At 47.2% G+C, this 137,439-nt stretch overlaps 2 protein-coding genes across 9 annotated transcripts; one reads left to right on the top strand and one right to left on the bottom strand.

Annotated features, from left to right (window-relative positions):
- The first annotated feature begins 75,470 nt into the window (after positions 1 to 75,470).
- BLCAP (BLCAP apoptosis inducing factor) lies at positions 75,471 to 111,081 on the top strand. 7 transcript variants are annotated; one of them, XR_009596111.1, is made up of 6 exons: positions 75,471 to 75,598; positions 77,892 to 78,194; positions 79,050 to 80,408; positions 88,956 to 103,750; positions 108,783 to 108,859; positions 110,922 to 111,081. XR_009596111.1 is itself a non-coding variant. In XM_027977185.2 (2 exons), the coding sequence occupies exon 2, from the start codon at positions 89,132 to 89,134 to the stop codon at positions 89,393 to 89,395; it is 264 nt and encodes an 87-aa protein (XP_027832986.1). In that variant the 5' UTR covers positions 80,315 to 80,408; positions 88,956 to 89,131; the 3' UTR covers positions 89,396 to 90,881. The 7 variants fall into 7 exon arrangements, 1 of the variants encoding a protein (XP_027832986.1); XR_009596110.1 differs by having other exon boundaries at positions 75,471 to 75,705; XR_006055780.2 differs by adding an exon at positions 87,920 to 88,240 and having other exon boundaries at positions 75,471 to 75,705; positions 77,892 to 80,408.
- On the bottom strand, positions 84,727 to 87,113 carry NNAT (neuronatin). 2 transcript variants are annotated; one of them, XM_027977182.2, is made up of 3 exons: positions 86,953 to 87,113; positions 85,963 to 86,043; positions 84,727 to 85,737 (listed from the first exon to the last, which is right to left on the bottom strand). In XM_027977182.2, the coding sequence occupies exons 1-3, from the start codon at positions 87,022 to 87,024 to the stop codon at positions 85,645 to 85,647; spliced, it is 246 nt and encodes an 81-aa protein (XP_027832983.2). In that variant the 5' UTR covers positions 87,025 to 87,113; the 3' UTR covers positions 84,727 to 85,644. The 2 variants fall into 2 exon arrangements, with proteins under 2 accessions (XP_027832983.2, XP_027832984.2); XM_027977183.2 differs by lacking the exon at positions 85,963 to 86,043.
- Positions 111,082 to 137,439: the final 26,358 nt, after the last annotated feature.

The raw sequence follows: 137,439 nt of genomic DNA, 5'->3' as shown, positions 1-137,439 counted from the left end.
GTTTTGTCAGCACGTATGTCTCCTTGGACAATTCATTTCCGAGTATTAGACAAGAGCCCACTTTTGGGCCTTGGAAGGGGTCTCCCCTTCCTGCAAGAAATAAGCACCCTGCATCTTGAGCTCCATCCATCTCTGAGTCTGCCTTCCAGTAAACCCAGCCTATGATATAGGACTAGATCAGATCCTGCTGGTTAGAAGGTTCTGGGGTGTTTTCCTGATGTTCTTGTTGTGATTTGAGTTTGGAAGCCAGAGCTCCTGACTCCCAGTGAAGTGCTTTACTTTACCGAGCCAAAAAGCTATCAGTTCCAGTATTTCTACTGTCCCATTGTGCTTCTCTGCATGGGCTTGGTGCCCCTTGGAGGGAAAGGATACATGGGCTGCTGTCATCCTTTCAATCCAACCCTCTGCCTCCTGTTATCAAAATGCCTCAAATGAAAGGCAGAGATGCCTGGGCTGCTTGACAAAGCGATACTCAGGTGCCCTCACTTCTTGAGTTGGAAGGGACAGAGTGAAAGTCATTTGGCTTCGTGTTTGTTTGGATTCAGAACCCGACGCCCAAGGGGTAGGGATGAGGTGGGGTGGGGGCTGGGGGCCTGCACATCAGGCTGGAAACTAGAGGAGGGGGTGCCTGACTGTGTTACCAGGCTCCCCGACTTCTGTTCAAACCATACTGTACCCTGCACTGTCAGCTGTGAAGTCCTGGGTAAGGGGGCTGATGGACAGGCTAGAGTCATGAATCCCCTGGAATTCCACTATTCAACATCCTGAAGATGGTGTCTGAACTGGATCTTGAAGCTTATGGCAAACTGAGGGTCAGAGTGACCACGTCTGCTGATGCCCCCCTTCCCCTCTCATATCCACTTAAAGAGATATCTGAGCAGAACAGCAAATCTGCAACCAGAAAACCCACATATTCGACACTCAGGGATGAGTACATGCTGTGTGTGAGCCTCTGTGCTCTGGGGAGAATGGTGTCTAGTCGCACCTTAGGGGGCTCCAAGAATAGATACACTCACTCATTAAGTAGGTTGTTCAGCAAATATTTACAAACCCAAGTCCTCTGCTGTGCCCTGGGGAGATATGGTGAACAAGAATGATGTGCTCCTGCCCTAAAAAGACCACAGCCTAGGGCCTCCCATTCCGACAGGGTCTTTGTGGGGCCTTGTTTCCCTTCAGTTGTTGCGGACACTTCCTTCTACTAATCACGATGCTTCTGACTTTCATTTAAACTTGTTGGGGGCTTCGTCCTGTGGTTATGGTCCCATTCGCTGTGGCTCTTATCTCACCTTTGAAGAGCCTCCTTCTCACTAGGCCTTAACTTTTGCTCACCCTCTCCTTTGTTTAAAACCAGAATCATCTTCTTAGGATAGCTCTAGACTGAATCAGACTGGCAGGAAAGAGGCCAAGGTCAAAAGACCATTCACCACAGTGATTCCCTGGCATCACTTGGTGACCAGATGGTGCTTGTTCCTAATCTTTGCCCACCCTCCAGGCCCCAAACCCAGAGAGTGGGTGAGATTGCCCATCACTTGTCTTGCTATGCTTAGAGTCCCTCTGCAAGGAGTAATTATACTTCCTATCATGAAGACTGGAAAACTGAAGCACAAACCTGAAAAATGACTTTACCAAGGTCATACTACTCTCCCGAGGTTGAAATTCTGCACTGAATTTAAAGTGAGAAATTGACACACGCAAACACACAGTCAAGAAGAGCAAGCGAAGGTAAGAGGAGGGGCAAAGACAGGGGCTAAAAAGAAACGTAGACAAAGGACAGAACGAAGGAGAGGCAGAGGAAATAAGAGTGAGAGTTCAGCCCAAATGATGACTTCTTTGCTTTCCAGAGGCATTTATCTTTCATTTGACCTTATAAGAGTCTATTTGTGTTGAGATTTTAAATTGAGGATTTTTTCCTTTTAAAAAACATCCCTGCGCAGTTAGCACAGTTCTGTATTAATTTTTATTCATGCCAGTGGCTTTGGTATTTATTCTCCTCCAAAATCACTGAGATGGAAGGGACAGAGTGAAAGTCATTTGGCTCGTGTTTGTTTGGATTCAGAACCTGAGGCCCAGGGGGTAGGGATGAGGTGGGGTGGGGGCTAGGGTCTGTACATCAGGCTGGAAACTAGGGGGGGTGGCGCCTGATGGTGCTATCAGGCTCCCGACTTCTGTCCAAACCATATTGTACACTGCACTGTCAGCTGTGGAGCCCCTGGGTGAGGGAGCTGATGGACAGGCTAGAGTCATGAATCCCCTGGAATTCCACTATTCAGCATCCTGAAGATGGTGTCTGAACTGGGTCTTGAATCTTATGACAAAGTGAGGGTCAGAGTGACCAAGAGGTCAAGTCTGGGCCTGGGCATCTGACTTCCTGGGTATGCATTCCAGCTTCACCACTTACTGGCTGCAAGACCTTCACTTCACCTGGACCTCAGCTCTTCTCATCTGCAAAATGGGATCAGTAAAAATGATGACTGCCTAGGGCAAATGTGAGGATGAAGGAAATGACTACCCTTAAAGAATTTGACTTTAGTGTTTGGCACCAGTAGGTGCTCAAAAAGTGTTTGTGAGTTGAATGAATATAGTTCATGCACTTGCATAGGAATTCTGCAGGCAAAGGAGGCATGAAAAAGCGACTAAACACATAGGCCCTGGAAACTGTGTGTGCTGTGCTAAGTCACTTCAGTCATGTCCGTCTCTGAGACCCTATGGACTGTAGCCCACAGGGCTCCTGTGTCCTTGGGATTCTCCAGGCAAGAATACTGGACTGGGCTGCCATGCTCTTTTCCAGGGGATCTTCCAGACCCAGGGATTGAACTTACGTCTCTGATGTCTCCTGCATCGGCTGCCAGGCTCTTTACCACTAGCGCCACCTTGGAAGCCTGGAAACAGACCTGGGTTCAAATCTGTTGTCTATTTTCCTGTTACTTAGGGGTCAGATTGCCTGGATTTGTGCCCTGGATTTGTGCCCTGGCCCTCAGCCCTTAATAGCTTTATAACTCTGAACCAGTCAATTTACTGCTCTGAGCTTCTGTTTATTCATAACTAAAATGGAGTTGATAATAATACCTACTTCATTGTGTTGCTTGAAGACTAAATTGGAACACACATATAAAGGGCTTAGCATGGTACCTGCTAAGATAATGGTACCTGCTTATATAATGAGAACTAACTAATGAATATTAGTTACAAACAAAACACGCCCCAAAGATGGGAATTCACAAAGCAGAGAAAGGCAGTGGCAGACTTTGAAAATAAATGGAACTGCAGGTGCAAAGGCCCAGAGGCATAGACAAGCACAGTGTGATAAGCAGGCTGACTGGGACCCATAAGGCATGCCTGGAGCAAAGAGTGAGGGGTTGGGGGAGGCAAGCTGTGTTTGTGGCAGGAAGTAATCATGCAGGGCCTTGAATACCAGTCTAGGGAGATTTTTCTTTTCCTTCTTTTTATTCTTGGCTGTGCTAAGTCTTCATTGTTGTACATGGGCTTTTTCTAGTTGCAGCGAGAAGGGGCTACTCTCTAGCTGGGGTGCATGGGCTCTCATTGCCATGGCTTCTCTTGTTGCAGAGCACAGGCTTAGTTGCCCCGTGGCATGTGGGATCTTTCTGGACCAGGGATCAAATCCCTGTCTCCCACACTGGCAGGTGGATTCTTAACCACTGGGAGCTCCATCTAGGGAGCTTTGACTTCTCTCTTCTGAAGGCCCCAGCGAGCCACTGAGGGTTTTAATCAGGGAAGGGACATGGTTATACTTGGACATGAAGGCCTTTGCAATCAGGGTGAGATGTCTCATCCCATGGATGGGAAAACCAAGGCCCCATACGGGGAAGGGTTTGCCCAGTGCCTAGAGTGAGGCTTTGGCAGATTCAAGGCCAGAATTCTGAGTTTCAGCCCACTGATTTCTTCCCACCCTCCCGGGCTTGGGTACAGACAGGAAAGGCCTGGCATCCAGGGACACCACTGGAGCAAGGAACTGGATGTTGCATAAGAAACAGTGGGGACAATTTTCAGGGGTAAACAGCAAGAAACATTCAATTAGCTTGCAAACCTCTGGGTCAGCAGGGGTGGCTCTGCTTGGCCCCCATCTCCTCCCAGGACCAGCAGGCCAGGCTGGGCACGCTACCGTGGCGATGGCAGAAGCACCACCACGCACGTGCTGTTCAAGCCTCTGCTCGCTGCACCTCTGCTGACATCTCCCTGGCCCAAGCAAGTCCCACGGCTGAGCAGTGTTAAGTCAGAATCCCAGTGGGAAGTCATGGCAAAGTAACATGGCAGAGAGCACAGACCTATAACTGGGGGAGCAGTGAGGGATGGAAAGACTTGGGGCCACAGTCCAGGCTACGGCAGGTGTTTCTGGGGGCTGTCCAGGGTTCCAGGCTCCCCTCCTATCCTCAGATGTCCACTTGTCACCCCAGCTACTCCCCCAAAATGAGGTGGAGCCACTTCCCTGGTGGCTCAGTGGTTAAGAATCCTCCTCCCAATACAGGGGCCCTGGGTTCCATCCCTGGTCCAGGAAAACCCCACACGCTGCAGAGCCACTAAGCCCATGTGCCGCAACTAGTGAGCCCACTCTCTAGAACCCGAGTCACAACTACTGAAGCCTGCTCTCCTTAAAGCCCGGGCTCCGCATCGAGAGAAGCCACTGCGGTGGAAAGCCGAGGCACTGCAACCAGAGAGCAGCCCCCAGTGGCCCCTAGAGAAGGCCCTCGTGCAGCAACGAAGACGCGGAGCAGCCATAAACAAATAAATAATTAATTTTTTAAATAAAAAAGAAGAGATGGGGGGAAGGCCAACGCCTTTCCTGAGCACGCATACCGAGAGTCGTGCCGCGCACTCTGCAAGCCCGTGCTTCATCGCGCGCCTCACCCTCCCAGCCTGTCACATCACGCCGCTCTCCCCCACGGCCCCTCGTTCTCCAGCTTACTCAGCTTCACTCTAACTCCAGTACCCCAGCTCTCCAGGTGCTCCCCAACCCGAGGACCTTTGTCCATGCTGTTCCCTCAGCCACCTTCCCCGCTCTTCCCACCCCCACACCTTCAGGTCTCTAAGAAACCCCCTCTGATCCCTCCGTCTGAGTCTCCCATGAGTCTCTATGACCGAAGCCTGTTTTTTTTTTCCTCCGAGCACTTATCATTGTTTAAAATTGTGTCAATGTATTGGTCTGATACATGTCTGTCTCTTTTAAGACTGTAAGCACCTTGAGGGACTTTACCACCTGTACCTTGTACAGGAAGGACCTTCTTCACAGTAAACAATTCAATAAATATCCATTGAAAGCAAGGAAGGAAGGAGGGAGGGAGTGGGGAGGAAAGACAGACCATGAGGTAAGAATTCTTGATGCCCATTTTACAGATCTAAAAAGACTCAAATAAGTGAAGCTCCTTGCCCATAGGCTCACAGCCACACCTCTAGGAAACTGTGATATAAACCCAGCCCCAAGAGGTTCGCTAAGTCTGCTCTTCCCACCAGACCACTGATGACCAAAGATGATCTTAACCTACAAAACACAGAGTCAATTATGGAGCAAATGCCCCTGTGCCCAGTATGTAGCTTAAACAATGGAACATTATGGAGACCGTTGAGGTCCCTTAAGTTTTTCTTCTGAACTCCATCCCTCTCTTCCTGCCTCCCCAGAGGTGACCATCATGTGAAACTGATTTTTTAGCATTTTTAGGCATGTTTTTAAAAATATGTTTACTCTGGTGTGTATGCTTAAACAGTATTGTTTTATATCCGTTTAGAGTTCCATATACATAGCGTCATCCTCTGTGATCTTTCTGCAAGCTATTTTTTTCACTTGATATTATGTTGTGAGCTTCATCCCTGCAGTTCTAGTTCATTCATTTTCACTGCTGCCTATTGGTCCCCGTATGAATAATCCATGGTTTATTTATCTATTCCCCATACTGACAGACATTCAAGTTGTTCCCAGCTTTATGCAATGGGTAAACCTTCCTTCAAAAGAAATATTTTGCAGAACTTCAACATAAAAAGCAGATAAAAGCAGAACTGCTTCATTTGAGTTGAGGAAGGGGCTGTCCCGGGGGCCTCGGATGGGGTTCTACTGCCAGGAAGGCAGCGAATATTCCTGGGGCTTCCTCCAGGCAGTAGGTAGGCAGAAGGCAAGAGGAGACAAGACAGGGAGAAAGGATGGTATTTAAAAAACAAAATGAGTGAGAGTCATTGCTCACAAGGCCTCTCAGCAGAGCTAGGAAATATTATGCCACATACGTACAGACATTTAAACACACACTTTTGCATGTATACCTACAGTTACACCTATATCTATCTGTAACCATCAGTTCAAGTCAATACCTCCAATTCCAACGTAATATGTCAGGTTTCTTTCTAGCCTGGGACCCCTGGTTCCCATCATCCTCAGTATATTTATGGGTTTGCTCAGCCCCTGGATGTAAACAAGACTCCAACCACGCCAACCCTGCCCTTGGCCCTGAGGCCTCCTTGATCCTGCTGTCTTCTTAGCCCCTGGTCAAGCTGTCACTTCCAAGAGCAGGGAAGGAAAGACAGTGGGGGGAAGGAGAAGGAGGGAGAAAAGAGATGAAGGAGAATCTCCAATTCTCTCTTAAGCTGCTCCAGTCAAGCTAAATCTCCCATCGTTCCTCCAAACCTGCTTTGATCAAAGCCACCCATGGCCCCCAGGCTGCTAAACCTAATGCTCAATTCTTAGTTCTCCTTTTATTTGCTCTAAAAGTCACGATAGATGCAATCGATTATGGTCTCTTCTGGAAACACTTTCTTCACTTGGCTTTGCCTGGGCCCCCTCCCACCTCACTGGCTGCTGCTTTTCTGCATCCTTGCTGGCCCCTCCTCAAACCCCCATCTATTCAGTCTGGGGACCCCAGGCCTCGGTCCTTGGTCCTCTTCATCTGCCTTCACTTGGAAATCTCATCCAGTCTCAAGACTTTAAATATCTGGGATTTCCTTGGTGGTCCAGTGGTTAAGAATGCCTTCTAATGCAGGGAATGCCGGTTCGATTCCTGGACAGAGTACTAGGATCCAACATGCTGCAAAGCAACTAAGCCCGTGCTCCACAACTAGTGAGCTCACACGCTCTGGAGCCCATGTGCCCCAACTGGAGTGTCTGTGTGCTGCAATGAAAGATCCTGCATGATATGGTGAAGATCTCTCAACCCAGTGCAGCTAAATACATAACAACAGTAATAAGTAAATATCATCTATGTCCTGATGTCTACCAAGTCCTATCTCTACCCAGGACCTCTCCTCCCAACCTCTAGGTGTGTATTAATTTCTTGCAGCTGTCATAACAAATTACCACCAACTGGTTATTCTTACAGCTCTGGAGGCTAGAAGTTCAAGATCAAAGTGTTAGCAGGGCTGTTTCCTTCCAGGGCACCTGATGGAGAACATGCTTCCTGCCTCCCTCCTAGTTTCCGGTGGTTGCCAGCACCCTGGCATTCCTTGGCTTGCCAATGTGTCAATCTGATCCCAGCGTCCATCTTCCTCTGTGTCCTCACATCACCTTCACTCTCTGTGTCTCTCTGCATCCAAATTTCCGTCTTCTTACAGCACATCAGTCATTGGATTAAAGGCTCCATCCACATTGTGATTCAGCAAGATCTTATCTGAACTCAATTACATCTGCCAAGGCCCTGTTTCCAAGTAAGGTCACATTCACAGGTCCCAGGTAAACATGAACTTGGGGAAGGGAAACACTATTCAACAAGATACCACTTAAAATCTCACTATGAAAGTGAAAGTAAAAGTGAAGTCACTCAGTCGTGTCCGACTCTTTGTGACCCCATGGACTGTAGCCCACCAGGCTCCTCCCTCCATGGGATTCTCCAGGCAAGAGGACTGGAGTGGGTTGCCATTTCCTTTTCCAGGGAAAATCTCACTATGGGATGCCTCAATTTTGAACTTAAGATGTCCAACCTGAACCCCAATCTCCCCTTTCTGCCCCCCAAACTGCTGCTTCTTCCGCTTTCTCCATCTTAGTGATGACTTCATCCTTTCAGTCATACTGGCTAAACCCCTCTGAGTCACCTTTGATTCCTCTTTATTTCACACCCCACATTTAATCCAATAGGAAACCCCACTTACTCTACTTCTAACATATGTCTAGAATCTGACCCTTTCTCACCACCTCCCCCACCATCACCCTGGTCCAAGCCTCCATCATCTCTCACCTGGATCACCTATAATGACCTTTTCATGAGGCTCCCAGCTTTCACCATTACTCCCTTTGGTCCATGCTCCCCACACTAGCCAGAGAGATCCACTTGAAACAGAAGTCAGGCCATGTCACTCCTCTGTGACACTCTCCAGTGTTAGGATGCCAGATAAAATATGGGATGCCCAGTGAAATCTGAACTCCAGGTAAACAGAAAGTAACTTTTATTAGAAGTATGTTCCATGCACTATGTGGAACATACTTACACTGGAAAAAGAAAGAAAGAAAGAAAAGCTGTTTATTATCTGAATTCACATTTTAAATTTTTACTATTTTTTACTTTGTTTGGCTGCCCCAGGTCTTGGTTGCAGCACCTGATATCTTCACTGTAGCATGTGGGCTCTTAGTTGCAACATGCAGGGTCTGGTTCCCTGCCCAGGGATCAAACCCAGTCCCCTCGTATTGGGAGCAAGGAGTCTTAACCACTGAACCATCAAGGAAGTCCCCTGAAATTCACATTTAACCAGACATCCTGCATTGTTATTTGGTAACATAACATTACATAACATAACATAACATTGCTCCCATCTCATTCAGAGAAATACCCATAGTCCCTGTACTGGCCTACAAGAGCCCTACATAACCTGGCCCCACCATCTCACTTCCCATCTTCCTACTTTCCTCCTTTCTCACCCACTGAGGCCACACTGGACTCCTCACCAAATCTGATAAACCCCAATCTTACCCCCACCTCGGGATCTTTGCCTGGTACATACTTCCTCTGAATATTCACATGGCTTGCCCCTCACTTTCCTGAAATCTTTGTTCAATGGCCTCTCAGTACAGCCTTTTCTGACCACTCAAATTATTCACTTCCCCCAGATCGCCTATGCCCATCCCTGCTTTACTTTCCCCCAGAGCCCTTACCATCAGCTGATATATTTTACTTATTTATTATCTATCCCCTAGATTAGAATGGCAGCTCCAAGAGGGCAGAGATGTTTTTCTTCCTCACTGTTCTATACCTAGAGCCTGGAACAGGGCCTGGCCCACAGGAGGTGCCCAGTTAATCAGTTTCTTCATCTGTAAAATGAAAATACTTCCCTAAGGTATGGAGATATTATGACAGGCAGATGAGTTTTTAAAAAGTAAAGTGGTGCTGAATCAATGTCCCCTGCACCCCCTACTCTCATCTAGGTTCTTTGCCAGTTTAGGAATTCTATAAAACAGGGGTCCTCAGGACTTCCCTGGTGGTCCAGTGGCTAAAATTCCACGTTCCCATTGCAGGGGCCCCAAATTCATTCCCTGGTCAGGGAACTGGATCCCACATGCTGCAACTAAGGGTTTGCATGCTGCCTGCAATGCAGAGTTCATTGCCTCAACTAAGACCTAGAAGCACTCCCCAGTGGCTCAAACGGTAAAGCGTCTGTCTACATACAATGCGGGAGACCTGGGTTCCATCCCTGGGTCGGGATGATGCCCTGGAGAAGGAAATGGCAATCCACTCCTGTACTATTGCCTGGAAAATCCCATGGACAGAAGAGCTTGGTAGGCTACAGTCCATGGGGTCGCAAAGAGTCGGACACGACTGAGCAACTTCACTTTCAAGACCTAGCGCAGTCAAATTACAACAAACCAGCAAACAGGGGTCATCGCCAAACTCCAAGATCTAATGCCTGACGATCTGAGGTGGAGCTGATGTAATAACAGAAATAAAGTGCACAATAAATGTACTTCGCTTGAATCATCCTGAAACCATCCCCCTCCTGATGTGTAGAAAACCTGTCTTCCATAAAACCAGTCCCTGGTTCCAAAAAGGTTGGGGACCACTGCATAAAAGATCTAAGTTCTGACCACTGCGCTGGGTCGCTGCTGTCCTCCTAGTGGCCACCGCTGGAATTACAGGCACCATGCCCTGGAAGGCCTAACCTGTCATTCCGGACCAAGCTCTGTAAATCCCCTTTATAGGTTAGCAAACATGCCCAGAACTCCTAATCAAGGCTCCTAGGAACAGGGCAGCCAGCAAGTGTCTCAGAGATCCCTCCCACATCCCCAGGCCCACATATACCTGCTGCAGGCTCCCACTTTCCCCAGCACCTGCCTCTGCTCTTTCCTGGGTCAGGTTTTTAATTCTGTCTCGCCGTCTGCCTTTGCCTTCATTATCCTCTGCCTGCCGTGGAGGGGTTAGTTAAAGTGTCAGAGTGATGTCATTTACAGCCTCCTGTTGCTAAGCAACGGACCCAGGTGAGCCCTTGAACTTGTTTCTCAGCTGCTGAAATGTATCTGGTGCAGTGATGGGGGCCTGAGTAGAAGTATTTCATCACTGGGGTGAGTTGCTGGCCTGGTGGCCCTGTCCCTCTTGAGCCTGGACAGGACTGACCCAGGCCTCAGGGCCCTACTGTCCTCAGTTCAGTTCAGTTCAGTTCAGTTGCTCAGTCATGTCCTACTCTTTGCAACCCCATGGACTGCAGCACGCCAGGCTTCCCGGTCCATCACCAACTCCCAGAGCTTGCTCAAACTCACATGCATTGAGTCAGTGATGCCATCCAACCATCTCATCCTCTGTTGTCCCCTTCTCTCCCCACCTTCAATCTTTCCCAGCATCAGGGTCTTTTCCAATGAGTCAGTTCTTCACATCAGATAGCCAAAGTATTGAAGCTTCAGCTTCAGTGTCAGTCCTTTCAATGAATATTTAGGACTGATTTTTTTAGGATTGCATGGTTTGATCTCCTTGAAGTCCGAGGGATTCACAAGAGTCTTCTCCAACACCACAGCTCAAAAGCAGCAGTTCTACAGCACTCAGCTTCCTACTGCCCTCAGCCTCTCCTAATTAACCAGCGCTGCTCAGAGACTCCTGGGTGTCCAGCCCCAAGGTACCCATTCCCAGTAGCAATAAACACATGGGCCCTACCTTGGAGGACACCCCTGGCTCAGTGGAAAGAGAGTTCCTCCCAAGGAGGCGACTGCAATCGGGGCTTACAAGTGAGTCAGATTCACTCTGCCTGCCAAGGATGCTCCAGAGAAAGTGACTGAGTCTGAAAGGATGACAGGAGTTGGCTTAGGACAGCTGAGGGAAGAAGACTTTCCAGGACAGGGCATAGGCTGTGCAAATGCCTAGAAGCAGGAAAAGCCCTGGCTCCTTTGGACAGAGGCTTCTGCCCCAGAATGGTGGCAACACTGGCAGAGTCTGCACTCAGCCTTAGCACTCGCTCTGTATGACTTCAGCTGCATCCTTGCTTCTTTTTGGACCTTGCTTTACATCCCTCAGGATGCAGGGGGTGTGGATTAGATGAACTCAGTGTTTTGCAAAGTAGTATGGACTGCAGGGAGATCCAACCAGTCTATTCTGAAGGAGATCAGCCCTGGGATTTCTTTGGAGGGAATGATGCTAAAGCTGAAACTCCAGTACTTTGGCCACCTCATGGGAAGAGTTGACTCATTGGAAAAGACTCTGCTGCTGGGACGGATTAGGGGCAGGAGGAGAAGGGGACGACAGAGGATGAGATGGCTGGATGGCATCACGGACTCGATGGATGTGAGTCTGAGTGAACTCCGGGAGTTGGTGATGGACAGGGAGGCCTGGCGTGCTGCGATTCATGGGGTCGCAAAGAGTTGAACACAGCTGAACGACTGAACTGAACTGAACTGATGTGCGTGCTGCTGGGGGTATACCCTAGGTTTTGGCAGGGGGCTGTTTCAGGACTAAACCTTTATTTGAATAGTTTTGAACTTACTTTAAAAAATAATAATGTGTCTCTCTCCTTTAAAAAATATTATTTATTTTTTCTGTTTTTGGCTGTGCTGCTTCTTCGCTGCTGCGTGGGTTTTCTCTAGTTGCAGTGAGCAGGGGGGCTACTCTTCCTTGCGGTGAGCGGGCTTCTCAGTGCAGCGGCTTCTCTTACTGCGGAGCACGGGCTCTAGGTAGTTACAGCACACGGGCTCGGTTGTTGTGGCGTGCAGGCTCTAGGGCAGGCGAGCTTAGCTGCTCTGCGGCATGTGGAATCTCCCCAGACCACGGATTGAACCTGTGGCCCCTGTACTAGCTGGTGGATTCTTATCCACTGTACCATCAGGGAAGTCATGAACTTAAATAGGATGAGAAAGGGACGCAACTGGTATATCAAATAAGTGATGAGACATAGTCCCTTAAAATACTTTAAGTTTTTGACAAGCCAATTATTTTAAAGAACAATATTAACTAATAATACAGGTGTGATCTGGGGACATCCAAGATTTCAGAAACACTAAAGCAATCTCCCAATCTGATATACACAAGGACTAACAGTGCCCAGAGCTCTCAGTCACTCCCAAACCACAGTGCCTGGGGCACTCCAGGTGAGATTATCACCTTTTCTTTTCACAGATGGGTCACTCAGGCCCAGGGAGGTTACTAATCAAGTCTGTGGCCTTGAGAACTGGGCTCTGAAGCTGTGCCCATCCCCCACCACGCTGACATCACTCATCCGTATCTTCCAGCTCTCACCCCAGCGTAGGTATAAACTGAGTTTTAACCAAAAGCATCCAGGAACCCACTTGCAAAGTCAGAGAAACTGGAGACAGCCCACCACGAGACACTGGGCCAGTTGTTTCCCCATCTCTGGACCCAGTGAGATAGGGTAAGGGTTGGGGTCTTTTCCAGCTACATGTTCTTGAAGTCAGAGTTTCCGAGAGCCCCTGAATGTTCTAGAAACTAGGAGAGGGTGTCGGTGAGAAAAGCGGAGAGCTGCAGCATCTCAGGCCTCCTTACTGTGCTAGTGGCTCTGAAATGCAAAGGCCGGGATGCTTCCCAGCATCACCTTGGGCAAAACTCCTCCATTGTTCTGGGCTTGATTGAGCCTAATCTCTGGGGTCTTCTGAGGATATCTTTTACTCCCTGCTGCCAGATATGGGTACCTGCCTGATAGGGTGACCAACCATCCACTTTTCCTAGGATGGAGGGGTTCCTGAATCGTGAGACTTTAAGTTTTAACAGCAGGATGATCCCAAAGATGGATGAGTTTTCTCCCTGTGTCCTTGTGCTGTGAGCTTTACTTTCATCTCCTCCTGGAATTCTTGACACAACCCAGAAGGGTAGGGCTCATTGTTACTATTATTTTCTCATTTTCCAGATGAAAAGAATAGAGGCTCAGAGAGGAAATGACTTGCCAGGGTCAGCAGTGCCAGCGGTAGAGCTGATTTTCGAATCCAGGTCTGGGGTATCTGAGGTACAGATACTTGACGTAAATCTTTTCAGTGGCGCAAGAGTCTCAGCATTGGATGAGCCAGGGTGAAGTCAGAGAGGAGGTGGATGACTCGGAGTCAATATTGAGGCCCTGCTCTCTGCTGTTCTCTGTGTCCAAAATGACACTGTCCTCTTTTCCATGAAGGTGAGAGACTTGGACTCTGGTGCCTAACCATAGGACTCCATACCTAACTTGAACAAATCACTTGCTTCTCTGGGCCTCAGTTTTCCTAACTAGAAACTGGAAACATTATCTGGGATCCCCTTGAAGACTATATGAAAGAGGCTTAAAAGTCATCAGATTAAATCACCTCTTCATTTTACAGATTACGGAAATTGAGGTCCAAGGAGAGAAAAAACTAAGTTCTTCTAATTGCAGTTGTCGCAAAGAGCTGGACACGACTGAGTGACTGAACTGAACTGAACTGATGATAGTAGAGAATGTCAATACTCAAAGAGAAGCAGAGTCAACAGGAAGAGAAATACACAGAGAGGAAAGGAAGAAGAGACGGAGAAGATAAGGGGAGGAGAGGGAGAAGGGGGAGAAGAGAGAAAGAGACAGAGAGAAACTCAGAGAAGAAAGGAATGAGAATTTGCAGCTGGCCTTATTCGGCTTCTGGATCTAGCCATGCCTGAAGTCCACTTGGGCATCCCAGTGATTGAGCCAATAAAGTCCCTCTTTTACTTAAACCAGCTTGAGATGTGCTTCTCTCACTTACAACCCAGAGAGTTCTAAGTCATTTACACCAGTTCCTTTATCCTTCCTTTCAGGGATCTGGGGATACGTGTATTAAGTAATTAATTCATTCATCCATTCAACAAACATTTATTAGCACCCACTATGTAATAGGTACCATGCAAGGGGCACAGTGTGGATACAGCGATAAACAAGATACACAGGAGGCCTCAAAGGACTCACAATCCAGTTGGGAAGGCAGATAGGAAAATAAATTAGTGCAGTGAAGTGTGATGGAAGTCGCAGAGAAAGACTGCATGCCCGAGAGAGGTGAGGCACTGCGGGGGACGTGGGGGTGCCCAAGCAGGCAGACTAAGAGATAGAAACGATGGCCTGCCCCTGGGAAAGGGCGTTAAATGGTTGGGGGTGGGCTGGAAAGGAGTAGAGGGGCGGAGGGTAGAGGAGGAATCTGATCTGCGGAGCTGCAGTTGATATGAACGTGGACCAGGGCCTCCTCTGCTACTGAAGTCCAGCGTGGACCTGGGGTTTTCCAAGATGAGTAAGACAGCATCCTTCCCAGGGTGACAGGGGAGCCAGAGACACACAGACAAGAGCACAAGGATTGTACAGAGTCTGGGAGCGAGGCCTGTCCACTGAGACACTGAGGGCGTGGACAATTCTAGCTGCAGGAGGGGATGGCAGACAAATTTTCTTATAGAAACCTATCTATGTTGGGTCTTTTAGATGAAGGTGAGGTGATCAGGGATGGAGAGTATATACTCCAGGTAGGGTTTTATTATTATTTTAGTGTTTATTTATTTGGCTGTACCAGGTCTGAGTTGTAGCACGTGGGATCTAGTTCCCTGACCAGGGCCCTTGCATTGGGAGCACTGAGTCTTAACCACTGGACCACCAGGGAAGTCCCCAGGGAGGGTTTTTGGTGGGCTAGGACTTGAAGCTGTGGAGCAGGGTAGCCCCAAGGCAGACAGATTGAGGGCAAATCCCAGTCTGAGGCTGCTTGCTTCATCGGGGTTTTCCTCAAAGCTGATCCTAAGGTGAGAATTTACGTGTAAGCAGTATATCTGGGGGGTGATCTCAGCACAGTGAGGGAAGTGAGACCAGAAACGGAAGGGAAGGTAACTAGTGCAGGGTATATTCACAAGCGGGCAGCTGCTGTGGGCAACTGGAGCCCAGTCCTGCTGGGGATGCTCGAGAGCGTGTGCCTAACAGGCTGCAGAACTGTCCTGAGGCGATGGAAAGGGGTTCGTGGAGTGAGGAGGCTGGAATCCTGCCCTCATTTTTTTTGACCTGTCTGCCCCTGTGGGCTCAACATGCCCCCACAGGCCAGAGATACACTTGACCTGTTCAGTGTCTGGCTACAGTTGCCCCCTGGAGCAGGTTGATGGTGGCGCAGGGAACCAAAAGCAGCTGCCTCCATCATTCACCAACTGTGTGACCTTGGCCCTTCTGTGCCTTGGTTTTCTGATCTGTAAAATGGGGCTCATAATGGTACCTGCTGCACAGAAATCGTGAGGCTGTAAAATGCTTAGCACAGGGCCTCGGAAGTGGCCCTGACAATAGTTATCATCTTTAGGGAACTGAGAATAGCTCAAAAGGATGGAGAAGGAGGTGGGGGCCAGCAAGAAATGAAAGGGGAGGACAAAACAGGGATGGAACAGGAAGAGCCTTGACCATCAGCACAGGTGAAGCCTGAACCAGAGCTCAGGAGGGGAAGGAGCAGGATGTGGAGACAGACAGGGCAGAAGGAGGTTGGGACGGTTCCCTGAGCATAACCTATGTCGTGCGTTCATTCACATTCATCCATGAACAGCTTCTCTGTACCAAGAACTCTCCTGGAAGGTGAGTCCCATTCTGCAAAGATCTCTTAGTGCGGGAAGGGAGGTAGTATTTGAGCAGAAATAATAAGCTGGGTAAAAGCCATAAGAACAGCCATCAGAATGGGACACACGGAGCTGAGGGAGCTTGGGGGAAGGAAGTTAAGAGGTCAGAAGATGCTTCCTGTAGGGAGGGGGGGTGGTGGTAAATAGGACCTTATGGGAAGGACAGAGATTTGGACAAATGAAGTAAGCAAAGGCCCAGCCTATGTAAGGGCAGAGAGGTGGGAATTTACAAGGAGTGCTGAAGAAGGGCCACATGGGTCACATGTCTATAGCTCTGACACACAGACCTCATTGTGTAATCCTCTTTGGAATCAAGAGTCCTCTTGTCATGTCCAATTCATGACAACATTTGAGTTTAAAAGTTTGATAGCAAATGATATTGTGAGGCTGTGGGGGAATAGCTCCTCTCCCCTCCAAACGTAGGCAGTGAACACTGCATAAATCCTATAAGGGTGAGTGGGTTGGTTTGCTGGAAGGAGATGAGGATTCCTGTGCACATAACTTATTACAGGAGTACTCCCTGGGAAGACTGGGAAGGGTATGGGGGAAGCAAGATAGGGAAGGGAGGAAGCCAAGCAAGATATATGTATCAGTTAGCTGTTGCTGCATAACAAATTTCCCTAAATTAGAATCTAAAACCATCAACATTTATTATCTCATGGTTTCTGTGAGTCAGGAATCCAGGAATGCCTTAGCTAGATGGGGTCTCTTAAGGTCTCTCAGGGTCTCTTAAGAGGATACAGTCAAGGTCTTGACCAGAGCTGCAGGCTTCTCAAGGCTGGACTGAGAGAAGATCCACTTCTAAACTCATTCCTGTAAGTGCTGACAGGCCCCAGGTTCTCCCTGGATGCTCCCTGGCACATGGACCACTCTGTAATGTTGCTTAGAACAGGACAGAATAAGAAATCTGAAAGAGAGAGGGGACAAGAGAGAGTTCCCAAAACAGAAGCTTCAGTCTTCTTATAGCCTACTCTTGGAAGTGATGTCACGTCACAGTCCAGATTCAAAAGGTGGGGATGACTACCAGGGGCATGAGCATCCTGGGGCCATCTTGGAGGCTGCCTGCCACAGTGAGATTTTAGGCAAAGTTCCAGCCTCAACCTGGTCCCACTGGGAGCTCTGGAGTATAAATCACACATCAGAGTTTGTCCAGCCTCGAGACATGAGAACTGGGCTTTCATTCTCCTGGGCCAGTCATTGAAAGTCCCCCGAGGTAGGACTTACATTCAGGCATTTCTGTTGTTTTATGGGCAAAGCAGCTCCAATAGCCTATGGACAGGCTGCTGAAGAAGGTCACGAGTATGAACTATCAGGAGCAAAGCCCAGAACGTCGGCACATTCACAGCAAACCCAAGGAGATCACAGTGGAGCATCAACCATGTTCCCTACAAGGGGATCATTTGTAAACATTTATCAACATAAAGAAGGTCTTTCCATGGGACTTCCTTGGCGGTCCAGGGGCTAAGGCTCTGTCCTCGCAATGCAGGGGGTCCGGGTTCAATCCCTAGGCAGGAAACTAGATCCCACAGCCCGCAACTAAAGATTCCACATGTCGAAATGAAGATCAAAGATCCTGCATGGTGCAACTAAGACCTGCTGCTGCTGCTGCTGCTGCTGCTGCTGCTGCTGCTAAGTCACTTCAGTCGTGTCCGACTCTTCGAGACCCCATGGACTGCAGCCTACCAGGCTCCTCCGTCCAAGGGATTTTCCAGGCAAGAGTACTAGAGTGGGGTGCCATTGCCTTCTCTAAGACCTGGTGCAGTAAAATAAATAAATATTTTAAAAAGAAAAAAGAATATGTTTCCCCTTTAACTATCCATCTCATTTCTCCTACACACACACTGAAGAAACAGCCAAAATATATTCTAGCAGGATCTGGTTAAATAATGGTCTACTTACACACTGGATTACTATATAGCTGTTATAAGAATTAATATGGAATGATCTCCCAGACACATCATCAACTGAAAAAAGCAAAGTAAAAGTAAAATATTGACTGCATTGGAGAGAAAGGAATTGTATATATCCATACTTGCGGGGCTTCCCAGGTGGCGCTAGTGGTAAAGAACCCGCCTACTAATGCAGGAGATGGAAGACATGGATTAGATCCCTGGGTCAGGAAGATCCTCTGGAGGAGGAAATGGTAACCCACTCCAGTATTCTTGCCTGGAGAATCCCATGGACAGAGGAGACTGGCGGGCTACAGTCCATAGGGTCCATTTCTTCATCAAATGGTTTAAGATGATCCCTGCCTCGCTGGGTCTTCATGACAACTCAAAGAGACAGTCCATGTAAAGCCGGCCTTGGGCCACGGTCAGTGCTCTGTCCGTGGATGCCCGTGCTGTTATCAGTTATGCTGAGGGCAGCAGGGAGTCCTGGGGAGATTTCAGCAGCCATGGGAATCATGGGATTGGATTTGCTCCTTAGAGCTCTGGGGTGGCTAGGGGGAGGATGACCTGGATGGAGCCAGACAGGAACAGACTGGTGTGGGCCGGCAATTTACAAAGCTGTCAAGTTCAGATCTTTCAAACTTTTGGCCGATGACTATTATAAAATTTTTAGAGTGAAATATAAAATGCAATCTAATCTTCAGAGTAAATTAAAAAAGACAAAGCAGAAAGAAATTAGATAGATGATACAATCTCATTGAACCAAAGCAGACATGTCCCAGTGATGACGCTGGGTTGGGTGAAAACCACTTATGACGGGTCTTCAGAGCATCAGGGTCAAGTGACTGGAAGACATACACATATATGTGGCTTCCAGGGACTTGGGTTTCCAGGTTCACTTGCTTTTGTTTGGAGACTAATTTAAAAATTATTATAGAAGTATTATAGGCACATATTTAAATATTCAGTTATTACCAGTGATACAGTGATACAGATTGTCTCTCCTACCCCAGGCTCCCAGTATTTCCTCTCACTTGATAATAATTTATTGTTTATTTTACCTAAAAATTTCCATTGCTTTGCAAGTATGGATATGTGTGCTAAGTCACTTAGTTGTGTCCAACTCTCTGTGACCCCATGGACTGTAGCCCACCAGGCTCCTCTGTCCTCAGGATTCTCCAAGCAAGAATACTGGAGTGGATTGCCATGCCCTCCTCCAACCACCTGACATGTGAGATCATAATCCCTCAACCAGGGATGGGACCAGCGTCCCCTGCATTGGAAGCTCCGAGCCTGAACCCCCAGGGAAGTCCTACCTGGTACATTTGCTACCCCTTCCTCCCCATGCCAGCTCTCTGCACTGAGCCTCCAGCCCTGTCAGCTTCCTTGTCCCTCTCCAAACAAGAGTCCTGCTGGGCAGCAGATGAGAAATCACCTCCACAGGAATGGCTTCTGTATCAACATGCCTCTATCTCAGGAGGATGTGAGCCCAAACAAGCAAGTTGCAGTGACCTGCACAATATGGGACTCCAGTTCATCAGGCCTTTTCTGCCCACCTCACCTGGAGAGGTGGTCTTCTTTTGCCCCTTCACACACACACACACACACACACACACACACACACACACACACACACACACACACACCACTCCCACTGTGTTCTCACAGAGAGGCCCCCTTACCCTCTTTGATCACCATATATGAATAATCTCTGCAGATAAGGCCTCTCCGAGTACCTGTTTGTAATAATAAATATTGGTTGGTAGGTTTGTCCCCCCACTGGTATTTAGCGTCCAGAGGATGGGACCATGTCGTCTGATTTCAACTTCATCTTCAGTGCGCGAAATAGGTAAGCACTCAATAAAGGTGTTGAGTGAATGAAGGCATGAGTGAGTGAGTGAGTGTATGAGATAGAGGCTGGAAGAGGGGAAATTACTGGACATGAGCCCCCAGCTGCTAGATGAGGCAAATATAGATTCTGGGCCTGTTTCCCCTGCCCCTCTCTCCCCAGGAGCACAGGGGATTCAACCCGGGATGGGGGGCTCCCTGGCCCCACTGCTCCCCTGCCTGGAATCTCCCATCCCGTTGAAATCAGAGAGCCCGGGAGTCCTCAGGATACCGCCGGCCATGGTTCAGCATCTCCCCTCCACCGGGAACGGAGGAGCGGGGCCCCGCGCGCCACCCCCTCACCCCTACCCCGTCCCCACACCCAGCCCGGCAAGGGGAGGGAGAGCGCGCAGTCCCCGCGCCCACCGCTGCAGCAATTTGCAGCCCGACCTCAATTAGCCCGGTGCCTACGCGCGCCAATTACCGCGTCAATCACTGTGCCAGAAGCAGCGGAGGGGGGAAGAGGGAGGGGAGAGGGCCGGGCTGGAGCAGCCCGGGTGCCCTGGACCGGCTGAAACCGGTCCAGACACCCGGGGGAGCAGTTGCTGAGTCCCCCATCCCCTCCCAGCCCAGCTCAGAGCTCGGGTGACCTCTCTCATCCCTGTTTTGGACCCCTCCCAGATGGAGATGGGAAGAGCCTCTCCTCCTCCCAGCCCGCACCCACCTCCCCAGGCCCCACTCCGCGCGCACTCTCTGCCAGCTTCAGTTTCCCCATCCTCTAGACTGTAAGCTTCGTGAAAGAGAGCCAGTATGTTGCCTGTCTTGCACCCCCTAGACACTCGATAGCAAATATATAGTGACATAAATAAAAGAGCAAATCTGTTATATGGAAATCAAAACACTACCACGGAAGACAGTTGTGAGGGTAAAGCAAGATGTCTAGGAAATCATGGCGAACTGGCACACCGCGAATGCTCGAGGAGTGCTGTCACCATCTCCATTCATTTAGTCAAACAACATCTGAAGGCACCGCCTTGGTGCCAGGCTCTGGGCTGGATGCCGGGCGAGGACCCAGCCAGGAGGCTGGCCGGGTGTACGCAGGAGCTCATCAGGGTCGGCTAGTTTTGACTCGAAGGTCAAGGTTTGTCTTCTCCGCAGGATGGCTCATTTTTTTTAAGCCCCAATGCTTTTTTTGGCTTTGGGGAAAAAAAAAAAAATGAGGTGGAGGCACAGAAGGCGAAAAGAAGGCTAAAATAGCTGAGTAAGAGAGCACAAAGATGGGAAGCCACCTCAGCCCCCTCCTTGAAGGATTTCCTGCCCCACAGAGCAGACAGACGTGGGGTCCCCTAGTTTAGTGACCCCAGGGCTCTTTTTCAGCCTACCTTCTTCAGGTGCTCTTGGGGGAACCCTTTCCCTCTTCACCCCTCTGCTCTTGGAGGGGTTGAAGTAGTCACCAGTCGCTCTAGCTATGACTCATGCTGGCCAATCCAAAAGTCCTTCATTAGCATAGCCAGAGTGATTGGTCCAAGGATGATCATGTGACTCCAGCAAAGCCAATCAGAGTTTGCCCTGGGATTGCTCATAAAAACCGTGGGTTGTGCCTTCGCAGCTAGGGTTGCTGAAATGGGGACTTGAATCTGGGTTTGCTGGTAGCCATTTCACCGGCCACAAAAGAATCTTTTTGATTCACTGAACCCACGCCAGGGAAGAATGGGGAGAAAAAGAGACACACTGTTCCAATTCCCGGTTCCACTGTTAGGGGAACATGGGTCTATTATTAAGTTATATGAGGCAACAAATTGAATCTTGCTCAAGCTAGTTGAAGTTGAGTTTCTGTCCATTGCAACCAGAGGTCTTTCATTTTCCAAAATCTCAACCATGGACATGCCTAATTAGTCTAATTTCTTAAATATAGGGAGATTCTCTTAGAAGTACTCAAGTACAAGGGTGATGTCCGTTGGTTTCCTTTCTATTCATTTGCGCTTTATGTCATTTATACAAGGACAAGTGTTACTTTTGTGATAAGGCAAAAAGCAGAAACAATTATTTAAGAACAAATAATTCACTTCTGATATAGAAACATAATAATGAGTCAAAGAAGCCAGACACAGAAGTTCGTGTTGTATGATTCCATTTGTATGAAGTTCAAGAACAAGGAGACTGTCTATGGTAGTAGAAATCGAAAAGGTGGTTACCTGGTTAGTCTAGCACAAGGGAGGCCTCTGCAGTCATGGAAACATTACCTCAATCTAGGTACTGGTGGTGGTTATTCTTGTTCAATCACTAAGTTGTCTCTGAATCTTTGCAACCCCGTGGACTCTGGCACACTAGACTCCTCTGTCCTCCTCTATCTCCTGGAGTTTGCTCACATTCATGTAGTGATAAACATGTCAAAGTCACTGAGCTTTATACTTCCAGATTTGTGTGTTTTCTTGGGTGTATGTTAGACCTCAATAAAAATTTTCAAATAGAAAAGTAATATATTGGATTTCCCAGAAGTCTAATGGTTAAGAATCTGCACTTTCACTTCAAGGGGCAAAGGTTCCATTCCTGGTTGAGGAACTGCGACCCCACATGCCCAATGGCATGGGCAAAAAAAAAAAAAAAAAAAAAAAAGGAAAGTAACACATTCAAATTCCTGGGTACAGCTCTACAAGCTTCCTTAATTTAGTTCATGATCCCACATGGATTTTATATGAAAAATAAGAAGTCTTTTCTTATTGGGATTCTGAAACACAGTAACTTAAAATTACAAGTTAAACATTAAACTAATTAAAGACAAGATCATGGGGACCCCAACCTTCTTTCACTGCCTCTGTTCCTGACTGAGCCCTCTGGGTATTCTCACCACCCCCAGTCACTATCTCAGAATAAGATGTGAATCAAGAGGCTGGTAGATTCAACAGAACTGCATCTTCTTAGAACAAAGAACAGTCTGGCATTTGGAACAGAAAAGCCTTGCTTTCCCAGCAACTTTGCAAAAGTGATTTCTCGTATTAATGGGCAAACTCTTCTCCTGGATTGATCCCCCTTTTCACAGGACTAATTATAGATTTATTAATATTTATGGACCTCTCGTCACAGCCAATAGCTCTTGTTTGAGAACATTAAGCCTTATCTCACTGCCTCCAGGAAGGGGCACTTGATGCCAGCCCTAATTGGGTGACCCGCAATCAAGATAGAAGGGAAAAAATGACAATAGCTTGCCTGTTGCCATATATTAAAATACCATCCGCCCAGCTTAATGATTATCTTTAGAATTAATAATCTTGCTAACCCAGGTTTGGGTCCTAATAGTGGGAAATTGTATTAAATACTTTGCTAAGAGCAATCAGCTTTTTGATAAGGCTAATGGCCCTGCCCCTGGCTGTTTCTCATCACTGAGCTCTCTGTTTTCCTTCCCCAGCAGAAGGCCATTTTATCCATATCACTTGTCATCTAACGTCAGCATCACCTGGTAGGGTTCCTGCTCCATCTCTCGCCCCCGTCCAATCCATCTTAGGTGCTGCAGTGAGATTTATCTGTGGAAGATGTGGCTCTGGCCCCACCATGCCCTTACTCTATAATCTTTCATGTCTCCCCGTTGCCTGACATATGAACTGCATGAACAGGCATCTAACTTTCTGCAATCCAGCCCCAATTGCTCCATCCTCTATTCCCTTTAAGGACTCTTAAATATTTAGAGTTGGACAATTACTTCTCTATTCCCAGGGCATATGCCTGATGTCAGAGACATAACACCTGGGACAGAGATTTGAGACAAAACATGGATTGGGGATTTGGATAACCTATAGTCAGATCCCAATGCTACCACTTTCTAGTTTGATCTTGTGTAAAACGCTCAACCACTTCAAGCCTCAGTTGCCACATCTGTAGAATGGGAATAAATTGTGTCTCCCTCATATGGCTTGTTATAAGGATTGCATGTGATCAAGTAGGCCAAGGGCCTAGCCCAGGGTCTGGCATACTTCCAGAACAGGTGTGCAGTTAATGCTTGTACCCACCTTTTTTCTAATTCTGCACCTTTTCATCCCTCTACCTGATGAATGGAAGAGTGTGGGGCTTCAGAGTTCAAATAACTGGGAATTTAAATTCAGGCTGAGTGATCTTGGCAAATGTCTTAGTCTCTCTAAGCCTCAATTTCTTCATCCATGAAATGGGTATGATAGTCCTAACTAATTATCACTATTATGAGCCTTAAGGAATATAATACAGGCAGAACAAAATATTACTGGCACAGAGCAAGTGTTTGATAAATATTAATTACATTGTCATTACACTCCTAGACATCAAAACACCAAAGGCCTTCTCCTCCAGGAAGCCCTCCCACATCTCACCTTTTTATGACTCTGTTTTGTATTGTTTTGTACTTTCCATACATTTGGATGTCTCTATATTTCCCCTCTGCCACCTCTTAACTGGACTGAGTGTTCAGGGACCAAACCAAGCCCAACTCTGCCCTCTCTCCCAAGACCCTTGAGGCCTTGCATGAAGTTTGGCACAGAGTGGGTGCTCAAATGTTGATGCAAGAATGACAGTAATTATAGCTAATTAATGCTGAGTCTCACTGTGTGTCAGGCACTGTGATGGGTACTTTAAAGCAACGAATTCTTGCAGCAGTTAATTTTTAACATTCATAGTAATTAACAAGCAGTTCACTCCTAGAGCAACTAATAGGAATTTATTCTTACAAGCAAACTCTGTTTGTATTCTATTAATATCTCCAGTTTATAGGCCAGGAAACTGAGGTGTGAGGAGGTCATACAGTTAGCAAGTGAAGGACTGAGGGGTCAAGTGCACCCTGAGGGCTGCTGTGAGTCCTTCACCAACAATAGGGAGCTAGAGTTGGCAGTATTTCCTAAGCTTTTCTCAGATAAGCCCAGTAGGCAGAGCTGTGGTTTTCTTTCCCCAAGGTGGATAGCAATGCTTGCTCTATGCCCATCTCTAAGTGAGACCCTCCCCAAAATTATCTCCTTACATTGAGCCCTGTTATCTTCATGTTATAATAGTAGCAACCAAGGCTCAGAGAGGTGAAGCTATTTACCTAAGGTCACACAGCGGATAACTGGAGGAGCTAGGATTTGAACTGGCGTCCAGGGGGTGCCAGTCTCCTTCACAGTTGGTAGGCTCAATTAGAGCATGAGGTTTTTCCCTCCAATTTTTGCTGGACCTCAGCCCTGTCTTGACCTCTATGCCTCTGTCCTGGGATCCTGGCACTCTGCTCTGTGGTCTGCAGCCCCTATTCTTGAGAGTTAGGAGGGCTCTGGGGCCCTTCTCTACACCTTCTCCTCCCCACTAGTTAGTGGTCTCATTTTAACACCAAAAGAGTTGCCTTCCTGGGGTCCCTATGCTGCCTGGCCTCTGGTCCTTGTCCTTTTTGGCTCTGGGCAGCTGAGCCCACCTGGTCTCCCTCCTCAAGCCTCAAACACTGGGGTTGGGGCATCAGAGGCAAGAGTCCACCTTGTCCTTCCTGGGAACTTCTTTCAGGCAGAAGAGGGAAGTCAAAGCCTTGGAGGCAGAGGGAGTGGGAGTGGGAAACACAGGGAGACCTGACATTCACTCTTCCCCCAAAAAGAGATGAGTAGGGGCTGTCAGTGGCAGAGGCCAGAGTCAAAGCCAGTGAGGTCAATCCTTTGGGGGTAGAGGTGAGCTCTGTGATTCCAGATGAGGTACAGGAACTGGGGCTCACCCTCCCATGTAGAGGGGACAAGGAGCAGTGAAGTGAAGAGTACCCAGACTCCAAGAATAGCTGCTCTGTGTCACCTTTTCCCTGCCTCCCAGGAGCCATCACCAGGACAGTGATTAGGTGCTGCCGACAGGTGCTGGGCAGACTGCTTGCTATCACTGGCGAGGTTCCTGACAGCCGCTCCAGCTGCCTCCCGTCAGAGAGAACACACATCTAGGACCAGCCTGATGAGGCTGTCTCCAAACAGGTGGCTGCAGAGAGAGAGAAGCTGAGACAGGTGGCTATTACAGGGCACACCCTGGCCACCTCCCCAATGCCACCCAACCAGAGGCTCCTAATCACCAGAGGGCCTTGCGGGGAGCAGGGGGGGCCTTTCTTGGGCTCCTTTGACCTCACCAGCACATGCACGTGTACAAGCATACCCTTAAACAGGAGTGAGAGCCCATTCACGCACCACATGACAGATACCTACCTTTGCCCAGACATAGGTGTGCAGAGCCAGCATGGAAGCATCTGCACTGGAGTGTAAGCGTGTAAAAACATGAATATGTGCACACACACACAGCACACCTGTTCTCAGAAAAGCTGCCATAGGTGCACACATGTCCTCATTCATGCCTTGATTCCTGTGCACTCATGAACACAAACATGTGTGCGCCGTATTCACACATGCACACTCAGAGCCTAATCTGGCTTCTCTAAAAAAAAGGTGTTAAGATAGAGATTTGAATACAAGTAGTGGACTTGGGGTGGCAGGAAGCACAGGGCGGAAGACAAGAGACAAGGAGGGTGTGTTAATGAATGATTTGCCCGTGGAGGTCCCTGGGGCTTGGTCCTGATGAGTTACACACATTCTCAAGAATTGTGGACACACTCTGGAGTGCACTTTGGAACTGTGCAAGAAAGTTGGAGTGTTTGTCTGAAACTCCTGTCCCTCGATGGCTGAGGGTTGCTCCTGGGCATTAATTCTCCTGAATTTCTAAGCTGAGTGCACCCAGGAAACCCCCTTAGAAGGAGACACAGAAAGCCATTAGCATAAGCAAGAGCTGTCCACAGGGGCCCACAAAGTAGACCAGGAATATGAGTGGGACACTGAGATGTCCACTGCACACAGGGGACACCCCGACACAGGCACTCTCAAAAACATGTAAACAGGGAGTAAAGATATATATGCTAAAGACACAGATGGTGACTGCAGCCATGAAATTAAAAGATGCTTGCTCCTTGGAAGATAAGTTATGACCAACCTAGACAGTGTATCATGTCAATGTATGGCAAAACCAATACAGTATTGTAAACCAAAATAAAGTAAAAAAAAAAAAAAAAAGCAGAGACATTACTTTGCCAACAAAGGTCCATCTAGTCAAAGCTATGCTTTTTCCAGTGGTCGCATATGGATGTGAGAGTTGGACTATAAAGAAAGCTGAGCACAGAAGAATTGATGCTTTTGAACTGTGGTGTTGGAGAAGACTCTTGAGAGTCCCTTGGACTGCAAGGAGATCTAACCAGTCCATTCTGAAGGAGATCAGCCCTGGGATTTCTTTGGAAGGACTGATGCTAAAGCTGAAACTCCAGTACTTTGGCCACCTGATGCAAAGAACTGACCCATTTGAAAAGCCCCTGATGCTGGGAAAGATTGAAGGTGGGAGGAGAAAGGGACGAGAGAGGATGAGATGGTTGGATGGCATCACCGACTCAGTGGACATGAGTTTGAGTAAACTCCAGGAACTGGTGATGGACAGGGAGGCCTGGCATGCTGCAGTCCATGGGGTCGCAAAGACTGAGCAACTGAACTGACTGAACTGAAAGATATATTATTTGCTCTGATGCCAAGAGCTACATTTTAATCACACTAACTAGCCTGAAATTGGCATGCTGGTGCTGCTGTTGCTAAGTCTCTTCAGTCGTGTCCGACCCTGTGCGACCCCATAGATGGCAACCCAGCAGGCTCCTCTGTCCCTGGGATTCTCCAGGCAAGATTACTGGAGTGGGTTGCCATTTCCTTCTCCAGAAATTGGCATATGCCTTACAATTAAAACAAGCAGTGATTTTTTTTTTCATTCCTTTTCTTTTTAGTTTTTAAAATGATGGTACATATTATCACTGGTAGAGTCTCTTTTTTTGGCCACACCCTCAGCAGGTGGGATCTTACTTCCCCTACCAGGGATCTAACACCAGCCCCCTGCATTGGAAGCATGGACTCTTAGCTGCCAAAACTCTTTTTGAAGGATAGTGTTACTGGATAGAGAACTCTGAACATCAGTTCCCCATCTCCAGGGTTTGTTTTGTTGCTGTTTTCTGTAGTTGCTGCTGCTGTTTGTTTGCTTAGTGACTTTCCGGAACTAATTCTGTACATCCTGTATTCTTCGTCAAGTGTGGCCATTGAAGTCTCTGTTCAGTTAACTTAGTGGTCAGCTAAACACCCTCTTCCAACAACACAAGAGAAGACTCTACACATGGACATCTCCAGATGGTCGACACCAAAATCAGATTGATTATATTCTTTGCAGCCAAAGATGGAGAAGCTCTATACAGTCAGCAAAAACAAGACTGGCAGCTGACTGTGGCTTGAATCATGAACTCCTTATTGCCAAATTCAGACTGAAGTTGAAGAAAATGAAGAAAACCACTAGACCATTCAGGTATGACCTAAATCAAATCCCTTATGACTATACAGTGGAAGTGAGAAATAGATTTAAGGGACTAGATCTGATAGACAGAGTGCCTGATGAACTATGGATGGAGGTTCGTGACATTGTACAGGAGACAGGAATCAAGACCATCCTCAAGAAAAAGAAATGCAAAAAAGCAAACTGGCTGTCTGAGGAGGCCTTACAAATAGCTCTGAAAAGAAGGGAAGTGAAAAGCAAAGGAAAAAAGGAAAGATACACCCATTTGAATGCAGAGTTCCAAGGAATAGCAAGGAGAGATAAGAAAGCCTTCCTCAATGATCAATGCAAAGAAACAGAGGAAAACAATAGAATGGGAAAGACTAGAGATCTCTTTAAGAAAATTAGAGATACCAAGGGAACGTTCCATGCAAAGATGGCCTCAATAAAGGACAGAAATGGTAGGGACCTAACAGAAGCAGAAGATATTAAGAACAGGTGGCAAGAATACACAAAAGAACTGTACAAAAAAGATCTTCACAAAAAAAATAATCACAATGGTGTGATCACTCACCTAGAGCCAGACATCCTGGAATGTGAAGTCAAGTGGGCCTTAGGAAGCATCACTATGAACAAAGCTAGTGGAGGAGATGGAATTCCAGTTGAGCTATTTTGAATCTTGAAAGATGCTGCTGTGAAAGTGCTGCACTCAATATGCCAGCAAATTTGGAAAACTCAGCAGTGGCCACAGGACTGGAAAAGGTCAGTTTTCATTCCAGTCCCAAAGAAAGGCAATGCCAAAGAATGCTCAAACTACCACACAATTGCACTCGCATGTTAGTAAAGTAATGCTTAAAATTCTCCAAGCCAGGCTTCAGCAATACATGAACCATGAACTTCCAGATGTTCAAGCTGGTTTTAGAAAAGGCAGAGGAACCAGAGATCAAATTGCCAACATCCGCTGGATCATGGAAAAAGAATGAGAGTTCCAGAAAAACATCTATTTCTGCTTTTTTGACTATGCCAAAGCATTTGACTGTGTGGATCACAATAAACTCTGGAAAATTCTGAAAGAGATGGGAATACCAAACCACCCAACCTGCCTCTTGAGAAACTTGTATACAGGACAGGAAGCAACATTTAGAACTGGACATGGAACAACAGACTGGTTCCAAATAGGAAAAGGAGTACATCAAGGCTGTATATTGTCACCCTGCTTATTTGACTTATATGCAGAGTACATCATGAGAAACACTGGGCTGGAGGAAGCACAAGCTGGAATCAAGATTGCTGGGAGAAATATCAATAACCTCAGATATGCAGATGACACCACCCTTAAGAGTCTCTTGATGAAAGTGAAAGAGGAGAGTGAAAAAGTTGGCTTAAAGCTCAACATTCAGAAAACGAAGATCATGGCATCCAGCCCCATCACTTCATGGGAAATAGATGGGGAAACAGTGGAAATAGTGGCTGACTTTATTTTTGGGGGCTCCAAAATCCCTGCAGATGGTGATTGCAGCCATGAAATTAAAAGACGCTTACTCCTTGGAAGGAAAGTTATGACCAACCTAGATAACATATTCAAAAGCAGAAACATTACTTTGCCAACAAAGGTCCATCTAGTCAAGGCTATGGTTTTTCCAGCGGTCATGTATGGATGTGAGAGTTGGACTGTGAAGAAGGCTGAGCGCTGAAGAATTTATGCTTTTGAACTGTGGTGTTGGAGAAGACTCTTGAGAGTCCCTTGGACTGCAAGGAGATCCAACCAGTCCATCCTAAAGGAGTTCAGTCCTGTGTGTTCATTGGAAGGACTGATGTTGAAGCTGAAACTCCAATACTTTGGCCACCTGATGTGAAGAGCTGACTCATTTGAAAAGACCCTGATGCTGGGAAAGATTGAAGGCAGGAAGAGAAGGGGACGACAGAGGATAAGATGGTTGGATGGCATCACTGACTCAATGGACATGGGTTTGGGTGGACTCCGGGAGTTGGTGATGGACAGGGAGGCCTGGTGTACTGTGCTTAATGGGGTTGCAAAGAGTCAGACACAACTGAGTGACTGAACTGAACTGAACTGAATGATTAGACTATTTAAGGTTTTCTTAAATGCTGTGAACCCATAAGTCTCACAGTCTTTGCCATAGGACTGAGTGTATGTATTGGGGGAATTTAAAACTCTGTCTTCACTTTCTGCTTACATAGAGCCTCAGATCAGCCACAGGTGAAAGATTATGGCCTTCTGACATCTTTCCTAGGCATGCACATAGCCTTCTAGAATCCCCAGATATGTTAGGGATTTTCAAAGTCCCTCATTTATTCCCTTAATTTTCTTTTAAGATTTTTGGTTATTCTCTTACCTCTAACCAAGATATTGCTGCCTCAGGGAGCTGCGATGTTAAACAATTGCCTCTGATTGTTGTCACAAAAGCCTTGGGACATAGAACTTTTGCACAGAGAGAGCCCTAATTCAGGACAAATAAAGACCAGTTCTAAAAATGAGAATTTTGAGCAATTTGCCAAACAGGTCAAGAAATGACAGTTCTATGGGAGTGAAATTTTGGGGATTTCCAAGCCTGCTCTGCCTGCTCTAGTGGCTGCTAGGCTGATGGTTGCACAGTTACTGTGGTTGCAAAGCTGTCGGTTTTACCATGGAGCTGGGGAGATGAGATAAGATTAAATTGAAGCATCACAAAACTCACTGTTCTTACCAAGGTTTGGCCATTTTTCTTGAATTAACACCCCTCACGTTGTTGTATGCCTTTAGTTAATTTCCAATGTTCAAAGCAAATATATTCAAGAGTTTTTCCAGTGTTCTCGTTGCTTTTATGGAGGATTAGATTTTTGGAAGTCCTTCCTCCATCATTCCAGAAGTCAGCCACTAAGATGCTGACCTTTCCTCTGTATCTTTTTCATTGTATCAAGTTTTTAGCATGTCTAATTATTACCCAACCCAAAAGAAAATATATATGAAAGCAAAATATGGTGTTTACACACATGTTCACACATTGATGCAGGAGCCTACATTAATTTGTCTGTGACACGTATTTGTTCATCCACATGGGGGCGTGACAGGGTCAGCTTTGTGCTTCAGAAAGATCTGCCCTCCAGGACCTCCCTGGTGGTCCAATGACTAAAACTCTACACTCCCAGTGCAGGGGGCCCAGGTTCTAGCTCTGGCCAGGGAACTAAATCCCACATGCCCCAACAAAGATCAAAGATCCCACACGCTACACCTAAGACCTGGTGCAGCCAAATAAATAAATGTTAAAAGAAAAAAAAAGAGTCAAGCTGGATTCTAAAAGAAAGATCTCCCCCACTCTTGGCTCAATGTGGAGCACAGAGAGGATGCAGTGGGAGGCAGAGAAGCAAAGAAGAGGCTGGAGCCATCTGGCAATAGTGACGATATGTCAGGGACTTGGTCCAGGGGCAGCTAAAATTACCCTGGGCACCCCATGAGCACACAAGCCCAGGCACACACATAGGCAGGGACATGATCCACGTGTTCAGGCATGCATGCATCCTGAAACATGCTGTTGAAGTTAAAGAGGGGCTGGAGGACTGGATTGTAAGCCATAAGGGAACCTGGTGAAGGACCAGGTTCGACAGTACAGGGAGGAGGGAGGTGTGGTTTGTCCAGGCCTGAGTCCCTGGGCCCACCAGCCTCCCCTCTATCAGACTGAACCCATACACTGCCTTCTGCTCTGGAATATCCCTTTCCAGCTATGCAGACCCCATCCTCATTTTCTCAGCAACCCATCTCTAGGGCACAGCTTGGCCCCCTGATGTGTTATCAACTCCTCTTATATCACCCTAGGTCACTTCTCTTCCCTGTGAGCAGTTTCTACAGATGAGGGTTATGTTTGTTTCCTGACCTCATCCACCCCCAGAGTTCATCTCATCTTTAGCTCTGAGCCATTCCACAGTAGGGAGCATACACACAGAGGATGGAAGCTAGCTGAGTAAGACCCTGGATGTTTCAGACACACGATGTGCGTGTGCTCAGTTATGTCCGACTTTCTGTGACCCTATGAGCTGTAGCCCACCAAGTTTCTCTGCCTACGGAATTTCCCGGGCAAGAATATTGGAGTGGGTTGCCATTTCCTTCTCCAGGGGATCTTCTCGACCCAAGGATCAAACCCACGTTTTCTGCATTGGCAGGCAGTTTCTTTACCACTGAGCCACCTGGGAAGCCCTCATCCCGACTGCCCAGCAACACCAAAGATTACAGGTCTCCTACATCCAAGATTCGGGATTTTTAAGCATACTATTTATTTTTATTATGACTTATTTCGAATATCAGTGTTAAGAACAATGTCATGAAGACCAATGTACTCACTACCCAGTTTTAACTTAGAATGATGCCTGACGTGCTCCTGTTCTTGGTGGTTTAGTTGCTAAGTCATGTTCAACTCTTGTGACTCCATGGACTGCAGGCTGCCGGGCTCCTCTGTCCATGGAATTCTCCAGGCAAGAATACTGGACTTGGTTGCCATTTCCTTCTCCAGGGGATCTTCCTGACCCAGGAATCGAACCCAGGTCTCTAGCATTGCCGGCAGATTGCCAACTGACCTACAAGGGAAGCCCCAAAAACCTGGCAGTGGTTTAGTCACTAAAATTTGTATATTTATACCATATATTTGCATATTTACCCTACAAATTTGTATATTTATAAATATATATTTTATTAGTTATGACCTTTTAAAGAAATAAAATGTTACAGCTACACTTGAAGACCCCTGTATACACCCCTCCTCAATTCAATCCCCTTCTCTTTCTCCCTAGCCCGAGGAAACACTCTCTAGGAATCCTTCTATGTTGTATTTTAACTGTTTATGAATGTATCCATACTGCTGGTGAGATTTTGATCTTTACTACATACTAAATAATACTTAGCCTTCTGCGACTTGCTTTTTATTTTTTTCCACTCACCATTATAGTTTTGAGATTTAGTCATGTCGATACATGTGGCTGAAGTTCATTACCTATAACTGGTATGCTCCGTTTACTAATTTGTCACATTTTGTTTATCTATCTCCCAAATGGAAGATTGTAATGGGAATTGAGTAATCCTGGTTTTTGTGATTTTGAGATTCCAAGATCCCCAAATTATATCACTCTAATATCTCAGTGTTGAGAACAGAAGGAGAAGGGGATGACAGAGGATGAAATGGTTGGATGGCATCATCGACTCAATGGACATGAGTCTGAGTAAACTCTGGGTGGTAGTGAAGGACAGGGAAGACTGGCATCCTGTAGTCCGTGGGGTCGCAGAGTTGGACACGACTGAGCAACTGAACAACAAATGTTTCAGTGTAGTCAAATGATCCTTTTGAAGTATGTATCCAGTTTCTTATTTCCAATTGGTGTCCTCCTGGTCTTAAGTTTGCAAAGCCACAGGCAAATCCCATGGACAGAGGAGCCTGGTAGGCTGCAGTCCATGGGGTCGCTGAGGGTTGGACATGACTGAGTGACTTCACTTTCATGCATTGGAGAAGGAAATGGTGACCCACTCCAGTGTTCTTGCCTGGAGAATCCCAGGGACGGAGGAGCCTGGTACGCTGCCGTCTATGGGGTCGCACAGAATCGGACACGACTGAAGCGACTTAGCAGTAGCAGTAGCAGGCCTGAAAGGAAGAGGAGGGCTTAGGGGCACAAACAGCAGAGGTGGGAGGCAGGCTGATGGTCTGCAGAGTGCCCAGGCTCTCAGACACCCCTGAGACCCCAAGACAGCTCCCTCAGCTGGGCTTGGGATGAGGAATCAGAAGGAGCCTTGAAAGCTGAGGCCTCTCAGAAAGGAGTCCTACCCAAATTCCAGGCCTGAGGATGGTAACAGAACTGACAGTCATGTCTGGAGGACTTGAGAGCAGGGGTGTTGCTGTTATTGTTTAGTCTCTAAGTTGTGTCCGATGCTTTGTGACCCCAAGGACTGTAGCCCATCAGGCTCCTCTGTCCACGGGATTCTCCAGGGAAGAATACTGGAGTGGGTTGCCATTTCCTCCTCCAAGGGATCTTCCTGACCCAGGGATTGAAACTGCCCTCTTGTACTAGCAGGTGGAGTCTTTACCACTGAGCCACCAGGGAAGCCTGAGGGCAGGGTGACCTGTGCCCTACTCCAGACTTACTCCCAGGGAAGAAAAGTCTGGGTACACAGACCCGAGATGACCTCTCGGAGGCCCCCATGCCTGGCATGGTGCATCAGGGAGACTCCCCAGCCCCAGAGGGGCCTCCAGACAGCAGGACCCCAGGATGGCCGGCAACCGAGAGAGGGGCAGCATGTCTTGATGGTGGACAGCAACTGAGGGTCAACTGTCCTTCATCAAGACCCACGTCAGTCCCCAAAATGTCCTCCAGCCACATGAAAGAGAAGACCTCCACCTCCCTGGGTTTCTCCCACCATGGCAGCCCCAGGCCCCTACCCGGAAATGACATGCCCCATAGGAAAGCCAAGGAAGTGACATTTCTTGTACACCTGGGGTGAGTGGAGAATTACACCCACCGTACGTGGCACTGAGGGATCTGGGTCTCCAGGGAGATAACTGTCCCAGGTTCTAATATTCCAAGCTTCCCAAACCCCATAGGTCAAGGTCAATGTGGAAGTAGGGAAAGTCTAGTACTGGGGCTCCAGAGGCCTCTGCTGAGATCGTGTCCATTTTTCTGAACCTCCAGGCCACCTCAGAGAGCAGGTAAGGAATAAGGAGGTTTAGGGGGAAGCTGGTTATCTTCTCTGCCCAGATCCTGTCAGGCCTGGATGAGGCAGGGCTCAGAGACCCCTGTGAGTCAAAGCTGTAGCGCCTTCCTTTGCGGAGTTGCCAGTCCAGTCCCGGGGCCAGGCGGGGAAGCTGAGACCCAGAGAAGACCTGATTTTCTCTGGTCACACAGCCAGCTGCACAAACCCTGGCCCCCGGACACACAGCCTACCACCCCTCTCATGTCCTGACACTTCCCAGTCTGGGCTGCCTCTGACCCTGTGCAGAGGTGAGCAGCCTGGGTTGGGAGTCAGAGGTCACCTGGAAACGTGTTTCCCACCATTTGAGCAGTCATGGCCGGGCTCCCCACCCGGCCCCAGGCCTCTCACAGCCTGCAGGTTGCCATCCATTTTCTGTCCACCTCATTTGTCTGCAGACCATGAAGAAAAATCGCCCCCGTCTCTCTGTGTCAGCTACTGCTATGATAGATAGCCTCCATCAGACCCCGTACCCCAAAGGCACTCTCCTTCTCCCCCAAATTCCCCAAGGCCGGCGTTCGAGGGTTAGAATGCTACTGAATCAACTACTGGGGAGCATTTTCAGAGATCATTCAGCACCCACTCTCCCTGCCTTATCTTTATGGAGGGAAGACATTACTGATCATTGCTGTCCAGGTTCAGGCAATGCGTGTGACCTCTCTGCATAATAACTCCCTCCCACTTCTCCCCCCAGAAGCCACACAAGCTCTGTTTGCAACTTTTACTTCACTTGTTCTTTCCATCATCGCTGCAGAGTACCTGACGAGAATAATCCTAATTTCTGTTTACCTTTTGTGCCAAGGCCTACGCAGAGCACAGGAACACACAGCCACTGCCCTTGATAAGCCTTGGCATCTTGGGAGAGAGCCTGACATGCTAAAAAATAAGAGCACCACCCCAGTGTAGAAGTGCAATCATCAAAAACTTCCTAGATACATAGGTGTCAAAGAAGGGGGTCCCTCTGCTGGGATGGAGGTGGGTGTGCGTAGCTGAGGGGATGCTCTCAGGAGGTGGTCTCTGAACTGGGTTCTGAGCTTCTGAGGTTGGGAGCATGGGCTCTGAGGCTGGACTGTCTGCACTGGTATCCTGCTGTGTGACCTTGGGCAGCTTGCTTGGCTTCTCTGAGTCTTTCCACTGAATTCCAAAGAGCTGGTAATAGGAATCCTTCTTAGGGGGCTGTGAGTGCCAAGCGAGGAAGGCATACAAAGTGCTAAGTGTAGCGCTTGTTACAGACGGTTAGTTGATGCTCTCAATTCGTGGAGCACTAAGAGTGCCTAAAGGCTCCCCAAGTGATAAAGAACCCGCCTGTCAATGCAGGTAGATATGGGTTCAATCCCTGGGTTGAGAAGATCCCCTGGAGGAGGACACAGCAACCTATTCCAGTATTCTTGCCTGGAGACTCCCATGGACAGAGGAGCCTGGTGAACTACAGTTCATAGGGTCCCAAAGAGTTGGACATGACTGAAGCGACTTAGCACACACGTGCCAGAGTGCTTAGAGGACACGATGGAGGCAAATGGTCCAGAGAGAGGAAACAATCTATGCGCAGGTGTGGACACAGGGGACTATGAGCTGCTGGGAGATGCTGGAGCTTATGGTGTGTGGCAGGAAGTGCTGAGAGAAGAGGCTGATGCCGACAGGGCTTGGAAAGCCAGGGACTTGTACCCAAGCCTGAGGGCAATGGAGAACCATGGGAAGGTCTTGGGTGGAAGAGTGGCAAAGTCAGACTGAATGTTAGAAAGTCACACTGATGGTAACTGGGGAAGAGAGGCTGGAGGGATCAAGGGGGGTTCAGATCTGGTCTCCCTTCTCAAATGCCCCTGAACATTTCCAGCAGGATTTCAGATTCTTTGTGAAAAACCAGAGCCTGGTTTTCCTAAAGGCCTCAGGTATCAGTGAGCTTCTCATCTCGGGTATATGCAGACCGGGATGGGGGGAATGGAGGAGTCCAGCTCCCAAGCAGGAGGCCCCTTAGCTAGATTCTGGCTGGGGTGAGGGGGTGGGTATGTGGGGAGCAGGGCAGCCTCAGCTCACGGGCCCTTCCACTGTGGAGTCGGTCCAGTGATTCCCCCTCCGAGGAGCAGTAGCTGTCAGGCGTGTCCAAGCTGCACTCCCGGCTGCCTCAATTTCACATCCCCCAGGCATCGCAGACACCGTGAATGGCCCAGAAATTGAATGCAAAATCAAAATGCAGCAAATACATGGATGCAAAAGTCATTTGGAGCCAAAATAGGAACCACGTCCAGACTCTGCAGCCGGGAGAGTCCCGTGGAGGCTGAGCTGGTGGGGCACCCGCCTTCCCCAACCTCCACTGACCCCCTAGCTCTCCTTCCACTGACCCACATTACTGGATGAGCTTCAAGGTCACCCCGTTCACCACTTTGGCATACAGACAGTGAAACTAAGGCTTGGAAAGAAAGGCCGAGTGGAACCCAAGGGCCCCAGAGAATTAGGGCCTTGGCATCAGCCAGTTCTGAGTTTTGATCCGGGTCCTCCACTTTCTAACACACACAACTTTGGGTGGGTGGCCCAGTCTCAGCTTCTTCATCAAACAAATGGGGAGGAGAAGTCCCTCCTCACAGTTTGAATGGGCAGAAGAAAGGCAATTCTGAGCGTGCAAGGACCCCCAGCCCTGAGCAGAGGCAGAGGAGTGGGAGAGGAACGCAGTCGGGCCAGGCTTTTGCACGGCTTCTCTCTGAGCCTGCACAGTGCCCAGCATACAGTAGGTGCTCAATGCACATCTGCCAAATGCACGGATGGTGGAATGACTGCATGGGAAACCAAAAGCAGGATTCAGCTTTGTTTGCTCACAGAGCCCAAGTCTTGACTGGTGATAGGCACACAGTAGGCGCTCAGTAATTCACACAGGAAAGAACTATTTTACACTTCAACTTCCTTCTCCCTCTAATCCCCTCACCAAAGAGCTCCAGCACCCCAAATTCCTCCCACTGTGGGTTCCCTGAATGTTGTTGTTCAGCCGCTCAGTCATGTCCAAATCTTTTCGACCCCATGGACTGCAGCTTGCCGGGTTTCCCTGTCCTTTACTATCTCCCGGAGTTTGCTCAAACTCATGTTCATTGAATCAGTGATGCCATCCAACCATCTCATCCTCTTTTGGCCCCTTCTCCTCCTGCTCTCAACCTTTCCCAGCATCAGGGTCTTTTTCAATGAGTCAGCTCTTTGCATCAGGTGGCCAAAGTACTGGAGCTTCAGCATCAGTCCTTCCAATGAGTATTCAAGGTTGATTTCCTTTAGGATTGACTGGCTTGGTCTTCTTGCTGTCCAAGAGACTCTCAAGCATCTTTGGCAACACCACAGTTCAAAAGCAGCAGTTCTTCAGTGCTCAGCCTTCTTTATGATTCAACTCTCACATCTGCACAAAACTACTGGAAAAAACAGAGCTTTGACTACACGAACCTTTGTTGGCAAAGTGATACCTCTGCTTTTCAACCGGAGGTGGGGGAACAAATCGGCTTTTCATCTCCTCATTGCTCAGATATCGGAAGAAAATGTGCCAACATCTGCTGGTCACAGCACCAACCAGGCACTTTATGGCTTATAGTGCAGGTACCCATCAAATGTCTTTGCTGTCCACCCCTCACCCCAGCCTCGTCAACTTCACAGATGGAGAAAGAAACTCAGATTATTGTCACGACTTGCCCAAGGTCAAGCGGCGCCAAGCAGGGATGGCAGGAATATGATCTCCTTCTCTTTGTATCACTTTGTACAGTAAGCACCCGCTGGCTGGATCAGGCTTAGGACTTTGGGGTCTCCACTCAGGGCTTTGAGGGTCCCGGATAAGAAGGCTGAGAACCAAGGCCCACCCTGGGCCCCTGGGAGCTGCGGGGACCAGGGGGCCTGAGGTTAAATGAAAGACAAGAGGGGCCTCAGGCTGGGGCAGGTAGACAGCCAGTAGAGGAGAGAGGAGGAAGGGCAGAAAGAAAGGCAATACCCCGAAAACATCCACTAAGCACCTCCTGAGCCTCTGGGATGGGCTTCCCAGGTGGCGCTAGTGGTAAAGAACCCCGCCTGCCGATGCAAGAGACACAGACTCAGTCCCTCGGTTGGGAAGATCCCCTGGAGGAAGGCATGACAACCCACTCCAGTATTCTTGCTTGGAGAATTTCATGGACAGAGGAGCCTGATGGGCTATAGTCCCTAGGGTCGCAAAGAGTCGGACACAACTGAGGCGACTTAGCGCACACACACACACACACACACACACACACACACACACACCCCTCCTGTATACCAGGCATTGAGGATACAATGCTGATTAAGGCAAAAGCAGGCATGAAACTTACACTCCGGTGGAAGATTGAGACAGACATTGAACCAACACCCTGATCTGTAATCATTCACTAGGAATAGAGGTAAGGGACTTCCCTGGTGGTCCAGTGGTTGGGAGTCCGTCTGCTAATGCAGGGGATATAGGTTTGATCCCTGGTACAGGAAGATTCCACATGCCAAGGGGCAACAAAGCCCACGCACCAAAACTACTGAAGCCCGTGTGCCCTCGAGCCTGAGAAGCTACTCCACTGAGAAGCCTGAGTACCTCAACTAGAGTAGCCCTGCTCCCTCTCCCCACCCCCACCACTAAAGAAAGCCTGAAAGCAGCAACAAAGACCCAGCACTGCTGCTTCTGCTAAGTCATTTCAGTCGTGTCCGACTCTGTGCGACCCCATAGATGGCAGCCCACTAGGCTCCTCTGTCCATGGGATTTTCCAGGCAAGAGTACTAGAGTGGGGTGCATTGCCTTCTCCGAAGACCCAGCACGGACAAAAATAAAAATAAATTAATAATTTTTTTTATAAAAGAAATAGCGGTAAGGACTCTGAAGGGAAGGAACACAGTTCTAGGAGCCTGTGACATAGGGACATAAGCTGGGTCTGGAAGAGGGGTCAGGGAGGGCTTCCTGGAGGAGATGGTGCTGGAGCTGAGATCTGGAGGATGAAGAGGGAGGGAGGAAGGGAGAGAGAGAAGCAGAGACAAAAGAAGTGAGAGAGGAGTAGAGACAGAGAAACAGGGAGGGAGAAAGACAGAGTCAGAGTTTAAGAGAAGATGCTGGATAAAGAGAAGGAGCCAAAAATGAGAGACAATTGGAGGGCGAGGTAGACAGAAGTGATCCAGACTCAGCAAGCTGGACACACTGACACAGAGAGAGAGAGGGCTGGGGAGAGAGGGGGTGAAAAGAGAGACATTGAGCCAGGGAGGGAGGGAGGGTGAGAGAAAAAGAAAGACTGCAAATGACTCCCAGCTCCCACCCTCTGTGCCTGGACTTTCATCTCTGACACGGGTAGAACCTGAATTCCCCTCGAGGATGCGAGGGGCGTTTAGGCTGGAGCTGAATAATGCATTTCACGTTCCAGGGCTGTTTTATCTTTTCCTTTGTAAACCTGGGTTCTGGAGTGGAGGCTGGAGGCAACCCGTGGAGATATAGAGGCAGAGAGAGGAGGTGGGCGCTGCTGCAGGGAGGCAGGGCCAGGCCAGGCCCCTCATCTTCCCACATCCCCCACCCCCATCCCGCTACACTCCCACACCCCGAAATCCCCACCCTCACCGCACCCCAGTGTCTCATCCTGGTTTTCAGCTAGAATTTAGTTCCTGCTAAGGAATCAGCTGTCAGTGAAGGTGCTTGTTTTTGAGTGTTAACTGTTAATGAAGGTGTTAATAGGATGCTTTCCTAGGATGCTTTCACTGTGGACTAGTGTTCATTGTCAACCAAGGTTTTTGTTAAATAGCATGTTTGCAGTTTACTAGGGCGTTAACTGTTAATCAGGATGTTTACTGTTCACTAGGGTGCTAACTAGGATGTTCAACCACAAGAAAGGTTTCTGTTAAGTAGAGTGTTTGTAGTTAATTAGGGTGTTAATAATTGAAGGTACTGCCTATTAAGTAGGGTGTTAAATAGGAGGCCTCGGGTCTGATCTCTGGACAGTCACTGATTTGCTGGGTAACACTTACCAAGCATTGCCCTCTCTGGGCCTCGGATATAAAGTAGGGTTTGGACCAGCATGTGTGTGAAGGTCCAGTTACCTTCATCATTTGAGGCTGTGCTCATCAGGTCTATTTCCCAGTTAGAGGCCCAAGGGGGTGGCTCTGTCCTAGGTGTGCCACAGCCTCCTCCAGACCCATCCATCTCCACTCACTCCCATCCTTGTCTCTTCCAGCCAGACCCCTCCCTGGATCCTGAGAGTCTCCTCCAGCCCCATGTCATGGACTCTGCAGTCACCGGCCCTTCTCCTCTCAGGAAACTAAGTACCAGGAGGGGGTGTTGGAGAGGATGCCAAGACTGTCCTGTCAGGCCTCTGCTCAGGGCCTCCAGCCCCTTTGCCACCCCAGCAGGCTGGTTTGGGGCCAGACATACACACACACACAAATCTGCAAACACACACTTGCTCTTGGGGCAAAGGCTACACCCAGACAGGCCCACTGCCCCCTCAGCTCACCACACCCAGCCCCCTGCAGCCGCACCAGCCCCACACTGAGCCTCCTGAGGCTCACACTTCTCCAGGCCCAGGCCTTGGCACAGGCTGCTCGTGTGCTTGGGTACGTGCCCCTCACCCGCTCCTTCTTGCCAGCTGACCGACTCGTGCTCAGCTCAAACACCATGTCTCTGGGAAGCCCTCCCTGAGCCCTGGGCCACCTCGGAGCTGCCTGGTTTATGCACTCCTTAGACGCATCAGGCACAAAAAATTTAAAGAAAGGAAAGAAGCACCAGGCAGAGTTGCAATGACCAGGTTTGTGAGGATGCGATGCTCTTCTCTCCTGTCTCCGTTGGGTGCTGGGTGCTCCCTGAGACCATGTCTGTTTTGGCCTCCTTCACACACATCCCCAGTGCCCGTCATACAGCATAATACCCAGAACATTTCATGTGCATTTATACAATGAAGGAATGAGTAAGTAGATAAAGAAATGAATGAGTAATGGTCAACTCTTCACACATACACAGCCAGAGAGAGAGAGAGAAATATGAAAACACACACACAGGATTTAGAATTAGGAGACCCAATCCCACTTGCTCCTTTCTGGCTAGGTGATCCAGAGAAGTGTCTGGACCACCGAGCTTTAGTTTCCCCATTTGTAAAGATCAGGATAAATAAATAACCCCTGGCATGACGTGGGGAATGAAACACACTAGTAAGTGGCAAGTACCCCAAATTGGTCCCTTTTGGAGGGATGCTGCCCAGTCCACACACACATACACTAAGCCTGGCCAGAGGCAGAGCTCCCATCTGGGGCCCTGGCTGGTGCCTCTTGGCCAAGCCGAGAGCACAGCAGTGGGTGTTGGTCCACACAGTGGGCCACCCTGACCAAATGCTTGACAGGCATTTTCTTATTTAATTCTCTCCACAGGTACCTCTACTAACCCCCATTTTATAGAAAAAAAGACTGAGGCTCTGAGAACATGTTTAGGATGATTGTGGGAAAGAAAACAGGACCCTATACAAGCAACCCCACCTCTGTACTTCCTTTGCAGGTGCCTCTCTCTCTCCCACCCCTGATGCTGGCGTCTTCCTCCATCTCTTGCAATCCTTCTGGTCCCCCACCAGCTGCCACCTTCCCCTCCTCTCAGAAGAGGACAAAGAGAGCAGGGGATAGGTCTGATCTTGGCCTGGGTTCTGCCTGCCTCTGCCACTCACTAGCTGTGTGATCTTGATTGAGTTGTGCCTCATTTTCTCCATCTGCAAAGTGGGGGAATAATAATACCACCTAGAGCTGTTGCAAGGAAATAAATAAGCTAATAGAAGTGGACGCCCCAAGCCACTTTCCCTGTTCTGTGTGTCACCGGCTCACCTCCTACAGGTCTGCAAACCATATGCAGAGACCTGACCTTGGGCGGAAGTGCCTGGGTCTAGGCATCCCTCGAGGGGCCCACAATCAATGACTGACAGGTCCAGGAATGTGAAAGCCCAGTTCATTTGCTTTCAGGTAGGACAAACTCTGAGGTACCCCTCCCACTCCAGAGCTCCCCATGGGATTAGGCCGCTCCCTTACCTGAACCCTCACCTAGACACACTCGTGTCTTAATACATCTCTTGCACAGAAGTCTTGATCTCTAGGTCTAGATCTCTTGACCTAGAGATCAAGACTTCTGGTGACCCTGGCCTAAGAAACAAGTCAAGTTGTTCAACATGGGCCTGGCTCAGAGGAAAGGCTCAATCCATTTAGGCTACTATCATTATATATTTTTTTAGGCCATGCCCTACGGCATGTGAATTTCAGCTCCCCAACTAGGGATCGAACCCAGGACCCCCTGCATTGAGAGCATGGAGTCTTAACCACTGGACCACCAGGGAAGTCCCTAGCTACTATCATTTTAATTTTTGGCAACCCCAAAATAAATACCTTTGTCTCTTGAAGCCTTAATTTCCTCATCTGTAAAATGGGCACATTGACACCTGCTCTGCATAAATCTACAATAAATAATTGAGTGAGAAATAAACACATGTCCCACCTTCACCGAGGAGTGGCCCTGGGTGAAAGTTCCTGCCCTTCTTTGTCACTCCACCTCCCAGCTCTCCCCCTAGTCCCAGCAGTTAGGAATCCCCACCGCTGCTTGACCCAGAGGAAGAAGCCCCTACTTCCCTCCCCTAGAAGCAGGAAGACTTCCCATCAGACTGCAGATACCCTGAAATCAGCACAGCCCTCCTCCCATCTGAACAACTGCCCTCATAGCTATAATCTACCCTCCCAACCCTTCTGGATGCAACTACGGCGGCCTGGGCAGTCACCCCATCCCACGATGTACTACAGCCATCTTTTGCTAGTTTCATCAGAAGCAACTGGTACATTTTTAAAAATTTTGAGAACTGGCTGTTAAACTGTTGGCAACTTGAATAAGTCACAGTGGGAATGTTTACACCATGGAAATTGGCAAATGGTACCAAAACAAAACACAGACTTTTTTTTTGGAGAATGAGTTTACCAGCATACAATTAATTATATCCCTTTAGCAGACCCCCACCTGAGCCCCTCTCCTGCCCAAACATATAAAATACTTTGTATTTTTCTAAGTTTAAAAAGCTAAATTACTTTGATTTCTGCATGGTTTCTTTCTTTTCTGTGGGTACATGGTTCACCTTAGGAAACAAACAAACAAAAAAAACAGATTTCATATTCCCCTCTTAGCACCTCCACCTTTCAATATACATCCCTCATAGGAAGGCCCATTGTGACCTCTTTTCAAAGATTTCTTAACTCAGAGGGTCTTAGAAATGTTGACTCCCCGAAACCCCAAGTTATAGAAACTTTAGATTCTGAAATCCTGAAATCTTTGACTCCTGATCTTAGACTTGGAACATCCCAATTTGGGGATTTGTTTCAGAGTTAACAGGTGAGAAAATATTCCACCCCAGGGTAGTCAAACTAACCGTGTCCCCCTGGGAATTCTTCAGGAAACCCCATGCTGGAGCCATCCACTGCTCAGTGGGTCCAGGGATGGAATGAAGCCTTGCCTTCTCAGTTGAGCCAAGAGAAAGTCACTCAGTTGTATCCGACTCTTTGTGGACTATACAGTCCATGGAATTCTCCAGGCCAGAATACTGGAGTTGGCAGCCGTTCCTTTCTCCAAGGGATCTTCCTAACCCAGGGATCAAACCCTGGTCTCCCACATTGCAAGTGGATTCTTTACCAGCTGAGGCACCAGGGAAGCCCAAGAATACTGGAGTGGGTAGCCTATCCCTTCTCCAGCAGATCTTTCCAACCCAGGAATCAAACCAGGGTCTCCTGCATTGCAAGCAGATTCTTTACCAGCTGAGCTACCAGTTGAGCCAAAGATCAAGTATTTGGTGTGAGTTTATGGTCGTGTGTGTGTGTGTGTGTGTGTGAGCACTCAGGCACCCAGTCATGTCTCTTTGTGATCCCATGGATGATAGCCCACCAGGCTCCTCTATCTGTGGGATTTCCCAGGCAAGAATACTGGAGGAGGTTGCCATTTCCTCCTCCAGGGGATCTTCCCAGCCCAGGGATCAAACCCGAGTCTTTGGCATCTCCTGCATTGGCAGGCAGATTCTTTACACTATGCCACCTGGGAAGCCATGGTGTCATAAAATACATATATTTAAACGCTGGAATTTCACTCAAGGTGGCAAGATGCCCACAACCATTGTGAGAGGTGTCTAGGAGGCAAAGCTACCCTCCTGCCACTTCACATGCTTATGATGTTTACAGAAACCCCAAATGGCTCTCTCCCTCCTCAGTCATAGTTGAAGCTCTATGTAGTCCTTAATCAGAGAAAATTAAAATCACAGACATTTGGGGGTTGAAGGGACCTCACAGTCAGGCCCTGTCAAACGCTGAAATCTCTCGTACAGCATCGACCCCTCCCCCACTGAAGAGTTCATTCAGCATCTGTTTGAATTCCTTCAGTGGCAGGGAGCTCACCACCTTGCAAGACAGCTCTTGTCACTGTGGCTCACCTTTAATTATGCTGTTGGAACAAGATGTCCCTTCCCATAGTGCCAATCCTTAATGAACATCTCCAAGCTCCTCCCCTACAGCAGCTGGGACATGGAACAAATCAGGGCCCGCCTGACTAGGGAGCCCTAAAGCACCAGTTTTGGGATAGAAATGACGCTCTGGGCGCTCAGAGAAGGACCAGTCACTCTAATGAGCCTGACGACTCCCTTGAAACCAACCGCCCCCCACCGCCACCAATTTGGCATGTAATTTCTGAATATTCATGGACCCCTAAAGTCCCATGATCCAGTCCAAATCTCTTATCACATAGATGAGAAAATTGCAGCCCAGAGACCAAAGAGACTTTCCCAAGGTCAAGGTCACTCAGTACTTAAGAGGCAAAATCAGGATCCAAACCTACATCTTCTGCCTCAAATCCTGCCAAGTTCCCCTCAGCCCACCCCACCTCCATCAGGCCATTTTCCAGCCCAGCCTAGACAAGCCCAGAATCTGAGATCTGAAGCAGAGCCTCCCCCCTGCTTTCCTAGCCTCCCCTCTCCCCATCCCTGGAGTTGGGGAGCGGTTAGATCTGCCTGGCAACCCTCAACCACAGTCGCCACAGGAGACCTTGGTGTGTACACAGGCCACTGAAGGGGGCGGACAGCTGGGCCCGGTGATGGGTGGTTTTAATATTTAAACACAGTTTGCTGCTGCACAGCCAAAGGCAAAAGCCAGCTGCCTCCTTTTTCTTCTCCTTCCTCTCCTTCCTTCTTCCCTTTTTTTTTTTTTTTAAATCTTTAATGTCTCCCGCCAGCCCGCCAGTGGGGGAGGTGTTGCTGGAGTGTCATATTTCAAAGGGTTGCCACAGCTGGAGGGATATTCAGAGCATTTCCAGCCAATCCATTGTGTATAAATACACAGATATATATATATAGGTTTCATTATCCCCTTCAGGGCTGCCAGAGAATATATTCTTTTAATATGTATAATATATTTGAGCTGCTACATGACTCGCCGAGGCAGGAGGGAGGGTGGGTGGCCCACAATTGACATTTCAGAGGCATTTCCAGGGAAGAGAAACAGCTGACTTTGGGAAAGGGGAGGACTGCGTTCAGTTGAGATTGGCTTCTGGGGTCCTGTCGCTAGGATGGAATGGAGTCCCCATCTTCTGCCTGAGCCCAGTGTGGAGATTTATCTGGTCCCTTGAGATGCTTCATCTGATCCTTTTGGGTATCTGTAGCTTTCCACTGATCGGTGGTGTTCAGCTATAACAAAAGATTTGAGGGCCACATTACCCTGACCTGCCACAGTCACAGAAGTTCAAGGCTGTATGCCTGCTGTGTGACCTTAGGCAAGTAGTTAAACTCTCTGAACCTTAGTGCCTTTGTCTGTAAAAGGAGATGTCAGGCCTGCCTTGCAGGGTGAAATCAGATCGTGTCGGTGAACATGGAAACAGATTGCCAAGTGGGTGCTCACAGTGGGGGACATGACCTACTTATGGGAATGAGGTTGGGGTGAGGGAGGGCTTCCCTGGAGAAGTGCCAGAGACCCCAGAGATGACTCCAGAAGAAGAGGGTCAGGGCAAGGGAATATTCCCTTCTCTCCCAAGCCAATATTCCCTACCTCCCAGGCCTGCAAGGCTAACGGACCTTTAGGCCATTTAAGACCCACTAATGGGATGAGTCCAGAATGAACTGGGCTGCCCTCAGTGGGCAAGCTTAGTTTGGAGTGAGCCCAGGGCCCAAGTGCCCCTGACTTCCGCCTCTGCAAGTGCATGGTGCAAGGCTTGAACCTCTGTGTTTTGTGTCGCTTGCCAATTCCTCTGGGTGATTCCCCCAGCTACTTCCCAGGAAGCAAAGTAATATCTTTCTTAGTAGCTGGGATTATTTAGAAATGAGGTCAAAATTAAAAGGAGGCTTGTTTTCCCCTGGCATTTCTCAGCATCTCAAAAACTAGCAGCCTCTGCTCTTTTGTCTCTCTCGGGGTTCCCTCCTCATTCTCTTGCCACTGCCTCTTCCCTCACTTGGGTAGAGCCACCCGGGAGAGGAGGACAGAGGTCACCAGGGTCCCAGTGGAAACAGACACCCTGAGCTCTGAGGTAGGGGTTCCCCCAGATCGGTTGAATCAGCAACCCCGGGAAGCTTTCGAGTGGGTAGACTGGGGGCCCAGGGATCATATTTCCCAACACTCCAGGGTGATGCTGAGGCCACGTTTAGGTGCCACAAAGCTGAGCTCAGAACCACAATCCACCCCAAAGGCAGGGGAATAGAGGCAAGCTGGAGTCCGTCTTGGCATCCCTAAGAGTCTGCCAGCGGTCGTCAGTTCTGTGACCCTCCCTCTCCACTTGCTTTCCTCATACGCTTCCCCATCTCAGCACAGAGCACTCCCAACCACCTAACTCTTTAAGGCATCATCTTGGATCCTCCCCTGTCCCTTATCTCTCATCTAGCAGAATCCACCACCCGCCTGGCCACCCTGATCTGAGGCACCAGCATTTCTCCCCTGAATTATTACTACCGCTTCCTCTCCGGCTGTCCAGCTTTCACGCCCTGCCCCAGCCCGTCCTCCTCCCAGCAGCCAGAAGGATCTTTTAAAAATATGAATCTGATCACTTTCCTTGCCCTGTTTCCCCCCTTTCCACATGCCTCGCCTGTGCATGACTGGCTCCATCTCATCTTTCAGCTCCTAGTTTAAATGTTGCCTCATTAGAGTCCCTCCCCTGACAGTTCTGGCCAAGAGCAGCCTCCCCCTCCTTGGTTACTCTTTATCTCTGCCCTTTCCTGGTTCCCTTCACAGCACTGATCCCAATTTGTAATTATTTGGTTGTTGTGTACTTGTTTGACAATCTGTCTCCCCACTCAGGAGGGGTAAGGTCCTAGGGGAAGGACCTCATTTTCCTGTTTATTGTTCCCTCCCCAGGGCCCAGCACAAAGACTACTGCCCTGCGCTGGCTTCCATATCAAATTCTGGAAGAGCAGGTATTTGATTGGCCCAATTCATCATTTTGAGACAGGCTGCTTAGGTAATAAAAATACACACCCTCAGGTCAGATGACAATCCCATTTTCCAACTGAGCAGGGTCCAGGAATGAGCAGGGTGGTCTTATCTAGAAGCAGTTGTCTGGCCAGGGCAAGGATGGAGTCCCCAGGACACTGGTCCAGCCACCTCTTAAGCCATAGATGAAGCAGAAAGGACAGGAGAGAACTGGAGGAAATGGTTCCCTACACATCTGTTTTATAGATGAGTAAATAGGTCTTTGGGCTTTTCTCTGTGACTCAGTAGTAAAGAATCCACCAGCCAATGCAGGAGATGCAAGTACCACCCCTAGGTGGGGAAGATCCCCTGGAGGAGGATGTGGCAACCCACTCCAGTATTCTTGCCTGCAAAATCCCATGGCCAGAGGAGCCTGGGGGGCTACAGCCAGACCAGACTTAGTGACTAAACAACATCAGAAGGGGCCTTCAGCCCCTCCCTTATCCTGGGTAACTTCCAGAGGGGCAAGTCTCCCCAGCCTTGACCACCAGACCTCACCCCCAGGCTCACAGACCTCGCGGCAGCTAACGAAGTTCTCTGAGGGGATTGAGAGGTCGAGTCTATAGCCCTGCCTCCGAGCAAGTCTGAGTGGCCCAGTGAGAAGACAGTCAGTCCCTCCGCTCTACCTCCCAGAGACGCCCTCCCTTCCCACGCCAAGTCTAGAGAAGGGTGTGGTGCGGTGGGAAATTGGGCCTGGGATTTGGGAGATCTCAGTTAGCCTGCCACCCGCTTTCTGAGCCTCAGTTTCCCTTTCTGGACGAGATGAAGTATTTTGAGGCTGCGGAAGGCTCGCACCCAGTCCAGCGCCGTCTCTCGCAGTCCCCAGTCCGCCCTCCGCCCGCAGCAAGGCTGCAGCGCAGCTTCTCCGCGGAGCGCCGGCGCCCCCTGCTGGACCGAGATGGGAGGACAGCCCTGGCCAGGCCGCCTCCGGTGTCTCGAGGTGGCTTCCCGGAGGGTGGGCAGTACCACCGAGCCTGGAACCACGGGCTGGCACAGAGACATCGGGCTGGCAAGAGATTCAGATACACAAGGACACAGATACATTCCAGGGCCACCCTAAAACATGGGCCCAATACCACCCGCGCCCTTCCCATGGTTCTAGGAGCACAGAAAAGCAAGGGGCAGAGGATGGCAGAAGGTGTGCAGAGTTTGCACACATGGACCACAGTAGGGACTCGTATGTGTGTCTCGGAGGCCCTTCATGGTGTGTGAGGACGCGGAAGAGGGTGGGCTGCATAAACACCTGGTGAGGGAAAGGCCCCCAGGGCCCCAGCGCTGGGAGAAATGCCACACGCAGGGGCGGCAGGCTGAGTCCTAAGGGACACGAGAGGAGGCAAGAGCCTCTGCCACATCTCAGGGTTACAGGAGACCCTCAGGAATTCCAGCTGTGAGAATCAAGACCCCTGAAGCCACCATGTAACGATTTCGCCTCTCCTGTGTACATTGTTCCCCTGCGGGGCTCAGAAACTGTCAGCCTTCCCCAGCAACCACAGCAGGAACCGGCCACGGGGGAGGAGGTGCCCCCAAACCCAGCAGACCCCTGGCTCAGAGCCCTGACATTTGTAAATCAGCCCTCCTGACTTTTTATTCATTCATTGTGGACATGCCACATGCTTGCTTGTCTGCATCCAGTGGTGAGCCAAGTCCAGCTCCGAAGATGCAGAGTAGGGAAAAGGGACTGTATACAAAAACCAAACAAATAGGTAATGTAATCCTGTTGATTATCCAGCAGGTTAATGGTTCAGTATACCCAAGAGAATTGAAAACATACCACCATATGTCCACGCGTAGATGTACATGTGACTATTCATAGCAGCTTTAGTTCTGATACTTGAGAACTGGACACAGCGCAGGTGTCCATCAACAGGAAAGTGAACAAATCACCTGAGATCCATCCATATGGTGGAATACAGCTCAGCCACAGGACTGCATGAACCCCCTCATGACAAGCGTGTGCATGCATGCTTAGTTGCTCAGTTGTGTTATAACCTGTAACCCTCCAGGCTCCTCTCTGTCCATGGATTTCCCAAGCAAAAATACTAGAATGGGTTGCCATTTCCTTCTCCAGGGGATCTTCCTGGACCTAGAGATCGAACCCGGGTCTCCTGCATTGCAGACGGACTCTTTCACCGTCTGAGCCACCATCAGTTCAGTTCGGTCGCTCAGTCGTGTCCGACTCTTTGCGACCCCATGAATCGCAACAAGCCAGGCCTCCCTGTCCATCACCATCTCCTGGACTTCACTCAGACTCACGTCCATCGAGTCCGTGATGCCATCCAGCCATCTCATCCTCGGTCGTCCCCTTCTCCTCCTGCCCCCAATCCCTCCCAGCATCAGAGTCTTTTCCAATGAGTCAACTCTTCGCATGAGGTGGCCAAAGTACTGGAGTTTCAGCTTTAGCATCATTCCCTCCAAAGAAATCCCAGGGTTGATCTCCTTCAGAATGGACTGGTTGGATCTCCTTGCAGTCCAAGGAACTCTCAAGAGTCTTCTCCAACACCACAGTTCAAAAGCATCAATTCTTCGGTGCTCAGCCTTCTTCACAGTCCAACTCTCACATCCATACATGACCACAGGAAAAACCATAGCCTTGACTAGACGGACAGTCGGCAAAGTAATGTCTCTGCTATTGAATACGCTATCTAGGTTGGTCATAACTTTTCTTCCAAGGAGTAAGTGTCTTTTAATTTCATGGCTGCAGTCACCATCTGCAGTGATTTTGGAGCCCCCCAAAATAAATTCTGACACTGTTTCCACTGTTTCCCCATCTATTTCCCATGAAGCAATGGGACCGGATGCCATGATCTTCGTTTTCTGAATGTTGAGCTTTAGGCTCTTTTTCGCTCTCCTCTTTCACTTTTATCAAGAGGCTTTTTAGCTCCTCTTCACTTTCTGCCATAAGGGTGGTGTCATCTGCATATCTGAGGTTATTGATATTTCTCCCGGCAATCTTGATTCTTGTGTTTCTTCCAGTCCAGCGTTTCTCATGAGCCACCATGGAAGCCCCATAATGATGAGAGAGAATCTCAGAAACAATATGGTGAGCAAAGGAAATCAAACACAAAAGAACACGTGCAAAATTATTCCATGTATGTGGAATTCTAGAAAAGAAATAGCTGAGCTATGGTGACAAAAAGTGGACGGGTGAGTGCGTTGGGCAGGGAGAAAGCCATCTGACTGAACTTTGGAGAGTGATGGAAGTGTTGATTCCAGTGCATACATATTTGTTAAAACTTGGCAGACTGCACACGCTAAATGAACGTCTTGTAAGTTATACCACAATAAAGCGGTTTTTTAAAAGATGCAATGCCAAGAGCTATAAAAACAATAGAATGAAGGGAAAAGGAGTGTGTTTAGGATTATGTGGTCAGAGATGCCTCTCTGAGGAGTCAATATTTAAACTAAGAATGGAAATAGATGAGCTGGACTTGGGTGTGTCTTAGGGGCAGGACCTGCAAGTGCAAAGGCCCTGAGGCAGGAAGGCCCCTCCCTCCATGTGCCAATCACCTGAAACAAAGCTTATGCCAGCAGATACCCAAGGGCTGCCAATCGCTGGCCTAAATGAAACAATAAAAAGGAGGCTTTCTACCCCTTCCACAGTCTTGGTTTTCTGGTTGTGCCTACAGACTGCTGTAACTGGTGGGCTATTAGGGTACACACTAGCTCTGGGTTTCATTTGGGTGGATGAAACCTACATCTCCAGGGCAGGAGGGAGACATAGGGGTATCCCTGGCATTTCTTGCTTCTCTGTCTCCCCTGGGGTCCCCTGAAGGCAGACCCTGAGCAAAGGATGCAGGTGCTTTTGCAGGGCAGTGGTCCCAGGAGGCACAATCTAAGAGCAAGAAGTGAAAGAAGGGAAGAAAACTTAATACAGGGTTGTTAATGTGGGGCTCCTGCTGTGTGTAATGGGGGCTGCATCTGGCTGGGGGCCTCTGGGACACTGCATGAAGCACATGAATGAGGGCCAGTCCTGGGACATGAATTCAGCTAGTCCAGCTGCCGGGTGTGTAGGCTGACCCGGTTCTGGCTAGAGAATGCTCACTGGCAGAGAGACACTCAGAAAGATGTCAGCGAGGATGGTACTGTCTGAGAGCCACCTGCAGCATGGGCTGAGGGAGGGGGATGAGCAGGGCACCAACCGCATCTGCTGCAGCATCTGACTGGGAACACGGGGCAGGAACTATAGCGTTCTGCAAATTATATTTCATTGCAGGATATAAGAATCCGAGTCTTATAAGGTGAAGCCACTCTAACATGACTGACTCTGGCATCACCTTAGAAGTAGCCTGGTCCCTTCAAGCCAAAAACCAGGGCTTCCCCCAACTCCTCATCTTTTTTACTCCCATATCCAATCAAACCCCAAGACCCATGGATTCTTGCCTCCTTCCTGCCCTCTAGGCTCTGGACTCATGTCTTCCTATCACTCCCCAGTCAAGCCAGGTGGCCAATGAGCAGGCAGAGTGAGCCTCAACGTTCCAGCCTTGCCTTGCTCCTCCCTCGCTTCATCCTTGCTATGGCGCCCACCAGCCTCAGCAGTATTCATCAGTCATCTATCCCTGATCTACTTGCTTTTGTTATTTACTTAATATTTTCCTTCAAGTTGACTCGCCTGTTTGATTTATGTACATTTATCTTCAAAACAAAACTATTAAAAATCCCATCCTATTTTAAAATCCTTGTGAAATTATGAATTTGACATCCTATCTAAAACCATCCAGCCTCTTTCCTCTTTCCCTCCTTGGTGCCCTCTTGGGGATCAGGAGTGGGTGTTTGGGTGGGCATCCTAGGGGGGCTATGCCCATCAGCAGGGAGCCTGAGTCTGGGTACCACTGCCAGCCCCCAGCTACTCCCTCGACATTCTATCTAAGCTTTAGCATCTCCCTCCTGGAATACCAGCTCTCTTCTGGCAGCCCTCTCTGCCTCTTATCCTCCTTACCCCATCCAGACCACCTCACACTGATGCTTTATAACCCAGGGTTGGCCACACTACACCCCTGCTCAACCCCCTTCAGTGGCTCCCAGACCCCTGAGACAGGGTCCGAACTCCTTTCAGCATTGGAGGATTTCTTGACCTCACTCCCTCTACCTCCTCTGCCTCCTCAACTCCCACCCTACACACACACACACACACACAATTAGAGTAGCACTCACCTGCTCCCAGGCTTTTAGCTACACTGTTCCCTCTGCCTAACATCTTCTTCCCACATCTTTATGTGCCTGATGCTCTTCTCTTCATCCTGCAAAACCCATTTCAAATAGCAATTGCTTTCTATATTGTATTCACTCTCTGAGCTCCCAGAAGAATTAATTTCTCTCTCATCTGGCTTCCCACACTCCTCTGCCCCTCGTCTGTTACAGCACAAATCATCTGGTGTCATAGAAGCTTGTCTAGATGCTTCTCTTCCTATGCGGCTGGGGGTGTTTCTTTTAAGGAAAAGGGTCTGAGGTGTGTCTTATTCATAAAGCATTCACAAACACTTATTTAGTACCTTCTGTATACTAGGCACAGTGAAGGACATGGCAGATACAGTCATGAGCAAGACAGACCCAGTATTTCTCTTCGGAATCTCACAGCCTCAAGGGACTAAATACACAGACAAACAAATGAGTATATAACTTCCAGATTGTGGTAAATGCTATTAAGAAAGCACCCTCGGTGTTTGGAGACAGAATGATGAGGAATCCATTTGGACAGAGCGGAATAGAAGGCCTTTTGTTGGGTGGCATTTGAGCTGCATCCTGAGGAAGACAGCAGGAAGAAAGGCTGAGGGCAGTGTTCCAGGCAAAGAAAACAGGCCTTGAGTTGGGAAAGTGATATATTTCCTGATGAGCATGGAGGTCAAGGTGTCTGGAGTAAGAAAGAGAGCAAGATGAGGTTACGAGGATGATGGTGTCTAGGTACTTTCCCTGGTGGTCCAGTGGTTAAGGATCCACCTTCCAAGGCAGGGTATGTGGGTTTGATCCCTGGTAGGGGAACTAAGATCCCACATGCCGCAGGGCAACTACTGAGCCCACACACTCCAGAGCCTATGTGCACCAACGAAGATCCAACACAGTCAAAATTTAAAAAAAAAAAAAGGGATGGTGGTAGGCAGATGTCACAGAATGGAGGAGACATAGCTGATGGTGCTTCAGTCATCAGCGCGCACACCCCCTGCTGGCTTCCTGTGTCTTGCTGCCTGAGAGTCACTTACCCACAGCCTTGAGCCTGGCTGAATTTCGAGAACAAGTGAGGAAAGTTAAAGCCCAGGGTGACCCTGGATCAATGAGGATCAGAATTTAGGGGATAAACTCCCCCATCTTCCCTTGGGGCCAAGATGAGTCCAGGATGTGCCCTGGGAAGGGAGACACGTGGGGCACGAAATTTGAGACTTTCACAGTTGTGCAAGCCTCAAGTCAGCATCTGAGAGCAAGCACCTCCTTAACTGTTTTTATAATCACTTTATCGAGATGTAATTCGAATACTATAGAGTTCACCCTCTTAAAGTGCACCATTCAGCAGGTTTTAGTATATTCACAAAATTGGACAACCGTCACCACTCTCTAATTTCAGAACATCTTCATCACCCTGAAAGGAACTCTGAACCCGTTAGTCACTTCCTGTCTCACTCCCGTCTCACCCCAGCCACAGGCAGCCTCCTTTCTGTCTCCATGGATATGCCTACTGTGGACATTTCACAGAAATGGAATCATCAGTACGTGACCTTTTGCGACTGGCTTCTCTCACTTGCTGTTGTTCGGTCCCTAAGTCGTGTCTGATTCTGCAACCCCAGGGACTGTAGCCTACCAGGTTCCTCCGTTCTCCACTATCTCCCAGGGTTTGCTCAAATTCATGTCCACTAAGTCAGTGATGCTATCAAACTATCTATCCTCTTTCACTTATCATCCAGCATACCATGGTGTGTCAATACTTCATTCCTTTTTTATGGCTGAATAACATTTCATTGTCTGGATAAACCACGTTTCGTTTATGCATTCCTCAGTTCATGGACATTTGAGTCGTTTTTGCTTTGGGGCTATTATGACAAACGCTGCTATGAACATTCATATATGGTTTTTCATTTCTCTTGGGTGAATTACTGGGTCATATGTTAACTCTGTTTAACTGTTTAAGGAGTTGTTTTCTACACTAGCTGTACCATTTTATAAGCCCAGCAACAGCAAGTGAGGGCCCCAGTTCCTCCACACCCTCGCCAGCTCTTGTTCTTGTTTGTCTTTTGGATTGGAGCGATGCGGTGGGGTGGCGGGGTGGGAAGTGGTACCTCGTGGTTTCTCCTTGGCTTTGGCACCCTAGATACCTCGCTTGCCTCACCCTAGTCCCGGCTCCCGGCTCCTCGCCAGTCCATGGGGCCCTTCGGATTCAGATACCTTCATCTCCCCCTAGTCCCTCTGAGTGTCCGCTGTGGGACTGAGCCCGTGGTCCACAGCGGCAACACACCGTCACAGCGCCCCCTGTTGGCCTGCCCGCTCATCTCGCTTCCCAACTCCCCACGCACGCTTCCTGTGATCACCTCCCATTTAAAGTTCTTGCCCCCAAATCCTTATCTCAAAGTTTGTTTGAAAGGAACCTGAACTAAGACATATTGCCGGAAGGGTCGCAGTGAGGAATTAACGTTGAAACTCTCTAGAAGTGACAAGAGCTCTAAGCAGTCTGGGAGGCTGTCATCGTCCTGGGACTGGCACTTGCCCACGGGCGGGTGGAGCTGGGTCCCAGAGACTACGGCTACAGGGCCCTGGGGTTCCTGGGTCTAATGCCTGTGCACTGGTATGTGGGCCTGGGTGCTGGGCACTCTGGCAGGCAGGGCTGAGTCTAGGAGCGGGTGTGGGCTAGGGGTTCTTAAGGCAGCCTGTCTGCTGGTGGCCGGGTCGGGGGGGCGGGGACGGAAGGGAAGGGGGGTAAGGGGAAGAAGGGGCGAGGGGGGAGGGGGAGGAGGGAGGGGGGGTGCTGTGTCGTCGCCCAGTTAGTTGCTTGGCTTGAAGTGTTCCAGTACTGGTACCTACTGTTGGGCTGGGGCATGGCTGGCTCCTGAGGCTGGTAAGCTAAAGGGAGGATTCCACAGTGGCACCTGCTAGCACCAGTGTCTACATGGTAGAACTGTCACCGAAAGAAGTGTGTGTGTGGATTCGGCTCAAAAAGCCAATAAACAGGCCAGGCTGGTGGAAATGAAACTTTGCTTTATTTCAGATACTGGCAACTGTGGGGTAGAGGGACATCTGTCCAAAGGCCACCCCCCTCAACTCCCGACAAGCAAGGGACCAAGAGCTTTTATAGGCAGAAGTGGGAGGCAGCTACATGCAGAAACAGCACATCTTCTAACTCCTCTAACAGTCATCTTCAGGTTGGTCATCAGTGGTCTAGCCAGCGTCATCTTGGTTGTTATAGGTACAGTGACTCTTCAGTGCCAGGATCCATTTGTTCCCATTTCTTTGCGGCCAGATCTCAGAACTGCGGCAGCTCATGTTCTGGGTACAGTCTGGCTATCAGGTAGCTAACTTCTCCACCTGGTGCTTTAGACTCGATAAGAGAGCTCACAGGATATAGCTCATGGCTCAGAATATTATCTATAGCCCTTGAGAAAGAACTAAAGGTCCTTGACTGTGCTTCCTGACTATATTATTATTATTTTGTCTCCTTAGACTGTCTCCCTTTGTTTCTGCATTTCTCACTTCTCTGATTAAACTTACTCTTTGACTAAAGTTTTCCACAGACAGAAGGCAGGCAGAGGACATGGGGCGGGGGAGGCGGGGCAAGGACCATAGGATCTAATCTGTTTCAGAATGAGCTTGCAAAGATGGGAGGGAGTGTCTGTGTCCCCAGGGTGAGCCCCAGTTGCCTGCTGCCTCTCTGGGAGACTCTCCAAGATTAGCAGGTAGGTCCGAGGCAGGCTCCTTTCACATTTTTGTATGCTTCTTCCCTGGGTCCTGGAACACGTGTGATTTTGTGAGTGCCCTTTGTTATGCCCAGTGTTCAAGTCCCCAAAACTGAGAGAATAAGACATCCACAGCAATGCAAAAGCATAAAGGGGTTTATTGCTAGCTCGAGCTAGGGCTCAAGTCTCATCCAGCACAGTGGAGTCTTGATGAGAGCCCCCAGCTTTGAATCACAGCTGCTTATATACAGGCGGTCTTTTGTCTCAGCAATAGTGTAGTTGGCGTGTGGTGATTGACTCAACCTTGGGTCATCGTGGTGATTGACTTAACCTTGACGTCATCGGGGGGGGGGACCTTGGTGTCATCAGGGACCTTGGTGTTATTGGGGACCTTGGTGGGGCTTCCCAGAATTATGACTCATGCTTACAAGAACCTGAGGCCTAGGCCCAGTGTGGCCCGTCAAGCCTGTCATCGCTCAGGTCAGGTCCCAACATTCTCCCGTCTTTTGATCATATGGAGGAATCTTCCTCTATCTGAGGGTCCAGGGTAATTCGTCTGGGTCCTGTCGACGGGTGAGCTTCATCTTTAAAGGGTTGGAGGGATGTGGTGTCACCTTCCATTCTCTCTGGGCCTTTTCCTGTTCTTCCGGAGTGGCACAGCGCACGTAGTTATAGTGCACCCGAGGTCCAATGCCGTCGACCTTCAGGGAAGTAGGGGTAGTAAGAAGAACAACATAAGGGCCCTTTTATCTAGGCTCTAATGTCTTGATTTGATGCTGTTTGAGGGGGTATTATGTGCTCGGAAGAGAGCGAAGGGAAGGCGAGTCACCCAGTCCCCATCAGTCTCTATTGCCAGTTTTGCCAAAGTTTTTTTTAGAGTCCAATTCATTCTTTTTACCTGTCTTGAGCTCTGGGGATTGTATTTGCAATGTAGTTTCCATTTGGTCCCCAGAGCTAAGGCCAGTCCCTGAACAATTTGACTCACAAAAGCAGGTCCATTATCAGAGCCAATGGTTACCGGCAGCCCAAACCTAGGCACTATCTCTTCTAGGAGTTTTTTAGCTACCATTTTTGTTGTTTCCCTCTTAGCGGGATATGCTTCCATCCACCCAGAGAAAGTATCGACCAGAACTAACAGATAACAGTACCCATACTTGCCTGGCCTTACCTCTGTAAAATCTATCTCCCAGTGTTGTCCCGGCCTTTCTCCTCGGTACCTTACACCCGTGTGCTGTCCTTTTCCTGGTCTCATCATCTGGCACGCCTTACAGGCACAGACTATGTCTTGTATAGTTGCCTTTTGTCGGGGAAACCGCAGACGCGCTGTCTGTAAGAGTGCTAGAGTCTTTTTCTCTCCCAGATGGGTGGTCTGATGTAGGTGCATGCAAAGGTGTCGACCCAAGTTAGCCGGAAGCAATAAGTTGTCATTTTGTCTCGATACCATCCGTCTTTGCTCTCTGGACAGTTGGCATTCTCTTGAATCCAGCTTAGATCGGAAGAGGAATACTTGGGGGTCGGGGGCAGGGTTCCCATTCCCGGGGGTGGCAATCCCACAGTCAATATGGGGGTTTTACAGTCTCCGAGGGCTGCTTGAGAATCTCTTCAATGGCATGGGGAGTGTAGACCAGGAGCTGTTATCCATATGTTAACTTGTCGGCATCATGGACCAGGAGAGTAGTGGCTGCGATGATTTGGAGGCAGGGTGGCCACCCCGTGGCCACTGGATCTAGTCTTTTAGAGAGCTAGGCTACAGGTCGCTTTTAAGGCCCCCACTGCTGCATCAAGACTCCCTTTCTTACTCCCAGTTTTTTATCCACAAACAGTCGGAAGGGCTCAGACGGGTTAGGGAGAGCAAGGGCCAGGGCTTTCAGCAGAGCCTGCCGAAGTTCTTGAAATGCCTGTCTCATTGGCTCAGTCCAAGTCCAGTTTTTATTTTCCCTGCTCCCTTCATATAATGGCTGGGCCTTTTCAGCAAACCCCAAGATCCACAGCCTGCAATACCCAACAGTCCCAAGAAATTCTCTCACTTGACTAGGAGTAAGGACTGAGCATTGGGCCCCCGTGTCTACCATGAAGCCGACCGGTTTCCCCTCCACATGTATAGTTACCCAGGACTCGGGGAGGGGGGCTGAGCCCTGACCCCCCCAATCGCTATCATCTCCTGCATATAAGACGAGGGCCCCCGGGGAAGGTGCTTCTTCCCTGGTGGGCTTTTCCCCCGGTTTTCTTTTAGGGCACTCTCTTTTCTAGTGTCTTTGCTCTTGACAATATGCAACATTGGTCCTTTCTTAGTCTCTTTCTTTCGTCTCTCAGCCTGACTTTACTAGTTCCCTGAGAATTAGCTCCTTGTCTCACCCCTGCAAAGAATATCTGGGCTAATTCTTTTTGATCTTGTGGTTTTCCTCGGCCCTGAACTCTCTTTCCCTCTAACACGTTCTTTTCTTTCTTCTGGAGTTTCCCTATGGTTAAAAACCCTCTCTGCTGCCCTCACCAGGTCTTGTATGGATTGTTCCCCTAACCTCTCTATTTTCTGCAGTTTTTTTCCTGACATCCGGGGCGCCTGATTCACAAATGCTAGCATAACTGCCGCGCGTGACTCATCGGCCTGTGGGTCCATGGGGAATATTGCCTAAAAGCTTTTATTAATCTTTTAAGGAAGGCTGCCGGGCTCTCATTTGGCTCCTGCCTAACCAGATTTACCTTAGCCAAATTTGTTGGTTTTCTGGCGGCTGCTCGGAGACTAGCCATAAGAGTCTGGCGGTACACTCAGAGACGCTCCCTACCTTTAGCGAGCTCAAAGTCCCATCGGGGCCGTGTCAGGGGGAATCTCTCTTCAATCAGATTAGGTTGCATTGTAGGTCTCCCATCTACCCCTGGAACATTTTTCTGTGCTTCTGACAATATCCGTTCGCGTTCCTCTGTGGTGAAAAGCCCTTGTAATAGCTGCTGACAATCATCCCAAGTGGGGTTATGGGTGAAAAGAATGGATTTTAAAAGGTCAATGAGGCCCTGAGGCTTTTCAGCAATAGTGTGCCATTCCAGAGGAACAAGAAATCATTAGTTTGTTCTTCTTCATTAACACCGATAGATTTCGTGCTCTAGACTTAAAATCAGAAAAGTGGTCAGTCATAAGGGACAAAGGAGTAGAAGTTGCTTGCCCCCTGATTACAGAGAAGAACACAGGAGACAAATGAACACATAAAGAGCAGAGACAATGCTGGCACTCACACAGATATGACAAACAGATAACAAATACACATCGGCCGAGAACACAGCACTAGGTCTTCCTGGGCCCCCCTGAAACTTCCTTTCCCTTGAGGTTATCTTACCAACAAGGTGTCCACAGAGCCAGCCGCCTTCCCAGCACAATGCTGGGCCTTGGCCTTATGCCGGCTAGGTCGACCTCTTTCAGGTTAAGGAACCCCTTCTGCCAGGAGGGTGTTATTCCCCTCAGTTAAAAGGAGTCCCAGACGAGCCCCCAAATGTTATGCCCAGTGTCCGAGTCCCCAAAATTGAGAGAATAAGACGTCCACAGCAATGCAAAAGCATAAAGGGGTTTATTGCTAGCTCGAGCTAGGGCTCAAGTCTCATCCAGCACAGTGGAGTCTTGACGAGAGCCCCGAGCTTTGAATCACAGCTGCTTATATACAGGTGGTCTTTTGTCTCAGCAATAGTGTAGTTGGCATGTGGTGATTGACTCAACCTTGGGTCATCGTGGTGACTGACTTAACCTTGGCATCATCGGGGGGGACCTTGGTGTCATCGGGGACCTTGGTGGGGCTTCCCAGAATTATGACTCATGCTTACAAGAACCTGAGGCCTAGGCCCAGTGTGGCCCGTCGAGCCTGTCATGGCTCACGTCAGGTCCCAACGCCCTTTAAGAGTGGAGTCTGTACTTCCTACAGTCCTCGGGGACTCTTGAAAGGAAGCCCTGCTTCCCTTCAAAGCCAGATGTTCTAGGGATTCATCTTCCTGGCCCAAACCCCTGGGGTTGGGGAACCTGATGTGGGTCCCAGGTCCCTCACTCCTTGCAGAGAACCTTCCTATCTTGTTGTGCTTCCTTCTTTGTAACCTGTGTTGCAGCAGATCTTTTCTGGTAGGTTCCAGTCTTTTTCATCAATGCTTATGCTATCAGCAGTTGTAATTTTGGTGTGCCTGTGAAAGGTAGTGGGGCTTTGGGGTCTTTCTAACACCCTCTCAGCCAATCTTTCTACTCACTTTAGTTACTACACAGCTTACTTAAAAGCTTTTATTGTGGCAAAAATACACATAAGTATCTTATCCTTTTTGGTGCTATGGTAAAGGAAATTTTTTTCTTAGTTTCCTTTTCAGATTGTTCGTTGTTTGTGAACAGAGATGCAGCTGACTTTTGTGTGTTGACTTTGTCTCCTGCTAATTTTCTGGATTCATTTCTTAGTTCTAACAGGTCTTTGGGTGAAATCTTGAAGGTTTTACATAAAGGATCATATCATCTATGAAGAGAGATCACTTTATTGTTTGCTTTCCAATTTGGATGCCTTTTATTTCTTTTGATTTCTTAACCTGGTTAGAACTTTCAGTACTGTGTTGGATAGAGCCGGTGAAAACAGACATCCTTGCAAGAGCTTTCAGTTTTTCACCATTGAGTATGATGTGCACTGTGGGTTTTTATGTATGGCTTTTATTATGCCAAAGTAGCATCCTTATTACTAGTTTGTTGAGTGTCTTTCTCATGAAAAGCCATGGCATGTTTTTCAAGGACTTTTCTGTATCTGTTGAGATGGTCATGTGGGGTTTCTTTCCCCCTTTATTGTGTTAATGTGGTGCATTACATTGATTGATTTTTGTATGTTGAGCCATCCTTGCCTTGCAGGGATAAATTTCATTTGGCCATGGTGTATAATCATTTTAATATGCTGCTGAAGCAATATTTTTATGGATCCACCTGATAGATTAATGAAAATAAAACAAAAATAAACAAATGGGACATAATCAAACAAAAGTTTTTGTAGAGCAAAGGAAACCATAAACAAAATGAAAAGACAACACTCAGAATGGGAGAAAATAGTTGCAAATGAATGATGGACAAGGAATTAATCTCTCCAAATATATAAATAGCATATGCAGCTCAATATCAAAACAATGACAACAACACAATCAAAAAATAGGCAGAAGATCTAAATAGACTTTTCTCCGAAGAAAATATATAAATGGTTAAAAAGCACATGAAAAGATGCTCAACATCACTAACTATTAGAGAAATGCAAAAATCAAAACTGCAATAAGGTATCACCTCAGAATCATAATGGCTATCATCAAAGTCTACAAACAATAAATGCTGGAGAGGTGGAGAAAAGGTAAGCTTCCTTCACTATTGGTGGGACTGTAAACTGGTACAACCACAGTGGAGAACTATATGGAGGTTCACTTAAAAAACTAAAAATAGAGTTATCATATGATTCAGCAAACCCACTTCTACATACATCAGGAGAAAAACATTTATCAAAAAGATACATGCATCCCAATGTTCATTGCAGCACTGTTTACATTATAGGGGTCCCAGAAGGAGGAGAGAGAGAGAAAGGACCTGAAAAAAAATTTGTAGAATTATTAGCTGAAAACTACCCTCACCTGGGAAAGGAAATAGTCGTCCAGGAAGCACAGAAAGTCCTAGGCAGAATAAACCCAAGGAGGAATACACCAAGACTTATAGCAATCAAAATAATGAAAATTTAAAACAAAGATAAAATGTTAAACGCAGCAAGGGAAAAACAACAAATAACATAGAAGGAAACTTGCATAAGATCACCAGCTGATTTCTCAACAGAAACTCCACAAGCCAGAAGGGAATAGCATGATATATTTGAAGTGATGAAAGGGAAGAATCTACAACCAAGGAAACTACCCAGCAAGGCTCTTGTTCAGATTTGATGGAGAAATCAAAAACTTTCCGGATAAGCAAAAGTTAAGAGAATTCAACACCACCAAACTACCTTTACAACAAATGCTAAGGCAGGAAACACAAGAGAAGGAAAAAATCTAAACAAAATAAACCCAAAACAATTAAGAAAATGGTAATAGGATGATACATATCAATAATTACCTTAAATGTAAATGAATTAAATGCACCAGCCAAAAGACATAGACTGGCTGGGCGGATGAAAATGTGTATGTATGCATTTCCACTTACCACATCACTCTACTTAACCCCTAAAATTGTACATAAGTATTTTATATTATCTTGTTAGCTTACTCATGTTTCCATTATGGCTTGCAATTGTAACTATCTTTTATTTTTTGTCTGGCTATTGATTGTGAAAACTGAAAAACATCTTTTACTATTGTGATTGTGTGAGTGACTATTGTGATTATGTAACTGCTGCTGCTAAGTCGCTTCTGTCGTGTCTGACTCTGTGTGACCCCATAGATGGCAGCCCACCAGGCTCCCCCCTCTCCCTAGGATTCTCCAGGCAAGAACACTGGAGAGGGTTGCCATTTCCTTTTCCAGTGCATGAAAGTGAAAAGTGAAAGTGAAGTCGCTTAGTCGTGTCCAACTCTTAGTGACCCCATGGACTGCAGCCTACCAGTCTCCTCTTTCTATGAGATTTTCTAGGCAAGAGTACTGGAGTGGGTTGCCACTGCCTTCTCCAAAATTATGTAACTATTATAGGTTTAATATCATTGTATCATGACTGGTCAACAGAAAAAAATAGAATTCTATATCACCATAACTACCACTTAATAGAAAAACCTGTGATTACTTTTTAAAATGCAGATGCATATCAGAATTATCTTGGAATTTTTTGAAAACTACAAATGCCCAGTTAGTGCTTTTTTCCTCCAAAGCTCCAGATGTGTTGCTAAGGAATAGCCATGTTTAAAAACAACTGGACTATATGATTATTATTTTGCTTTTATCTAGTTTGCTTCACTTTTCTATGTCATATTCAGTGCTCCCGTTTCATTTAGTTTATGTTTTCCAATTTCTCCATCTCTTTTTTATATATTCTTTCTCAAGTCTTTATCAAGCATAGTAGAAAAGTTTTTTTTGCATGAATATATACATGTATGGATAATATAATATATATATTTTAGAAAACTTAGGAACTTCTGCCTAGCTAAAAAATTTATGACATTTTGATTCCATTTGTTTGACTTAGCATGAATAGAACACTAGATTTCTAATTTATATTCACTCAAAACTTTGATAAAGTTCCATGTATTTTGGCATCTAATATTACTGCTAAAAGTCTAGAAAGTTTATCATATTAGTGATTTTAAAAAATTTCCTTTTGATGAAGCTTGAAACTTCTAATCAAATTCTGAGAATATAAAGAAATACTATGTTGTTAAAAAAAACAGGGAATTAACATGTGATGCAGTATTATTAGCTAAAATACAGATTTTGTTCAAATCTCACAAGATTTTTTGCTAGTGTCCATTATTTGTTTTCATACCCACTCAAGATTCCACATTGTATTTAGTTGCATTGAGCAGCTTCAGCTGCATGCAACAAATTCTGGTAAATTCTCTTTTAATTTTTATTCTGTTACAAATATTTTCTAACTTTTCTTGTTATGGCTTCTTAAATACACCCATCATTTAAAAGTGGGCATTTAATGTCCAAGACTAGAGATCTCTTCAAGAAAATTAGAGATACCAAGGGAACATTTCATGCAAAGATGGGCTTGATAAAGGACAGAAATGGTCAGGACCTAACAGAAGCAGAAGATATTAAGAAGAGGTGGCAAGAATACACGGAAGAACTGTACAAAAAAGATCTTCACGACCCAGATAATCATGATGATATGATCACTAATCTAGAGCCAGACATCTTGGAATGTGAAGTCAAGTGGGCCTTAGAAAGCATCACTATGAACAAAGCTAGTGGAGGTGATGGAATTCCAGTGGAGCTGTTTCAAATCCTGAAAGATGATGCTGTGAAAGTGCTGCACTCAATATGCCAGCAAGTTTGGAAAACTCAGCAGTGGCCACAGGACTGGAAAAGGTCAGTTTTCATTCCAATCCCAAAGAAAGGCAATGCCAAAGAATGCTCAAACTACCACACAATTGCACTCATCTCACATGCTAGTAAAGTAATGCTCAAAATTCTCCAAGCCAGGCTTCAGCAACATGTGAACCGTGAACTCCCTGATGTTCAAGCTGGTTTCAGAAAATGCAGAGGAACCAGAGATCAAATTGCCAACATCCGCTGGATCATGGAAAAAGCAAGAGAGTTCCAGAAAAACATCTATTTCTGCTTTATTGACTATGCCAAAGCCTTTGACTGTGTGGATCACAATCAACTCTGGAAAATTCTGAAAGAGATGGGAATACAACACATGTAAGAATTAAAGATTTTAAAATTAAAAAAATAATAAATAAAATATTTTTTTAAAAAAAACATACCATAGCTAATAAATTTGACCAAAAAAAAGAGATGGGAATACCAGACCACCTGACCTGCCTCTTGAGAAACCTGTATGCAAGTCAGGAAGCAACAGTTAGAACTGGACATGGAACAGACTGGTTCCAAATAGGAAAAGGAGTACATCAAGGCTGTATATTGTCACCCTGCTTATTTAACTTCTATGCAGAGTACATCATGAGAAACGCTGGACTGGAAGAAACACAAGCTGGAATCAAGATTGCTGGGAGAAATATCAATAACCTCAGATATGCAGATGACACCACCCTTATGGCAGAAAATGAAGAGGAGCTAAAAAGCCTCTTGATCAAAGTGAAAGAGGAGAGCGAAAAGTTGGCTTAAAGCTCAACATTCAGAAAATGAAGATCATGGCATCTGGTCCCATCACTTCATGGGAAATAGATGGGGAAACAGTATCAGACTATTTTGGGGGGCTCCAAAATCACTGCAGGTGGTGACTGCAGCCATGAAATTAAAAGACGCTTACTCCTTGGCAGAAAAGTTATGACCAACCTAGATAGCATATTCAAAAGCAGACGTTACTTTGCCAACTAAGGTCCGTGTAGTCAAGGCTATGGTTTTTCCTGTGGTCATGTATGGATGTGAGAGTTGGACTGTGAAGAAGGCTGAGCACTGAAGAACTGATGCTTTTGAACTGTGATGTTGGAGAAGACCCTTGAGAGTCCCTTGGACTGCAAGGAGATCCAACCAGTCCATTCCGAAGGAGATCAGCCCTGGGATTTCTTGGGAAGGAATGATGCTAAAGCTGAAGCTCCAGTACTTTGGCCACCTGATGCGAAGAGTTGACTCATTGGAAAAGAGTCTGATGCTGGGAGGGATTGGGGGCAGGAGGAGAAGGGGACAACCGAGGATGAGATGGCTGGATGGCATCTCGGACTCGATGGACGTGAGTCTGAGTGAAGTCCAGGAGATGGTGATGGACAGGGAGGCCTGGCGTGCTGCGATTCATGGGGTCGCAAAGAGTCGGACACGACTGAGCGACTGAACTGAACTGAATGTCCAAGTACATGGGTTTTAAAAGTATCTTTGATATTAATTTCTCATTTTGATGTTAATTTCTCACTTAAATACTTTCTTCTCTGCAATCACTCTGTGTTTTTTAAGTCTTCTAACTTTATTGAGGCTTTCAATGGCTAAGTCAAAGATCTATCTTGGTAAATGTCACACTGCATTTGAAAATATGTGAGCTATTTTCAAATATCTTTTTATATTGATCTCTGACATAATCCACAGTGATGAGAGAACAGACTGTATTTTTTCAATACCTTTAGACTATGAAACTTTTGCGCCTGGTCTTATTCCCTGGATATGCTCCAGTGTTTCCTAGTTTATAGTCTATGCAAACTTGAATAGAATTTGTATCCTACTGTTGTATGAAAATTGTATAAATCTTAGTTATGTTGAATTTGTTCATAGTGCTTCCCAGGTCTACTACTTTCTTCTACTTCTCTGTATATTCATTCTATTAATTTTTGAGAGTTTGATACTGAAACTCCAACAAAAAATCTTAATTTATCTACTTAAAAGATAATTGTTATATATGGTAGAACTATATGTAACTTTGTTCTATATTTTGAAAGTCTCCTGTAAACGTGTTATCATGTTTTCATAATTTAAAAAATAAAAAAGGAAGAGAAGAATTTTGAAAAGTGGGGTAGCATGTTATTACATACACTCCTCAGTAAATAGAAAGGAACATTTATGACCAATCAGAACAAGCCCTTTATTTCAATATTACTTCATTTGGGGTTAAGATAAACTTCTAGGCAATAATGATTCTCACTGTCAAATGATTCTCATTTTCAGAGTTTTTAAAAATCCAGCAGTGAGAATCCCTCTTCAGATATATGTACTCAGATAGACCACAATTCTTTCATTCAACAAATATTTCACCAGGCAGTCTGCTAGAAAGGAGGCTTGCATCAGGAAATGAAACAGGCAAACATTCCTGCCCTCATGAAATTTACATCATAGAGGGAGAAGTCAGATAATAAACAGTAAACATGCTGAATGAATAAATTACATAATATGTTAGAAGGTGGTAAGTGCTGTGGGGAAAAAATAGGATTGAGTGAGAAAGATCTGAGTGTGGGATAGGCTGCAGTTTCAGATAGGATGGTGAGATCCACCTTGTTGAATAGATGGTACTTGAACATAGATTTACAGGAAGAAGTCTGGAATCTGCAAGGAACAAACATGGGACTGGAGTGCTGCAGAGGTGATGTCAGAGGCAGAGCAGAGAGAATCTTCTAGGATTTAGGATTTAACTCTAGGAGAAATAAAGGGACATTGGGGATTCCGAGGAGAGTATTGACATGATCTGATTTATTTTTAATGAAATCACCATGGCTGCTGACTCTTGACCACAGCAGAGCAAGGCTGAAATGAGGAGGCCAGTAAAAAGGCATTTGCAATAACCCAGGTAAGAGATGATGGTACCTTGTATTAGAATATTAGTGGCAGAAATAGTGAGAAGTGGTTGAATTCTGGAGTTATTTCAAAGCCGGAGTCACAGGGATTGACCAGATGTAAGAAAAGTGCCAAGGATAACTCAAAGGAGAAAAGGGAAGGGTGGCCTTGCCATCAGCTGAGACGGAGAACACTGAAGGCAGAGCAGATTTGGAGTAGGGGAAGGATCAGGACTTCTGTTTTGGACGCTGAGTTTGAAATGCCTGCTAGACATGTAAGTGATGGTATCCAGTAGACAGTTCAGGAAAGTGGTATTAACCCCCTTCTCTGTCAGTGTCTCAGAGAAGGCAATGGCACCCCACTCCAGTACTCTTGCCTGGAAAATCCCATGGATGGAGGAGCCTGGTAGGCTGCAGTCCATGGGGTCGCTAAGAGTCAGGCACGACTGAGCGACTTCACTTTCACTTTTCACTTTAATGCATTGGAGAAAGAAATGGCAACCCACTCCAGTGTTCTTGCCTGGAGAATCCCAGGGATGGCGGAACCTGGTGGGCTGCCGTCTATGGGGTCGCACAGAGTCGGACACGACTGAAGCGACTTAGCAGCAGCAGCAGCTGTCAGTGTCAGACACTGAGAATTAATTCCTTATCAACATGTTGTGGCTTCTGCATACCAAACTTTTGTTTCTGGTTCATGGAGTATGTCAAATTATTTACAGATGTCTGCAAAGTGATGGGAGAAGGGTTCTTAGTCTCTCAGAGCTATTAATATTATACAAAGGAAAAGCACTTGCTACTGAGAAGAGCATCTATCACAGGCACCTGAATTCATCTGGAAAACCAGAGACAGCGTCCGGGGAAGCAACAAGAAAACTAAGACCTAAGAATGAATTTGACTCAGCCAGATGAAGAAGGGGAGGGACAATATTCCGGGAGAGTGATATGTGGTGTGGTACACACAAAGGCCCTGAGACAGGAAGGAAAGAATCTGAAACTTTCTTCTTCAATTGCCTCTCAATTCCATGAGCCCCAAGATTTTGCTGATACATTTCCTTTTTACTTAAATTGGCTGAAATTCCACTGCTTTCCACCAAAGGAGTACACACTTCAAATTTTAGGCAGGAATTTTTGGCTACAGCCTGCACTCTTTTCTCAGAGTCACAATCAACCTGAGCCTCAAATCCTCACCTCAATGGACTCACTGGCCAGTTCCTGTGTTAATGGACGTGTGAGTCCATCTGGCTTCTCCAAGGAAAGTCAAAAGAGTATTCTTGTGTGCAACTAAGTATTGAAAGGCTTCTGATTTCCTTTTCTCCTCATGTTGATTCTTCAGAGGGAGTCAATGGCATGATCCTAAACACAAGACCTAACGTGGTCTCTCTCAGCAGCACTTCTGGCACCTATTACCTCCTCCCATCTGTGTGTCTGGGGCAATCACGGAGCATAACCTGGGACAGACGAAACAACAGCAAATCTCTACCCTCTGGGGGTATATCTGAACTCAATATAGTCTCCGTAAGCCTGCTATTCCCTCAGTCTTACCCATTTCAGTAAATCCATCCATTTTCAAGCACAAATCCCAAGAACCTTCCTCAATTCCCTTCTTTATCTCTTCACATTTTAAGCAACCAGCCAATTCTAACAGCCTTGCCTCCAAAGAAACAATCTAGCCCACTTCCCTGCATCACCATTTCCTCCACCCTCCACGAAGCCACCATCACCACCTAGACATCTGCCCCGGCCTCCCCACCACCTCCCCACAACCTCTCTGGTTCTCCAATCTATTCACTTCACCTAGAATGATCTTTTAAAGATACAGGTATTCTGCTTAAAGCCTTTCAAAGCCTCTCCATCGTCTTAGGATAAAATCCAAATTCCTTTAAGACCCTGTGTGATACGACCATGACCAGGTCAATCTCTTTTCACCCTCACAGATCCAGCCACACTGACCTGTCTGTGTTCTCTAGACCAGTCCTGATCTCTCACCTTTGGGCTGTCTCAAATTGTATTCTCTTTTCTTATAATACTGTCACCCGTATTCATAATCCTTTCTCATCCTCAGGAATCCGGTTAGATGTCACCACCTTCAGGGAGCCTTCCTTGGCCTCCCCCACACTAAAGGGACCTTAGGTCCGCTTGTTTATGATTCTTCTCCTTCACACAGTGACAGCTTGTAATCTCCATGTCTGGCGTCTCCACCATCAGACTGTGAGCTCAGTGAAGTCAGGGGCTTTTTCGTTCCTGTTCACCACCGTATCCCTACAGCCTAGCATGATGCCTGGCTCACACTAGGAACTCAGTAAGTGTTTGTTGTAAGGTTGAATGAGTGGATGACAACTGGGATTCTGCAATCTAGGCTTTACAGCAAGTCTTTGTCAGGATCCCATTATCTTCTAGGATTGACTTGGTCACCTGGGAAGGAAAGGCCCCCTCGGTCCTAAATTCTCCAAGGAATATTAGGGAGACATGTTACAGCTTATTCAAGCATGAAAGTCTAAGCTTCACTTATTGTCCCTAAAACAGCTATGAATTATAATTATGTTCTGCATGAGGCAGGAATATGATTTTTCATGTTTTCTCAGCATTCATTCAGAGGCCTGACATAGAGGAGTTAAAAATGCAAACTTCAGGTCCACACGGCCTGGGTTCAAATCCTGTTCTGTCATCTACAGCTGTGTAGCCTTAGGTGACTTCCTGGCTTCATTTTCCTGAATCTTCCTTTCCTCTTCTGTAAAACAAAGGTAATAACAATTTTCTTTTTATAGAATTACATTGAAAATTAACTAACACAACTCATGTAACACTCAGTGTCTAGCATAGGGAATACCTAACCATTACTGGTGAAGAATGTAACAGGTATTGTTCATACAGTTAATATTGTTAACTGTATTATTCATACAGTTAATAAGTTGAAGATAATTTAAGAATGTCAGGCATTTCCCCATATTACCACTAGATGTCGCCACAGACTAGGCTAAAACAGCCACAAGTTCCAAATGTGGAAGCCCTGAACGTCGACATTCTAGGAATCAGGAATCAGCGAACTAAAATGGACTGGAATGGGTGAATTTAACTCAGATGACCATTATATCTACTACTGCGGGCAAGAATCCCTCAGAAGAAATGGAGTAGCCATCATGGTCAACAAAAGAGTCCGAAATGCAGTACTTGGATGCAATCTCAAAAACGACAGAATGATCTCTGTTCGTCTCCAAGGCAAACCACTCAATATCACAGTTATCCAAGTCTATGCCCCAACCAGCAACGCTGAGGAAGCTGAAGTTGAACAGTTTTATGAAGACCTACAAGACCTTTTAGAACTAACACCCAAAAAAGATGTCCTTTTCATTATAGGGGACTGGAATGCAAAAGTCAAGAAACACCTGGAGTAACAGGCAAATTTGGCCTTGGAATGCAGAATGAAGCAGGGCAAAGACTAATAGAGTTTTGCCAAGAAAACGCACTGGTCATAGCAAACATCCTCTTCCAACAACACTAGAGAGGACTCTACACATGGACATCACCAGATAGTCAACACCGAAATCAGATTAATTATATCCTTTGCAGCCAAAGATGAAGAAGCTCGACACAGTCAACAAAAACAAGACCGGGAGCTGACTGTGACTCAGATCATGAACTCCTTATTACCAAATTCAGACTCAAATTGAAGAAAGTAGGGAAAACCGCTAGACCACTCAGGTATGACCTAAATCAAATCCCTTATGATTATACAGTGGAAGTGAGAAATAGATTTAAGGGCCTAGATCTGATAGATAGAGTGCCTGATGAACTATGGAATGAGGTTCGTGACATTGTACAGGAGACAGGGATCAAGACCATCCCCATGGAAAAGAAATGCAAAAAAGCAAAATGGCTGTCTGGGGAGGCCTTACAAATAGCTGTGAAAAGAAGAGAGGCGAAAAGCAAAGGAGAAAAGGAAAGATATAAGCATCTGAATGCAGAGTTCCAAAGAATAGCAAGAAGAGATAAGAAAGCCTTCTTCAGCGATCAATGCAAAGAAATAGAGGAAAACGACAGAATGGGAAAGACTAGAGATCTCAAGAAAATTAGAGATACCAAGGAAACATTTCATGCAAAGATGGGCTCGATAAAGGACAGAAATGGTAGGGACCTAACAGAAGCAGAAGATATTAAGAAGAGGTGGCAAGAATACATGGAAGAACTGTACAAAAAAGATCTTCACGACCCAGATAATCATGATGATATGATCACTAATCTAGAGCCAGACATTTTGGAATGTGAAGTCAAGTGGGCCTTAGAAAGCATCACTATGAACAAAGCTAGTGGAGGTGATGGAATTCCAGTGGAGCTGTTTCAAATCCTGAAAGATGATGCTGTGAAAGTGCTGCACTCAATATGCCAGCAAGTTTGGAAAACTCAGCAGTGGCCACAGGACTGGAAAAGGCCAGTTTTCATTCCAGTTCCAAAGAAAGGCAATGCCAAAGAATGCTCAAACTACCGCACAATTGCACTCATCTCACACGCTAGTAAAGTAATGCTCAAAATTCTCCAAGCCAGGCTTCAGCAATATGTGAACTGTGAACTCCCTGATGTTCAAGCTGGGTTTAGAAAAGGCAGAGGAACCAGAGATCAAATTGCCAACATCTGCTGGATCATGGAAAAAGCAAGAGAGTTCCAGGAAAACATCTATTTCTGCTTTATTGACTATGCCAAAGCCTTTGACTATGTGGATCACAATCAACTCTGGAAAATTCTGAAAGAGATGGGAATACCAGACCACCTGACCTGCCTCTTGAGAAACCTGTATGCAGGTCAGGAAGCAACAGTTAGAACTGGACATGGAACAACAGACTGGTTCCAAATAGGAAAAGGAGTACATCAAGGCTGTATATTGTCACCCTGCTTATTTAACTTCTATGCAGAGTACATCATGAGAAACGCTGGACTGGAAGAAACACAAGCTGGAATCACGATTGCCGGGAGAAATATCAGTAACCTCAGATATGCAGATGACACCACCCTTATGGCAGAAAGTGAAGAGGAGCTAAAAAGCCTCTTGATCAAAGTGAAAGAGGAAAGCGAAAAAGCTGGCTTAAAGCTCAACATTCAGAAAATGAAGATCATGGCATCTGGTCCCATCACTTCATGGGAAATAGATGGGGAAACAGTAGAAACAGTGTCAGACTTTATTTTTTGGGGCTCCAAAATCACTGCAGATGGTGACTGCAGCCATGAAATTAAAAGATGCTTACTCCTTGGAAGAAAAGTTATGACCAACCTAGATAGTATATTCAAAAGCAGAGACGTTACTTTGCCAACTAAGGTCCGTCTAGTCAAGGCTATGGTTTTTCCTGTGGTCATGTATGGATGTGAGAGTTGGACTGTGAAGAAGGCTGAGCACCGAAGAATTGATGCTTTTGAACTGTGGTGTTGGAGAAGACTCTTGAGAGTCCCTTGGACTGCAAGGAGATCCAACCAATCCATTCTGAAGGAGATCAGCCCTGGGATTTCTTTGGAAGGAATGATGCTAAAGCTGAAGCTCCAGTACTTTGGCCACCTGATGCGAAGAGTTGACTCATTGGAAAAGACTCTGATGCTGGGAGGGATTGGGGGCAGGAGGAGAAGGGGACGACTGAGGATGAGTTGGCTGGATGGCATCACGGACTCGATGGACGTGAGTCTGAGTGAACTCCGGGAGATGGTGATGGACAGGGAGGCCTGGTGTGCTGCGATTCATGGGGTCGCAAAGAGTCGGACACGACTGAGCGACTGAACTGAACTGAAGTCTGGAACCAAAGGACCTGGGAGAGACGGAAGACAGCTTGGGCAGGAACTTCTCAAGGTCATGATAGCAGGTCTGGGACTTGACTCCACTTGTCCTGCCTCCCTGAGGATGGCAAATTTAAGGGCCATGGTTGGGAGGCGCCCTCCCCACCAGGGCTCCACAGCTCATCCAGCCCCGGGGATAGCCTGTTCCGTCCATTTGTTGTTCAGTCACTAAGTCGTGTCCAACTGTTTGTGACCCCCTGGACTGCAGAACACCAGGCTCCCCTGTCCTTCACTATCTCCCAGAGTTTGCTCAAATTCATGTCCATTGAGCCAGTGATGCTATCTATCCCATCTTCTGCCTCCCCTTTCTCCTTTTGCCTTCAGTCTTTCCCAACATCAGGGTCTTTTCCAGTGAGCTGGTTCTTTGCATCAGGTGGCCAAAGTATTGGAACTTCAGCAACAGTCCTTCCAACGAGTATTCAGGGTTGTTTTCCTTTAGGATTGACTGGTTTGATCTCCTTGCTGAACAAGGGACTCCATTTGTACTAATAGGTAGCTTTGAGTGCTAACTTTGTGACACTGTCAACAGAAAAAGGGGCTTCCCTGTGGCTCAGCTGGTGAAGAATCTACTTGCAATGCACGAGACTTCCCTGGGTTGGGAAGATCCCCTGGAGAAGGGAAAGGCTACCCACTCCAGTATTCTGGCCTGGAGAATTCCATGGACTGTATAGTCCACGGGGTCGCAAAGAGTCAGACATGACTGAGCGACTTTCACTTCATATACTTCACTTAACAGAAAAAGAGCAAAACTAAGCATGAACTTCTTGAATTCTCAGGAACAAACACATGGGACAGAGTCTCAAGTTTTCCTCATTATACCCCTGGGAAATGCGATGAGGCTTGATCACGCCAACTCCGCCCATGGCAATGCGAGGCACAGAGAGGTTAAGCCACTTGTTCAGTCACACAGCCAGTGAACGCAGAGTGGGACTAAAACCCTGGCATTCTGGCTGCAATCTGTGCTACTGCAGAGCTCACTGCTTGGTAACAGTGTTTCTTATTACATTTTTTAAATTAGAGTATAGTTGATTTACAATATTAGTTTCAGGTGTGCAGCATAGTGAGTCAACCTTTTTATAGATTATATTCCATTTAAGGTTATTGCAAAATAATGGCTGTATTTCTCCATGCTGTACAATATACTCTTGTTGCTTATTTTTATACATAGTAGTTTGTGTCTTATAATCTCTTATCGTTATCTTGCCCCTCCTTTCTTCCCTCTCCTTATTGATAACCACGAGTTTGTTCTCAACATCTGTGAATCTGTTTCTGTTTTCATATATATTTGCATCTTACTACATTTTAAATCTTTTGATATCACATAGCTTCTTCGGTGATTTAGCAAATAACTATTGTTCTCTTCCAGTTAAATTTCCTGACTTTCCTGTCTTGATAAGGAAATAATGTTGATCTGCAAAAAACACTATTGTCATGTGGAATGATGATCTAGGAAAGTAGGTCTTATCGGTTCCCCAAAGCTTGTGCTATAAATAACAACCTTTTGCTGATTCGTTATCATTTAGCTCCAGATTTGCCATCCAGTTCCAACCAACTTCCATGGACCTGGTTACCAGCTAAATCAGAGGCTTGGAGGCAAATGAGAAAGGGCAGAGATTTTCCTGGCTTTTCATCCATCCATCCATTCATTCACCAGTTACTGCCTCCTCCTTCCTGCCGGGCCCTATCCTGTGCTCTGAGACCAAGAAGTGACCTCAAAACGAGCCCTGCCCTCAAGCAGCTGTAGCCAAGTGAGAGTTAACAGATGCAGGAAGTGCGCACAGATGGGCGTTGCATAACTGCCCACCTCCCCGGACCGTGTACATAGGGCGTTTGTCTCATTTCTCTATCCTCCATGCCTAGCACAGGACTGGGCCACATTTTAGGTGCTCAATAAATGTTTGCTGACTGAATGCGAAGGCTTCGTGGATTGACCTGGGGCTTCGACACTGGAGAGGCTACTGACAGGTGAAGACGTGGTGGCGGGTAGAGGGGGCCACCCCCTCAAGAGGACCAGTGACAAGGCCATCTTAGAAGGGTCATCCTAGCTGCTGTGTGGGGAATGCAGATTCTGGGTGAGATGGGAAGTCGGGGGGCGGGTGGGGAGGGAGACCTGCTAGGAGGCCAATACAGTGTCAAGGAAAGAGAGGACTGTGGTCTGGACCAAGGCTTTGCTAGTGAGGCCAGGAAAGGCCTGAGGGGAGACTGTGAAGGAATGGACAAGATGTGGGAGGCGTGAAGCAGGAGAGGGTGGGAGTCACAGGTGAGTCTTGGTATCTGGGGGAGGGGGCAGATTGGCTCTGTTGAGCAAAATTTGAGGGCAGAAAGACCTTCCAGGTCCCTCAGGTCAGCTCTGGTGTCATTTCTGCTACCTGGAACGGAGCTGGGCAGGAGGGGGATGGGTGCAGCTGTCCTGTGCAAAAAGGGAAGTCAGTTCCTTACGAATTAGAGGCCCTGCCTCACCTTCACCTGTTTTCTGGGCCCTGAGGGGGAGAAGGTTTGCCCCTGGGACCTTGTCAATGCCCAGAGGGTCGCTGGAGGGTGACGTTCCTCCAAAAATGCACGTTCTGATTCTTGCTCAGCTGCACACGCTGCACCCCATGGACGGCAGGACCTCCTCCTCCTTCTGAATATCTTTTCTTTTTCTTGGGATATAACATACATAAAGTATGTAAAATCCTCTAATCTTAAGATATAGCTTGCTGAATTTCTGCCCACATCATCACCATCCAGACTGAGATATGGACCTTTGCCAGCACCCCAGAAAATTCCCTCCTGCTCCTCTCCCATCTCTATGCCCTCCTCTGACCCAGGTGACTACTATTCTGATTTTTAGAACTGTAGGTCAGTTTTGCCTGCCCTGGAACTTCCTGGGAATGGAATCATACATGATGTGTTGTTTTGCATCTGGAGTCTTTCGATCCACATACTCTCCATGACTATAATCTACATGGTCACGAGTCAGCAACTCATTATTTTTTTTCTTATGCCATGCCACTCGGTTTGTAGGATTTCAGTTCCCCCATCAGGGACTGAACCCAGGCCACAGCAGTAAAAGCCCAGATTCCTAATCACTAGGGCACCAGGGGACTCCCAACAATTTGTGCTTTTTTATATATAAACATAGTATTCCATTGGATGGACACGCCATAATTTATTTATCCATTCTGTTTATGAACACTGGGTTATGTCCTCTTTGAGCTATGAATAAATCTGCTATGAAAACCCTTGCACAAGGGACTTTCCTGGCAGTACAGCGGTTAAGAATCTGCCTTGCAATGCAGGGGATTTGGGCTCCATCCCTGGTGGTGGAATTAAGAGTCCCATGTGCCACAGAGCAACTACTGAAGCCCAAGTACCGCTAGAGTTCCTGCACTGCAAGGAAGGGTCCCGAGTGATGCAAAACAGATTTCTGCGTGCCGCAACTAAGAGCTGGCACAACCAAATAAATATTTTTCTAAATCCTTGCACAAGTCTCTTTGTAATAAGCACTCATTTGTCTTGGAATGAAAAGCAAGGAGTGGAAATTCTAGGTCATAGCATAGGTGTCTGCTTACATTGAGCAGAAACTGCCAGTATTCTGAAGTGATTGTACCGATTTCCTCTCTCACAGGCAGTGGGCAAGAATTTTGGTTGCTCCACACCCTTGCCAGTGCTTAGCCTTTCTCTTTTCTAAACAAGTTTCCACTGTGAGACTCCTCTTTTCCTCCAGTGTTGGATATTGGGTGCGCCTGGCATGAGCACATAGATCCCTCAGTCCAGAGGCAGCAAGACAGAAGTCACATCTAGTTTGAGTCTTACCTCTGGGGGAATGGTCATCTCCTTGATGTGGATGGGACTCCAGGATCTGGGGTGGCCATTTTATGACCGTGAGTACGAAACCAACATGAGGACAGCGGGGCAGACCTGGAATGGACCTGAGAGATGGAATATCCGTAAGGACATGGCCAAGCCATTCAATTAATCTACCACTGAGTGGCGGGGTACTTATTTTTTTAAGCCAAGTGAATTAGGGTCTTCTGTTTGGAACTAGAATCATAAAGGATACAGTCCATAAGTCCCCCTGGTAACCAAACTGAACGGTGCCATTTCCTTCCTCCACAGCAGACAGCACCACCAAACACTCCCTCCACCCTTAAACCTTCTCTCTGGAATCCCATGCTCACCTGGTCCTCCTCATACCCCACAGGTCACTGCTTCTCAGCCTCCTTTCTTGTCTCCTCCTCCTCTGCCTACTTTTAAATCTACCTTTGTTTTCTAGGCTCTCATCCAGAACCATGACGTGTGTGCTGTGTGTTGATGCTACCAAAATATGTCTCCAGCCCAGACCTCTCTTTGGAGCCCCAGTCTCATATACAACCGCCTGCTGACCTTCTCACATCCATACATGACCACTGGAAAAACCATAGTCTTGACTAGATGGACCTTTGTTGGCAAAGTAATGTCTCTGCTTTTCAATATGCTATCTAGGTTGGTCATAACTTTCCTTCCAAGGAGTAAGCGTCTTTTAATTTCATGGCGACAGAGGGTGAGATGGCTGGATGGCATCACCGACTCGATGGACGTGAGTTTGAGTGAACCCTGGGAGTTGGTGATGGACAGGGATGCCTGGCGTGCTGCGATTCATGGGGTCACAAAGAGTCGCACACGACTGAGCAACTGATACTGAACTGAACTGATTGACCTTCTCAATCCAGTCATTGCCCAGGCTTTTCAAACTTGCCTTCTTAGCCAAACTTGATCTTTCCCCTCAATCTGAGCCTTCTGCAGGCTTTACTGCCTTAGTCAAGGACTCTTCCATTCCTGCATACCCGAGGCAAAGATGGAGGTATCATCACTGATGCCTCAACAACCACCCACATCCCATCTGAGATTCTTTGCATCTCCACCTCCCCAAGCCACGACCTTGCCAGGGTCACAGGTTGGCATCTGGAAACCTTCAGCAGCCTTCTACCTGGTCTCCCCACACCCACTGGAAAGTGTTTTCTGAGCCATGAAGCCAGGGTGGCCTTTCAGAAACCCAGACCTGGTATGATTCCCGTGATGCAAACGGTTCTCCTTACTCTCAAGATAAAATCCAAATTCATTAGGCAGCGCTATCTGCACTACTTGCTCATTCCTCACCCTCACTGGCTCCTTCCCTCCTCCACAACATCTGGGACAAGCAGTTCTTTCTGCCTAGAACATTTCCCCTCTCAGTCTTGCCCCAAACAACTCTTAACTATCCTTGCTTTTTCAGCCTAAATGCCAGCTTCCCAAGGAGAGTCCACCCTCACTCTTCACCCTGCATTTGTTGTTGTTCAGTTGCTCCTCGTGTCCAATTGCAGCCCCATGGACTGCAGCCCACCAGGCTCCTCAGTCCATGGGATTTTCCAAGCAGGAGTACCCGAGCTGGTTGCCATTTCCTTCTCCCTCTCAGGGATCTTCCTGACCCAGGGATCACATCTCTTGCATCTTCTGCATCGGCAGGCAGATTCTTTACCACTGAGCCACCTGGGAAGCCCTCACCCTACATTAAGACTCCATTAATTTTTCATAACACTCTTCATTCCGCCCCCCCCAGCACTTCCCATCATCCATAATTATATGTTGATTTGATTAAAAGTATTAAGTGATCGTTTTGATGTTTTAAAATTTTGACATATAGTTGATTTATAATGTGGTAATTTATGCTGTACAGCAAAGTGACTCAGTTATACACATATATATACAGTTCTTTTCATATTCCTTTTCATTATGGTTTATCATAGAATACTGAATACAGTTCCCTGTGCTATACAGATCTTATTTATCCATTCTATATGTTGCATCTGCTAATCCCAGATTCCAAATCCATCCTCCTCCCCCCAACCACAAGTCTGTTCTCTATGTCTGCGCGTCAGCTTCGTAGATTTGTTCATTTGTGTCATAGCTTAGATTCCACACGTAAGTAATTTGATGACCAGTTTCCCACCTTCCCCCACTTTTTCCCCCACTAGCAGGGCAGCGTTTTGAGTTAAAACAGCGCCTATGTCACTCTCCATTCTATCCTCTTGCCTTTAGCACTGCACTTACACAGTAACTGCTCAAGGAATGTGTTTAATTAGCTAATAGATGGATACACTGAGTCATTTAATTCCTATAACAACCCTGTTATGTAGGTATCCAATCAAACTTGGGGAACCGAAGAGTCAAGGCAAGTAGCAAAGTACAGCACAAGGGGAAGTTAGGTCCTGACTCAAGTCAAATCGTAAATTCTGAGCCGGAATATTTCCGCTCCTGACCGCTGGCCTTGGTAAAGGGGCCGGGGAGGAGGCCGACTTAAGGGTTTCCCCGCAGAACACGGGTCATCCCCAAGAGTGAAACTGATCACCTACGGAGACTAGGGTACACCCACTCCGCTCCCCGAGTGCAAAGATCACAATCTACTGCATATGCATGAGGGGACCAAGGGAGCTGTGACTCGGGGCTGTTCAGGACGCGCCTGATCAAAAACTCTTCGGATTTGAAGAGTCCAGAGCCCGCAGATTTCGGCACACACTAATAAAAATCTTCAAATGGTCATCTATGCAAATGTTAGGAGCGTATGAGGCCAGGGCGAGCCCCCAGAATTTAGGTCGCTGGATCAGGCGTCTGCTGTAGGCAGCCCGATTCCAGGAGGGGTCCTCGACCGGCTCGACTAGAAGACGAAGGGGGCGGCTCCCCGGCTTCCTGCGGCGTCGGTGGCGAGCTGAGGTGGAAGAGGGTCGCGGCAGCGAAGGCGACAGCAGCGGCGGCGGCGCCATGGCGGGTCTCGCAGGTACCGTGGCGTCGGCCTCCGGGGGGCGGGATGAGAGGCCCTCATGCGACCGCGCCGCCATGTTGTCCCTTCGGGGTCACCTTAAGGCGTCGTCCGGCCCCTCTCTGGGGTTTTCCTTCCGCGCACCCTGGGGGCCGCCCCTGTCCGGTGTCACGTGATCGCGCTGTTTGGCCTCCGGGCCGGGCCTTATGGGGGCGGGGGAGGGGGCTACTACCTTCCTGGCCCGAGGGCGGATCCCCAGCCTCCTGGGTTCTTGTTCTGGCCTCCAAGGTCAGCGCTCGCTTGTCAGCTCCCGGGAAGGGGCAGGCAGAACCGGGGAGCGCGGGGCTGGGGGTACGACCACCGTGTCTTCAGCCCCCGGGACCCGTGGCAGGGGGCCCAGCTTGTGAGAGATCTGTCACTCTGTCCCCGCCACTTCAGTTGCTTTTTCTTCCTCTTTTTTTTTTTTTTTTTAAATCAGAAGGGGCATAGAGGAGAGGGGGGAGAAAAAGGTCTCCCTCCCCGGGTCCCCGCCGTGCTGTCTGGGGTGATAGGTTGACGCTCTGCTTTGGGGCGCGGGTGGTTCTTTACGCCAAGTCTAGACACCCGTTCCCTTTCCTGCAATATATATGGGGAGTGGCCCTCAACGGCAGCTGAAGGAATGAAATGCCTGGCACACTAATGGCCTGGAAAGAATGGGGGATGGAGGACAGTTGATTTTTCCTTCCCCCTTCCACAGCTTCTTTAATTTCCTTCGAGGCCTGCATGTCCCTTTGCAACGCTAAATGTTGGGGCGCACTGGGGTCTATCCTAGGAAAGAAATGGTCTTTCTGTTTATAGGTATGGATCGTGTTTTATCCCTTACAGGGAACTGGTGTCTTGGGGACGGCTTCTCTTTGCCTTACCTGACATGGTACCACCATCCCCTCAGCCTTCTGGACGGCAGCACCAAAGCCAGAACCTCCCCCCCACCCCTCAAAAAAGTTCCAGCTTAAGTGCTAATGCCAAGTGTTAGATCTTGTTTATTTATTTGTTTGAAATCAGAGACTAATTAATGTCAAGCAAAGCTGTTGAAAGATTGCCGAGCCCTGGTCGGTTTCCAGTGACCAGATCACTTCCATAACTAAAACAGGTCTTGTTAGAATTGCTGCCAATAACAGTTTACCCTTTTGTCTGTAATCTGTTGTTTCAAAGAGGAATCTTGAAGTCTGGGTTTGGTTGTGTTTTTCTGTTGTTGTTCTCTTATCTTCGAAGCATATGCATTCCATTTCAAGCCTGTCACTGTGTGATATACCAAGGACCATGTGTGGCTTGCCTCTCTGACTTCCTGTTCTGGGAATGCTCTGTAATCTGGATCCTGCTGGGGAATGGGCCCCATGGGAGGGAGAAAGGGAGAGGGGAGGTTAAGCAGGACCATAACCAGAGAAGATGGTGGCATGTCTCTGGGGCTTATAGAGGAAATCAGAGGTCACCAGGGAAAAAGAGACTGTTGTGAGATTAATGTTTTGTATGTGTGTGCACGTTTAAATCTCTGGGGGTGAAACTAACTGCAAATTTAGAATCTCACTTTAGGGTGCTGGCTCCTGAGTAGGTACAGGTTTGAAAATAGTTGTCTAGCAAATGGCTTACAGCACACCTGCTCCCACCTCCAACCCACACGTAATAAGCTGTTGCTGTCCTGCAGCTGAAGCTCAAGAAACCTGTCCTTCCATCGAAATCCAAATATTCCACAGGGAGAGGTAATGGTGTCACATAGCACCCCACAACTCTCAACGGTCAGGGTACCTAAACCCCTTTGGGGTTTAACCGAAGCTGGTTAGGCTAAGAGACTAACATCCTCTGGGGGCATTTGTCCCAAGAGCCTTGCCTGCTGTTGGGAGTCCCACTCAGCCATTCCAGTTCCTTCATAACTCATCTGCTCTATCCTTGGTCTCGTGGAGGCAAAGCGGGGGTGGTAGAGAAAATTTAAGGAAAGGGGGGTGCTGTGGACTAAGGGCTTTGCAACAAAATTGTAGTCATTTTTAACTCCTCCCATTGTTCTCTATCAGAATAAAATGTTTTAATGGTATTGCTTCTGGAAAAAAAATTTTATAAACAAGTTAGTTTTGGACCAGACTTCTAAGCACTTGAACAGGAGTGGAAAATGAACACATTCCTTCCGTCTTCTCCAGTGGACTGTGTTTCCTCCCATAACGTGAGGGCTTGATGCGGAGCAGAAGGGCGGGGGGAGTGGACTTGGCATGTTTAAGCCGCCTGTGTGAGTGCAGCCCACCAGGGCAGCCCTGGCCGGGAAGTCTGTCATCTCATCATGCCACACTCAAAGTCCTGCTGCTGGATGGATGGAGGAAGCCCTGCAGTGAGGCTTTGCCAGGATCATCTGGGAAGCCCTGGGGCTGCCAGCAGCCTCCTGCCTTTTTAAAGGGGGGCCTACTGTGTCAAGAGCATCCAGGCACTTCCATGCTGCCTCATCTCGTCTCCCTAAGCCCAGCTGCCTTATACTTGGGCCAAGACTAGAGCATCTGGGGCAGTGGGGCCATGGGGCACACCCCTTGAAGGCTCTGCGAGGAGGGGCACCCTTCATTGAGAACACGTGTTGGAATATGTTTACGGGTCTCCCGGTTGAGTGTGGAAAACCACGAATACTCCCAGTCTTGAGGCTTGCCAAGATATGGGCTTCAGAAGGGAGGTGTGGACATTGCCTGCTGCTGAGTCACCCTGGGGCATGAGGAGACCTGCCCCAACCTTCAGGCTGTGGTAAGGACTGGAACCACCCAGCCCAAGCCTTGGATCGTACATCCCCACCCCAGTCCCGTTGAGTCCTGATTGCCACTTTAATGGTAGAATGTTTCTAGCAGGTTGGGGTTCCCTGGGATCTTAGCAGTCCTTTCACAGAGGGGAACTAAAGGTAGGACTAGGAGTGACTTGACCAGGTTCCCTGGGCTGACCAATGGCAAGGCCACTACCTGAACTGAGGTCTGCACCCTCCACCCCCTTAATTCTCTAATCTTGAACTCAAGTTATAGGTGCCTCTGAAGGTGCTGGTGGTTGGCCTGAGAAATGCTAGGGGCTGGATTAGGGGCGGGCAACATGAGGCTCAAGGGATTGAGGTCCTCTGTGCTCTAGAAGTGCTTGCGACAGCTGTGACTAAGGGATTTAAGGAAGTGGCAGAAAGATTTATGGCCCTCCAGCTCACTCCCTGGATGTTGACCCGGGAACAGGTGTGTGGTGACAGGAACACATAAAGCACAGACGAGGCTGAACAGGCGGCAGAGCCACTTGGTGGGGCAGTCATCTGACCCCACGTAAAAGAAGCCCTGACTCACTGAGGAGTGGGAGAGAGAAGTCAGGAGCTGAGCAGCCTGCCCACCTACCCACCCTGGCATGATGGCAGGGGAGAGCCCAGGGTCGGGGGCCTGGTAAGCACCCTTAGGAATATGGAGGCTAAGGGTGGGAGAAGCAGAGAACCCAGTGATGGGGAAAGTGAGCTGGAGAGAGGTTCCTGAGGGTTGGGGAGGAGGCCCTGGGAGACTAGGCCGGCCTGGCGGGATGCCCATGTCGCAGTCCTGGTAGAGGTTATAGGGCCTGAAGGAGTGAGCTGGGCAGGGGAGAGCCACACCACACCTTTTATCCCAGGGAAGTGTGGCGTGCTGCAATCCATAGAGTCGCAGAGTCAGACCTGACTGAACGGCAGAACACCAGCAGTGTCCAAACCTGTGTACCCCATGCTTGTTTCCTTGGGGATCCTGGATGGATCCCCAAGACTTTGTGTTCTGAATTCCTGATTACCCTCTTGGTCCCTAGTATCCTCAGGGACCTAGGGCTCCTCCCACCTTTCCACTCCTCCCACCTTCCCGCTCCTCCTCCCACCTTCCCTCCTCCTCCTTTCCCTCCTCCCACCTTTCCACTCCTCCTCCTTTCCCTCCTCCCACCTTTCCACTCCTCCTCCTTTCCCTCCTCCCACCTTCCCTCCGCCTCCTTTCCCTCCTCCCACATCCCCCCCCTTTCCCCCTCCTTCTACCCTTCGCCTCCTCCCATGTTTTCCCCCTCCCATCTTTCTTTCCTCATCTTTGCCAAGGCCCCTATCCCAGGATGAGTGAAGCCCACCCCTTTGGGGAGGGATAAGTGGTCCCTTATTTCGAGACCAGAAGTGAAAATGGTTCCCCCTTTTCCTGTGGGTGGTGGGGGGTGACGTCCTTTTTATTAGGACAGTGTTGAGATGAAACTGGGTGTGTGAAGGCTTATTCCCATTTTGTTGCCTCCCTCCACCCCAAGTAGTGTGCCCACCCAGACCAGTCTTAGAAGTATGTGTTGAAGCCATAAGAAGTGACAGGAGACAAAATTTTTGGTGCGCCTCCACCGCCCCGCAGGGTCCTGGGACACTGTGCGAGACAGGGGAGGTACTTTTTTATTTTTAGTAGAGGCGGTCCCTGTCCTCCAGGAGCTTACAATCTAGCCGGGGAGATACAACTAATGCACACTTATACAATTATTACAATTAGCGATTACCACAATATTGACCACAATTGCATGAGACCTGGGGGATTCAAGATCAGTGAGGGGCTGGGGGCTTGGAGAAGGTGTTTTGATAAAGATGGGATTCGTTTTCTTGTTCAGTAGGTCCAAATTGAGTGACACATTTCTTTGGGGTGGCAGTGAGGAAGAAAGGGGAATCGAGGGAGCAAAGGCAGCAAGGCTGGAATGCACATGCCTTAGGCAAAGGACAGTGAGGGCCCTGCTCTGCTTCTTAACCCTCCCCCCTCACCCTCTGCCCTCCAGTCCTGCCACACAGGCACAGAGTTGCTGCTCGTCTGGTCTGCTGCACCGAGATTCAGGGCTTCGGCTGGTGATGCTGGAATGTCCACTCTGCTGGCTGGTGTAGTTGTCTGGATCTCTGTGGTGCGGCCTGCTGGCATGGCCATGGCTGCGGGGCTGGGATGGCGCTGTCCCGACTTGGTCCAGATCTGAATGCGTTGCCTGTGCCCAGATCTCAAGAGTCTGCTCCCTCCGAGCCCCCCTCCTCCCTCTAGGCCACCCGCAGTGGGAGGGGTGCAAAGGGGTGGGGAAGGGATCTCGTGTTGTCGTCATTGTCGGTGCTGCTTCTCCGGGGGCCTACCAGCCCCTCACTGACCTTGGCAAGTGCTCCTCTGGCGAGAGGGCACAGGGGACGCCCCATTCCTGCGCGGCGCTGGCTCCCGTGCTGGTGGAATGGCACAGGAGCACCTGGTGACGCGGCCGCCCAGGGGAGCGGGCTGGAGCCTCAGTTGGGGGCCCGCTGGCGGCGCTCTCCCAGCACGTGCCGTCCGGTTCTCGACACCGTGTATGCCAGCTTCTGCAGGGAGTACCTGAACACCTGTGGCGAGCGAGAGACCCAGGACCTGCCCTTAGAGGCGGGCACCCGCAGTGCCTGCAGCGCTGCCGGGCCCGCCCCCGCCCCGCCCCCTGCCCCGCCCGCCTGTCCAATGAGGAGAGGCGGGTGCGGGCGCAGCTTGTCCACGAGTCAGGGCAGCTGGAGCTTTTCCAACTGTGCTGAAGGCTGCATGGCCGCAAGCTGATTGGACCCACAACTTAGGTATACCTCACTTCTCGCAATGGGCTGTGTCCCTGGAGGATTTCGAAAAGCGAATCCTACCCAGTAAATGCAGCATTCCAGGAACACCTTGAAGGAAATATGCGATTCCTTTGGCAAAGGATTCCTTTAGCAGGGAATTCTTCCTCCAAGGGGTGCTTTTAGGGTAGATGATTTTATGTACAAAGCGCTTTCTTCTAATATATTTCTTTTTACACAAAGCAATTTCACTATTTTTAAATAAAGCGAACTGTCCTTTTTCGGAAGCACTTTTTTCCTATTTTTCCTGCAAAGAACCTTTTCCTCTAATTGTTTTCTTGAGAGCGCTTTTATTGATTCATAATTTCTGTTAGATCCTTTGTCTGATTTTTTTCTGCAGTGCGTTTTTTTATCTAATGTATTTTTTTCTGCCAAGTGCTTTTGTCTGATTCTTCCTGCAATGCGCGATTTCTCTAATTCATTTTTTCCCGCGAATTTTTCTGATTTGTTGTATTGGTGGCTTTTGCAAAGTGCTGGGGTTTTTTCCCTGAGAAATGTCTTTTTCTAACTTATTTTTTGTCCCACCCCCACAAATCCTGTATTTTCTGAAGGAAAATTTTTCCGCAATGCGCAATTTTTTTAAGGCAGAAAAATTTTACTATGAGCGGTAAAGTCTCTCTTCGCAAAACAGAAGTGCCCCGCCTCCCTCCTGGGGTGGAATCTGGTGTAGCGGGATTTTCTTACCACGTTGGTCGCTAAGAGCCTCGGTGATCATCAGCGGCAGGCGCCCGCCGCGCCCCAACTCTTTGTTCCCGAGCGGGCGCACTGGGAAGGGTCTACGCAAGGAGGAGGGCGCAGGGAACGGGCGGGGGCGTGCAGTGCCGCCCGCGGCACTTGGGCGGGCAAGGATCGCGGCAGTTGGGGCAGGAGGGGTTGGGATGCGGCAACTGCAACGCGGGCTTGCCGGTTCTGGGGACGCGCATCGGGACCCTCTCCCACCCAGAACCCGAGCACGCTTACCTGCAGCAGCACGCGGAAAATGTACCAGCCGATGATGAGCAATTCAGCCGACGCTGCCGCCACTGCCGCCATGGTTCCGAGACTGGTGGGTGGGTGGTTGAGAGCGAGTGCTGCTGGTTCCGAGGTCCGCTGGCCTCTCGGAGTCCGCTGTTGGGCGCACTGCCGCAACCGCGGTGGCCGCGCCTTAAGTATCTGCCCGCTGCCCAAGTGCGCATGCGCACTTGGGCGGGGGGTCCGTGAGGAGGGGTAGCTGGGGGCGCTCCTCATTCGTCAGAAGAGGAAAAAAAATAATCCATCTGCTCTTTCCACATCGACCCCCGCCTCCTGAGTTCATCTTCGCCCCTTTCCAGAAGATTCCGCTGTGCCCGCTCTTTGAATTTTAATTTAAAATGGGAAATGTTACTCTGAGTTGGCGCATAGGGTGGAAGTAGAGGCGCGCGCTTCTTGGTAGCGGAACCCCTCTCTCTGACCCCAAGCCTGCAGATTCGAGCCCAGTGTCCGATGCTGCGCTATATCGCACCTTGGGCTCAGGTGGAAAATCAAGGGGACCTAAGTTAGGGATCGTCTGCCCTGCGGAGCAAAAACAGGTGCCCCTTCTAGAAGCCTTGACTTCACAGGTCCCCTGCACAGTATTCTTTTTCTAATACTCAATGTGTTAGAAGCCCACGTCCTCTGCTTTGCAAGAGTCCCTGCGCTCGGAACCTTTCAGGGATTCCTCACATCCCGCTTCTTACGGTTGTTAGATCTGCAGCCGTGGCAGTTGTAGGGAGCTGAGCCAGGACACTGAGCCCTAGGTGGAAGAGCGATAGTCACCGGGTGTCTACCTTGTAGGATGGGAAGTGGCCGGGATGGCGCCTTTGTGTGCGCGAAAGGGATGGGATGAGCTCTCCAAAGTAGTCGTCTGAAGGCGCTCTGGGATAGTTTTCTGCTAGGTGAGTTATTTCAACCTCTGCTACCCTACCCCCAGGCCCTGGTAGGTCTTCCGCAGCCCGCGAGGTTCTTTGTACCCGTTAAGCTGGCCGCCTGGAGTTCGGAGCGGGGTTTTGCTACAGCCACTGGAGGGTCGTGGCTACTGCGGTTCGGATAGCAGGCGCGGCAGGAAGACTGGATCGCGGTCTGCGAGCGCGGCCCTGGCGTACCAGTGGCCCGACGCTCAAGCGCACTTCTCTCCAGCGACTGCCTGGCACAGGCGCCAACTGGCATTTGCCCCAATATGGATAGACAATTAATTCTGATTAAAATCGCATCGAGGGCAAGTTCTATACAGTGCCGGCGGCAGATGGAGAGCGTAAGTGAACTTGGGCAAGTGGTCATGTTGGATGAAGCAGAAGGGAGATTTTTTTTTTTTCCTATTTTGACTTTCGAAGAAGTTGGCAGATTTTGGCAGAATGACACTGGATTATTTGAAAGAGCCAAGCTCATTCTGGGCTGCCATCTTAAAGCAAAATATTCGGAGATGCTGCGGCAGCTTCACAGAGCTTGCGAGGAACCATTGCCTGCAATCTGCCGCCGGCGGTGCGCCGCTACTTTACACCAAGCACCTGCTGTGAAAGAGACCACAGGCAGAATCCTTTTCTTATTCAGCGGGGGCACAGCACGGAGCCCATGGCCGTCCGGTGGCAACCACAGGGCGGTATTGTGAGGTCTGGGCCCCTTGAGGACGGGCCGCAGCCCCAGGAGGCGATACATGATCTCTGCTGGGCAGGGCCCAGGCAAAGCCAGTCCACTGTGCCGGACCTGCCTAGAGCCCTCTGGCCGAGCCGCCCCCCCTCCACCCGCCAGAAGGGGAGACCCCCAGGACGCTTCTTCAAAGGGTGACTTGGAGAAGAGTAGACTTCCATGGGAGGGCAGGGAGGAAAGGGCATTCACATTTGCTGTTGTTAACCATGATCCATTTTTCCAAATAAGTATACATTCTGTTCCTGTTTTTTTTTTTTTTTTTTTTGTCTGTTTGTCTGTCTGTTTTGTGTCTGTTTGTCTATTGTGTTGACTTTTCTCTTCAGGATCCCTGCTGCCTTGGTGATCCCGGGCTGACAGCCAGAGAGCACAGCGGCTCAGCTCCTGGAGAGCGAGGGTTGAAGAAAGCAGAGGGCAGCCGCCCGCGCCCGCTAGCTCCTATTAGGTCGGTTCCTGCAGCGGTGCCCGGTGGCCTTGGCGAAGGCCCTGTCCGGCAGAGATCATGTATTGCCTCCAGTGGCTGCTGCCCGTCCTCCTCATCCCCAAGCCCCTCAACCCCGCCCTGTGGTTCAGCCACTCCATGTTCATGGGCTTCTACCTGCTCAGCTTCCTCCTGGAGCGGAAGCCTTGCACAATTTGTGCCTTGGTTTTCCTGGCAGCCTTGTTCCTCATCTGCTATAGCTGCTGGGGAAACTGTTTCCTGTACCACTGCTCCGATTCCCCGCTTCCAGAATCGGCGCACGACCCCGGCGTCGTGGGCACCTAACAGCCAGCCCAGTTAGCTTTCCAAGGAAGCAGAAGACGGGAGGGGAGGCATTGACATAGGTCATAAAGCATTGGAGTTTCAAATCCCGCAGTCCTGCGGGTGCCACATTCCTGACGGCGCCTTTTTGGCCTGTGATGTTTTATCCTTATAATGTGAATAATGGGCACTGACCGGTGCTTTTATTGTGGAGTCCTGTAGTCGTGGGTGGTCTTGTGGTTGTGTGTGCTCTGTCCCCATCGTGGCCCCCGGCTGGCAGGATGGCCACCCCCTCGCCACATTCCCGCGAGGCGTCTGCGCCCATCCTGGCCAGCTGCCCCAGCATGGCCGGGGCAGATAAGATGCCAGTCTCACTGTCGCCTCTGTCCTTCCTTCCGAGTGGTACTGGCTCCTCCGTCCCTCTCTTGGCTTCCTGTAAGTTCTCTTTACCCCTTTCCTTTTTGGGGGAGCACCTGTTCAAGACAGGTCTCGTTTTTGCACTTATCTCGAATATAAAGAGATTGCTGACGCCCGAGAGCCTCGCTTTTTCATCTTTCTTTCCCGGCCAACAGGCTGGACAGCACTGTGTCTCGCCTGCTGGCCACAGATCTTCAGTATTTTCCCCACTTCATTTTGAAGGAAGAAGTAACAGATAACATGTTGCTCTTTCATCCAGGGGTCTGGGCTCCTGCTCAGCCACCCAGCTTCGCTTCCTTTGCCCTTCCTCCTGCCTTTCAGCTGTCGTGAGGAGGGGGCCTCATTGTGTCTCCCATGCATGCACTGCAGGATTGATGTGCAGGGTGTTTATGCAGATTTAGCAGTCCCCAGCTGAGTGAATGGGAGCGTACTTGTGTGTTTCATAACAGCCAGGATCCCCTCGATAGGTGTTTGGATATTTTTTGGTGTGGTGTGCTGTGCGTGCTGCGTGTGTGTTTACGTACCTGTACAAGTACATGTTGTAAATCCCTTATAAAGAAGCTTTATTGAACGTGTTCTGATTTTGAGGTGTCACAATAGGTAGCTCATAGGTGCCGCTACAGTGTGTATTTAGCATGGGGATTGCAGAGTGACCAGCACGCTGGACTCCGAGGTGGTTCAGACGAGACAGAGGCGAGCGGTGACCATCGCCCTCGTGCCAGGAGTTTCTCCGGTCCTGCGCGTGTATAGACTGTACCTTACGAAGAATACACAGGAAGACTTTGTGACTGTCACTTGCTCTTTTCTTTTTTCTGCGCTTCAGTAAAAGTGTCAGCAAATGAGACTGTCTCCTGGCCCCTGCCCACTGGGGATCAGCATGGTTGTCCCTCCAATCTAAAGCATCCATCCTTCTCTTGCCTGAAGTGGGAGGGAGATGGGCCAGGCAGAGGACAGAACTGGAGGCAGTCCATCTAGGGAATGGGACCTCAAGGCCACACTTGCGGGACATTTGGACTGCTATTCTGGGGCTTTTATTTCTGGTGTGTTCGTTGCACAGCTGTTTGAAATGTTTAATAAAGCTTTATAAACTTTACTCTGTGGTTTTATGTGGCTGCAGTCCGTTTGGGTCGTGGTATTGGATTTCTGAGTTGGTGGGGGGCAGAGAGGGTAGTATGGAGGGGCAGAGTCCTTGGCGCCAGAATACCTTAGCTCGAAAATTCGATCTGCTTTCTGGAGAGCAGATGGTGGGGTTGGGGGCAGGGGAGCAGAGGGCAGGCCAGGCGGTGAACAGGAGGGAGCCTGAAAGTTTTCAGAGAGGAGACATGTGCGTTTCTCAGCTCCCATGGCTTCTCGCCTGAAACTGTTTCCCTCCGTAGGAGATCGGGGTAACCAATCCCTTGACAAACAACTTAAGACAGCTGGAGCTCTAATCATCGAGGGTTTTTATGGTGCTGCTTTTGAAGTAAAAATAAAGTGAAACCCCTTTCGGCATTTCAAGTGGAAAAATAAATAAGGCCGGCCGGCCATGCAGGGGCCTCTGGGCAATGGCTGGAAGCGCGGTTCTGTGCTATCGATGTGCACGTGTTCCCGTGGCCGTGACCTTTGAGGCAAAGCCGGGTGCCTTGTCAGGGCCCCATGCTGGGTGTCCACCTCTCCATCTTGTCTCCTAGAAAACGTAACAGGAGCACTGCCTGTCCAAGGCACAGGACTATTGTGAGAGTTTATTGTGAAAGAACTTGGGTCATTTTACCTAGATTGCTAATTTATTGCTCTAAAGTACTGTGTAATTTTCTCCTGCCCTTTTCAATCTCCCCATTGTCCGTTTATCTCTTTTTCATTCCTACTGTTGCCTATCAGCGCTTTCTCTTTTCTTGGTCAAAACTTGCCAAAGATTTGTTCATTTTAAAGGTATTTTGAGAGAACCAAACTTACTGATTGTATCTGCTGGGTGTTTTGCTTTCTGATGCTTCTGTTTTTCTCCCTGCATTCTTTTTTTTCTTCTTCTGGGTTTCTGGATGTATTTTGTGGTTCAACAAAGTCTTGTCAAGCTGAGGAGTCCTACACGTGGAAGGGATGGTTTGTTCAGCAAACACTGAGTCCCTGTCCTGGGCTTGCTGGGGATTTCAGGGCCAAGACCTGGGCCTGACTCTCCAGGAGCTCATGACTCTAACCTAGTGGGAAGACTTAAGAAAACAGACAACTGCAAATTCCAAAAACAAAACAAACAAGCAAAAAAGGCTTTTGTGACCATGCTCTCCCATGGAGACACCTGGATGATAAATGAAGCCAAGATTATTGCTTATTTTGCTCTCCTCTAGAAAGCAGCTTTCTGTCATAGGTCAGGCTCACTAAAGAGTCACAAACAGGCCTCTCTCTGAAAGATGTGTGGCCTTTTCCATCAGGGAGCCTGCAGGCCGCCCCTCCCCAAGGTGACTGCCAGATCAGCATTCTGTCTGTCCAGCACTGCTCTCCATCTTACCACAGCAGCACCCAGCCCCTCTTCCTGAAATGCCTTTCAGGAAAATGAGAAGGAGATGCCTCTCCTGCAAAAGAGCAGGGTACAAGGTATTAGAAAACCGCACCCAGCAATTCTGGTGGTCTCTGTGGCTCCTAGTATGAAATGACTACCTGATAACCACAGGATTCCATGAGGCCTTGGTCTGGGCTTTTGTAGGAGCTGGTCCATGCTCTCGTCTGGCCCTCAGTTTCCTTATAGGTAAAATGTGGTTTTTGGAGCAAACAGTCTTCCTACCCCTAACATACAGGGAATCCTTTCTCCTAGGATCTTCGTGTCCTCCTGGATGCACTTAAGGAAGGTGACTGAGCTCTGGGAAGGTGGTATTGCCCTTGCAGGGCAGCCTGCATGTGCTTTATGATTTAATCATCATACCACGTTAGCCCAGGAGGCCTCTGTCAGGAAGCCTTCCTGGACTTCTTCCCTCTCCCGAGAGATCCACTTGCCCAGGTGACTTCACTCAGCCCTCTGTTGAGTGCTAATGTTCATGCAGACTTCCTCAAAGACTGGGTTTCCCCCCACCTCTCGGGGTCTTGCGTTGTTATTCAAGCCAAGGTACTTAAGCCGTATGGAATCCTGTAGGGGACTAGGCCTTGGGGCCACACAGTGGACAAGATGGATCGTCTCTGTCATCAGGGAGTCATCTGGGCTAAAGGGAATGACGTTGGGTGTATAATCCCACAGATAAGATATAACAAGCGCCCTAAATGGAGAGGACCTGGTGAGGTTCAGGCTGTGGCCTGAAGCCAGTGTGAGTACTGGAGCCGTGAAATAATAAAGGAGATGTTATTTTTCACTGTTTAATCAAAGCATCTCTGGCTTATAGCTAAAGAGACTGCCTGGGCTGAAAGTAACAGGAAGGACCATCAGGATCTGGCTGCCCTGGAGGGCAATGTTGGGAGAGAGTGAAAGGGTCTAAGGTTGACATGTTGGTGGCAGGCCCACAAACTCAGTCCTGATTGAGAAGCCTTCAGTTTCCAGCTGATGGAACCATCACAGATAAGGGTGTGCTGGGGATAGGGGGTGACCCAATCACAGCAGCACTTAACTTAAGATGGGATTTTTTTCAGTTAGAAACACAATAGCATTTGTGCAGTGAAAGCAACAGGATTGGCAGGAAGGCCCCTGCCCTTTCTAGATCATCACACATGGGGAGAAGTGGATCCAAAGAGCCATGATGGATGAGGAAGACAAGGCAGGGAAGAAAGCAGGCTGGGGAGGGAAGACAGAGAAAGATGATAGACTCCCATTGAATAGCTGCAGGAAACCGCCAGGGAGGGGTCGCTCTTGCGTTCAGTCAGCGGGCCAAGCCAGAACCCTGGCTCCTGGCATCTAGTGCAAAGCTCACCCTCAGTCCCAACCCCCTCCCGCACCCCACCCCCAAGGGGAGAAAGGGTCACTGCTCTGGAAAGAAGAACTAAGCAGTGCTATCCTTGGCAACAAGGGAAGGTGATCCTGACCAAAAGCCAGAAGAGGGGCAGAGTTTGATCTGCCAGGTTCAGGGAGAGAAGTCCGTATCTTGAGAAAAACTTAGGTTATAGAGTGTTCTTGAGGTAAAAGGGAGTAGCTGGCTGAGCAACAGCGGAAGGTTTCAGACAGAAGCCTTGGGTCTTCCTTTCAGCTGTCAGGTCTTGGTGGGGTGAACTTGGGGAACAACTTAGGGCTGACAAACGTGAGAGACGAGGCTTTGGGGAGCCTAGACCCTGTGCCCCCGTCTCTGTGACCATATGTCCCTAAGCCTCAGTTTCCTCACCTGTAAAACGGAGATCATAGCACCCACTGGAGCCTGGCTCAAGGCCGAGTCTTCACACATGTTCTCGCCTCTTTTCTGTGCCCGCACTGCCCTCCACCGAGCCTAGCTTCTTAGGGATGCGATCTGATCAACCAGTTCTCCCGCTCATTCTTTCCTACAGGGAGTATTTGCCAGGCCCTGTACCAAACCCAGAACCTGAGAAGGCCGTGCGCTGCTTGAGGAGCTCAGCAGGAGGGAGAGCTCTGAGGCGGTCCTGTAGGCGCATAATTACAGTCCTGGTCATCAGGGCTGCATGGAGTTAGGGAGAGACCTCATTTGGGAGGCCATATGTCGGCACCTCTACAGGAATTCCCTTAATTATTTTTTTACAAGGCCCGAAATGACAGTATCCTAAAAGGGAGAGGAACACCTAGACAGTGCTCTTTCCTGAGAGGCCAGAGTCCTGTTTGGCCACTAGCTTGCCCAGGACCATCCAGGGATTTTTGCCTCTTGGAGAGAAATCCCTGCCTGTACGGCCGTCTCCTCACGAGGGACCCGGATGTTCGAGAGTGTCGTGTCAGATGTGGGTGAACATGAACCTTCTCCATGGCTGGCCATTTGAGCGGTTCTGGCCTCTCACCTCTCTTCCTGGCAGCTTGTGGAGTGTCTCCACAGGGAGGCCTCACCACTTTTTCCAAACCTGAACGCTGCCCCTCCCCGCTTCACACTGCCAGTGGCAGGAAGCTGAGGCCGTGGGCCCATTCCAACCCTCTTCCAGTGTGACCCTGCCCTCCTCCGCCTGCTCTCCTCCAGGCCCATTTCCCCATCTGTTCACCAAAGAGGGGCTGACCCAGGAAGCCGTCCACATTTCCAAAGCTGCCTTCTGAGAAATATCAGTGAACTTTATCCTTATTACTTCAGTCTGAGAGATCTTGATTGAGAGAAAGTATGTTAAAGCAAGCATTTAATCAAATACTTTTTTGCATTAAAGAATAAACTTCACATCTCTTGGGTGCAGAAGTAAGTGTCAGGAGTCTTAGAGGCAAAGCAGACTTGGAAGGGCCTCTGAGGGAGGAAGACAAACACAGCCCTTCAGTGGCTCCCTGTCACTTGTGGTCCTGACTCCTAAACTTGGCCGTCAAAGCCCTGCACAACCCTTGAGGGTAGGGGCTTGAACTTTGTTCCCTGACCAGGCATGGCATAGACTGCTAGTTGGCTTGCCGGCGGGTGGATGGCTCAATCAGTCACTCTCTAGACTCCCTAAGGAATGAAGAGGGCCAGTCTTTCTTAGAAGTGAAAGAATTCAGTTTACCTCCCAAGTCTACTCTTGGCAACTCTGAAGTGACAATATTTTCCAGCCTCCAGACTAATATTTTACACACAGATATCACAGACACTAACATGTTACAACAGATATGTGAAAAGAACCTCCTGAAAGGCTCAATAGCCTGGTATCCTTCCTTCAGCAACAGGTGGCTGTGAGTCACCTCCCCTCACTGGGCCTCAGTTTCCCTATTTGTAAAATGAGGCATTTGGGCTAGATAACCCTTGAGTTCCTTTCTAGCTCTGGCATTGCCCTCAGATGCCCTAGTTCCTAGAGCAGTCATTGGACAGGGGTCATGGTGACTCCAGGATCTGGGTCAAGTCCGCGCCTTGGAGCATGGTGGAATCGTGGCAATGGCTGCAGCCCCCAGAAGATGAGCCAGGCAGGAACTGGCTGAGAGATTTTTCTGCTGATGGTGAAATGTCCTGGCGAGTCTGTGCAGGTAGGTTGATGCAGGTGAGGGGAGGGCTTGGGCTCTCCCACCCTTGTGGTCCCTGAGTAATGTTTCCTTGCAGAGTCAGAAGCTATCCAAGACTGTTTGTTGGATGCCAGCTAGATTCAGCCACTCATATTGGCAAAGTGGGTGACCCATCTTTCCACACACTGCCCTGGCCAGGCTTCCAGAAAGGTTTTTTGCTGCTACCCCTTAAATGCTTTCCTGCATTTCATTGTCACTGTGTCTGGAGTCATACCTTCCGATAGCCTTTTGGTTCCCTGTCTAGGTGGCATATTCTCTAAGGATATTGTGGTCCTGATGCCATCATCAGCCAGGAATAACTTAGCTTAGTGTCAGAGCCACAAGGGGAAGACTTCTCCAAAGTTGGAGCTCTGACTATTGAAAGAAAAGTAGTAATCCATTTTCAGCCTCCCTGAGAGCACATACCCAAATTCAAAAACTTTTGATGAGAAGGGAGACAAAAATCCATTAAAAACCAGAGAGGAAAGGAATTGGATATTTAATGTATCTGAAAGAGGAAGCCCCTCTAAGCTAAAAAACAACAAAGTACAAGAAGGCAAAGACCAACCAACTTGACCACATCAAAGCTAAGTATTTCCAAAGTCAAACAGTGTCACAAACAGAACCAAAAAGCAGAGCGGATGAATTGTTTGCAGATCTATAATGTGTAAAAAGATGACACACAAATCCTTAACAGTAAAAATAACCCTCACCCTTACCCAACAGATAGGCATGTCATTCACCTCAACAGCATACAGAAGAGAAAACAGACTTGACTGAAATTTTTTTGAGAAAATAATTCAATTTCAGTAATAACAGGAGATCAACAATAAAAACACAATAAAGAAGCACTAGTTTTCACCAACAAATTTGGAGCCGGGGAAGTTTAAGAATACTCAGTGCTGATGAGATACAGTCAGACAGGCACTAAGTACAAAGGGAACTGTGGATTGGTATAAACTTTGTGGAAAATAATGATAGTCAAAGAGAAGGAGAAAGATGGAAGTTTCAAGCAAGGGCCAATGACCTATATATTAACACAAAATTTGAGTGTCTACTTTGAAATCTGCCTGCAAGGCTGGAGGATCTGGGTTTGATCCCTGAGTCGGAAAGACCCCCTGGAAAAGGAAACAGTGACCCACTCCAGAATTGCTGTTGGGAAAATCCCATGGACAGAGGAGCCTGATAGGCTACAGTCCATGGGGTGGCAAAGAATTGAACACGACTGAGTGACTAGCACATTGTGTCACCCATAGTGCTGGGTGTTAGAATGTGAAGATAAATAAGATATATTGTCTGCTCTTGGGCATTTGGTCAAAGAGATAGAAAAACACAGATCCTAAAATGATATGTAGTAAGAAGGCCAGAGATATGCTTGGGACATGGGCAAAGCATGGAGCAGCCGAGATGGGTGGTGCAGGTATGAAGCTTCACGGAAGTATCCAGGGAGGTTACTTGTCTACGATTCCTGTCTCTGGTTACTTGGAGACATTTAGAGGTGCGAGAACCAATGAAGAGATGATTGCTTCAGTTCAGGTAGAGAAGGCAAGGCTTGAATTAGGGTCGGGGCAAGAGGATAGACAGAAGGTAAGATTAGGAGAAGCTGCTGGCCGACTGGTTGCTGGGTCAGAGAGTCTAGGATGCCTTCCCTGTTTGTGTCTTGGGTGGATGGAGTACTCGGGAGAAAGAGCAGGCTTAGTGGTGAGAAGAGGATCATTGAGCCCAATTTTGCACAAGTTGAATGAAAGGCGGGCATCCAGGTAGAGATGGCCTGTGAGATCTAGGAGAGAGCTTGGACCCCAGCAGGGATTTGAATGAAAGATTCAGGTTATGACTGATGGCGACTGTAGCTATGGGCTTTGCTGAGCTGTCCTTGGAGAAGGTGGCAGCTGAGAAGAGAAAGGAGGGTCTAGGGCTGAGAATCTTTCCCCTGTTTAAGCGTGGACAGAGAGAAAGGAAAGCCCACAGAGGCAGAGACAGCAGAAAGAGAGGGAAAAAGCACCTGGAGCCTGTGTTGGCATGGAAACCCAGGGATGTGGAGCATTTCCAAGAGAGAATAATCAGTCAACAGAAGAGAAAAGCCAGTTAGATAGGACGGAGGGCCCACCACACAGAGCAATTAGGGGCCCCTCAAGCCCCACAGGAGCAATTCCTGTGAGAGGTGGGCCTAAAGCCCCCACAAGGCGGGCAGAGGAAAGTGAAAGCGGGGCACAGCAGGCAGCATGGCACCTGTCCTGAGGAACTTGGAATGTGAGGGAGAAGCTGCAGAGAATTTCTGGGCTGGTGTGAGAGGAAGGCAGGACGGACGTGATGGAAGAGAGGCTGAAAGGGCTGTCACCTAAAGTCTTCCTGTCTGTGTAAATCAGAGGCAAGATCAAAGGGCATGGATAGCAAAGAGGAAAAATGGCCATAAGTGACCTTGACTAGAGCTGTTTCCAAGAAAGGCCGTCTGCCAGTCTGGAGCTCACAAAGGAGGTGTGGGCCTCTTCCCAGGGGGTAGATGGAGAACTCAGAGGAGTGCAGAGTTCATACACTGAGCTGTGACCGACATTTCAGGGACAGATGCAGGGATGCTGCTGAGGATGTTAAGCGGGGTGAGGTTGGGGGTGGAGAAAGGGCTGAAAAATTGGGGGCCCTGGAGGTCCAGGGAGGAGAGAGCTTCCAGAGATCAGCATGACCATTAATGTGCCAAAGGCACAGAAGTCAGAGGAGATGAAAGTGTCCCTGGTCTTTGGGGACCCCGGCCATAGCATACCCCTTTGGGGTAAGGGGCAAAACCCAACTGGGTGGGGATGATCTAGAGACTGGCTGAGAAAGCAGGAGGGGAAAGGGAGACCCGAGGGGACGGAAGTTTCTAGAAGGCACTGTCTCTTACACATTGACATTTGGAGGGAGGAGGGCTATACAAGGACACAAGAGCAGGGACAGGTAATGAAAGGGGCCCCCAGAGCAGTGGGATTAAGTGTATAGGTGAAGGGATTAGTTGTGTTGGTGGAAAGGGGCAAAATTAAATCATGTACATTTTACCAAGTAACCGGATCCCTGTGTTTTTCTGAAGGTGGTTTTTCTGCCCTCTGAGTACTGACTGCAGCTCTAATTAGCAGTAGTTTCATCCTGCCTCGTGTTTGGGGCTGTGTCTTATTCATTTTTGTACCTTTCGGTACCTAGCAACAGGCAGCGAGCTAGGTAAAGGCAGAATAATTATTTCCTGCTTGAAATCAAATGTCTGAAATAGAGGTTCAGAATTTTTTTTTTTTTTAACCACAAGATTCTGTGACTATTCCCAAGGAATCAACAAACAGGGAAATGAAAGTCAGAGTTGAAGCTGTCTATACGTGAGGCTGTCTGGGTCTCAGGAAATGCACTCTGCATTCTGGTGTGGGTGCTGCTGTTTATAGTTTTTAATGGTGAGGTTGTGATTGTTGTCTCATCTGCTCATTGCAAATCTACCTTCCTGTCCTTACTGAGGCAGACAGAGACCACTAGCCCCATTTCACAGATTAGGAAACTGAGACCTAAATCGGCAGAATAGAAGGAAAGAATCATGAGCAATGAAGTCAGTGGGGATAGGTCTTGAATGCTGCGTTCAGGGTCTTCACACCACTGCCTGGTGTAACCCCCTAGCACGTGTGCTCAAGCGCTAAGTCACGTCTGACTCTTTGTGACCCCATGGACTGTAGCCCGCCAGGCTCCTCTGTCCAGGGATTTTCCAGACAAGAATACTGGCATGAGTTACCATGCCCTTCTCCAGGGGAGCTTCCTGACCCAGGGATTGAACCTGTGTCTCCTGCATTAGCAGGCGGATTCTTTACCACTGAGCCGCCTGGGAAGCCCAGTATCTCCTACACATTGAGTAATTCTGTTTCTTCCAAGGTCAAGAAGGAACCTTGGTCTAATTGGTTGCACTTGGGCCTCATGCCATCCCCTGATAAAAGCTGGATGGCAAGAGGCAGGGCCTGAAGGAGGGGCTTCTGTGGGTTCTGTGTGAGAGAGCATCCCATGTCACACCACAACCATGTAAAATGGAGAACAGGAAATCTCCCTGAATGTAACAAGGGCTGGTAGGGGGCAATAAGGCCCGACACCCCCACCTCACCCCCAGACATCTGCGTAAGAAGTAACCAGGCAGAGGCAGGCAGACTTGTTTAGGAGGCCGTTGTCCAGATGAAAGTGGGAGAAGTCTGAACTCAACCAGTGGAAATGGAATAGATCCAGAACTTAGAGGAGATTAAAAACCAGAAATGATGATTAGCTTTTAGGAGGAGAGAGAGAGTGAAGACAAAGACTCCTGTGTGTCTTAGGTAGACAGTGGGTAGACTCCTGTGTATCCTGGGAAGATGGGGAGTGAGTTTGAGGGGCAAGACAGTGGTCTCAGATACAGCCAGGGGGTCAGGATCATAGTCAGGTGGAGCCTAGCAGGCACTTGAGTCAAGGGTCAGGGGCTCAGAAAAAAATTCTGCTGGGAGTACTGGCCTAGGGCCATGGCCACTCAAGTAATAGGAACCCTGACAATGAGTAAGATCACCAGAGAAAGAATGGGACGGGGCCCAGGGCAGAATCCTAAGTTACAGTGACACTTGAAATACCAATCAAGGTGTGGGTAGGTGACAAAGGAGAAAGAGAAGGAAAGGCTTGAGACATGCGACAACCAACCAGGAGAGTGGGTTGCCATGGAAACAAAGGTAGTGAAGGGTTTCAAGGAGAAAGTAATCAACACTGTCAAATGCAGCAGAGAATTCCAATAAGATAAAGACAGACCTCCCCCCCCCCCCAGCCCCCGCCTTTGGATTTGATGATTAGTAAGCTTTGGTTGACCTCAATAAGAGCATTTTAGGGGAGTGATGGGGCAAAACTTGAATAATGTTGAGATTGGAGGGGGAGGTGAATTCGTCACAGAGTTCTTTGAGGAGGCCAGAAGGAAGACTTGGAGATGTGAAGGACAAGAGTGGGGAGGTTGAGCATAGGATAGACAGGAGCAAGTTCATAGGCTGATATCCACTCCCAAATGCGATGTGTTGTTTAGTGACAAAGTTGATTCATTCCACATATTCTAGTTTACCACCTGTTTGTGCCTGGCAGTGTGCCCAGCATTGTAGATTCTGTGGTGAATGAATTGAAATAGGCAGATTTCTGTTCTCATAGCATTTATATGATAGTAGGGGAGAAAGATGTGAACCACGTAATCACACATACAAATGTGTAATTTCCAACGTTGACAGAACACACTCTGAAAGAAGGGTAGCCAGTGCTGGAGGATGTACAAGGGCCCCTGCCCCAGGCCAACTCCAGAGGTTTCCCTGCCGTGATGCTTGAACCAAGCTATTAAGGGGACAGCATTCATGGGACTCAACAGATTCGAGAAGAGCCTTCTGGCCAGAGGGACCCGCCTGCCTGTGCAAAGGGAGGCACACTGAGGCCAAAGAGGCAGGCAGGGCTGGGTGGGCAGAGCTCTGGAGGCCAGGGCTGAGCTCATGTGTGCCTCCCGAGAGTGAGGGAAGCATGTTCGAGACCTGCCTGAATATTTCCTGTGATCTGAGACTGGCTGGCCCCTGGATAAGTCATTAGAGGAAGCAGAGGTGGACGTAGCGAGACCAGCTGGGAAGTTTCTGTTGTCACGGTGGACAGGATCTGGACGACACATTCTGGTCAGTCTTGGAGCTGGATGGAAGGAAGATGCGTAAGGAGAGGAGGTGTTCCAGATGACCACTGAGTTTAGGGCTTGCCTTACTGGTGGTGTGGCAGTGCTTTCCTCCGAACTGGGAAGCCCTACAAAGAAATGAGGTCTGTGAGGCAGACCCCCAAGTCTGGTGGTAAACAGCTGAGACATGCAAGCCAGGAACTGGGGAGGAGGTGGTTGAATGCATGGACCTGGAACCCAGAGAGAGAAATCACAGAGACCGTTTCCGTACTCCTGCGGGATCCTGAGTGAAAATGTGAACTGAAGTGGTATCAGGTTTCTGGAGCATTCTGAGGGGATGAGGGAGGCTGATGAAGAAGAGGCCAAGCACCAACATTTGGGGGCCTGTAAAAAGAAAGAAAGATCTTCCTGGGGCACAGAAAAGAAAGAATGAGAGAGGTCTTTCAACAGAAAGATGGAGTGGTCTGCAGTGGTTATGTGCAGAAAGGTCAGAGGTCAAGGTCAAATGCAGGAGCTCTTCTGAGGTGCAACTGCCCAATCACCATGGCACCCCTGGAATTGGGCAGTGTAGTGTCCCTGCCGATTGGTACCCCCCAGGGCCCATGGGAGACCTCAGGGGACCATAGCAGAGGCAGCCTGTGTAGGGGGTGATTAAGGAGAGAAGAAGTGAAGGACCAAAGTCTAAGGCCTTTAAATTAAATTTTAGTCTTCAAGGAAAGAGCAATACTGGCATACAGATATTTTGAGGGAAGGGAGCCTGAGTAATGGAGTGATTGAGGATAGAGACAATTAGTGAAATGAGTTCCCACAGGGGTTGGGTTCAAGTGTGTGGTGGTGGATAAATTAGTTTGGGGCAATAATGTATATTTGACTGAATGGGGCAAAATTTAATTGTTTACCTTTTAGAGAGTATCTTGATCTCCATGTTCTTTGGGGAGCTTTTATCTGACCTGTGTACCAAATACAGCTCTAATTAGCACCATTTTTATCTTGTCTCAGGGCTGGGATCATGTCTTATTATTTTTTGTGTTTCTTAGCACCTAGCAACAGGCAGTAAGGTCTTTGGGTGCCGAATCAATATTATCTGCCTTGGAATGAAAAATCTGAAGTCAACATTCAAACTTTTTGACCAAGAAGAATCAGTGATAATTCTCCAGAAGTACAGTGTGGGAAAGAACTGGTATAAAGTCCTGGTGGCAGGAGTTTGGGGTGGTGGGGGGTGGAGAGAAAGTATAAGAATCAGCTGTCTTCATCTTTATACGTTCTGTCCCATTTATGCATTTCACATTCATCATCTCATATGAACTTCACCTCCCCCCATAAGAAGGAGAGCATCACCTCCCATCACAGAGGAGGGGACAGAAACCAGAGGAGGGGAACTTCCTCTAGTGGCCCAGTGGCCAAGAATCCACCTGCCAATGCAGGGGATGTGGATTCAACACCTGGCAGGGGAACTAAGATCCCAGCAACTAAGCTCACACACCGCAATGAAGACCTAGCATAGTGCCCCCCCAAAAAAACAGAAGGAAGTGCCTTGCTGACATCAAGCACAAATAACAGGAACTGGAGTCAACCTCTGTCTGTCAAGGATCACAGTCCTTTCCATAATCAGGTTGAACTGAGAGAGAGGAAGAGGAGTCTGTGAGGTCCGGGTGGAGACGCTCCACCTGGACATGTGCGGAAGGCTGGAGGCACGCTCCAACAGGAGACCGGATATTAAAGCATCATATCAAACTTCGGTGATAACATCTGTAGTGCTAGCACCAGAGCAGATAGCTCATCCGTCTTAAGAAGCCTCCCTACCTCGTGAATGACACACGCATTCTGTATTTACACTGAAGACTTCTGTATTTTTTTTCAATGTTTGTCTTTAGACCCATCTGAAATGTATTTTCATGTTTAGTGTGACACAGAGATCTAATTTGATCTTTTTCCGAATGGATAACCAGTTGGCTAAGCACCATTTATTGTCCCAGCACTATCTTTTCTCCCAGTTCCCTATGTCTACACTCTATTCAGGTCTGTTGATCTGTTTGTCTACTTCTGGGCCAACACCAGATTTTAATAAGCAAAAGCTTTATCTTCCAACCTGATCAGGTAAGTGCCCCTCCCTTCCTGGCCCTTTATTCTTTTTTTAAAAGTAGGTTGGTTGTATTGCACATTTACTTTTTCATGCACACACTTTAGAATCAGCTTGTCGAAGTTCCATGAAAATCCTGTGGGAATTTTGAGAGGGACTTCACTGAATGGAGAAATGACATCTTTGGGATATCCGTTCCTCCCATCCGTGAACATGGTATCTGTCTCCATTTAATCAAAATCTTATTTGGTTTAGTTTGATTTTTAATGCCTTTTAATAAAGGTTGGTTGATTTTGTCGTAAAGGTTTTTCCACATTTCTTATTAGGTTTATTCCTGAGAACCTTATCAGTTATGTTCCTTTTGTGAGTGTAAAAGCCTTTTCTTTTTTTCTTTTTGCTTTCCAAATTTTAATCAATTTACTAATCACGATGCTTCATTCACTGACACACTCTCGGAGTAAATGTGCTTTGTCCCTGGGTACACAAACGAGAACACAGCACACATATAAAGTAGAACTAATTGACTGGAAATGAATTAGAATTTTTGAATTAAAATTTAATTATACACGTAATACATGAATACATTTTCCTTTCAATAAAATTAGAGTATTACAGATAAAGAAGTCTCTACTGAACACCCCCCACCCCCAGCCTCCACCAAGACGCCTCTCCCCCTGCTGAGGGAACTGCTCTTAGGTTTTTGCTGCTTATCCAAAATGTTTTCCAAAGCCCACTGAAGCATGTCTTCTGTTCTCTTTTTGTGTGTTTGTTTACACAGACATGGTGTGTACAAGCTGGAGGTGTTACTCAGCTTAGCACGCCCTGTGAGACTCCTGGTATAGCTGACACACTGGGCCACAGAGTTCCTTGCCAATGGCAAGTGGCGGCCCTGGCCAATTACACTGTGTTTGATTTCCTGTTTCCTATTGATTGACTATTAAAGTGTTTCCAGTGTCATTCCATTAAGACAAACCTGTAAGAGCCTCTTAGGATTGCTCATTTTGCACATGTACAAGTATTTCTCTGGGATACTTAGAAATGGAACTGATGGGTTGTAGGAAATACGTATCTTAAATTCTAATAGAAATTTCTAAAAATGTTCTCCATTTGCTCCTTTCTCCTGCTCATAGTGTGTGTGTCCATTTCCCCAGACCATGTCCAGGTTTTCCATTTTTAACCAGTGAAAAATAGTATCTTGCTTTAGTTGGTACTTTTCTGAATTACCTACAAGGCTGAAGTCTTCATGTGTTTACTGTCCGTTTTTTGTCTTTTTCTATTGATTTTAAGAGTTCTGTATGTATTCAAATATTAATAGTTTGTCATGTATATTGCAGATGTTTTCTACATTGTGATGTGTGTCATTTAATTGTATAGTACCTTTTTCCTTTTTGTCTTAGAGAAATTTAAATTTTGATACAATCAAATTTGTCAATCTTAATGTTATGCCATTTTTGCAGTCTTATTTAAGAAAGCCTTTCCTATGTCAAGGTCATAAATATTTCCTGTATTTCCTTCTCAAAAATTTATAGTTTCTACATACATACATATTTAAGCTCTTATACTATATCTAAAAAATAAATTCCTTATGCACAAATCTTAGGGTCTAACTTTAATCCCTTCCCATTCCCCCTAAATGGATAGGTAATTGTCCCAACACCATTTATGGAGTAATGTATCGTTTCTCCACTGATTTATAATTGCTGTCTCTACCTGATACTAAACTCCAGTGCAGGTCTATGTGAGAGCTCTTTCTTGTCCACTGATCTGTTTGTTTACTCCTGAGCTTGATAATATGCTTTCTAAGTGATGGGACAAATCCCACCCTCTTTGTTGTTTTTGTAAAATTGCCTTGGTCATCCTTGGATATTTGGCCTACCACATGAATTTTTAAATAGCCTGTCAAGTTTCAGGAACAGTTTTGCTAGTATTTTAATTGGGATCACATTGAGTTCTGGATATCTTTGAAGAAAATTGACACCTTTTTCATATTTGAATCTTTCTCCCAGTGCTCCTTGCTCTGTCTCTCAGTTCTGGTCATCTTTTATGTCTTTCAGAGAAGTTTTATTTATTTATTTTAACTGGAGGCTTTCTCTAGTTAAAATCTTGCGTATTTCTTGATAAATTTCTTCCTAGGTTTATTACAGGTTTTGTTGGCAACTGTGAATAGGATCTCCTCTCCCCTTGTTTGTTTGGCCCTTATTTTTCCATATTTCATTTCAACCTGTTTACTAATCAGTGGGCTTGACTTGCAGGCACACCCGCAAAGTGAACATTCTTCCTCCTTGGGCACAAACATGCAAGCACAACCAGACTTGCAGAGCCGGGATAATTGGCTGAAAATAAATTAAATCTTTTCAGATTAGACTTTAATTAAAGAAGTAAAGCATGAATACATTTTCCATTTAAAAGTAGAACAATATGAATGTAATTAACGTTTCCTTTGGTCACCTGAGGTCCTGGTCCCTTCCCCCTCCACAGAGGTGACCACTGTTCAGAGTTTTATGCTTTGCCTTCCATAGTAAATATGTAGATAGTATTGATGGAGGTATTTGGAATAAATTATACCAAGTCTTAGGTCGTATACTATATCCCGCATTTTTCATTTAATCTTATATTTGGGGGGAGTTCCCCAAGTTAGCGACACAGCAGCCCTTGTTCCTGCTTTTTAACAGCTGTCTGCTTGGTATATAACTCTTTCTCACAACTGTACTGTTTTCCCTTCTCTGGTATCCATAGACCGGAGGGTTCCTCCTCTCTGCCCACTATCATGACGAATACTGCCAGGAACACCTTGGCACCTGCCAGCCCCTGAAATGTTTCTATAGGGTAGGATCTGAGAGGAGAACTCTAGCCTCTATGGTGTCCACTGTTTCGGTTTTCATAAACACAGCCCAGGTCAGCTTCAAAAGCTGCTGTGCCAATTTAAGATCCTTCCACAAGTAAATGTCAGTCTCCCCTTTTTCAGACCATTGACAGCTTTTAAATTTATGGATCTGATGGATGATAAAAAGTGGTTTCTTCTTGGTTTCATTTGTGTTTTCCCGGTCACACCATGGTCTCCTCCCAGGTTTCCTGGCCATTCTTACTTCCTCCCGTTGGGGTCATCTGTGTCATCTCCTTTGTCCGTCTTTCTTCTGTGGTGTTCTTTCCTTCCTGACTTACAGGATTTCTTAATTTGGTATATTAATTCCTTGTCTGTTCTATGCGTTGCACATAATTATTTACCATTGTGACCCTTGTCATTTTAACTATTGTATCTTTCATCATAGAACTTCTCGTTTCTATGTCAAATTTAGAATCTCATCTTGCCTTAAGAAGGCCCTCTCTGTACTAAGATCACAACCATTTCCTGTGTTTTTCCTAAAGCTTTTGTAATTTTCCTTTTATTTTCACATTTAAGTCTTTATTGAATATGAAGCTAATTTTAAGTGTGATATCAGTGCTTAATTTTTAAAAATGTCAAAATTGATAACCAATGTTTTCAATACCATTTCTTGGATAACCTGTCATTTCTTCAGTAATTTAAAATGCTGCCTCTACTTGACACTAAATTCCAATGCAGCTTTATGTCAGAGCTCTTTCTGGTCCACTGATCTATTTGTCTACTCCTCAGCTTGATAAAATGCTTTGCTAAGTGGCGGGACAAATCCCACCCTCTTTGTTGTTTTTGTAAAATTGCTTTGGTCATCCTTGCATATTTGGCCCACCACATGAATTTTTAAATAGACTGTCAAGTTTCAGGAACAATTTTGCTAGTTTTTTAATTGGGATCACATTGAGTTCTGGATAAGTTTGAAGAAAATTGACGCCTTTATCATATTTGAGCCTTCCCCTCAATGCTCACTGCTACGTCTCTCAATTCCAATCATCGTCTGTGTCTTTCAGGCGAGTTTTATGGTTTTCTCTAGTTCAAGACTTACGTATCTCTTGATAAATTCATTCCTGGGTTTATTACAGACTTTGTTGTCAACTGTGAATAGGATATCCGTTCTCTTATTTGTTTGGCCCTTGTTTTTCCGTATTTCATTTCAATCTGTTTACTAATCAGTGGGCTTGACTTGCAGACACACACGCAAAATGAATGTTCTTCCTCCTGGGCACAAACCTGTGAGAACAACCGAACACGCAGAGCTGGCATAATTGGCTGAAAACAAATTAAAATCTTTTCTGATTATACTTTAATTAGAGAAGTGAAGCATGAATACATTTTCCGTTTAAAAGTAGAACAATATGAATGTAACTAAAATTTCCTTCGGCCACCCTCCCAAGTCCTGGTTCCCCTGCCTTCCTCACAGTTTTATGTCTCTCCTTCCATATAAATGTAGAGTATTGATGGAGGCATTTTGAATGAGTCATCCCACTTTATAGAGATTTAACTGTAAGCTGCATTTTCCCTCCACCATATATTTCTAAGATATACTCAAATTGATACAAATAGCCCTTGCCAGTTCCTTTTAGTAGCTATGTTATATCCATTCCCATGAGTGGGCCACATATTTCCTTCCTTAAGATCTGTGTACATTTAGTTTTATCTTTTCTTTCCTCCTTCATAAGCAGTGCCGCTGAAAACAGCTTCACACTTGCCTCTTCTGTAATGTTTCTCTAGGGTAGTGGTTGAGAAGTGGAATTTTGCTTCTCAAGGTTCCCACGTTTCTAGTTTTAGATATTACCAAAGCGTCCTCCATAATCTCTGTACCATTTACACTTCTAGCCAGAGGGTATGAGAGGATTCCAATCCCCACACAATAAGCAGTTGTTTTAAATATTTGCCAATTTGATGGGTGAAATTGAATCATTTTTTAAAGTTTATACATACTTGTTTGCTAGTGAGATTTTCAAATGTGTATTAGACATTTGTATTTTCTATTTTCTGAATAATCTATTTTTGCTCATTTAAAAAATTAAGTTGTCTTTATCTTATTGAGTTTATGAATTTCCTAATATACTCTGTTAATCTTTTGTGTGTGTGGGGGGGGGGGGCAGTTATTTACTTCCAGCTTGTCTGTTGCCTTCCAATTTTTTTAGGAACTTTTGTTAGAGGTTATCAATTTTGACATAACCAAGCTTATTTTTTTTTCTTTTATTCCTTTTATTTATATGTCGTGTTTAGGCCTCTCTTACTCCTAAGGTTTAAATATATTCTGCATTCCTTTCTACTAATTTTGTTTTTATGTGGGTCTTTAGTGCAGCTGGAGTATATGTTTATGATTAAAATGAGATACGATCTAACCTTTCTCCAAATGTACAGCTGATTATTACAACATGATGGATTGACTAGTTCATTCTCTCCACTGAGCTGAGAGGAAACTCCCTCACCATGTCTAGGTAGGTCTGAGGCCCTTGTTCTGTTTCACCCGTCAGTGTATGTCTGTCTGCATCAGACTCTTTCACCCACCGTAGCTTTAGACCACCTTTTGATACCTGTTAAATGAAATGCTTCATTTCATTGTGCTTCCTTTTCAGTTATCTCTGCTAACTATTACTGCACATTAACTCCTCTTCATGAATTTTAAAACCTGCTTGTCAAGTTCTGTGAATTTAAAGATTAATTTGGGGAAAATCGACATTAATACAATACTAAGACTTTCAATCCATGAACACAGAAGAGCTCTACACTTATTCTGATCATCTTATCTCCTCTTCAGTCCCATTTTATGGTTTTTTTCATAAAGAACCTACCCATTTCCTAATGTGTTTATTCCTATACTTTTTATTGTTGTTGTCAATGAGTTTTCTCTACTTCCCCCGCTTTGTTTTTTCTCTTGCTTGCTCCATTTTTTTAAACCTACTAATCACTGTATTTCATTCATAGACACACACAAAGTAAACGTTCTTCCTCCCTGGACACAAACACGCAAGCACTGCCAAATACACAGAGCTGACATAATTGGCTGAAAATGAATGGGAATTTTTCCAAATTAAAGTTTAATGACACAAGCGCAACATGAATACATTCTCCTTTTTAAGAAACAGAACATTGCAGATCTCAAGTCCCTTTTGGCCACCCACTGCCATCCCATTTCCTCCTTCTTCCCCAGAGGCTGCCACTGTGATGGGCTCAATGTTCACTTTCTTACAACTTGTAAATACATAGTAGGTACCCACGGGGAATTGTATGGTATCGTTGACTCAAATAATGAGAATTTTATCTTTTCCTTTTCACTTTTCATTGAGAGTCAGTTTTTGTATTGACCTGGATTTTATTGATATTATGGTTACCGAATGGAATGTCAATATTATCCATCACAATGTGAAAGTAAAGACATGGAAGCTGGGAGACAGAAGTGGAGGGAAGCGGGTCAGAGGACTGACAGGGACGCAGGGGAAGGCACAAGAGCATCTGTGGACACGCAGTGGAGTCAGTCAGGAGTGAAGGGGAAGTAGATTTCTTAAAATTGGACCATAATTCAGAAAGATACATGCACCCCAGTGTTCACTGCAGCACTGTTTACAATAGCCAGGACATGGAGGCAACCTAAATGTCCATCAACAGAAGAATGGATAAACAATGGATATTACTTAGCCACAAAAAGCAATGACATTGGATCATTTGTAGAGAAGTGGATGGACCTAGAGTCCATCATAGAGTGAAGTAAGTCAGAAAGAGAAAAAACAAATGTCATATTTGATTTTGTTCAGTCTCTAAGTCGTGTCTGACTGTTTGCAACCCCACAGACTGCAGCACGCCAGACTTCCCTGTCCTTCACTCTCCCTTGGAATTTGCCCAAACTCATGTCCGTTGAGTCAGTATATTAACACATAAATGTAGAATCTAGAAAATGGTACTGATGAGCCTATTTGCAGGGCAGTACTGATGAGCCTATTTGCAGGGCAGAAAGAGAAACGCAGATGTAGAGAGCAGATGTGGACACAGGTGGGGAAGGGGAGGGTGGAGTGGACTGGGAGGTTAGGATTGACACGGCTGATGTATAGTGACCACCGTGTGCGCAACAGGTAGCTAGTGGGAACGTCCGTAGAGCGCAGGGAGCTCTGTGGAGACCAAGGTGAGTGGGATGGGATGCAGACATACAACTGATTCACTTCATTGTACAGCAGAAACTGCACAGCACTGTAAAGCAGTTATCCTGCGAAAAAAATTGAAAGATTACCAGCAGAAGCATTTGACAGCTCTGATGGGAAGAATCAAGGAGGGAGGGGAGCAGCTTCCAAGTGACCCAAAGCCTCATCTGCCACATGGGACATTAGTGGGTCTTATGAACTAGAAATCGGGTGTCGTAAATGCTGGCCCGAGAACTCTCATGACCCAATTTTGACTAGGGTCTTGTTCGGGGACATTATTCGGCAGCTTTAAGGAAGCACTTTCCTCCCTGATTAAAGAGATGCATCTGGAAGGCTTTATTGGCCCTGCCCCTTCCTTTCCGCTTAGGTGCTGTTGGGTGAAAACATGATGCTTGGAGCTCTGACAGCCATCTTGTGACCAGGAGGGGAAGGCCAGGAGATCCAACTCTGTGCTGACTCCAGCTTGAACACCTGGCACCACTGACTTCTGGACTTTCTTTGAAATAAATAAAATGTTCTTACTGTAAGTCACTCTTGGGTGTTTTGTTAGCTGTTGGTGAAGGCAGCCTTCCTAATACAAGGTATCTAAGAGCTTCTTAGAGCTGGGAGGTGACCCCAAGGAGCAGATCACATATTCTGAGGTGAGAGTTTGGGGATGGCGAGAAGGCTGCTCTTCTATCTTCTTGTTAATATGTGGACAGTGTTTGCCTCTGGGTACTTTGGGTACTTAGCAATTTTCTAAGATGTCCACAAATTACTTTTGCAATTACAGAAATACAAAGACCCAAATTCTTAGGAGATGACACATGAGAGAGAGAAATTTTAATACAGGAAAAGGAAGGGCCCAGAGCTTAAAAGAAACTTCCTGGGTAAAATCCTAGATAAAGAATTGGATTCAAAAGATTTGAGAGCTGCAAGATTGGGAGGAGGGCAGTGGAGCAAGCAGAGTGGGCATGGATCTCATCTCTTACTGGGTCCCTGTACGGCCAGCAGCCTCCATGGGATACACCAAGGACGGAAATGAGTCCAGCATGGGTGGGGCACATGAGGGGTGTGAATGCGACTGGAGGGAAAGCAGTGACTCATGTGTCAGGCTGAGGAGTCTGGGCTTTTATCTGAAGACTGCCACAACTGTCCGGGTGAGAAGAGATGCAGGGCTGAGCTGAACCACAGGGCAGGTGGGGAAGAGGTAGATTCAAGATACGGAGGTAGAGGGCCTTCTCGGGTGGTCCAGTGGTTAGGAATCTGCCTTGCAGTGAAAGAGACCGGTTCTGTTCCTGGTCCAGGAAGATGGTGCATGCTGCAGGGCAGCTAAGCCCACAAGCCACAGCTGTTGAAGCCCGAGCACCTGGAGCCCGTGCTCTGCACCAAGAGAAGCCACCGCAGTGAGAAGCCCGCTCGCTGCACCTAGGGAGTAGTCCCCACTCTGAGCACCTGGAGAAAGCCCTCAGCGACGAAGAACCAGTGCAGCCAAAAGTAAATATGTATTTTTAGAAGTGAGATGGTTAAAAGAGCAACATTAGAGGTAGAAATAGGAGGCCTGAGGCTGACAAAGCACAAGAGATGAGAAAGAATGAAACGTTGAAGATGGCCCCAGTTTGCTGGCCCAGAAACTGCCACAAACAGAGCCTTGCCAAAATACAGCTGCTTTTATTTCTCCATGATCAAGGTCACTCTTACCTGCACCCCTACCCCTTTCTGTTCAGAAGCACAAAATCTTTTCAGTTCAAGGTAAATGCAGTTGCATCTGGATGTTTCCTAAGTCTCTCTTAAGTAGATTCTTGGTCCGCTTCCTGCTTCTCTGCTTTCCATTGCCCCTTCCCTTCTCCTGAGGGTGTGTCATGTTCTGGGATCTCCTGTTTTGACCTGGTCCCAGGGTGTGCATCTGATCCTAGATCACAGGCTCTATCAACTGCCATCTTCTGAACCAGCATGTCACCCCTGAATCCTTGTCCTGACCACAAAGCATTTTTAAGTCCACCAGCTATACTCACCGGCTGTACTATGCCCTCATCACCCCTACCTTGCCAAAGGAACTCACAGGACCATGTAGGACATCCCAGGCCCATCTGTCAAACACCTCCTCCCATCAAGGCTCTCAAGTTCTCCAGCCCTCGCTGGGAGGTGTTGGTCTCCTGGGAAATACCATGAGAAACCAGACAATATTCCCTTCTACTCTGGGATACTCCCAAATTTCTTTCAGGAGATGTAGCATCTACTGTTAGTTCTGTCTCCATGTGATTCCCCTCCTTCCTCTAGATGGTCAGGATTTTATTCCTTCCAGGCAGAAGGACAGCTTCTGCATTATCCCCGTTTCATGTTCATGGCATCAGTTTTCAGTTCTGAGTCCCCTGAGTTCTGTTTACAAACCACAACCAAACACCCTATCTCTGTTGTAGGTTTCAAGAGACTACTTGAAACCATCGACTTTCTTTCTCATCGCCTTCACACTGTAACAACGCAAATCTTCCCCCAAAGCTGTGACTGCATGCAGAGAGGGTGGCCATGGAAGCTAGTTTCCAGAGTGGCTGCCAACAATTCCTGCCTCCTCGTATGCACGTACAACTCACATCAAGAAGTAGGGTCTACTTTCTCTTCCTGTGAATCTGGGCTGCTCTTAGTGTTTACTTGGCCAACAGAACATTAGGCTGATGGCAGAAAAGACATTCTGGGACTTGTGAAACTAGGTCATTAGGAGCCTTGTAGCTTCTGCACAGGCTTCTTGAAACAGCTGGTCTCAGGACATTCCCTCTTGCAACCCAGCTGCCATGTTGTGAAAAGTCCAACCCATATGAATCCACATGTGAGCACTCTGATCCACAACCTTGGTTGCCAGCTGTGTGAATCTTGCTCAGTAAGCCCTGTTGAGCCTTTGATGACTTGAGCAGAACTGCCTTCTGCCTGCAACTGCGTGAGTGACTTTAAGCCAGAACCACCCAGCTGAGCCCTGTCAATCCCCAGAACCATGAGAAATAATAAAGCATGCCTTTAAGTAGCTAAAGTTTGGGCCTGTTTGTTATGCATCAAAAGAGTGACAGGTAAGGAAATGTGTGGGGGAACACACTGAGTAACATATAGAACAGTGTCCAGCAACACATCGTGTAAGTGGACCATTATAATACGGCGTGGTAAGTCCAATCATGGAACATAGATATGTATAGAACTTTCCAGAGCAAGTGACCACTGGCCTGATTTCTTAAAGATGAGTAGGAATGAGCAAGCTACAAGGGATTGGAAGGACATTCCAAGCAAAGGAAGCACCAAAGCAAAGCCCTAGGAGTGAGTAGTAACTAGAGGGAGCTTGAGAACATTTGGTGTTCCTGGAATACAGAGAAGAAAGTGAGAATGTTAGGAGTGGACTGAAGATGTGAACAGAGATCAGACCCCTCAGGGCCGCAGATGCGCTCCATGTCAAGGAGTTTGGACACCATCCAGTGGGTGCTGTTTTCACGTTGGTGATGTGTTCAGATTTGTGGCATGGGAAAATCACTGTGGAAGCCCTGCGAAGGCTAGATTTGGAAAAGTGACAGTCTCCAGCTAAGGAGATCAATTCAGAGATTCTGGTCATGGTCCAGGCAAGGTAGGATGAGACCTGACCTGGAGCAAGGGCAAGAAGGATGGACAGAACCTGGAAACTTTTAGAAAAGAAATGCATGTTGATTGTTAGCTGTCAGGATGAAAGTGAGGGTAGAGCTAAGGGTGATGCCCGTGTGTTTTGGGTGGGACCCTCCGTAGATGGTGGGGGGCAGGGATACTTGGGAGGGGAAACACAATATGGGGGCCAGTTTGAGGTGTATAACAATGGGCTTAGTCTCAGGTAGAGCTGTTTGGGGTTGGGAGGTACAGCCCGGCGGGGCCCAGCTGGATCCTAGACCAGGAAGAGTTTTGACTGGAGGGGCTGACCCTGGGACAGAGGTTAATGGATAATTCTTACCCAAGAATGAGTAAGGTCCCCAGAGAGAGAGAGTGGAGGGAAAGGACCCAGGGCAGCATCGCGAGTTACTGTGACATTTGAGGGGCTGACTGAAGGTAGGTGGTCAACAAAGGAGAGGGAGAAGGAAAGACTTGAGGGATGAGACAAACAACTGTGAGAGGGGGTTGCCAAGGCAACCAAGGTAGTGAAGAGTTTCAAGGAGAAAGTAATCAACACTGATATGGCCCAAATCTCAGGAAAATGAGAAGCCAAGTCCTTTGAATTTAGCAATCAGGGGGCTATTATGAACCTTAGCAAGTACTGTTTCGGGGAGTGAAGAGGCAAAAGCTAGTTTATAGGGGGCGCTGGAGTGAATGGGTGAGGAGATACAGACCTCTCCCACATGAGGGTTAGGAGACTAGGGGAGGAGCTGGGAGGCAACCAAAAAAATGCGAGTGATCAATGGAGGATTTTTTTAAAAATGAGAGGCCCTAGAAGTTCCTCCTCTTGAAAGAAGGGGCACCTGCAGAGGGAGGGGATGAAAAGAGGAATGATTTGTGAACTGGGATCCACCTTCTGAACCCAGCTGAAAGGAAACAAGTGGGTACGATTGGAGGGGTCTCAGGGGAGGAGAGCGGGTCATGGAGAAGTCTCCCCGTGATGACCTCTCCAATCCTGAAAACCTGGAGGCCAGGTTGTCTGATTCTGCAAGGTGGGTGAAGACTGACAAGAAAAGGGAAATAGCTGGAGAGTCATTGGTGACTGTTCTGGATATTCTTCACTGGTCCCTCCAGAGCCATCCTCTGTCTTTCTGCATCCTGTCCCAGCATCCATGGCCAACATGTACCACCATCCATGCTCCCTGCGCTCTGGCTTCTAGTTGAGTTAAACCAACGGAAGAACCGGTGGGAGAGTCGAGGGGAAAGCGGAGTGAGTCTCCCCTGATCACCTGCCTGTGGGCTCTGGGTTTGCAGTGACCACCAGTCCTTACTCATGGCCACAGGTGGGGTCTCTTTCTTAAAGCCACAGCTTCTCTCCAGGTTCTGAAAACCCACAGCCTCTTCTCATCTCTTTAGGCCTAGAGGGCTTCCCTGGTGGCTCAGATGGTAAAGAATCCTGACTGCAGTGCAGGAGACCCAGGTTCAATCCCTGGGTTGGGAAGATCCCCTGGAGGAGGAAATGGCAACCCACTCCAGTATTCTTGTCTGGAGAATCCCATGGACAGAGGAGCCTAGAGGGCTACAGTCCATGGGGCTGCAAAGAGTTGGACACAACTAAGTGACTAACAAGAGGTACTGATGGTTTCCAACTGTTGTTTGTCCCTGGGTCCTTTGTCATCACTGGAACCTTTATCCCTGCCACACCCTGGGAGTCATCCTTTCATTAAAGTAATTTCTATCAAATTATTTTGGTTGCACCACCTTCTAGGATCCTGACTATCAGTGAACTTGGTTCATCTAAACAGTGGGACAGTTGTGTCTGAAGGTACACAACACTGAACAAAGACAGGCCTCATCTTTCCCCACCTGAACTGCCACTCCAGCAAGGGAGCTATATAGTAATCAAGACAAAAAGGAAATCCCTAAGTTTCAACTCTGGTAGTGCCATGGAGACATCTTCCTAGGTCAGAGAAGTAACATTTGATCGGGGGGGTGGGGGGGTGGACATTGACTAGAAACGAGAAGAGCTCTGCACATACGGATATGGCGTGTGCAGAACTCCGAGCTGAGTGTGTGATATGTTCCAGAAACCAGAAGGCTATCATGGCTACAGCTCTTCACAGTAAGAATGATTTTGACACAAGTGACCAAAAACCCAATTCAAAAATTGTTAAACAGAGATTTATTACCATACATAACAAGGAGCTGCAAGGGAGGAGCTCTGACGTCATCACGGACCCAGTTTTTGTACGTCTTTCAGTTCGCCCAGCCCCTGAGTATGGGCTCTGTCCCCATGGTCACAATATGGCTGCAACCACTCCAGGCATTATATCCACCATACCAACATCCAGAGATGGATGGGGAAAAGTGGTTCTCCCTTATTCTGTTTTTGAGGACTAAGAAACCTTTCCCAGAAGACTCTACCACCACCAACTCTCATTGATCAGATTTGCACCAAATACCTACTCAGAAGGCAGTCACTGATGAGAGAAATAGTCCTGCCCTTTGTGACTCTCAGTGATCAGTCTGTGTCACAAGGAGCAGTTCATGTTAGCAACAACCAAAGAGATATGACTGTCAGGTGGGAATCATGTCAAAGACCAGGGATGAGACTGGAGAAATCGAAGTCCATCTTGCTTTGAAATCATTCAAACCACTGAACAGGAGGTGGGCATGAAAAAGATATGTATTCTTTTTTTTTTTTAACGTTTTTTTTTTTTTTTGGCTGCACTGGGTCTTTGCTGCCGCACACAGACTCTCTCTAGTCGCAGCAAGCAGAGGCCACTCCCGTTTTGGCGCACCAGCCTTCCTTGTTGTGGACCATGGTGTGTGGGCTTCAGCAGCTGTGGCTCCCAGGCTCTAGAGCACTGACTCAGTATTTGTGGCTCACAGGCCTACTTGCTCCCTGTCATGTGAGATCTTCCCAAACCAAGGATCGAACCTGTGTCCCCAACACTGGCAGGTGAATTCCCAGCCACTAGACCACCAGGGAAGCCCAAGATGTGTACTCTTAAATGACCACTCTGGCTGCTCTGTGAAGATTGGATCATTGGAAGCAAGGGTGGATTTGAGGAGACAAATTAACAGATAACTGCACTGGACCAAGCAAGAGATGATGGCATGGACCAATCTAGCAGTGATGATGGACAGGGTTAGGAGGTAAGATCCACAGCCTCATGATGGGATGCTGCAGGTGAGGTCAAAGGAGATTCTAGGTGACTGCTAAGCGTCTCCTACATAGCAGGGGCATCATTCTCCAAAATAGGAAACCCCAGATGAGGATGGCTGGTGGGAAGAAGGATTAGGAATTTGAATGAAAAAAAAAAGGATAATCTAGTGATTAAAAGCAGACCAGTAGGACTTCCCTGGTGGTCTAATGGCTAAGACTCCATGCTTCCAATGCGGCGGGGGGGAGGGGGGGGGCGGGGCTGGATTTGATCCCTGGTCAGGAAATTAGATCCCACATGGCCCAACTAAGAGTTTGCAAGCTGTAACTGAATATCCTGCGTGCTGCAAAGATCCCAAGTGCTGTAGCTAAGACAGCCAAGTAAATGAATTTTTTTAAAAAAACCAGGAGTTTCATTTTGGTTACAGGGTTGCGGTGTCTGAGATGTTGGTAGATAACTGGCTCTCAGGTTCAGGAGCTGCACGTGGGAGGGTGGTAGTTAAACAGAAGGATGAATGCGTTGGTCTAGAGCTCAGAGGAGGCTTGGACTGGACAGTCAGTTTGGAGAATTAGCTCCCAGTTGGTCTGCAAAGCATTAGGGATGTATGAGATTGAGAGGAAAGGTACTCAGTGAAAGAGCAGCCCGAGCCCTGAACGACACTGACATTGGATGGGACCAGTGTAGACACGGGAGCAGAGTGTGAGAAAGAGAAGATAAGGAAAGGTGGGCCTCGAAAGCCCACGAAGAGGAGTTTCCAGGATGGAGTGGCCACTGAGAGGCCAGAGGAACAGACACTGGGGGAGATGAGGTCATGCCCTGCACCAGGACTGTGGGGACCCCTGCTACTGCAACTTTGGGGAAGGGAGCAAAGCCCAACTGGGTGGAGGATGAACTAGAGGCTGACTGAGAAAGCAGGAGGGCAATGGGGAGTTTGGGGGAACAGAAGTTTCTAGAAGGTGTTATTTCTTTCAGAGTGACATTTGGAGAGAGGATGGCTGTGTGAGCCCGAGTTTGAAAAGCAGGAACAGGTAAAAGAGATGGTGGGATTAAGTGTATAGGTGAAGGGATTAGCTGTGTTTGCAGAAAGGGGCAAATTAAATCATGTACATATTACCAAGGAACCTGATCTCCATGTTTTTCTGGAGGCTTTTTCTCTGCCCTCTGCGTAGTGACTGCAGCTCTAATTAGCAGTGGTTTCATCCTGCCTCGTGTCTGGGGCCATGTCTTTATTCGTTTTTTCTTTCTTTCTTTCTTTCTTTTTTTTTTGTAACTCTCGGTACCTAGCAACAGGCAGCAAGCTCTAGGTAGAGACAGGATAATTATTTTCTGCTTGAAATCGAATGTCTGAAATGGAGGTTCAGAATTTTTTTCTTTTTACCAAAAAGACATTATGAGAACTTCTAAGGGAGTGAGATTAGAGGCAAAAGGAAGCTCTGAGGGTTGGTGGGGATGGAAGGGTTGGGGGGTGGGACCCTGGAGATGTGCTCAGAGGATGTACTCAGGAGGAAGGACTGGGATTCTCCTGCCAACATGGACCAGTTCCTCATAGGTGACGGCTCTGCCCACTAGCCGGGCATCATCCCCACCTGTTCTTTTCAACAATTTCCATTGGCCCATCCAGCTAACATTTCTGACACAGCTGACATTTCCTCCTGAAAACACCTTTCCTTGGCCTCTATGACATCAAGACCTCCCAGTTAACCTCTGCACTAGGGACTTCCCTGCAGTCCACTGGTTAAGACAGCCTTCCATTGCAGGGGTATGGGTTTGATCTCTGGTCACAGAACTAAGCTCCTATATGCTGTGGGGGTGCATCCAAAAATTTTTTTTAAAAAAACCCCTCCCCCCTCACTGTCTTCTCCACCCACCATCTAAGCTGTGATTTCCCTCAAGACTCACGGCTGGGCTCTTCCATCTTCCTCTCTGTTCTCATCCTGGGTAGAACTCATGACTCCAGTTGCAGGCCCCCAGCCCTGCCCTCTCAAGACTGGCCTGCCCAAGCTACCTGACAGCTCTACACAGATGTTCTTCATCCAACTTACCACAGCCAATCACGATGCTAACTTCTTCTCCCCAAACTTGCCTTGCCCTGGACGTCCCTGGTGGCTCAGACAGTAAAGCGTCTGCCTACAATGCGGGAGACCTGGGTTCGATCCCTGGGTCGGGAATATCTCCTGGAGAAGGCAATGGCAACCCAATCCAGCACTCTTGCCTGGAAAACCCCAAGGACAGAGGAGCCTGGTAGGCTACAGTCCATGGGATTGCAAAGAGTCGGACATGACTGAGCGACTTCACTTTCACTTCTCTGCAAAAGGCCCAGCCTTCAATCCGGTTTCCCAAACCCAGCCCTTCGAGTCAGCCTGGAATCTACCCCGCCCTCCCCGCCCCCCATCGAGTCCCAGGAAATCCTGCCATTTCCATCTCCAGAATCCTCCCCAGTCTGACCCTTCCCCCTCCACTACCACCTGCTTCACCCCTCCCCACCCCCCATCTCCTTGCCACAAGGGCCTCACAGCCTTCCTTCCTCCTCCCCACCTCTCTCCTTATCACACAGCAGTAAAAGCAGATCCTTAATACGTAAATAAGATCATATCATTTTTCTCCCTAACACCATCCCTCAGTGACTTCCCATCACCCTTAGAACAAAATCCAGGCTCTGTCTCTCAAAGCTGACAGGGCTCACTGGATCTGCCCATTCATCTCTTCAATCCCCTTGGATGTTCAACTCACTGTCCTCAGCCTGCGGCGAATTCCTCCAGTTTTCTCTTAGAGCCTTTGCTCACTTAGTCCCTCATCCCAGGAAAGCTCTCCCCACACCTCCTCCTCTCAAATTTCCAGACCAGGGTCCCTGCCCACTTCTTTCCTCAACATTCCAGTCACTTTCCTCGTGGCCCTTGTAGTCTTTTCTTTGGCAGTTGCCTTTTCCCTCTGTTTTGAAGACTGTTAGTCTCTCAATCATGTCCAACTCTCTGTGACTCCATAGACTGTAGCCCACCAGGCTCCTCTGTCTGTGGAGTTCTCCAGGCAAGAATACTGGAGTGGGTTGCCATTCCCTTCTCCAAGGGATCTTCCCAACCAGGGATCGAACCCAGGTCTCCTGCATTGCAGGCAGATTCTTTACCGTCTGAATCACGAAACTCCACTGAAAGAGCCCTAATTCTTACTTTTTCTCCTAAAAGCTTCCTGAAGGCCATTTCTTCAGATCATTCCTTCCTTGCCCACTCTGGCATTCCTGCCCCTCATACACAGTTGTTAAGTGGAGAATGAAGCTGTGTTGATGCTCTCTACTCATTTGGTTACAGTAACCCCATTTTACAGAAAAGGGAACTGAGAAGTCCAGAGACACAGTGCCTGGCTGGCTGGGGCAGTGCTAAATCCAGACCTCCTGATCCTGCCTCCAGATTTCAGGGTCGTACCCACCCCTGGGCTGCCCCTATGGAGCCCAGCATTGCAATTTTATTTCCACAGAGAAGAAATAGCTCGAAAAATGTGTACATAAAATGTGGACAAATGGTGTTGTGGGAAACCCAAGATGAGACAGGAAGTTGGACATGGAGGTTGGATGCTTGGGCAACCAATCTGATAAGAAATAGAGATTTAATGTTTGTTCATAACAAGTTGGTGGACCTCTTGTACAGTACCAAAGAGAAAGAAACAGAAAAGTCAGTCTTCTAAAAAACGATATGGTGATTAGCTCTGCTAACCCTAGTGTCAAGTACCTCATTGGGACAGATGGCTCTTTATGGAAATTGTCTTTATGAGGACAGAATTATATTTCTTTAATCTAGTATGGCTACTCCAGGTACGTGGGTGAACTCAGTGTCCTGGGCTATGCAGTGCAGAATCTAGTTATGGAATTTAACTACTTGCTTGTAACTTAATCAGAAAAAAAAACACTCTATAATTTCAATGTCTGCCACACCAACTAGAGGTTTTTCTCTTTTTGTTCTGTTTGTGACACTGTTCACATGTACAATACACTCCCATCAGTAGGTTCTAAACAAAGAAGAAAAAAAAGAAATAGAGATTTCAAGAGTTCTAACCTTAACAGATATTGTAGTATAACATAAAATGAAATAAATTTTTTTTCAAACATAGGAAGACATCTCGATGGAATAGAACAGAAAACCCAGATGAAGATCCCCAGATTATCACTGTAGTTTCTGAGAAGAACAGAAACATTACGAATGAATAGAGAATGGAAGGATTGTTCACTAAGGGGGGATGGCAAGTGATATTTATTTGGGAAACCAAAAGAAAAGAAGTAGAAATGATTCATTATCTCAACTGTGATTGAGGAAGGCTATTGTAGCCTTCACAGCCATGGAAAGAATTATGGAAAATACAAATATAATTGACTATAGGACATGTTAGTTTCTGAGTGCTGAAAGTTCTCATAAATAAAACATTCACAGAGCAGTAAGAATTTTCATAATGAAATGTTGGGGCAATAAAAGACAGTAAAAGTCCATTTATGAAAGATGAAGTTCAAAAGGCAAACTCCGTTGAAAATGTTGAACTTAGTCATAATAAAATAAATGTAAATTAGGATGGAGCGTTACCACTTTGGGCCCATCAAAGGAGCGCTACAAAATGAGAGGCTGGCGGTGCTGGCTCCGTGTCCTGGTGGCGTGGGACCTCTTGTACATAGCTGGCAGGACTGTGAAGTGGCAAAACCTTTCTAAAAGGCAATTTGCTTAAGATGTGTGAAGAGCCTCCAAAGCTTCATACTGTTTGGCTCAGGAATTCCATTTACAGGAAGCTCATCCCAAGAAAACGATCTAAAAGAAGGAAAGATGGGTGCAGAAAGATGTGCACTGTGGCTTTATTTATAGAAGGGAAAGGGACAGAAAACAAGAAAGCTATCAAAATCTCCCACCCCAGGGGAATGGTTAACCAAATTATGTTTCATTCATTAGCTATATTACTAGGCAGCCATTAAACATAATAATTACAAAGAATGTTGACTAACACAGAGAAATGCTTAGCATATAATCAGTGTAAGAGGATGGTGCAAATTACGTATATAATAAAGCTATTTATTGAAAACAAATGCATTAAAAAGACTAAGAAAAGATGTGCTTTTCAGATGCATTTTCCCAGAACACAACTGTGGGTGCTGAGGTTCAAGATGTTTCTGTTCTTCACGCTTTAGTTACTGTGCACATTTCCTGCAATGACCAGGAATCACTGTTTTTATGATAACAGATTTCAAAAATACAGACGAGAACAAGAATAGTGTGATGAGCACGGTATGCAATGTATTCACCCTCTAAGATCTTTTATTACTTTTATAATAGGAAAACCAAAAAAGAAAGAAAGAAAGAAAGAAAACAGACATCACATAAAAGGCCAGGTCTTAAGAGAATGGTACCTGCATCAGGCAAGTTTTGAAGGTAGGAAGTAGGGATGATCAGAAACAGAAAGAAAATGGTCCAATGTGGGGGAGGCTGCTTGGGTGGGCCCCTTTCAAAGAGCTGAGAAATGCGGAGCTTTGTGCTTCTGGCGACCAGTGACCATCATTTGAAATGCCCGTCCTAGAATATGGCAGGAACTCTTCAGTTCTGTAGATCAGTGTGTCTGTTCCTGGCCACATTGTTTAATCACTGCTGCGTTGGTCTATGCTACCTAGTAGGGCAAATTCAATCCTTTTCCTCCTACTGTGTTCCCACCACTTGTTTTACTTTCTCAAAATTATCTTGGCTATTCTTGCCCATCTCCTCTCCCTTATGACCTTTCGAATAAGCTTATTAAGTTTCCATTAGAAAACCCTGGTGGGATTTTGATTAGGAACGCATTGAATTTGTACATTAATTTGGAGAAAATTGACATCTTCACAATATCGAGTCTTCAGGACCCTAACATTTCAAGGGTGGTTGAGTCAGAGGCTCTGATTAATGAGACTGGGAAGGAAAAGGCGTCATAGAGATGGGTTAAAAACAAGGAGAGGGTGTTGTCATGGAAACCGAGAGAGCCGAGCATTTCAAGAAAGCGAGGGTGATCAACAATATCAGACCCTGCAGAGAATTCCAATAAGACAGGGATGGAAAAACACCCACTGAAGTTGGTAATTAGGAGGTTATCGGAGCCCTCAGCAAGAGCGGTTTCAGGGGTGAGACAGAGCAGAACCCTGACTGCAGTGCCTGAGGAGAATAGATACTCAGCAAAGACGCCCCTTTTGCTGAAGTTTAGATAATTAAGTTTAGATAATTAGAAAAGTTTCGAGGATTGTTTGGAAGCTAGAGAGTGAAGTCAGGGGAAAGTTTTCAACTCAAGTCAACAAATGTTTCCCAAGCCTCTCCTTCCTACGTGCTGGCTGGCTGCTGGGGAGACGAAATGAACAGGACAGACACGTACCTGCCTATATGAGCTTCACGTCTAAGCAGGGAAACCGACATGAGTGAAGCAATCACAAGAATAACTGGATAATAACAAAAATGATAACCGTGAAGGACAGGTGTGTGTGATGCTGAGAGCAGCCAGGGATGGGAGGGTCTGCTGATATTTCCCAGAAGAGATCTGAAGGATGAATGGGTATGGACCACTAAGGGGGATCAGAACGAGAGTTCCAGGGGGAGGCCCTGCAGTGAGAGGGGCAGGACTTGTGGGAAGGGAAGGGCCGAAAGGTGGGTGTATGATGAGAAAGACGGTGAGAAGTCAGCTGGAGAATTCAGCAAGTGGGGGACGTTTGGGGCTTGATCCCAAGAATGATAGAAAAGGGTCTTTGGAGGAGTTTTAAAAAGCCACAACATGATGCCAACTGCATGTTGAAGGTATCATTCTGGTTTCTGGTGAGGAAAGGATTGCAGGGGAGCAGGAAGGACCTCCAGGAAACCTGGCGGAGGGCAACTTACTGTCCATGATCCAGACCAAGACTGGGGTCTTGCACTAGCGTGTTGCCAGTGAACTTGAAGAGAGCCGGAAGGATTCAGGAGCTATTGGGAGGCCAAGTCTCGAAGGCAGGAAGCTGGCCTGTGAAGGAGGGATGCGTGCAAGTAAGCAGGGGAGGAAGATCCCAGGTGTCCGTTTGGTGATGTCTGTCTATGAGACCCAGGACTCTAGTAAAGAACCAGACTGTGGACAAACAGACTTGTGTGTTGAGTGTGTGGTGTATGAGATGCCTTCAAACTTCTGGGTTCTGGAGCTCTGGGCCTAGTGATGAGGACTAGGGGGGGTGATGACACAGGCGGGGTGCGGGGGTTTTGAAGCAGCTTGGGCGGTGGATGATGACATTAAGAACTAGAGTATAGAGTGAATGAGCAGAGGACAGAGGCTGAGCCCAGACGAGCACCAGCATTTAGAGGCCTGGCTATGGAAAAAGGAGGCTGAGAAGGAGAAGCAGAAGGGAAAAGTCAGCTGTTGGGGAGGGGTTCCTAGGAGCCCAGGGAGGAGAGTTTCCAAAAGGATAAGAGCAGGGACTTCCCTTACGGGCAGGGGTTAAAAATCTGCTTTCCAATGCAGGGGACATGGGTTCAATCAGTGGTCTGGGAAGATTCCACATGCCTCAGGGCAACAAAGCAGGTGCACCGCTACTAGAGAGACGCCCACAGGCTGCAACGAAGGATCCCACGTACTGCAACGAAGACCCAGCACAGCCAAAACTAAATAAATAAATAAATATTTTAGAAGAAAAAAGCAGAAGCACAGAGTGGCTGCCAGTGGGCCATGGCCAGAACTGTCAGGGGAAATAAAAGCTGCTGGGCTTCCCCAGACTTGGTCTTTGGGACCCTTTGCCAGTTTTTGGGGGGGTGAGATCTACCTGTGAAGGAAGGAGGGTAGATAAACTGCAGGATTTTTCACTTGGTTTTGGTTTTAATAGAAGAGCAATGTGTGTTAGTCGCTCATTCGTGTCCGACTCTTTGTGATCCCATGGACTGTAGCCCACTAGGCTCCTCTGTCCATGGAATTCTCCAGGCAAGAATATTAAGTGGATTGTCATTCCCTTCTCCAGGGGATCTTCCCGACCCAGGGATGGAACCCAGGTCTCCTACATTGCAGGCAGATTCTTTACCATCTGAGCCAGCAGGGAAGCTCAAGAAGAGCAATATCTTCATATTAATTTTCCCAGAGGAAGACACCTGTGGGACATGAGCCGTTGCAGGACAGGGCAATTAGCTAAATGAAGCCCCCAAGGAAATGAGGCCACATGGACCAGAAGGATCCATCCTGGGCAATAATGTGCATCCAACTCCTAGGAGAGAATTTAGGACTCAGCCTTTTACCAAGTAACCTGTGTCCCACTTCCTTTCAGGGAATTTGGATGGGACCTTTGTGACTTAACCATGTCTCACATTAGCAGAAACTTTTCATCCTGCCCCTGGCCAGGACTCTTGTCTTACTCATTTTGAAATCGTTTCCAGCCTGGGGCAGCCAAGGAAGGGCCGCTGAAGAAACTGTTTTCTGACTTGAAACAAAATGTCTGAAATGGAGGATCAAAATCTTTTAGCCGGGACTTCCCTGGTGGTCCAGTGGTTAAGAACCCGTGTGCCAACGCAGAGGACGTGGGTTTGATCCCTGGTCCAGGAAGATCCCAAATGCTGTGTGACAACTAAGTCCATGTAACACAGCTAGTGAAGCCTGAATGCCTAGAGCCTGAGCTCTGCGACGAAGAGTAACCCCCATTCGCTGCAATCAGAGAAAGCTCGCACACAGCAAGGAAGACCCAAGGCAACCACAAAAAAATTAGTTTTAATTAATTAATTAAAAAAAAAACCTTTTAGCCAAAAAGGAATTGGTGAGCAATGGAACAATCAGAAAAATATTTTGGGGGGTGTGCTGAGTCCTGCATGGCAGAGTGAATGAGAGCCTGGGAGAGGGGGGAAGGAGGGGGAAGATTAGATGGTTGGCATTCTTGCCAGGCGGGACCTATGGAATATGGGGCAAGGAAGTCTGCTTGTGAGATAAAACCAAGACAACCCACATCAGCATGGTACAAGTCTTTATAGTTTACACAGTTGGGTCATAGCCACCATCTTGTGTGGTCATTACAGACCCTGTGAGGCAGATAAGGATGGGTGGCCCATTTCACAGACAAATGGCGAAGGAAGCTGAGCCCAGCAAGGGACACAGGCTGTGGATGACCTCAGAGTGTGTGCTGGTGGCTGGCTGTCCTTGCTTCTCACTCCAGCATCCCAGCCTCTCTCCATCCCGGGATGAGCTCCAAAAGGAGCTCGGGTTCAAAAGCTGCCTGCTAGCAGAAATCAAGTCCTGAGCCAGAAGGAAAAGTTGTGCAAGTGTTTAGAGGGTTGGAACTCTCAGTCCTCCCCACTCCCTACCCCTCACCTGCAGAGAGAGAAAAGGGGCTTGAGATTGAGTTCAATCACCAATGGCCAATGATTCAATCAATTCTGCCTATGTAATGAAGTGTCCAAAAGGATAGGGTTCAAGGAGTTTCTGGTGGATTAGCACGCGAAGATTTGGGAAGACTGATTCATAGGAAAGGGTACGGGAGCTCCGAGCTCCTTCCCACATACCTTGCCCTATACATCTCTTCATTTGGCTGTTCACCCATTTCCTTTATGATATCCCTTATAATAAGCTGGCAAACATAAAGCAAAAAAAAAAAAAGAGGAAAAGTTGTGAAACATGAAAGCGGAGTTTGTGGGTCATCAAGAGAAGACCTTTGGCAGAAGGCTTACTGAGGCTTGAGGTTGGACCACCCTCTTGAATATCAAAACATCAACAGAAAAACAAAACCAAAACAAACAAGGACATCAAAACCACATCAATGAGGCTGCGGTAGCTGGGTGTGGGTCCAAGACCTAAGCTCAGGGAATCAGTGTCAAGCGCTCGCACAGTAGTCTGCCCAGCTCCGTCCTCGTGTGACAGCGCCCACAAGCCATCGTTCTGAATCCTCCCCAGCCTGACCTAGTCTCCCCAGGGCTCACCAGCTCACTCAGCCCCACCAGTCCCTTTGCGGACACCCCAGACAGGCTCAGATGCCATCACGAGCCTGTACCAGCGCTCTGGCTGTGCCCTCTGCAGTGCGAGCCCTGTGTTGGGCTGATGACTTCTGCTCTGGATTGCCCAGACTAATCTGGGACCCCCAACCTAGTCCTCCCTGGGACTCAGCTTAGGGGCTGAGCTTCTCCTGGGGCCAAAGTTCCAGTCAGTCCCCTTGAATTTCTCTCTTTAAGGTTCAACTCTTTGCCCTACTCATGGGGCCCAAGCACAGTGTTGTGAATTGTTTTGTCAATCTACTCTCTATGCATAATTTCTTTGCCTCTTTCATTAGCTTTATATATATAATTGAAATGTAGTTGATTTACAATGGTGTGTTAATTTCTGCTGTACAGCAAAGGGATATGTGTATATATGTATATATATATATATATATATGCACTTCCCTGGTGGCTCAGATAGTAAAGAATCTGCCTGCAATGTGGGAGACCCAGGTTTGATCCCTGGGTTGGGAAGATCCCCTGGAGAAGGGCATGGCAACACACTCCAGGATTCCTGATGTACTGCAAGAATTGGACAGAGGAGCCTGCCAGGCTCCATGGGGTCACATGGGTCCATGGGGTCACAAAGCATCAGACATGACTGAGAGATTAACACTTTCACACTTTCATATATATGTGTGTGTGTGTATTCTTTTTTATATTCTTTCCCATTATGGTTTATCCCTGGATGCCTTTTCCATTAGCTTTGACTCCAAGTCCTCTAAGCTTTGTGAAATCCAGAGTTTCTCCTTTCTCAAGCCCCAGCTCTCACCCTGAAAAGCTACGGCTCTCACTCCATAGGCTGTCTTGTACAAAAACCCTCCACAACCATTGTCTGTGCTATGGGCTTCCAAAAGCCCACAGCGTAGAAGCTAAAAGCCAGGTCAGAGGCTCTGTATCATGGCACCCTGGGCCCCTGAGAAAAGTGTACCCAGGAAGCTTGGGCAGTGGGGTGGAAGTTGAAGTAGAGAGAATTCTACCCACACGTAGCACAGGAGAAAAATATTACCGGACCGACATAGTTAAAAGAGGGCACCCTGAAGCAGTGAGCAAAGAAAGGTTTAGTCAATAAAAGGTATTGGACCAATTGCTAAGCTGTTTGGAAACACAAGTCCGCCTTATTCTTCACTTCATGTCATACATCAGCATCAAGTTCGGGCGGATTAAGGATTTAAATTAAAAAATCACAGTTGAATAAAGTAGAATTGAATATGCATCCCAAAACTCTGGATAAGTGTTACCTTCTAAGCTTAAAAGCAAGGGAAGCATTCACAAAGAAAAGACAGAGAAAACAAGTTTGAAATTCTGGACTTAAGTATAAGGACACTGAAAACAACTTCTAAAGATGTCATGCTGAGGGTTAATATCCTTGGTGTTTAAGAATCCATACAAATTGAGTTTTAAAAATTCACATCACTGCTGTATAAACGTGAAGGGAAAGGAACACTCAATTAACAGAAGATTAATTTTTTATGGCTCATAGGTTGAACCTATTTTCCAATATCTAATTATTTTTTAAAAAGTAAATTAAAACAACAGTGAGATAACACTTCTTGCCCATCACAGAGTGAAGAAAAAAAATTTAATGAGACTACCCCATGCTGGCTAGAGTGTGATGAAACCAACAATACTGCTGATGAGAATGTAAATTACTACAGCCTTTGACCCAGTAATTACTCTTATGACACTCCATCAAAAGAAAATAATCTCAAATTGACAAAGATTTATGTACAAAGAGATATAGTGTGGCCTTGTTGATAACAACAAAAATTGAAACAACCAAAATAACCAACTATTGAGAAAGTGTTAAGCAAATTATTTTCTATCCAGTCAAATGGATATAAGTGGATATAAATCAATTAATCATGATTTTTGCCAAGAGATTTGGAAAATTTTTATGATATAAAAGTGGAGGAGCAAGTGAGAAACCGAGTGCAAAATGTGTTCCAGACATCATCTTGGCTCAGGAAACAAACAAACACTTTAAAAAGACTGAAAGGAAATGTGTTGGGGACCCTAAATACAAGGGCATAGAACTCAGGACAATTTGGTAGAAGACAGGGAAATAAATGGCCAAGCCCTAGAACATGCCAGAGAGGGTCCTACTTGTCTTCTCAAATTCAAAGTAATCTAGAGAAGCGGAAAAGTGGAGTCTTATTTCACCCTGGTTGTCTGGTTCAGCCTGCCCTTATGTCGAAAGAGAATTACATTGGCCACTGATCCCAAGAAACTGCCATTTGGGGTGTGGGGGAGGAATGGATTGGGAGTTTGAGATTAGCAGATGCAAACTACAATATTAAACATAAAGTGAATAAACAACAAGGTTCTATGATATAGCACAAGGAACTATATTCAATATCCTGAGATAAACCATAATGGGAAAGAAAATTTTTAAAATATATACACGCATACATATATATATATATCTCACTTTTCTGTACAGCAGACATTAACACAACATTGTAAATCCACTATATTCCAATAAAAAAGAAATAAAATAAAAAAGAAATTTGCCATTTGATCAGTACATTCAGAGCAAATGACCAAGAGCAGTGGTGGGAAGTTACTACTGAGCCATACCAGAAGGTAGGATATTATCTTGAGGACAGTGAAGAGCCATGAAGGAACCTTTGAGATCTTGGATTAGGCAAGGTTTCTCAGATATGATGAAAAAAGTAACAGTCATAAAAGAATGAACTGATAAATTGGATTTCATCAAAATTAAAAACTTACATTCTTTGAAAGACACTAGTGAGAGAAAGAAATAACCAACCTCAGACTGGAAGAAAATATTTGTGAGTCTTATATCTGACAAAGGACTTGTATCTAGAATTTACTTTATATATCAATTTTTAAAACCTTGGAAAAGACTTTGATGCTGGGAGGGATTGGGGGCAGGAGAAGAAGGGGACGACCGAGGACGAGATGGCTGGATGGCATCACTGACTTGATGGACACGAGTCTGAGTGAACTCCGGGAGTTGGTGATGGACAGGGAGGGCTGGCATGCTGCGATTCATGGGGTCGCAAAGAGTCAGACACGACTGAGCAACTGAACTGAACTGAATTAAAGATGAGCGAAAGATTTGAATAGTTACTTCACCAAAGAAGATTTATGGATGACAAATAAACACATGACAAGATGCTCAACATTACTGGTCATTCAGTTCAGTTCAGTCACTCAATCGTGTCCGACTCTTTGCGACCCCATGAACCCCAGCATACCAGGCCTCCCTGTCCATCACCAACTGCCAGAGTCCACCCAAACTCATGTCCATTGAGTCGGTGATGCCATCCAACCATCTTGTCAGTCTTATACCTGACAAAGGACTTGTATCTAGAATTTACTTTACATATCAATTTTTAGAAACTAATTAAAGATGAGCAAATGATTTGAATAGTTACTTCACCAGTTACACAGCCGGTGGCTGCGATGGTGCATGGCTGCGGCTGTGGCCCCAGGCCCGAGGCCAGGAGCAGCAGCCGAGAGGAGTTACCCCACGTCCGAGGTAAGGAGCAGCAGCTGTGCTTTGCTGGAGCAGCGGTGAAGAGATACCCAACATCCAAGACAAGAGAAACCCAAGTAAGATGGTAAGCACTGAGAGAGGGCATCAGAGGGCAGACAGACTGAAACCACAGTCACAGACAACAGGCCAGTCTGATCACATGGACCACAGCCTTGTCTAACTCAGTGAAACTAAGCCATGCCCTGTGGGGCCACCCAAGACGGACGGGTCATGGTGGAGAGGTCTGACAGAATGTGGTCCACTGGAGAAGGGAATGGCAAACCACTTCAGTATTCTTGCCTTGAGAACCCCATGAACAGTACGAAAAGGCAAAAAGATAGGACACTGAGAGATGAACTCCCCAGGTCGTTAGGTGCCCAATATGCTAATGCAGATCAGTGGAGAAATAACTCCAGAAAGAATGAAGGGATGGAGCCAAAGCAAAAACAACACCCAGTTGTGGATGGGACTGGTGATAGAAGCAAGGTTTGATGCTGTGAAGAGCAATATTGCATAGAAACCTGTAAAGTTAGGTCCATGAACCGAGGCAAATTCAGTTCAGTCGCTCAGTCATGTCCGACTCTTTGCAACTCCATGAATTGCAGCAAGCCAGGCCTCCCTGCCCAACACCAACTCCCAGAGTTCACTCAAACTCACGTCTATCAAGTCAGTGATGCCATCCAGCCATTTCATCCTCGGTCATCCCCTTCTCCTCTTGCCCCCAATCTCTCCCAGCATCAGAGTCTTTTCCAATGAGTCAACTCTTCGCATGAGGTGGCCAAAGTACTGGAGTTTCAACTTTAGCATCATTCCTTCCGAAGAACACCCAGGACCGATCTCCTTTAGAATGGACTGGTTGGATCTCCTTGCAGTCCAAGGGACTCTCAAGAGTCTTCTCCAACACCACGGTTCAAAAGCATAAATTCTTCGGCGCTCAGCTTTCTTCACAGTCCAAATCTCACATCTATACATGACCACTGGAAAAACCATAGCCTTGACTAGATGGATCTTAGTCGGCAAAGTAATGTCTCTGCTTTTGAATATGCTATCTAGGTTGGTCATAACTTTCCTTCCAAGGAGTAAACGTCTTTTAATTTCATGGCTGCAATCACCATCTGCAGTGATTTTGGAGCCCCCCAAAATAAAGTCTGACACTGTTTCCACAGTTCCCCATCTATTTCGCATGAAGTGATGGGACCAGATGCCATGATCTTGGTTTTCTGAACATTGAGCTTTAAGCCAACTTTTTCACTCTCCTCTTTCACTTTCATCAAGAGGCTCTTTAGTTCCTCTTCACTTTCTGCCATAAGGGTGCTGTCATCTGCATATCTGAGGTTATTGATATTTCTCCCGGCAATCTTGATTCCAGCTTGTGCTTCTTCCAGCCCAGCGTTTCTCATGATGTACTCTGCATATAAGTTAAGTAAGCAGGGTGACAATATACAGCCTTGACGTACTCCTTTTCCTATTTGGAACCAGTCTGTTGTTCCATGTCCAGTTCCAACTGTTGCTTCCTGACCTGCATACAGGTTTCTCAAGAGGCAGGTCAGGTGGTCTGGTATTCCCGTCTCTTGAAGAATTTTCCACAGTTTATTGTGATCCACACAGTCAAATGCTTTGGCATAGTCAATAAAGCAGAAATAGATGTTTTTCTGGAACTCTCTTGCTTTTTCAATGATCCAGTGGATGTTGGCAATTTAATCTCTGGTTCCTCTGCCTTTTCTAAAACCAGACGGTTCATGTATTGCTGAAGCCTGGCTTGGAGAATTTTGAGCATTACTTTACTAGCGTGTGAGATGAGTGCAATTGTGCAGTAGTCTGAGCATTCTTTGGCATTGCCTTTCTTTGGGATTGGAATGAAAACTGACCTTTTCCAGTCCTGTGGCCACTGCTGAGTTTTCCAAATTTGCTGGCATATTGAGTGCAACACTTTCACAGCATCATCTTTCAGGATTTGAAATAGCTCAACTGGAATTCCATCACCTCCACTAGCTTTGTTCATAGTGATGCTTTCTAAGGCCCACTTGACTTCACATTCCAGGATGTCTGGCTCTAGGTGAGTGATCACACCATCGTGATTATCTTGGTCGTGAAGATCTTTTTGTACAGTTCTTCTGTGTATTCTTGCCACCTCTTGTTAATATCTTCTGCTTGAATTTAACTCAGATGACCATTATATCTACTACTGCAGGCAGGAATCCCTTAGAAGAAATGGAGTAGCCATCATGGTCAACGAAAGAGTCCGAAATGCAGTACTTGGATGCAATCTCAAAAATGACAGAATGATGATCTCTGTTCGTCTCCAAGGCAAACCATTCAATATCACAGTAATCCAAGTCTATGCCCCAACCAGTAACGCTGAAGAAGCTGAAGTTGAATGGTTCTATGAAGACCTACAAGACCTTTTAGAACTAACACCCAAAAAAAGATGTCCTTTTCATTATAGGGGACTGGAATGCAAAAGTAGGAAGTCAAGAAACACCTGGAGTAACAGGCAAATTTGGCCTTGGAATACGGAATGAAGCAGGGCAAAGACTAATAGAGTTTTGCCAAGAGAATGCACTAGTCATAGCAAACACCCTCTTCCAACAACACAAGAGAAGACTCTACACATGGACATCACCAGATGGTCAACACCAAAATCAGATTGATTATATTCTTTGCAGCCAAAGATGGAGAAGCTCTATATAGTCAGCCAAAACAAGACCAGGAGCTGACTGTGGCTCAGATCATGAACTCCTTATTGCCAAATTCAGACTTAAATTGAAGAAAGTAGGGAAAACTACTAGACCATTCAAGTATGACCTAAATCAAATACAGTGGAAGTGAGAAATAGATTTAAGGGCCTAGATCTGATAGATAGAGTGCCTGATGAACTATGGACGGAGGTTCGTGACATTCTATAGGAGACAGGAATCAAGACCATCTCCATTGAAAAGAAATACAAAAAAGCAAAATGGCTGTCTGAGGAGGCCTTACAAATAGCTGTGAAAAGAAGAGAAGTGAAAAGCAAAGGAGAAAAGGAAAGATATAAGCATCTGAATGCAGAGTTCCAAAGAATAGCAAGAGATAAGAAAGACTTCCTCAGCAATCAATGCAAAGAAATAGAGGAAAACAAGGCAAATTGGAAGTGGTCAAACAGGAGATGACAAGAGTGAACACCGACATTCTAGTAATCAGCGAACTAAGGTGGACTGGAATGGGTGAATTTAACTCAGATGACCATTATATCTACTACTGTGGGCAGGAATCCCCTAGAAGAAATGGAGTAGCCATCATAGTTATCAAAAGAGTCCGAAATGCAGTACTTGGAGGCAATCTCAAAAACGACAGAATGATCTCTCTTTGTTTCCAAGGCAAACCTTTCAATATCGGTCATTAGGGAAATGCAAATTAAAAGCACAATGGGATGTCACTGCATGCCTGTTAGAATGTCTAAAATTAAAAAGAATGATTATACCAAGTGATGATGAAGCTGTTCAGCAACTAGAACTCTCATACATCGTGGGTGAGAATGTAAAGTGGTACAAACACTTTGGAACCTAATTGGACTGTTTCTTTACAAATTAAACACACACCTATCGTATGATCTAGTCATATTTCTTGATATTTACCCCAAAGTAATGAAAGCATGACAGGGAGGCCTGGCGTGCTGCGATTCATGGGGTCGCAAAGAGTTGGACACGACTGAGCGACTAAACTGAACTGACCTGAATGAAAGCATGTCAGAGAAGGCAATGGCAACCCACTCCAGTACTCTTGCCTGGAAAATCCCATGGACAGAGGAGCCTGGTAGGCTGCAGTCCATGGGGTTGCGAAGAGTCTGACACGACTGAGCGAGCTGACTTTCACTTTTCACTTTCATGCGTTGGAGAAGGAAATGGCAACCCAATGCATACAAAGACTGGTACATGAATGTTCATAGCAATTCTATTTGTAATAGCCACAAACTGGAAACCAGCCTGAAAATCCACCAACAGTTGAACAGATAAACAATCTGTGGTACACCTACACAGTGGAATACTGCTCAGCATTAAAAAGGAATAAACTATCAGTACACAACAAATTGGATGGATCTCAAAGTAATTATGCTGAGTGAAATAAGCCAGAATAAACAAGAACATATCTATCTCCATTTATATAAAATTCTGGAAATTGCAAATTAATATATATTGACAGGAAGCAGATTAGTGGTTGTCTAAGGAATAGAGGAAGAAAGTTAGATGGAAAGAAAGAGAAGTCAGTTCAATCACTCAGTCATGTCTGACTCTTTGTGACTCCATGGAATGCAGCACGCAGTTTACTCAAGCTCAAGTCCATTGAGTCGGTGATACCACCCAACCATCTCATCCTCTGTCATCACCTTCTCTTCTCACCTTCAATCTTTCCCAGCATCAGGGTCTTTTCCAATGAGTCAGCTCTTCACATCAGGTGGCCAAAGTATTGGAGTTTCAGCTTCAACATCAGTCCTTCCAATGACTATTCAGACTGATTTCCTTTAGGATGGACTGGTTGGATTTCCCTGCTGTCCAAGGGACTCACAAGAGTCTTCTCCAACACCACAGTTCAAAAGCATCAATTCTTTGGCACTCAGCTTTCTTTATAGTCCAACTCTCACATCCCTACATGACCACTGGAAAAACCATAGCTTTAACTACATGGACCTTTGTTGGCAAAGTAATGTCTCTACTTTTTTATATGCTGTCTAGGTTGGTGTTAGCTTTTCTTCCAAGGAGCAAACGTCTTTTAATTTCATGGCTGCAGTTACCATCTGCAGTGATTTTGGAGCCCCCCAAAATAAAATCTGTCACTGTTTCCCCATCTATTTGCCATGAAGTGATGGGACCAGATGCCATGATCTTAGTTTTCTGAATGTTGAGTTTTTTAAGCCAACTTTTTCATTCTCCTCTTTCACTTTCATCAAGAGGCTCTTTAGTTCTTCACTTTCTGCCATAAGGGTGGCGTTATCTGCATATCTTAGGTTATTGATATTTCTCCCGGCAATCTTGATTCCAGCTTGTGCTTCATCCAGCCCAGCGTTTCTCATGATGGACTCTGCATATAAGTTAAGTAAGCAGGGTGACAATATACAGCCTTGACGTACTCCTTTTCCTATTTGGAACCAGTCTGTTGTTCCATGTCCAGTTCCAACTGTTGCTTCTTGACCTGCATACAGGTTTCTCAGAAGGCAGGTCAGGTAGTCTGGTATTCCCGTCTCTTGAAGAATTTTCCAGTTTATCGTGATCCACACAGTCAAAGGCTTTGGCGTAATCAATAAAGCAGAAGTAGATGTTTTTCTGGAACTCTCTTGCTTTTTCAATGATCCAATAGATGGCAATTTGATCTCTGGTTCCTCTGCCTTTTCTAAATCCAGCTTGAACATCTGGGAGTTCATGGTTCACATACTGTTGAAGCCTAGCTTGGAGAATTTTGAGCATCACTTTGCTTGCATGTGAGTGCAATTGTGCGAGAGTTTGAACATTCATAGTTGTTGCCTTTCTTTGGGATTGGAATGAAAACTGACATTTTCCAGTCCTGTGGCCACGGCCGAGTTTTCCAAATTTGCTGGAGAAAAGGAGATCACAAAAGGCTTCAAGAAATCTTTTTCGGGCAGTGGGTATGTTCAATATCTTGACTGCTGCTGGTTTCATGGGTGTGTTGTTGTTCGGTCGCTTAGTCGTGTCTGACTCTGCGACCCCTTGGACTGCAGCATGCCAGGCCTCCCTGATCCTCACCATCTCCTGGAGTTTGCCCAAGTTCATGTTCATTGCATCAGTGATGCCATCCAGCCCATCTCATCTTCTGACCTCATCTTCTCCTTCTGCCCTCAATCTTCCCCAGCATCAGGGACTTTTCATGGGTGTACACATATGGAAAGACTTTCCAACCTTTAAGTACGTGCAGTATTTGTATGTCAGTTGTACCTCAATCAGTTCAGTTCAGTCCAGTCACTCAGTCGTGTCCAACTCTTTGCGACCCCATGAATCGCAGCATGCCAGGCCTCCCTGTCCATCACCATCTCCCAGAGTTCACTCAGACTCACGTCCATCGAGTCAGTGATGCCATCCAGCCATCTCATCCTCGGTCGTCCCCTTCTTCTCCTGCCCCCAATCCCTCCCAGCATCAAAGTCTTTTCCAATGAGTCAGCTCTTCGCATCAGGTGGCCAAAGTACTGGAGTTTCAGCTATAGCATCATTCCTTCCAAAGAAATCCCAGGGTTGATCTCCTTCAGAATGGACTGGTTGGATCTCCTTGCAGTCCAAGGGACTCTCAAGAGTCTTCTCCAACACCACGGTTCAAAAGCATCAATTCTTCAGTGCTCAGCCTTCTTCACAGTCCAACTCTCACATCCATACATGACCACTGGAAAAACCATAGCCTTGACTAGACAGACCTTAGTCGGCAAAGTAATGTCTCTGCTTTTGAATATGCTATCTAGGTTGGTCAATAAAACTGTTAAATAAATAGGAAAATAGGACCTGTACTGGTGCAACATGGTATCAGGGACTTTCCCTCAATTTCTCATCTCTGTATTCAATTTCCCTGGAACCCAGATGAACCCCTGCCCTTCCTGGGCCAATAAACTCCCTTTTTGCCTGAGTTGTTTCAAGCTTGATTTCTGTTTCTTACAACCAAAATATTCTGAATGGAGATAATGCCTGGAGTGTTTTTAAGGACAGAAGACGGGGACTGTAACCT

Source organism: Ovis aries, chromosome 13, assembly GCF_016772045.2.
Source record: "Ovis aries strain OAR_USU_Benz2616 breed Rambouillet chromosome 13, ARS-UI_Ramb_v3.0, whole genome shotgun sequence".
Classification (NCBI taxonomy): Eukaryota; Metazoa; Chordata; class Mammalia; order Artiodactyla; family Bovidae; genus Ovis; species Ovis aries.
Note: the sequence above shows the minus strand (reverse complement) of the source record. Positions and strands in the feature narration are given on the sequence as shown.

What these genes read in the sequence shown, in the direction of transcription:
- NNAT (XM_027977182.2), bottom strand. Translation starts at nt 87,024, where the DNA reads ATGGCGGCAGTGGCGGCAGCGTCGGCTGAATTGCTCATCATCGGCTGG. An exon ending in TTTTCCGCGTGCTGCTGCAG is followed by an intron (nt 86,044 to 86,952) that starts GTAAGCGTGCTC and finishes ATTTCCTTCAAG; the next exon opens with GTGTTCCTGGAATGCTGCAT. An exon ending in AGCCCATTGCGAGAAGTGAG is followed by an intron (nt 85,738 to 85,962) that starts GTATACCTAAGT and finishes CGCTCGCCACAG; the next exon opens with GTGTTCAGGTACTCCCTGCA.
- BLCAP (XM_027977185.2), top strand. Translation starts at nt 89,132, where the DNA reads ATGTATTGCCTCCAGTGGCTGCTGCCCGTCCTCCTCATCCCCAAGCCC.